We start from the raw sequence: 144179 nt of genomic DNA on the forward strand, positions 1-144179 counted from the left end.
CTAAGTACATCGCTTGTGCTGATTGTAGTATCCAAGATGATGGAGACAGAGACATTGGCCCAGCAAACATGTCACAAAGCAAAATGACTGCATTAGTACTCCACTATGATGTCACAATCCTAGATAGTCGATCTTAGCACAGGCTGCATGGTTATCTTATTTCCTGGGTTTTCTCGAGCCTTATTACATCATAGTCCAATATGGTGCACCTTATAACAACATAAATCGTTGTCAAATAAAAAATTATAAATGTTAATGGGATATGCTTTATAGCTGATTCATTTATACATTATTTCCAGCTGTGTAAAATTGTTGCAGCACAGTTTACAGTTTTCTTTCACAATGTCAAACAGTTGACAGATTTACACAGTTTTGGAATACAGTTTACAGGACGTTGTGCCAGACAAAATAGTACTCATTGGCACAGTGGAGGGTTCTTAGATTTACTTCTAGAGAAGGTCGATTTGATACTCTAACACATGCAAAATATTAGATCGCTTATGATAATAACTAGAACAAGATGAGTTACTTAACCTGGTATTAATCCACAGCCAAAACAATGTTATCTGCATTTATTACTGTGACTGAACACTAACTTATCACCTGAAACAGTTGCAAGGTGCAATATTTACGGGTTTACTTATTCTAGGATTGAAGGCAACTGTGTAAGTTGAAATGACATGTTTAATGTTGCTATTTTAGCGCTAAAAATACACGCTTTTACACAGTTTTCAATGGGACAACAAAAAACAGTTGTCAGGATAACGTATCTCGTCAACATCAAAAAATGAAATAATCCTAAACACAACAATATTAAATCTTACCCCTCAGAAAGTTAAATAATTCTAAACAGAACAATATTAAAGTTTAACTAGAAGTTTCTTTACAAAATTGTTCCTACGCTTACGTTATTATGTCGGTCAGTACTACAAAAATCGTCCGATTCCGGTTCAAAGTTCGGTTCTATTTTTAGGCTGACAATCAAGTCTACGGTGGATGGTTAGTGATGTGACAAATTGAGCAAAAGATTACCCAAGGTCGCTCGAGTTTACAGTGGTCGCAAGCTGGTGAACCAACAGTTTTACGACTCTGCACGCGGTATTTACCTTAAGCTGCGATGAGCTGTCGTCTGCTAGGCCGCCCTCTTCCGCTGAAATTCCTATAAAACTAATTAAACCTTTGCTGAATTTCCCAGCAGAAACTTTCCCTCTGTTTCTCGTTATTTGAGAAAACATGTATCATCCCTAGTCTTAGAAAGTGGTAATATACACGCGCATGGCTGGAGCAGTGTTCATATTACAATGCCCTCTCAGTTCTCACAAGAATAATTTACTAATTGGCTGGTACGTTTCTCCACAGTTGGAGCTAAACGATGCTACAACTAATTTCTAGCTGTATGTCAGATACTGTGAACGCAGTGTTCACCCAAATTTCTTCTCTGCATCGTACAGAGCATCATGAGATCCATTCTGCACTTGACGCCAGTTCAGAGAAGAGTCCCCAGAAATTTCCGTCTTGTCTTACTCATAGCCAAACTGTCTCTCCAACTGGGTTCATTTGTTCTTCACGTCACAGCTTTTTTCGACCAATAGGAGCGTTCCTCTTATTTTATGGAAACTCTATCTACCAATCGCAAGGTCCTTACCATTAAACTGCGTCGAAACTTTGGCTCTTTTCTGCTTCCTAGCACCTTTCCGTCAATCGGACGTTTTGTGCCCGTTACAGAGGCCTAAATACAAACATTGACTCTCTCATGTGTGCAGCACTCGCTGGATACGTGATCGAAAATGCATCACTGGTTTTGTTCATATTCCTTTGGAATTCCGAAACACAGTTTTTAAAAGCTTTCTTTCCTGTCCTCCCTAAGATGGGCCGTTATACTCGTTCTCCCGATCTGAGTCACCTGGCCGGTCGTTGACCTGGCTTGGGACGTCCCTTTAAGTGATTTCTGTGGTACCTCCTGGGACACGGCCTTGCCTCTGCCCTAGTCCCTCTGAATTCCAAACTAAAATGTCTCTCGCTGCTTGTTTCACCTTCCACTCAAACATGCATTATAGGAAAAGTGTGTTAATTACCGTCGATTGAATGTCATCCCTTTTTGCATTACATACTGCTAGGCAAATTTGTTCATTAATGCTCAATTAAGTTAGGTTTCATATTCACCCTCCTGTTGCGATGTCTAAAGTAAGGTGCGTATCTGACCTTCATTTATTCAGCCACCTTACACAGTACAACTAATAGTCTCTTCTCTCAAAGTACATTTGTCTATAATCCTCACTGCATAGTTTGCCTAATACAACTCTTGCACTGCTGGCTGTACTGAGGCAATGTGGTCGTCTTCGGTGATGACTGCAGACTGACGCTTGGGTGCACTCTACTTTGATGTAAGTAAGCATGCTGCAGTAGTGTCAATTATAATGCTTGAGGATATGTCTATGCTGATGTCTCTCATTTGTTGTTGCATCACGCTGTGACTATGCTTACTTCTGGTTCCACCACAGTGTACCAATCTTGCTTTGGGACCTTGTTCTTTGGATGACACCACATAGTATATGCAATTTAACTGCAGTTGACATGGAAAATTTACAGTTATCCTGTGAGCCATAACAAATTAAATATGACCTTTATTAGTATGGCAAGCAACTTTAACCTAGTGTACAGGCATTATATACAATACACACAGTGTGCACTCTAACCAGCATACACTGTATGCACACGCACACTTGGTGTGCAAAGTAGTATTACTCACACAAAGCGTGCACTCACATGTATAGTGTACAGTCTATCTGACACACACAGTATGCATTCTCTCTCACACATGCACTCATGCACTCTCAATACACTCGCAAATTTATACATATAGGTATTCGTATGAACACACTATGATAAGTAGGTCATACTATTCCACACACAGAAACACATTATCACTTTATGTACAAAACATACATATATGCATACACTCTACAAGTCAAGTGAACAGTATGCATACAGTACAGTCCTGATCTCATGGTTATCATTGTGTTGGGACAGACCAACTCTGAGTTGTTTTACAGTACACACGTCATGTCTTCGTGGTTGAACACTCAGTTGGGGCCCCATACTCAGGGGTAGATGGAGCACACCACCACTGCTGTGTAGGCAGTTTATGTGATTCTTAAGCATGAGAGCCATTGAGGCTGGACACTGCACAACATTAGCCTTTTGAAATGTGGCAGTTTTGTCTGCATGGTATGTCTACATTTTTGAGCAAACACATCAACTCTCATCAAGCTCGTGACCTTATTGTTAGCTGGCTTGATGTCATGATCATTAGCTGCTCCATATCCAGATATGTTGAATGCATTGTGGTGGCAGCTTATTGCTTCATTTGGATCACAACATTTCAGCCTATAGATGAACATGTTTGTAGCCATATAAAATGACTTTGGATCACCAAAATGAGTTTTTCTAAGCTCACAATGGGAATGGTACCTGCGGAATCTAGGTACCTACAAAACCAGGTTTTACGAACTCTACCGAAACCCTCGCCATCTCAAGACCCACAGGTTATTAACGAAAGATTGTAGCGCACTTGAAATTTTACCTGGTGATGTAGCCTCCCGCGCCATAACACTACTCCAACAGGCGACTACGTAAATTTCTTGGTGCTCACTATCTGTCTCCATAGTTTCGCCAGAAACTGTGTTATTCGTAAGATTATAAAAATCTTTCTCAGATGAACATGTCAAGGAATCCCTCTTTCTGGTGTGTACATCAATGTATTCCTTTAACCAAAGGAACTGCTAGAAGCAAATATTTTAAATGACTCTATCCTGTTTCAATCCAAATCTGAGACATTGTCATGGCATTGTCTGTCTGTACCATGTTTTTCACGCCAGGTTGTGAACAGCTTAGGGTGGGAAGAGCTCCACAGAAACTGTCACTCTCGACTGAACAGCAAGTGCCATTTCCAAATGGGTTGGCACACACTTACGAAAAGGACCAGATCTCGATATATTGCCGTATTATGGATGCAGGTAAATAATATTCTATCCCCAATTGCACCTCAAAACACTGGCCATCGTAATCCAGCACTGCATATCTGGGTATCTTCATTCTGACTATCAAAACAGGCAGAGGCCAATAAATAACTGTCGCTGCAAGTACAAAAGCCCCATAGAGATGGTCCAGTTCTTGGTGACACCACCGTTGCTCATGGCATTCTGGGTGTCAGCGATGGTGGTGATGGATATGTGTACTGCCCTGGTGCTGGCTCCAGCAATGAAGGTCACTGAAGTCTTAGTGCGTACTGTGTTGTAGCCACTGTCAGTGAGTGGCTCGCAGATGCTGCTGTTGTTGCAAGTGATAATGCTGGCCCTGTAGATCGTCAAGGCCCAGGTGGAGGTACAGGCAATAGGAGTGGCAGCTCCAATTCATTGAGCATTTCTGAAAAAAAAAAAAACACAACAGAGTGAAAATAACAAATATATGCATGTAGTTTGTGTATGTGTGGAAAATAACATTTTAATACTCGATGTAAACATTGCACTTTCCTGCGTTGCTAACGTATTTTTGCAGACATTTTATGCATTGTATTAACGTTGTGCCACTTGACAAGCATCATATATGTGGAAAATAATTAATCTATGTGGAAAATAATTCATCTGAGGCTGTGATGTATTTTACACTGTGGTACACTGATCGAATTGTTAGCCTTTACAAGTGTAGCCATCTGGTGATGACGACAAGCAACAGGAGTATAAAGCAACAGCTGATTTTATTTCGTGTTTTTGAAGTTTTGCGGTATAATATTGAAAGTAAAACACCTCTTCATAAATTACACATTACTAATTCATTAACTACATTGCATAAGCAAATATTGGTTTTAAGTATTTATGGACAGTGTGTTTTATATTCATAGTCACATTTCGAGTGGCATTTTCATTTTAATGGCCACTAAAATACTAAGGGGCTGTGATCGGCTGTTTCTCTTTATTGGTACACTGTGATTGGTCAGAGATGGCATAAAATAACGTTTGCTGTTCTACTGTGGCATCACATCTCAAAAGTTTCCATTGGCTACGTTAGATTGATTCATGTTCTTATTTAAGTCATCATATTCATCCGACGTAACTCACTAACACAGTCTATCACGTGGCAGGCTTTTCATCTCTGCAGAACTTACATTCACTTGAGTCTGCTTACTCTCGTCAAACATTTGTCTCCCTCTACAATTTTTGCCATCCACACTTCACTTCTCCACAAAATTATCTATTCACCAAATACTCAAGATGTTCGCTGTCAACTGATCCCTCTATTTAGGGAAGTAGTGTAACAGATTTCTTTTCTCCACCCCCCCCCCCCCCCTCACACACACACGCACTCGACTCAGTATCTGTTTATTAGTTTAGTAGATATCCGACCCACTCATCTAATCGCCAGCATTCCAGTGTAACACTACATTTCAAAAGTTTCCACTGCCCTTGCGACGGTACGTAACGATTACTGCATGGTGTAGTTGTTCTTGTAAACAACAGTCCTCACGAACAAATCAGCTGTGTCTCTACACTTGGTTATTCGTACCTGGGCTGAGCACAGCTTTGTTTAAAAGGAACGACTCAATGTAGTCACAGGATCAAGTCGTGGACATCTGCTTTCATGCAACACAGCGAATTCGCTGCAGATAATAACCTGTAGCTGTGATCTTGCAGTCAAGTAACCTATGCATTGGCTAGAATTGCGAATTAACAGATTACAAAGAAATATGAAGTAAAAGATAAATAAATAATTTAATAGCAAGAGTTCTATTCTAATGTTTGTAATTGATGTAGACGACAGGGAATCACGTTAAATAATGTTTATTCAAGAAAGGACACCTCAGGTAACCGGAAAGTGATGCCACGATATTCACTTTAGAAAAAGACCGAAAATACTCTTATCAAGTGCAATGAAGTTACGTTTAGAGTGTTACGAGAGACGCAGCAAAATCTGCGAACTAAATAGTAATGAAAGATACGTGAAAACTAAGTCCGTGTCGTAATCACAATACATGAACATTCCACTACTCAAACCAGTTTGGAGCTGAACATGATGATTCATAAGCTAACACACATGATGCACAGAACAGTGACTCATACTCTGTCTATTCTCAGTTCTTAACGCACCTTCAGACCTCTCGAAATATAAAGCCCCTTCAAAAGTTAAAATATGATAGCGGTCGCTCATTGCCCAGAATCAGTCACTTGACGATGGAATTGCGCCCGTTTCTCTAGACAGTTCTTATGTGCTACAGACATAATTTGACTCATCTTGATTACTTTCCCACACTAACCCAGTATATCATAGCAATATTTAAATAAAGAAATATGATAAGCTTTCGGTTACACTCAGATCATGTACAATAAATGTAAGTAATAATTGGTTTATAAAAAAATAAGCCAGCATTCTTGCGCAAGTGTGCTCACAATAAATGACAACAGATTGTCTTTTAGTATTGTTTAAACAGTTATTTATGCCTTCTTGACAAAACGTCGTTTGGATCTCTTTTAAATCATGGTGTCCGCTACGTCATGCGATCGGCCGTTTATAAATTAGCACATCTTTTAATAGCACTTGCAATCAAATTTTAAATAACGTTATTGGCAAAATAGCAAACTATTCATTAAATAACTACACAAGTATGAAAACATGAAGTACTGATGCTGTGTTCGTTTACTGTGTTACTGTGGTGGATACGATGTTCTGAGGAACATTTGCATAATGAAACAGATAAAAGATGTAAATAAATAAATAAAATAGATACCGATACATAGCTTTCAGGGATGACAGCTATAGTGCTATGGTGCTACAATGAGACATCGTTTGTTGAAATCATGTGAAGATTTATTCACTGTAATACATTAACTTAAAGATATTGAAATTACTAAGTACTGCTGTGTCACTGGATGCGCCTCATTTTTCTGGGATAGCCGATGTACTCAGATTGGCATTAATATTTAACCATAAATCATTACAGACTCTCAAAGAGCTTTATAAAGCCATGTTTCAGTTTCTCCTAAAGCCCGTCATTGCTGGTAGCATAGCTGGCCCTTCTAAGCCATCGACGCTTTGACCGAAAACCCCATACTGGGATTTTCCCCATTTCCGGCGAAGCCTTTGTGCCCACACCTGGCCTCGCCAGCAATGGTCGCTGCCTCTCGATTGGCTGCGGCGCTTCGACAGCCCTGGTGCTGTCCACCAGAGCTCAGATGCACAAGCAAGTTCACCTCTTACCAATACTGGACCGCCGATTAGCTCACCTAAATACGAGTAACGTTAGCCCTTCTTATGTATTATGACCGTCATCCACGTTTCATTTAATTATAAAGCTACACTGCGGACACAATTTTACAGAAAATACTTCCTAGCACTTAAATTTATATCAAATACTAAATGTTAATGTAATTTCCTTTTTCAGAAAAGCGTCCTTGCTATAGCATGTCTACATTTTATATCCTCTTTACGTCTGTCATCGTCAGTTCTTTTGGTGCCCAAATGAAAAAACTCGTTTATTACTTTCAGTGTCTTATTTCTTAATCTAATTTTCCCAGCATCAAGTGACTTAATTCACCCTTCTGTTAATTTTGTTGCTGTTCGTATTATAACCAACATTTGAGACACTATTCATTCGTTTCAAGTACTTTGCCGTCTCTCACGGTATTACAATAACAACGGCCATCAATAAGGATTTTACTTCTTCTCCCTGAACTTTAGTTTCTTTTCCAAATTTTTTCTTTGTTTCCTTTTCTGTTTGCTCATTGTAGAAACTGATAAACATGGCGAATATACCACAAACCAGTCTCACTCCCTTCTTAACCACTATCCCCTTTTGTAACTCCAGTGTCGTTTCTGCACAAGTTGTAGACAACGTTTCGTTCCCTCTTTCATTATAACTGATTACTTTAATACTTCAGACGGGTCACTTCAGTCAACAGCGCAACTTCTGACCCTTTCTTTGTTTTTGTTTTTTTTTACTAAAAAGATTTTTTGTTACAGTCCTAATGTAATACATTTATTTTATAGCTGGACTGTTTCTCTTACTTAATTCCGTTTGACAAACGCCTAAGGGTGGAAGTGTAAATCACCAAAACTGGTAGCATAATCAGTAGTGGGCACTGCGCCAGCGGTAGAACTGTACTGTACGACTGAGGACGTCCTCATTACGAAGTACCAAGCCAGGTCGCCCAGTAGTTTACACATTCGACTCGCATTTCGTATGACGACTCTTAAAAATCATATTACTGTCATTCAGACTTAGATTTTCCGTGATTTACCTAAATCGCTCCAGGCAAATTCTTTGATGGTTCCTATCAGAGAGGACGGCCGAATTCTTTTTCCATTCTTCAAACAGTCCGTCCGAACTTGTACTCCGCCTCTAATGACCTCAATGTCAACGAGACTTTTTCTCTTCATTTCCCGTCACGTAGTGAACCCGGAGTTTGAATGGAGATTTTGCTAAGACCAGCATTTCACCCCAATTAATATGTGCCAGCCTGAATGGTGGAAGTGTTACTCTGGTCACGTACAGTTACAAAGGCATATTCTAGTGAGTCTTAACAAACCCACTTTCTTGCTGAGACTGAGGACATAGTATTTACGTAGCAGACTCATAGTATGTTTACATGAGTATCCGGAAACCTGATTTCGTAAACTGATTTCACACTAAACCGGCCGGGGTGGCCGAGTGGTTCTAGGCGCTACAGTCTGGAAACGGAGGACCGCTACGGTCGCAGGTTCGAATCGTGCCTCGGGCATGGATGTGTGTGATGTCCTTAGGTTAGGTAGGTTTAAGTAGTACTAAGATCTAGGGGACTGATGATCTCAGAAGTTAAGTTCCATAGTGCTCAGAGCCATTTGAACCATTTTCCCAGTAACGCTTCTGGTTCGTCATGTAAACACTCCAAAATCTGTAGAATGAAGGCTTTCACGACCGGGTGACATGGCTGTTGATATACTTTCCGGGATGTGAGGTCGTGGTCCAAGAACTTTTCTGCTCCTTACGTTTCGTACAGGACTGCGCTGGACTTCCTCAGAGGCGCTGCTCCGCTGAGTCTGGCCGACTGACTGGTCGGGTGTCTGAGAGCGACTTATATATTGTGAGAAAGGGGGGTGTGGTTCGGGTGACACGTGATGAGCAGTGATATGTACACCTGAACATTTGGATGCTGAAGTGAAACATCTGAAGCAGGCTTTTGAAAAAAACGGCTACTCAAGAAAACAGATAAATAGAACTTTGCGTCCAAGGAATAGAAGACCAAAAGATAAGAATGAACCACAACGACAGAAAAATACAGTAGTTCTCCCTTTTATTAAAAAAGTAACAGATTGGATCGGTAAGATTTTACGAAAACATGACATAAAACCTGTCTTTAAACCAACAAAGAAAATAAGTCAAGTACTACGATCTGTGAAGGATAAACGCCCTCCCCTGTCGACATGTGGTGTGTATAAAATTCCATCTGTGGTAAAGTTTATATTGGTACTACCAAAAGAAGCGTAAACACGCGACTGAAAGAGCATAAAAGTCTTTGTCGACTTGGAAAAATAGAAAAATCAGCTGTAGCGGAACATGCTCTTCAACCAGGCAACCACCAAGTGAAGTTTTCGGATACCGAAGTTTTATCTACAACGTTAAATTACTATCCACGGCTATATAGAGAAGCTATTGAAATTTATAAACATCACGATAATTTTAATAGGAAAGAGGAGGCTATGAATCTTAGTGATATATGGACAGTGGATCTACAAAATTGCTAACAATTTTTATCTTTGACAGGGTGGTAATCGATAGTCAACCTTATCTTTGCTATGGATTATCACTGCTCATCACGTGTCACCCGAACCACGCCCCCCTTTCTCACAATACAGGGTGATTCAAAAGAATACTACAACTTTAAAAATGTGTATTTAATGAAAGAAACATAATATAACCTTCTGTTATACATCAATACAATGAGTATTTAAAAAGGTTTTTTTTACTCAAAAACCAGTTCAGAGATGTTCAATATGGCCCCCTCCAGACACACGAGCAATATCAACCCGATACTCCAACTCGTTCCACACTCTCTGTAGCATATCAGGCGTAACAGTTTGGATAACTCCTGTTATTTCTCGTTTCAAATCTTTAATGGTGGCTGGGAGAGGTGGCCGAAACATCATATCCTTAACATACCCCCATAAGAAAAAATCGCAGGGGGTAAGATCAGGGCTTCTTGGAGGCCAGTGATGACGTGCTCTGTCACGGGCTGCCTGGCGGCCTATCCATCGCCTCGGGTAGTTGACGTTCGGGTAGTTACGGACATTTTAGTGCCAATGTGGTGGCGCTCCATCCTGCTGAAATATGAATTGTTGTGCTTCTTGTTCGAGCTGAAGGAACAGCCAATTCTCTAACATCTGCAGATACTGTAGTCCAGTTACAGTAGCACCTTCGAAGATAAAGGGACCAAAAACTTTATTGCCTGAAATGGCGAACAAATGTACAACTAAATGAAACTTTATAGCTCCCTTAATTCGCCGACAGATAGTGCTTAGCTCTGCCTTTTGTCGTTGCAGAGTTTTAAATTCCTAAAGTTGTGGTATTCTTTTAAATCACCCTGTATATAAGTCGCTCTCAGACACCCGACCAGTCAGTCGGCAAGACTCAGCGGAGCAGCGCCACTGAGGAAGTCCGGCGCAGTCCTGGACGAAACGTAAGGAGCAGAAAAGTTCTTGGACCACGACCTCACATCCCGGAAAGTATATCAACAGCCACTCCAAAATCTGTTCTGGAAATCCGGTTCTAGTTGCCGGTTTTCCATTTCCGCAGTCGATTTTCGCTACCACGTAAACGCACAACCGGTTTCGAACATTAATATACGTGTACAAAATAACTGCCCACTCTTTGGAAGCGGTAGCATCCGTCAAGTATCTGGGTGTGACTATTCGAAATGATCTCAAATGGAATGATCAGATTACACAAGTAACGGGTAAGGCAAACTCTAGATTGCGGTTTATTGGAATAATACTGAAACGATGCAGTCCTTCAGCAAAGGAAATAGCTTACAATACTTTAGTCTTAGAGTACTGTTCGTCTGTATGGAACCCTTGCCAGATGGGTTTGATTCAAGAGGTTGAGAAGGTTCGAAGAAGAGCGGCAAGATTAGTCACTGGTACATTTAGCCATCTCGAGAGAGTCACAAATCTCATAGAAAGTTTGAAGTGGGACACTCTTGCAGATAGGCGGCGCGCTAAACGGAAGGGGCTGCTCACTAAATTCCTAAATCCGATCTTCACCGAGGATGTAGGGCATATATTATTATCACCTGCTTTCAAATCGCGCGATGATCATCATTCAAAGATAAGGACATTAGAGCTCGTACTGAGGCGTTCATGCAGTCGTTTTTCCCTCACGCGATCCGCGAGTGGAACAGTGGGTGATGGGGGGGGGGGGGGGGGGGGGGGATAGGGGTATATGACTTTGGCGCGAATTGTGCCCTCCACCACACACCGCTTGGTGGCTAGCGGAGTATATATGTAGATGTAGATGCAGCTTTACTTTGGCTGTCAAGTTACGTCTTGTTTTTAAAAATTTTCGGCTAATATTGAGAGGCACCCACATGCCTTGCTCATACTGTGGCATCAAGCAGTCAGGCCTGCAAGATGAGTGGTCTGCCAAGCGAGTGGATTCATTCTTATTTATCGAGTAACATGAACTCTCGTACTCACAATTAAGTTACAAATTATCCTCCTGTATGAATAATACGCAACGGAAACGCAGACCTGACTATCAGTAATTTACAGAACTCTGACTGTTCACTACGCACTGGCAATACCACATTTTCTTTTTTTATTTAACGGCTTTTATCAACACGTGGCCATCGCACTGAATATGAGTGGCGCACACATTATAAAGTCTGGATATCATGACAACATACAATTCGAAGGAATAGGCCACCAATCATTTTCTTTTCACTATCTTATTTATTCCGATAAATTCTATAACCTAAACACACAAATTCTATAACCTACAACAATAACACATGAGAAATTCCGCCCAGTGGGCGTGGCTTTACATTGGTGATTCTCTACCTTATGGTCTCGTAATTATTTAACGCTACAGTGCACTTTCTGGATAGGATGGTGGATCTTTTTTTTATATCTCACACTTCGACTCTCACAACCATCATCACGAAACTTTCCTCCAGACCGAGCGGTACAAAAGGAACACGCATAACCCACTACCTCTGAAACTACCTTGCTACTCTCCCATGCAAACCACACATACTGAAATTACATGACATACACCACACTACAACATGAAATACGACACAGGGAATAGTCACAAGATTATCACTTTCAGCTTTCCCACTTCAATTAATAATTATCCCAGTTTCACACGACACTGCCCCACTTCGTAATTCTACTTTCCTACTATGAACTATGGAGATATATGCACGTCTTCCTGTGCAATGCAAGCCAAGTGGCGTTGCTGGATAGACGGCTGACTCACCTTGCTTCTCTCTCAGAGTGTTATAGTTTGAATCCAGCGTCACACGGAAACATATCACGCAAAGTAATATTAAGAACATATTCATCACACACACGAGTCCTCAACTGATACCATGGACGAGTACTTCTCTTTATCCTTTGTCTCATACACAGATTGAGACTCATGCAGTACTCACCACGTGGAAGTACTCGCCTCTAATTTCAAGTCCTGCACACGCTATTTCTTAAATATTTCAACTTATAGTACACACGCTAGTAATTCAGCTTAACTTAAGCACACGAAAGTATTTCAACTTATTGCTGCACGTGGTTTCATTGTGATCGTTGGTCACTTCCGAAGTTTACTACAATCCCATTAATATTACCTGCCTGACATTTAATTCTCCCCACAAAAGTTCCTGAAATAGAGAAATTATTATTTCAAACTACTCTTAAGTATTCCACATGCATACCATGTCTCCACTCTTTTGTCTTTACGGAGCACACCTAGGACAGGTCTTAACAGCACAAGGTCCAGCGGCAGAGTGCTGAAACATGGCCGTTCTTCAGGTCCTTTCGCACCTCTGCCGAAGTGGGGGAGCACCTTGCTACCGTATTGGTCTGCCACATTTCAGGGCGCTCAAAGCTCAGGTAAATTTCATCTCTTTGGTCCCACCAAAGGTGGCCAAAGGATCGTCTCAAAGATGATCATATATTCACATTCACTATCTGCGGTTAGCAGACGACCATACATTCATTCATTTCACAGATCTCACCATACTGGATGTAGGGATTTATTTTGTGAGAGTGCACATGTGATCAATTAAATTAATAAACTGTCATTCTTTCCCACACTGGTATCCGGCTTCGCTGTATTAACTGAAATTGAGTTATTTTTACTAAAAATGTGTTGTTCTGACAAGAATAATGAAGTATGTTGTACCTATTTTCAATGTCGGGCGGTACTGTACCCTTTCAATATGGACGGAGTGACATTCTGCACCTTGCAGTAGAAGTGGAAATATTGGACTGAGCATGTCAACAAAATGTTCAAATGTGTGTGAAATCTTATGGGACTTAACTGCTAAGATCGCCAGTCCCTAAGCTTACACACTACGTAACCTAAATTATCCTAAGGACAGACACACACACCCATGCCCGAGGGAGGACTTGAACCTCCGCCGGGACCAGCTGCACAGTCCATGACTGCAGGGCCTCAGACCGCTCGGCTAATCCCGCGCGGCTACTGAGCATGTATGCCTTCGATATTGACTGAAGAGAAATAGCTATTTTTCTGACTAAATGAGAAACTGGGACAACAGCTTTTCGTAATGCCATATTTGACTGGGCTAACAAATCTGCTTCAGGCCTTAACATGTAATCACAACAGCAAAAACGGTTTCCGGAGTTCGGTTTTCGTTGTTTGCAAGATGTGTCGTGTGTAAACGTGGCACCAGAGGTTACATTCAGATAGTGCTCAGATCACGTATTTCTCCATAGTAACAGTATGGCGCTCTGTGTGATGGAAATACAGTGATTGTCACACGCAGTATCATAGCTAAGATTCCACTAAGTTTCAGTAAGCTAATTTTTTTGCTTCAACTGGGGGCACCCTTGTTACATGGTACATCAGGAGATTAAATGTAGATTTTGCTAAGACGAAGCATTTCACATTACATACCAGTGTGACAAATTGTTCAAATCGCTCTGAGCACTATGTGACTTAACATCTGTTGTCATCAGTCTCCTAAAACTTAGAACTACTTAAACCTAAATTAACCTAAGGACATCACACACATCCATTCCCGAGGCAGGATTCGAACTTATGACCATAGCGGTCGCGCGGTTCCAGGCTGAAGAGCCTAGAACCGCTCGGCCCCACCGGCCGGTAACAGTGTGACAACCTGAATGATGGAAGTTTCATGTTTAGTCATATATAGTCACTCAATTTGTTTGCCACAGAGTCTTAACAAGTCCACTTTGCTGTTACGACTGAAAATGATTCAAATGGCTCTGAGCACTAAGGGACTTATCATCTGAGGTCATCAGTCCCCTAGAACTTAGAATTACTTAAGCCCAACTAACCTAAGGACATCACACACCTCCATGCCCGAGGCACGATTCGAAACTGCGACCGTAGAGGGACACATGTTCACAAGACTTTTTTTCCTCCATTTCCGGTCAGGAATGAGTTCCTGCAGTTTGTCGGTTTTATTAATGCTCACCCCGTATAGTCACACGGTTTGGATTTTACACAGTCTCCGCCAAGTCAGTTTTGTTGCAACGACTGATGACGTCCTCGTTGCTTTGGGATCACGGTGGTTAATGTGGGCCTTGTTGAGATCAAGTATTTCACTCCGGTAACAATGCGTGGCTTGTATCTTGGCAGTATCAGGCTATAGTCCCATATAGCCACACTGTTTGGATTCCGCCGAGCCTCAGCAAGTCCACACTGTTGCACGTGTCGTCTGCATTTGGCAACTACTTCGTCGTCGCGTAAGCTCCGAGACGGAGGCGCGAGCTGATGGCCGCGGCGCGCCGTGTGACAGCTGCGAGCTGCCAGCGAGGTGTTCGCCGAACAATGCGCGTTATCAGCGTGCCGCCATCTTGGGACCGGTCCGGCGCGGCCATGCTAATTCCGTGGCGCTCAGATTTATGGCTTTGAGCGGCAGCACTCCTTCCTCTCATTGTGCCCGCGTCAAGGCCCGTTCACTCCGTTATTGGTCACATTTATCGAGTCTGGAAGTTCCGATACCGCCACAGCCGTCGCCAAGTTGCACTTTCTTCCGCCGGGAATTCATTTGAAGAGTGTGGTCGGTACTGTACTGTAACAGCCCACGACACAGTAAGTTCCTCTCAAAGATCAGCACGGATTCAACTCGCTCTATTCATACACGACATTTTGCAAAGAATAGACCCAAGTGAACAGGAAGCCTAGATTCCATCCTCATAGATTTCCGTAATGTTTTGGACACAGTACCTTAGCGTGCATTGCTAACAAAATATTGCAATACGGAGTTTGTTAGCAAATCTTCTCTGGAGGAATATTTGATTAATAAAACCTAATATGTCACACCGCACAGCGAATGTCCCACAGAAACTAAAGTAATGTCGAATGTGTTTCGAGGCAGTGTAAAAGAACCTACAGGTTACCGAAATAATCAGCAACCCCGATGCATGAAGGAAATTTTATTTCCTTAACTAGTTTTAGAAATTCAGCGCCCTTTTCAGAAGGCTGTACAGGAAAATATACCGCAAATGAGTAGAAGTTAAATAAGAATATTAAAGTTTAACAAAAAAGTTTAAAAACTTTTATAAATTTAGCGATAAAAATCGTACATGCTATCGCTTTATTTGCGCGTGTAAACAATTAGAGACTTGCAGCTATTGCTGTGGTCCTAAAAAAAAAAGAGCAATATATAGTACAATGATTAATAGGCCTACATTAATACAAAAAGTGCTCGTAAATGCTTATAAATTATTCAAGTTCCTATACAAAAATGGCACAAAGAAGCCAAACGAAAAGTGTAGACAGCTTGCCATAAGTGGAAATAATCAGCTAATGAAATGCATATCTTGAGGCCGGTCTCAGGGTGAGGGTGAAAGTACGATAAACCAATAAAACAAAACATTACACAACTATAGTTGTCTTATTTTCCATGTATATAAACAATATATCAGTGAGGTTCGGCAGTGTTATAAAATTGTTCGATTATGACGCAGACGGTCTTTGGCGATTCTAAGGAATTGTAGAAAAATTTGGACATAATTTCCACTTGGTGTCATGAATGGCAGCTCTGCTTAAATGTGTATGAACGTAAGATAATGTTTATAACACAAAAGCCTGTCATATTAGATTGGAAAGCTAATAACGAATGTCAAACCATATAAATATTTGGGGCTAATACTAAAAAGGGGCACACGCCACAGGCCGCTCTCCGGTACACTCGAAGCTTCGCAGGGTGAGAGAAGGAAGCTGCAGCTACTTTCACTTACGTGCCACAACATAATTGTTTCTGAGAAAATGTCAGTTAACGTTTGGACGACAATCCATCAATACGAGCGCGAGGCTTTGAAGTATGCGAGCTACTGACTTAGAGGCTATTTTCGAATTGTGTGCCGAATGTTCAAATCCAGTTTCATGTTTTTTTGTATTTTCTTTCTTTTGTTTTCGTGGAGGTATGTGTCATTAATACTGACAAAACAAATAAGCATTTGAGATCTGATTATAGTAGATTTTATAATTATTCAATCGTATATAATTTGCAGTGGCTGAAAATGAAAAACATATAAATTCTAGTGTTTAAATTTTTATTTGATTTTCGCTTTTATACTTCATGAGAAGCAATGCGCTTCCCAGGGTGATACCTATCATAAAAAACTCAAAGCATAGAAATTGGGAGCACCACGAGCAACGTGCAAAGGCACATACGCCACAGTCATATTTTTTTTTTACTGTGTATATCATTAGCTAAAGTAGCCTAGTTAACGTTGCTAAATACCTGGTGATAATTTCGCGGCAAACAACACATACCGAAGGATTTTGTCGAAAGCTGTAGCCACCGATTGATTATGGAACAAAGCGTATATTTTAATTGCATCGCTTCTCTTTGTGAGTTCTCCATTGATGTGCAATGAGAATAGGGCACATCCACATTCAGCGAATATAATTATTCACTTTTCTGTAAAAGTTAAGGCGCAGGGTTGACAGAATGGTACATCCTGCGGCGGAATTACTTATCATGGATACGCCGGTATTCCTGTTTCGTCGATAAACAGCCCATTGTATACGGAGGGATGGCTTTGCCCGCCACATGATTTTGTAATTTACGGATATTGCTGCAGTTTTACGCAAGGTCTCAAAACGTTGTCCAAAAACTGACGAGAGAGATCTCTTTTGAGAGCTTTCCGTATTGTTTCGCTGTTGCGGACGCATTCTGTTGCCGTCCAGTTAACTGGTTTATGTCTTGTTGGACGCATTTTCTTGGAAACTATTGAGTGTTAACACCTAAGCCAAAACAGATGTCCCTTTAGTTTCACCCTTCTATCACTCTGAAAAGTTCCTACTATGTCAGACAGCGACCTATTGCGAGTTGCCCTTGTAGAACACAATATGAAATGGACAGCCACGTGGAACCAATATTTGGGAAAGTGTAGCGACTCTGTACAGGAAATAGCATGCAAGACCCTAATAGGACCAATTGTTCCAGTGTTTGGATCATTATCCAAATAAGCGTTGCAATAAATATCTAATGAATTCTGAGACGCGTTGCTAGGGTTGCAAAAGGTCGTTAAAGCCCATATGAAAGAGTAACACTAGATCTTGTTGTACTTAAATGGGAATCCTTGAAGGAATAATGACGTAGTCCTGGAGGAAACCTATAGAGTAAATTCAGTGGCTCTGTGTTCGAAGATTCTGGTGAGAGCATAATTCTGTCATTAAAGCTTATCTTGCATAATGATCATGAGAGAAAGATAACGGAGATTAGGGCACGTACAGGGATATATAGACGGTCACTTCCCCCTTATTCATAACGTGAAAGAAACAGAAAAGAGACCCTATAAAACTAGTACGATGTTTCTTCCACCATGCACTGCCAGGTGACTTGCCAACTACTTATACAGACAGATGCGTAATTTAGCTAACTACAGTATTATTTGAGATAAAAAAGTTTTCCCAAATGTGATTCAATTAATTTATCCAGAACTCAAATTTATCCACAAGAGGTGCTATGTAATATGGAGAATACACAGAAGACGAACTGACGCTATGGAAACAATCGTAAGGGCAATAAAATTAATTATTAGTCTGTCTACCACAGTAAATATAGAAAATTAAAACGTTACTGAATGCACAGCGGAAACTTGTGTGTATGTTTGTGAGTTACGAGCTCTCAACTATTACCTAATCAGCGCCCTTACGAAATTAGTAGAAACGAATCCGAGAAAAAAGATAAAAATCAATCCGAAACAAAACGGCACTCACTCTCACCAAATCTCAACACAACAGAAACAACTCATGTATCTTCTACATTTGCATCCGTACTTTGCAAGCCAAGTTACTGTGGAAGGCAGAGTGTGCTTGGTGTACCACTGTAATTAAGCACTGTGGGTAAGCTCCAGAGTGAGGTCTCCTCTCTCTACTTTTACCTTCATCGCCATTTGATGAGAAATATTCAAGAGGAAGCAATTTGTTGGAAGACCCTTTGAGGAACGTGCGGTCTCGGGATTGCGAAGCCGTGATGCAAGGCGCTTCGTTTGTAGCCCCAACCACTGTGGTTCAATGAGAATTTCTGCGAAGCTTTCACGAGTACAAGAAGTACCCATTAACGAAGCACGCTGCTATCCATCAGATCCTCTCTGTTTCCTCTATTTTGAGATTAGAAACCAATGGTCGAAAATAGTTATTACAGTTGGTACAAGGGCGTGATTGTAATGCTTGCTTGGCATGTGTATTCCGAAATGGTTAGTTTTCTACAGCGACGTTTGTGGCGCTGCCTTCAAAAACAATACACAAACCTCTGTGACGTGTCCACGGCGGTATTTTCCCAAAGGGGCTACATGAAGTCACTGTTATGAGAAACGTGTGTAGAAACTGAAGAGTAGTTGATTGGTAGCGTTCTAGTTGACTGTACCACTGTACAACAGACAACAGGGATATTTTCGATAGTGTGGCAACATTTTATGCACCATTATAATGCTTGCACTGAGCATGGTGGCCGTTATGTTAAATGGTTGTTAGACGTTTATGGTGTTTTTAAAAGCGAAAGCTGTCTATGTAAATTAAATACTGACCTATGATTTCCGATCATTGCTCACTTACCTTAAAGTACTCTACGATATGTAAATGCTAATCTGTAAAGTTTTGGGACATCGCATATACTGCGAAGGACACCTTACTGAACTACTTCCTCAACATCCACATCATGCTTCATGTAGGAATTGAAGGATAAAAACGAGTCGCGTTAGAGCAAGTTGCAACAATTTCGTTCAAAACAAAAAACACAGAAAACGAGTTCTGCAGCTTCACGGAGCTGTTTCTTTCTGAAAGGACGACTAAATCTCACAAATTGAGCCAATTACGGCACATAACACACCTCTGAAGTCAACAGCAGCTATTATTTTAGCAACACTTGTTTCAGAGTGTGTAATAAAACGTAATATCATTTTATTTAGTCGCTCCGTGGCACGCTTGTGTTTTACGATATTTCTGAGTAGTGTGATGGTACAATTCTTGTTACGGTTTACAATGGTGCACTTCGTATAAAGATGAACGAATGCTCTAAAGGCTGAGACTGTCAGCGGAAGATACGTTAGTGAAGCTTCATATGGAAAAACAAGTAAACCTGCACTTTGATAGCAGTCTTCGCCTTCATAAATGGCACATCACCCGCTTCATTTTAATTCCTGCGTACTGTGGTCGAGAGTCGCGAAAAATCGGTTGCAGAGAACGATAGTATCGCTCAGGCTGTTGTCCGATAAGCATTTTGAACAGACAGTAGTATCAGCAGATTCATAGCTTCTTTCAGCTGCTGTTTTTTTAATGGTAATTTCAATGAAAATCATGTCCGCCCCCGGTAGCTGAGTGGTCAGCGCGACAGACTGTCAATCCAAAGGGCCCGGGTTCGATTCCCGGCTGGGTCAGAGATTTTCTCCACTCAGGGACTGGGTGCTGTGTTGTCCTAATCATCATAATTTCATCCCCATCGACACGCAAGTCGCCGAAGTGGCGTCAGATCGAAAGACTTGCACCAGGCGAGTGGTCTACCCGACGGGAGGCCCTCGTCACACGACATTTCATTTCAATGACAATCATAAGATATACATGTGCTGACTCCAGGATTTGGGAGGCTCAAGCTTGTGCAGATACGGGTACGTTAAGCTCTACGAGTCATTTAGTTAGCTAATTAAGTGGAATAGAGGGTACCGACGTTACCTTGGTGGACGAGGGAAGAGAGGAACCAGTTACAAGAGATGAGAGATTGTCCATAATGACTCAGTAGTAGGTTTTCCAGCTTGAATAAAGAAGTTTCTACAAAGGTAAGTTAAATGTTCTAGCTCCGAAGACGAAAATCTCAAACAGTAACCGGAATAGAGGATCTAATATTTCTCTTTAGTTCAATAAATGCCAAGTTAAATACAACTGAGAGAAACATTGCAGACAATGTGAAAAAAATTATAATAAACGATTAAGTGTTGGAACTAAAATAGCAGTCTGGCCACTGAAAATGAATAGGATGGACTCAGGGTTAATGTGAAACCTCCAGCCGATAACGAAATCATTAGCGGAGGCGCACTAGCTCGGATAGGACAAAAACATGGAAATAAATAGGTCACGTCCTCATTCAAGGGAATCAAGCCGGTTTTCGCCTTGATAAGTTGATGTAAACCATGGAAAACATAATTCATGGTGGCTTTGACGGCTCTGGATTCCGCTCTTCCCGAATGAGTGTTCAGTATGTTAGACAGTGCGCTCCCTAACTTGAATATTCAATACGATATCCCCAGGGAGGCATTCGCTGGGCTTTAGGGAAAACAATACAACAGCATTTATTCGGAGGAACACTAGTTTGTAATACGTTGCCATAAAAAAATTACTACACCCATTTACAGGATTCCAGTAAACTCAATATTTACTGTTGCCACAGTGCATATGGAGTTCATGAAATTGTTACGTTTACAAATCAATAGCACAAGCGGTTCTGAGATACCAGGTATTGACCCATGCTGAAACACCCATATTGGTACACGGTGTAGCCCCCACGGGTAGCATTGCAGGTGCTGTCGCTGGCATCCAGTCGATACTATAGATAGCGAATATTGCCCTGGGACATTTTATGCCACTCCTGCTCGACTTGTACATGCAGTTCTCTAATAGTTGTTGGTTGACAAATGGCACAAGTCACTTCTAATTCCATCATATCCCACAACTGCTCGGAGACAAGTCCTAAGATTGCGTTGGCCTGGAAAGCTTCTGCACGTCTTGCAGAGTACATTAATTTTCACGGGCAGTGTGTGGGCGAGCATTATCAAACGACCATCACCACCGTACGGGCAGAATCGTTAAAGACCACAGCGCGCCATTGCATCTGCGAAATGCCGGGGTAGGGAGTGTATTTAACACTAAATTCTTCTAGAATCTACATATGTAAATGATGCTCTAAGCCCCCCCTATTCTAACTCCGATTTTTGCTGTTGCGCATGGATTAAAAAATATACGCGAACTGACTGTAATCAACCCTGCAAGTGGAGTAGAAAAGAGTTTGGCACCTGCAATAATTTAATTTGATAAATAAGTTAAATAAAGGAAGGTTTCATTAACGTTGTGAGAAATGATGGGTTGCTCTACTGATTAACAGAATGAAAGTTCTGTCCAAAATAACAATATGATTTATTAAGACTAAACACATAATAATAAACAAAAACACATAAAACATTTATAATACATCAAATTGACTCAAATTGGATACTCAAACAAATGCTGTGAAGGTGAAGTTGTCCCTAAACTAGATTGTGAGGTTTATGACGAAGTGGTATGTGGAGCCAATTCCTTGCCACTCAGCTAACCCAACGTTAATTGCTGCTACTCAAGACAGAACAAAGTTAGAAAAAGACGAACAGGCGCATTCTGCTGAACTCTGATTATCACCTAGGAAAATCCCTATCTGCCGGTGCTGCGGACATACATTACCAAACTGTCTTCTTAACTGCCAGAACATGATCTGGCGTACCGGAGGCGATGGCTGGTTGCTTCGACGTCACGACCGAAAGGCGAGAGCCGACTACCTAGAGCACCCGTACAGGCCGAACACACAACATTCCCGCCCCCACGACAGTGGCCGTGGTTAAACGTTCCAATCAGCAACTCCAAAACCGGCGGAAAATTCCACTCCATTGCCGGAGCACTACCATTCCACCAATGGAGATTCTTGGCGCCAATTTCTGCGCTGATTTTGCTACGTCACGGAGCTATGCCCTGAGCAAGCCAATCGCAGTTACTATTTTGCAGAAAGCGCGGGAATTTTCCCGCCACAACTGCCTGGGTACACAAGTAATTCCCACGCCTCGCTGGTAGCCCGCCAGAAAGTGTTTTCGCTATGTTTCTGCGAAGTAACGGAACCTCTAGCCCAGCCGCTACTTCAGACCCCTCCGGGCGTGTCTTTTGACAATGTCGGCGTCTGCAAAGCATTCACTCGACTTCCTCACACCCGTCGGCTTAACCTTTTCCAGATCAGCAGAGGCCGCCTGTCACCGGACCACCCGGGTGACGAGACGCACTGCGTGGGAAGTCCGCGTGTGAAGGAATAGCGACTTTTCACTGCATGCAATTAGAGACGAAAATCGTAAGATAGAAATTTGAGAGGGGGCTCATGCCACCTCTCACATCTTCCAGGTGATCCTCTGACGGAACCAGTCGACCCGTGCACGTCGATGCTGTGGTGTCTGTGCCCGAAGTCCCACTGCTAATAATCGGTTTGGAACAGATCGTGTTGACACATCTGTGCTCACAACCCCTCTTATCTGTGCTGTGGTAGGTTTACCATCCATCACTGCTGCCCTAACGATACATCGGTCCTGGCGGGCGTCTGTGCTGCGTGGACATCCAGAACCTCGTTTACCGTGTGAGAATGTTACCGTGACCACTGATACCAGCATCGTTGCACAACTGACTCAGCACGTCCCACCTGTGTGGAAATTCTCCGAAAGCACCATCCCGCCACTCGGAAGGCCATAATTTGATCACTTTCAAACTCGCTCTGGTGGCTGCAGGAAGCACGAGTGTGTCACTGTGGCATGGTTGCCTCCCTGCTTCACACCTCAGTGAGCATTCTGGCTGTAAACATTCCCTGTTAAAGGGCAGACATAAATGGTGCTCTGGCACCTATTCCACTGATGATTTCGAAACCATTACCAGTACAAATAATATCCCCGGGTGAAAAACAAAATGTCTTGTGGCATGTGCCTCCCTGTGGGTAGACCTGATCGCATGGTGCAATTCTTTTGAGGTGACGCTACTTCGGCGACCTGCTCGTCGATGAGGATGAAATGATGATGAAGAAGATGACACAAACACCCAGTCCCTGAGCGGAGAAAATCTCCAACCCAGCCGGGACTCCAACACAGCCGGGACTCGAAACGCCCCCCCCCCCCCTCCTGCCACGGAACGATAAGCCAGTCCGCTGTCCACTCAGCTACGGTGGTGGATTATCCCCTAGGCACCATATGCCGTCATCGGATCAAAATCGACGTCCCCTTTCCAGGTATACTGTTTTTATTTTCCGGCAGTATATTTACACAACGGAAGATAGGAAATAAGCTTTCAGTAATTCTGCTGAAGAGGCAGGGACCATAATTTCTCTGATGGACTTTGAAAGGTCTCTGTTGGATTCCTTTCATGTTTAATTTCTTAAATCTGTTGCCATTTATGGAATAAATTCCTCTTCTAAATGTACTGTGGCGTTTCTGACTATCTGGGAGGAGACTGAGTAGTGGAACGTGTTACTTTTACACATAAACAAGAACGATCTGTCACACTACTACACTTTAAAACACAGTTTATATGTAATTCATGTCACACAGTCATATGGAACCTACATCCGCTTTCTTTTATATACTGTATATAATAAGATACTGTCATCCCCCTTCCCTTCTGTGTGAGAGTATGAATGATCAAATGTATTTGTAGTTGCATGCTTGAGGGTAGCAGACAAGCCTGTCTGCTAGAGAACAGTAGGACCAACGTCGGAACAGGTAGCTACGCTTCCTAAAAGCAAAGAGGTTTCTATCCTTAGTATGGTTCTGTCCGTCCGTTGTCATGTTGGTATAGGAAGCTGCCCCTCTGGCCACTTCCGTTGGTCTTTGTGAGCCACCCTCAGGAAGCACGCTCGGCTGTAGAGCAGTTGCAGGGTGGCCGTGGCGAGCGTCTGAAGTGGTAAGATCTCCGGCTAAGCGCGTGTCTGTTAAGTCCGTAGGACAATGGATTTCTTAAGTTCAGCCTAACTGAAAATTTAATCACTTTTATTTCGGGTTTAGGTCTAAAATATCCGATGTTATCTTAAATTGCAGCGCAATATAGTTCTCGTGTGAAGTTCAGATTATTTTCCGGTAGTTGCTTTGTTACTACTTTGTGAGTAAAGTGGAACTACGTGTTGATCAGTAACTCTAACTAAGATCAATCTTAAATGCGAATGCTTGTGTGATTATAACGTCTCGTCTTGACTATATTTTCAATATAGCAACTTTTCTTTATGTTCAGCCCACGTGGGGTGTACTTTGCGAGACCACTACCACGTGCTTATATAACTGTTTGACCCATCAGGTTAATAGTAAGACGTTAGTAACCAGTTCAAGGTTTTTCTTTTGTCAATTGCTTTTCGATCTTTCAACTTTCCACATTCTAAGCAACCGCTCTGCCGATATAATGGAACCACATTCTTACTAGAAAGAATCGTCGATCTTTCCGCTGATCAGGTGACGAATTTCACTATTAGATACACGTAAATCAGTCTGCCATATTCCAAAGCTGTGTGTCAGACTCGGAGAAACAAAGTTTATAGAAGCCAAGGGATACTAAGAAGTTCTGGTAACATGGGAAAACTCAAACAATAACTTTTATTTGAAAATATTCCTGGAGGAGGTCAGCCATCAAAGTATAATATTTGAAATTAACTATAAAACTATTAAAAAACTCACAAAGACACATTAATTACAAGGTGGCCGGTTTCGATCATCACATGATCATCTTCAGACCTTGAAAACCACGTTGATGGACAATGGCTGTACACACATCAGGAATCGCTGAATGACGACAGTTAACTATCGTCATTCAGCGGTTCCTAGATACACCTGAATCAGTCTGCCATATTCCAAAGCTGTGTGTCAGACTCGGAGAAACAAAGTTTATAGAGGTCAAGGGATACTAAGAAGTTCTAGTAACATGGGAAAACTCAAATAATACCTTTTATTTGAAAATATTCCTGGAGGAGGTCAGCCATCAAAGTATAATATTTGAAATTAACTATAAAACTGTTAAAAAATTCACAAAGATACATTTATTACCAGGTGGCCGGTTTTGATCATCACATGATAATCCTCAGACCTTGAAAACCACGTTGATGGACAGTGGCTGTACACACATCAGGAATCGCTGAATGACGACAGTTGGCTATCGTCATTCAGCGGTTCCCACTCCGTGTACAGACATTGTCCATGGATATGGTTTTCAAGGTCTGAAGATGATCGTGTGATGATCGAAACCGATCACCTTGTAAAGGAAGGATCTTTGGGATCTAGACTATCCTATAACTAATTTAAAACTATAAAATTTAATTATTTTTCAATTAAGTTACACAGTTCTTGGAACGTCCTTGAAAATCCCTCTTACTTTTTTTTTTTTTTTGTTATTGTGACAATCTCAACAAAACTACAGCATACTTTGGAGAACCTCGGCAAACGTCAACAGGAGCGTCATTGGGGAGTCTCCAGGTGGCAACTGTGTGATTATGTGTTTCATATAGCTGGAATAAAGGTTTCCTTCTTGGCCATATCCCGAGCACATCTTCTGCTAGCCATTATAAATTATAATGGCATGGCATCTGCCAACATCTAAGTAGATTAGTATATGTTTGGTTAGCTCAGTACAAATGTATCGTACGCCACTGAGAACTGGGTAAGTGGAAAACTGAGCCCATTTTCCAGCTGTGTGGTTAATCATCTTCTTATATGGGCAGAATGCAAATATCACTACCACTGCAGGGACCTCAAAAGCGATTTCAAGTACACAGATCGTCGGAAGCACAGTTCCCACATGTTCCAACAGTTGCGTCGCCAATGCGTACATCACAGTGATGGAATTTAAGACCACTGCTAGTTGTGCATAGAATTCTGTCATATTCTTCTTCATTAATCAGTTTCACATACACCACACAGCTTACTATAGACATGTGAATGCCAACAAGCTCCTTATAATCAACTTCATCTGCGATAATCTGTTCGATTTCAAGTGCCTTCGGTGGTGCATATTCAGTGAAAAGCTGATCTCCAGCGTCGATTTTCCGTAGGCATATGCCATTCTCTTTCTAAAAAATGTAGAGCGTTAAGACGGCTGAATTACGGCTCCGATCGTGAGCTGTGCGACAAGGGCGTAAACAAGACGTCCGTGCCGCTCCCCTGCCGAAGGCTGACTGCTGGTAATCCGAGTACGCTTCCACGACAGATCCCAATCTTCCGTATGTGTCTACGTCCTGTACTCCCATAACATCTGTGATTCCCGTACTGGGAGACACTTGTGATTACTGTAGTGGCCTTGTCTTGTCATGAAGCATTATACTGCAGTACCTGTGTTTTTACGATGTATTTTGCAGTGCCCTTCAAAATGGCATGCATACTCCTGGCTCACGCGACCGCGCTGACTGCTGTTCACCAGCGACGAAGTTTGTAATTTGTACGCCAGTACCACAACTAGATGTGCACTGAGTGGCGGAAGGTGGCCCTTTCAGATGAATCACATTTTATGCTCCATCGGACAGATGGCCGTTAGCTTGTACTGGGTGAAACGTATGAAAGCAAAACTCTGAAACAACCATAAGAAGGGTGCAGGCTGGAGGAGGGAGCACTATGATCTGCTGAATGTTTTTGTTTCATGGATTATTTTGTCATTCTGGAAGCCACATTGGTTCATCACAAATATGGATCTATTGTTGGAGATCATGTCCACCTCTATATGAAGTATATCTTTCCTCAGCACAATGGCATCTACCATCAGGACAATGCGACGTGCAATACAGCTCGCAGTGTATGTGCGTGGTTCGAAGAGCACAAGGATGAGTTCACCGTACTCACCCGGCCACCAGTCTTCTCGGGTTTAAACCCAATCGAGAATCTGTGGGACCATTTCGATCGGTCTTGCCCCGCCATGGATCCTGAACCGAGAAGCCTAGAGCACAGCTCGCCGCGCTGGAATCACCAGGGCTCCAAATCCCTGCCGATACCTTCCTGAAACTCACTGAGCCTCTTGCAGCCCAAGTCGCGGTGCATAATGTGTTTAAATGTATCGATTTTTGACGTTGTTGGGTTAAGTATCAGAAGTATTTTACTCACTGGTTTTAAGCTAGGTTGAAACTCTTTGGACCAAAGGTGGTTCCGTCCTAACAACCAAAAGGTGGGTAGCAGACGACAAAACGTTCACTTCTGGTGAAAATTGATGAATTTCATTCGAACGAATTTAGGTGGCAGACTTTTCTGAGTACTGCCACCATAACAATATGATTTGTAAAACGTGTTATTGTAATAAATAAACAAACAATAAATTGTTGTTAGATTACGCCACTCAAAAGTTGACTATCAGTGTTCTTTCTAGAGATGTCAGATACGAGTGTTTCAAGTGTTCAGAACCTAAGAAGGTTATACTCATTCTTTCTCGTTAGCATTCCGAGTCGAGGCGCTACAGTCTGGAATCGCGCGGCCGCTACGGTCGCCGGTTCGAATCCTGCCTCGGACATGGATGTGTGTGATGTCCTTAGGTTAGTTAGGTTTAAGTAGTTCTAGGGGACTGATGACCTTAGAAGTTAAGTCCCATAGTGCTCGGAGCCATTTGAGCCACTCCAAGTCGCTCACACATTCACAAGCAGTTTACCGTAATTGAAAACTGAGAATGTGGTCCCCGTTCTACAGTCCGCAGTAGGTACAGAAAGGGTAACAAAATGACTAGTTGGTCATTTACATTCCTATCACATTCTTCGCTTCTTTAGCTGAGAGGGCAGATCAACGGTAAGACAATTCCCGCCTTCTTGCCATGAAATAAAACGCATGTAGTTGAAATACTATAAACAGAAATCTGTATGTTAGAAGCACTGCACTTTGTTGGATATTCTCACTGGAGAATGGATAATCGTGTCAGAGGATCGCACCGTATTTCAACGCCTCATCTCGTTGAAGTGCCTTGTAGGAAATATGCTACGGCCAGCTAGTAGGTTTTAATGAACGTAACTTTTGACTCCCATTTTCAGGGAATCTTCCTCCCAAAAGTCAGTGAGGACACCACAATTAAGGGGACTTTTCACTGTGCTTGCAATAGATGGAGTGCAAATCACCTTGTATGTTACATTTGCTGGACCACTGCTCCGAATTTCCGCATGCACTGGCAGTATAATGTAAATGTGCTGCCGACATGCACACAGCTAACACATATTTTTATTTGTTTCATCGGATGTCTTTTTAGATTTCTAATTCTGGTTATAGTACTTACAAATTTTACGTGATTATTGTAATATTGTTATCTTTCTTTTGTACTGCAAATAGGCCATCTGACAACCACGTTCCATTTTCAATTCTTCGTTCTAGTTTCTTCTCTTTTCTTCCACTATGCTTTCATCTGTTCACGATGTTTCTTCTTTCTGTCTTCAGACCATTTTGAACCAGTCTTTTTAGGTATTATGCCCCGGAATCCCTCCAATTTCAGTACTTTTTCCCGGAAGGCTACACTGCTGATTATATCTTGTTTTTATATTGTTTCTTTCTAAATCCTTTTTAACTTCGTTGACCGAGATTTTTGTGGACTTCTTACCTCACAAATATTTGAAAATCTTATTAGTTAAACCACTGTCTTCCAATCGAAATAAATTTCCGAAAAACATGAGTCTTCTTTTTCGCATTACGTTTCAAGTGTTTCCTACATTTTGGCATATTTCAGCATTACTTCGAAATTTCCAACCTTGTGGTCCTAATATTTTCCTAGTAATTCGTTTTTCCGATACTTCTAATTTACCTAAATTATAGTTTAATGCCAGACATTCGCTTGCATATAGGCATTCTGGCCTAACTACTGTGCTTTAATACCTTATTTTGGAATTTTTGGATAGACATTTTTTATTTTAGAGGTCTTTGGTTATATCATACGCTCTCCCCATTTTATTCAAAGATTTTGCAAAGCATTTTCTTGGATTATCTCCCACAAATATTTGAATTTTTTACAGCAAAGGACTTGGAAGAGCAGCTGAACGGAATGGACAGTGTCTTGAAAGGAAGGTATAAGATGAACATCAACAAAAGCAAAACGAGGATAATGGAATGTAGTCGAATTAACTCGTGTGATGCTGAGGGAATTAGATTAGGAAATGAGACACTTAAAGTAGTAAAGGAGTTTTGATATTTGGGGAGCAAAATAACTAATGATGGTCGAAGTAGAGAAGATATAAAATGTAGACTGGCAATGGCAAGGAAAGCGTTCCTGAAGAAGAAAAATTTGTTAACATCGAGTACAGATTTAAATGTCAGGAAGTCGTTTCTGAAAGTATTTGTATGGAATGTAGCCATATATGGAAATGAAACGTGGACCATAAATAGTTTGGACAAGAAGAGAATAGAAGCTTTCGAAATGTGGTGCAACAGAAGAATGCTGAAGATTAGATGGGTAGATCACATAACTAATGAGGAGCTATTGAATAGGACTGGGGAGAAGAGGAGTTTGTGGCTCAACTTGACTAGAAGAAGGGATCGGTTGGTAGAACATGTTCTGAGACATCGAGGGATCACCAATTTAGTATTGGAGGGCAGGGCAGCGTGGAGGGTAAAAATCGTAGAGGGAGACCAAGAGAAGAATACACTAAGCAGATTCAGAAGGATGTAGGCAGCAGTAGGTACTGGGAGATGAAGAAGCTTGCACAGGATAGAGTAGCATGGAGAGTTGCATCAAACCAGTCTCAGGACTGAAGACCATAACAACAACAACAACTCTCTCTATCTGGCTAATACCTGTATTCAGGGACTTTGGAATATCCTTAACGTTTTTAACAAACTTTGTTGTTTCTGCCGAAATTCCTAAACCGGTTCTGCTGGCTATTTGTTCGAGGTGTTTTATTTGTGTTATAGCGGATGTCACTTTATTAAATTGTGTTAGTGAAACTGCGTACCAATAACTCCAGAGAATATTTAATCGTCTAAAAGAGTGCGTACTCTCACCCTGGCACGGCAAACAACTATAGATCTTTTGTTTGGGGAAGCACCGTGACGTGGAGGTGCGCTGCAGACTCGCACCTGCGCAGACAGTACACATCGCGATTGTTCTTAGTGGTGTGTGCTCCTGTAAAGTCGTAGCCGCTGTGCTTTACACGTGAGGCAAGAAGAAACCTCAGGGCACATAAAATGTGGATATTTTCTACTCGAGGTTATGATTGTTAGTGCCACATGGGTATTCTGTAATAAGCGCAGCTGTTGGAAAATAAACTGCACGTGGAAAGGCAGGCAAGAAAGAAGAACTTGCAAATAGTTCGTCAGCTGTACAGTACGGCGCAACATGTCTGAGCACCTTCTAAATGAGCGTAATAATCTCATTTATCGACTGAAACAGGCAACAAGTGATATTTGTATCAATTTGCTTTTCTAACAGAATGATGATTAGTGTTTCTTCCAAAATTGAATAATATATAAAGCCAAAATTTCAATGTTTTTAATTGACTAGAAGCTGCCCTGTGTCAGAAGTCCTGTTATGAATCCTTTTGGGTGTGAACAAAGTCAGCTGAGCATTGATTTTATAAATGACACTGATTAATGCTAAACTGCAATCGATGCTTAACAATTACAGGATTTAACATCCACTACTAAAGCTGCTAACTTTTATTGTTCTGTTTGGACTAATTAATATATAGAGGGCCTTCAGCCACGCAATGTGCTAACCCCTTACTTAAATTCAGTGAAGCATCAGGACTGAGGGTATCCATTACATTTGCAATCTATAATGGTAGCGAACGAAGTATTTTTTTCTTCTGAAAGTTCCTCTAGAAAGACATTAGTTTGATGCAAACAGATATAGATATGCTACTTGATGGAGTGTTTTTTTTCTGAACGTTTATGTAAAAAGAAGTTATTGAGGTTAAGACAGGTTTAAATTTTTAAGTAACTACTTTCTCAGGTTGGATGCAAAAAAGAAGCTGTCAGATTCAAACAGATTTAACTTTTCATTCCTGTGTGTCTATAGGATTTTCAAAAACGCGAAACTTTCAGTCTCTTTGTGTTAAAAGACATAAAGCAGATAGGAAGTGAGACAGTAAATCAACAACCATAGTACAGTGTGACATTGTGTATTCGTATATCGGTCGACTTACAGTTACTCTATGAACTGAGAATACGTTACGGCTAAGACACGCTGTAGCGGTTTTATTAGGTAACTTCTTAGATATTGTGTTAAGGCGGGAGTAGATTGTAATTATGTCATTTCATAGTTAAAGTGAATTCATTCTAAAAATCTAATTAGGTGACCATATAAATTATAGGTGAAACTGCTTAATTAAAAATAATTGTACGGTTCTAACGGGAAAGTTAATTAACATAGTTCTCCGGCACACATTTGACTTTAAAAATGGTGGCCATTGTATTACCCAGCGGAATATCATCTCCTGATCTAGATTATGTAGATGAAAGAGGGTTTTTTCGGATCGATTTTACCGATTTCCAAGCCGAAAAAATGTACTGGTTGACTAGTAGCGCAGTAGCACACTTATGGGATTTGTGCAGATGATGAATTTTGTAGCTCGAAACCTGCCATCTGCTCTGGTGTCCTCAAGATCTTATGTACCTCCATATCATAAACACTGAACTCATTCGACATATCGATCTCAAGGAAAAGATCAGTGGAAACCAAATAGCAGCAAATAGTGTAACATGTTTAAACTCACCAGTTCGCATTGTTGTAGAACTGTCGTTTACATGTAATATGTGAGATCTAAGTTGCTAAACATAGTGTAGTGTAATTTAGAGTAATTCCAAAATTGTTCTGGCTCTCCCTGTAGGAGCGGTCTTCTCCATCACAAGGTAAGATCTGAACTGATGTGAGTGATCGCTAAAGGTACTGTCGTTATTAGGTGTACAATAAATGGAACGCCAGTGGCTTAGATTCATCTTTCACCGTAAAGAGTTAGCGCCGGAAGGTTTATTGTGGTTATTTTGCTGATGCCGTAACCGCCTGTGGCCTAATTAATGTCCTCTTGGGTGATAGCCTTGAAGATATTTCGACGAGTCGGTCTTGCTAATCCATAATACTATTCTGAATGAACGAATGTTTCATAGATCTGGAACTGGCATGTTTAGTAATTTAGAAAAGCTGAGTGCCTTAGCACACTTGATGTCTGGTTACCTCAGATGCAGTACCTATGTTAGACTGTTGTGAAATATGATACCGAGAAACTTCACCGAATCAGTTACAGTCGGAACTGAATATTTAATTTACAGCAAAAGCAGAGCTCAACCTGGTCAGATTCTCTTCATTCACAGTGAAGTTGATGAACAGCACTTACGATAATGGAATAGGTATAAATGCTGCAAAATACTACAAACGAGAAGTAACAAATTCGACTCATTCTTATAGACGTGAAGCAGTTAATTGCAATACAATTGTTTTAAAACTCAGAGCGCTCCCTGGAGGGACTCTGCGCTGCTGTTCAAGGCAGTCTAACGGAAATGTCCCCACAAAATAACTAAAAAACATGAGAACCCATGTCATTTAAAACTTTTAACTGAGATCAATATTCATCCTCAAGCTATTTATTTTATACTAGGTTGCGTGTTATTGTGAGGCCATTTTCATGCTGTTTTGAGACATGGTATATTGCGTACTGTTTTGTAATAAAATTGCAACTTCGAGGACTTTCAGATCGTCTAAAGGAAAGGTGAATTTTTATATTTCTAGTTTCCTGCTTTCTCTTGCTGCCCCTACGACCGAAAGCGGTAAATAATAAAGAATAATTCGTACAGCTGTTGGCTAAAATGCAGTTCTTCTACGGTTTTGGATAGGGTTGTGTAGGCGCAGCAGCAGATTTTAGGATCAGCAGTGTTGCAAAAAGGTGTGATGTTGTAAAATGCTGATGCACACTGTTTTTCAAGTCCAGGAGAGCCGTATTTAGAATCTATAGCCTCCCAGAGCAAACTGTGCAGTGAAAACTTGGTGATAACTAACGTGCATTTAAATTTTGTTTTTTTAATTCTTTTAAATTTTAATATTCAATGTACGAGTTAATTCATCAATGAGATTAAATGAGGCTGGAAGAAATGAAGTGGTTAAGGTTTTCAGTAATATTTATGAACATAAAAATCAACAGACCGAGTTTTAAAAAATAATTATAAAGACCTGAGCAAAAATTCATGCAAAAATCAATGTTTCCCTTTTAAAGATAACATAATGTAATTATGAGCAAATATGTTTGTTAGGAAAATACACGACAATAAGGCGAACGTAACAACCAACAAAATTTTACCTGTATTTCCCACATAATCAACTGTAAAATTGAAGTTTAAATGTAATCTTATTGACTAATTTATTTTATGCCGAGTGGACTTGAGGCTATTTTGGAGGAAAAGGAATGAGTAAATATCCCTGCCCTTATCTGTGATTGAATGCGGGACCTGCAAGCCCAGAGTCTAGTGCTATAACCGTTAGACCACCACGGCCACCCTTGATAACACAAGAAACTTTCAATAAACTGCTACACAGAATGACGGATGCTGTGCCGTAGCCACAACCCTAAGATAAGTAAAAAAATCCTCACTTCAACCTTCCTCTTGGAATTGTAATCTCACAGCATTTGCAGAGTTTCAACGGAAAAGAAGGGGAATCTACCATGTTGAAACTTTGAATTAGTCGAGGATAGCATCACTGTTAGCGTTATGCTCAAAAAATGCAGTGAAGTGGTTCTGAATCCCGACTCAGCACTCAGTTTTAACTGGTTACCAATCTTCGCACCAGACGCTCAGCTTAGAGAAAAATAATTAATTTTTATGTTAAATTTCTGTGTCGAAACGAGGATAGAAGTGAGATATCAAACTTTGCAGTATACGCTTGGTTACGGAAAGAGATATTCGGAACTACACTATGTGATAAAAAGTACCCGGCCACCCCCAAAAACATACGTTTTTCATATTAGGTGTATTATGCTGCCACTTACTGCCAGGTACTGCATAACAGTGACCTCAGTAGTCATTAGACATCGTGAGAGAGCAGAATGGAGTGCTCCGCGGAACTCACGGACTTCGAACGTGGTCAGGTGATAGGGTGTCACTTGTGTCATACGTCTGTACGCGAGATTTCCACACTTCTAAACATCGTTAGGTCCATTGTTTCCGATGTGATAGTGAGGTGGAAACACGAAGGGACACGTACAGCACAAAAGCGTACAGGCTAACCTCGTCTGTTAACTGTCAGACACCGCCGACAGTTGAAGAGGGTCGTAATGTGTAAGAGGCATATATCTATCCAGACCATCACACAATAATTCCAAACTGCACCAGCATGCACTGCAAGTACTATGACAGTTAGGCGGGAGGTGAGAAAACTTGGATTTCATGGTCGAGCGGCTGCTCACAGGCCACACATCACGCCGGTAAATGCCAAACGACGACTCGCTTAGTGTAAGGAACGTAAACATTGGACTATCGAACAGTGGAAAAGCGTTGTGTCGAATGACGAATCACGGTACACAATGTGGCGATCCGATAGCAGGGTGTGGGTATGGCGAATGCCCGCTGAACGTCATCGGCCAGTATGTGTAATACCAGCAGTAACATTCTGAGGCTGTGGAGTTATGGTATGGTCGTGTTTTTCATGGAGGGGGCTTGCATCCCTTGTTGTTTTGCGCAACACTATCACAGCACTGGCCTACATTGATGTTTTAAGCAGCATCTTGCTTCCCAGTGTTGAAGAGCAATTCGGGGATGGCGATTACATCTTCCAACACGATCGAGCACCTGTTCATAATGCACGATCTGTGGCGGAGTGCTTACACGCCAATATCATCTTTGTAATGGACTGACCTGCACAGGGTCCTGACTTGAATTTTATAGAACACCATTGGGATTTTTTGGAACGCCATCGTCGTGCGAGGCCTCAACGACCGACATCGATACCTCTCCTCAGTGCAGCACTTCGTGAAGAATGGGCTGTCATTCCAAAGAAACTTTCCAGCACCTGTTTGAACGTATGCCTGAGAGAGTGGAAGCTATCATCAAGGCTGAGGATGTGTCAATATCATATTGAATTCCATCATTTCCGATGGAGGGCGCCACGAACTTGTAAGTCATTTTCAGCGAAGTGTCCGGATACAATTGATCACATAGTGTAGATGAGAAACCCAGAATTGTCCTGGTATTTAATTGTAGCTACGCTCCGAGACTTCGTACTCGTGGAATTTGTTTTCGACTTGTAAACTTTCTTTGTATACAATATTTGAAGTAGTAAGATTGGAGATATGAATGAAGAGCTTGTTTCCTTCACTGACACCGGAGAGATCCATGTACAGCAGGCGATGCTAAACGCATCGAACGTCAGCACTTGCAACACGCAGCCTCTGGCCTTGCGCTTTGATTGTGATGGTAAGACATAAGGTCACCAGAAATTGCCCTTGTTTAAAGTGAAATGGTAAACTGTCAGGGGTGAGTGGGACTTGGGGTATAAAAAATTGTTCAACTGCTCCACTTTCCGTCAGAATTTCCGCTTCTGTGACGTTACAGTAGAGAGAATTAACTTAAGCCTCTGCGAGTGAAGGTTTCTGAGGAGCAAGAAAATGTGTGGCGCTCTCGATAACAGTTACGTCGTGGCTCGCTTTCAGAAAGAGTTTCCAAAAGAGTGAGTTAAGGCCTGATGTTCTCGAGCCACAGAAAGTCTCGCCTCACGATTTCACTAGACTCATAAGAACGCATAGTCCGCACTCTGTTAACCGTTCTGGTGTATCCAGGTAGAGTCTACAGTTTTCTAGACGTTTTAAAAAAATGGTTCATATGGCTCTGAGCACTATGGGACTTAACTTCTAAGGTCATCAGTCCCCTAGAACTTAGAACTACTTAAACCTAACCAACCTAAGGACATCACACACTTCCAAGCCCGAGGCAGGATTCGAACCTGCGACCGTAGCGGTCGTGCGGCTCCAGACTGTAGCGCCTAGAACAGCTCGGCCACTCAGCTGGCTCTAGACGTTTTAATTGTTAATAAAACGAAATGTAAACGTAATGATTAGGGAACCAAATCACAAAGCAAACTATTTCCTAGCAAAGAGTATAAATAAAGTATGTCGAAAGAAGTAAAACAACGTCGTTAAGTTTTTAAGGCACAAAGTGATATCAGTAAATTCGTATATCCTAGCCAAGTACATTCACTGTTAATTTGTATTTCTGTCACCTAGTTAAAAAAAAAAGGCTGACAGCTCTTCTATTGGATCTTTGGTGCACTACAAAACTAACAGCGGCATTTGTACGTTGTCTGGTGTACAGCGCCGTGACGATTAAACATCTGAACCACTGAGCTGACCAGACGATTTTAGATAAGAAATATAATTACGGTATCTTATTTTTTCTTGTTCCTGTGTTGAAGAAATAAAGCCCCTACGTTGCCCCGAGCTACGCTCAAGTAACGCATGAAAATCCCATGAAAATTTGTCTAATAGTTTTGGACATTAGCGTGTTCAAACAAACAGACACGGCGGATTCAGATGAAACTTGAAATTACGCTATTTCTATTTCCGTGATTTGATTTCAATGAAATAAAGCCTGTAGGTTGCCCCAAGCTACACTCAAGTCACCTGCGAAAACCCCATGACAATTCATCTCGTAGTCTTGCAGATTAGCACGTTCAAACAGACAAACAGACACAACGGTTTTACGGATTTGTTATTAGTATAGATTATTTATTTGCGCCTAAGCCGATTAGCTCCAGCAACGCAGAAGTTTTACGACTGAACGCATGAGGAATGTCTCCCTGAAATTTTGCGGTCAGAAAATGTGTCGACCCTTTAATGAAAGGAGATTTCATAAACCACTGACATAATCTTGTCACGGCTTAGCAGGAGTTTTCGCGATAATCTGAGTGACATACTACAAGAGAACAACGACGTAATCTCTCACGGCATGTAATGGCCGTACCCAAAGGTTATCTCCTAGTGGACATGGATAATAAAAGTTCCGACTCTACAAACTGTGAGTGGGGCGCTACCTCTCGGCCATTACCTGCATCTGGCGGCCGGCGTTGGGCTCGACCTAAATCAACAAAATTTCTACAAGATTTATGAGCAGTCCGTTGCGTCGCTAGCGAAACGGGCTCTCGGCCAGCGCCCACTACTAACACATCCATCCATTCGTTCTGTAACCAGATGGAAATCTGAAATATGAATGCCTACGTGTCCATAAGACTGATTTATTTTATATAAAGCAACTTCTCAGTGCACCAGTGGTTATTCTCTTCATCTAGCAACTAGACAATAATGCAACTTCGCTATTAATTGGTCTCGGCTTGGAACTGTGTTACGTTCTGCCAACATATTTGTTTCCTTGTGGACTACAATCTGGTGAAAGACTGATGGTTACTTTATCAGCAAACTCTTCCGGGCTAAGTTGCCGTGGTCGATCTGTAGAACTTCTTCTCCCTGACGTTTCGTTCTCAACTACGGAGAACATCTTCCGAGGTGAGTCGACGACTGGCTGCTAGGAGCTGGGGCCGCCGCTTATATAGAGATCGTAGGGGGCGCCACCACACGTCACATGGCGTCGATGTGCTGCTATCTCTGGCTATCGTCTGTTCACTCGATTGCAGGCAATCGATTGTCACGTGATTGATGCAACGTCGACCGCCATATCTTATCCTATTTTAATCCTTCTTCTTTACGATTAAAATTGTATTGATGTTTGTGGATTTCAATTGCCTCTCTATACATACGTGTATAACAGTGCGACGTCCTCGCTAGCACGCTTGTTTCACCAAATTTTATGTCGTGATCTCCATCCTTAAAAACATGTTCCGCTACTGTCGATTTGTCGATATGTCCCAAGCGACAGTTTCTTTTGTGCTCCGTCAACCGTGTATTGATGCTTCTTTTTGTAGTTCCTATGTAAACCCTGCCGCAACTACACGGAATTTTATATACCCCTGGGGTGGCTAGAGGGTGACGAGCATCTTTTGTTGATCTTAGGCATTCAGTAATTTTCTTAGTAGGTCTAAAAATGGTCTCTACCTGAAACTTGGCTAGTACTTTTCCAATGCGATCCGTGATATTATGGATGAACGGAAGAAATACTTTTCCAGCTGATGGTTGTTGCTGTCTCCTATTTTTAGGCATTTTTCTATTTGGGTGAAGTGCTCGATTAATCTCGTTTTTTGTATAACCATTTTTCGCAAAGGCCATTCGTAAATGATTTAGTTCTTCTTGTAAGTAGCCTGGTTCACAAATATTATTGGCCCTATCCACTAGTGATTTTATGACCCCCCTCTTTTGCCTAGGGTGGTGGTTTGAGTTCTTATGGAGGTAGCGATCGGTATGTGTACCTTTCCTGTAGACCTTATGGCCTAAGGTCCCATCCGCCCGTTTGATAACTGATACATCCAAGAAGTTAAGTTGTCCATTCTTCTCCTTCTCCATAGTAAATTTAATCTTTGGGTTGATGCTATTTAAGTGTACCAGAAAATCATTCAAGTCTTCTTCCTCATGATTCCATATTACAAAGGTATCATCCACATACCGATACCACTTCGAGGGGCTTTTTTTTTGGCCGACTGCAATGCTTGATGTTCAAAATATTCCATGAATAAATTCGCAATTGCGGGACTTACGGGGCTTCCCATGGCTACCCCATCGATCTGTTCATAAAATTCACCATTGTACTGAAAATAGGTTGAGGATAGACAGTGTTGGAACAAGGCTACTATATCAGTAGGGAACATATTGGCTATATGGGAGAGAGCTTCATCAACTGGAACCATCGTGAACAAAGACATTATATCAAAACTGACAAGTATGTCATTAGGACCGACAGTAATTTCCCTCAATTTCTCAATAAAGTGTAGAGAGTTTTTAATATGACTCTCAGTTTTGCCTTTGTGAGGTTGTAACAAAGAGGCAAGGTGTCTGGCTAGTTCTTGGGTAGGAGCTCCCATTGCGCTGACTATTGGTCTCAAAGGAACATCAGGTTTATGTATCTTTGGTAATCCATATAATCTCGGAGGATAAGCCTCCGTTTCACAAACATACTTTTTAACTTCTGTAGGAATTGAAGACTGTTTTATCAGACGCTTGGTGGCATTCAGCACATTCGTTGTGGGATCCTTTTTCAACTTGATGGTTACTATTTAAAATATCGCTCCAGTACGCAGGAACTGTATATGTCATCCTAAATATTTAAGTGATTAATTGTTTACTGCTGATAGCGGGAAAACAAATTATCAGCAACAGTCAGAACAGTGGTGACGTCATGCCAGCCTCATATGTTATACTGGGAGGTGCCTTAATTTCAGTGACATAGTGCTGTCACTCTTTTTACACTCTGCTTTGTTGAGAGATTACCCTTTCTCTTTCACTGACTATAATATTACCGACCAGGCAACCCATGTAACTTCGACTTCTCTGCCCCTTCACAAACGGTTCAGGCTATCAAAAGGAGAATTATGGCTTAGCACTGAGGCCAATATATTTGCAGTGTGGTCAATACTCACAAATTCCGCAATCTAGCGAAAAATGATCATTTTAAATTAAATCGTGAATTCGTTATAAGTTAAGTCTGACTTTTGAAAATAGGATAAAACAATAAAAAAGTCTTGATAATTGTGACAATAGAACATCTCGTTTATTATGATTTTCAGCGGAAATTTTTGTCAGGTTTTCCTTCACAGCGAATTTTCACGTGATTAACGTCTTGAAAATCGTGTAACTATAATCAAAATAGAATTTTATCTTCAGTAATGTTCGTATTCAGGAAACTGTCCGAAATTTCACTGTACATTCTAGCCAAGATCAACTTAATATATTCATCCTCTTACAGGCTCTCGAAGGAAAAAAAGATAGAAAAAGAAGTTATCAGAACGAACTTAAATAGTGGTGTGACTAAAACTGATCGTCAATTTAAAATTCTAGCTCTTATTATCATCTCTTTGAATTTTGCTGAAAAAAGAAAAAATACTTCCCATTTTCCTTCCTTTAGCTCCAGATTATATTCAGATCTCTAGCAATTAAATACTATCTTATGACTGTGTATAATTTGTTCCAGGTTAGATTACTGAAGATGATCAATTGTAATATTTACAGTTCATCTGAAATTTGCATTTGCCCTTTGTAGAGCTATTGGGTACAGAATTGCAGAGTTTCCGTTAATAGGTCAGGCCTGCACTACAGGCAAAAACCGGCTACTACGGTAGCGGAATACATGTGGTGTGCACATAGGGCTTTTTTAGGCTAGAGAAACCCTCCCTTGGGATCACAGACGATTTTCCTGATAAATTAGCCACAATGTCCTCGGAGTACATTCGTCGTTCAGATCAGAGATAGAAAAGGTTAATACGATGTTAGGGCACTGCAGGAGCATCCAAGGAAAGATCCCAGATTTAGTATCGCTTACTGAATGTTGTAAAGCACAGATAGTATTAGGAACAGAAAGATTGTTGTAACCGGACGTTAATGACAACGAAATCCTAAGTTCAGATTGGAATATTTGTCGTAAAGATAGAGGTTAGTCGCCAGTAATGGCTGCGGGTTTATCGAAATAAGGAATTCGAAAAAATCCAGTGAGGTTAGAACGGATTCCGATTTTGAATTAATCTGGGTGAAGCTGAGTATCAAAGATCGTCCAAAAAATGATATTCGAATGCTTTTATAGACCGCCTGGCTCAGGAGCTCAAGTGGTAGAGCGCTTCAGACAAAACTTGCAGAGAATCATTTGTAATTTTCCTGATCATGCCATTGTGGTAGGGAGTGTGTTCAACTTGCCAGGTATATATTGGGAGTGTCATGCTATCAGAACTGGTGACAACGAGAGGGATTCTCATGACATTGTTCTGGATGTCTTGTCCGAAAATTACTTTGACCAGATAGTCAGAGAATCAGCTCGTGACGGTAACGTCTTGATCTCCTGGCAACAAACATACCTAAACTTATTGAGTCAGTTAACGTAGAGAAAAGTATCGGTGATCACAAGGCTATTAAATCATCTATGACAACGGGTCTGACAAATAATGTTAACAAGGGTAAGAAGATATTTTTGCTTAGCAAGAGTGACAGGATACAAATTTCAGAGTATCTGAACAGTCAGCATCAAATATCCGGTGATGAGAACGAAGACGTGGAAAAAAATGAAAAAAATTCAAAGAAATCGTGCAATACGCCATAGACAAATATGTTCCGAGTAAGGTATTAAGGGATGGGAAGGACCCACTATGGTATAATAGTCGTGTTAGAAAACTGCTGCGCAAACAAAGAGAGCATGTGTATGTGTGTGATTGTTCTTAGGATAATTTAGGTTAAGTAGAGTGTAAGGTTAGGGACTGATGACCTTAGCAGTTAAGTCCTATCAGATTGCACACACATTTGAACGTTTTTTGAAACAAAGAGAACTTCACCTCAGATTCGAGGGAAGTAAAAACGTAGCTGAAAAACAAAAGCCGAACAAAGCGTAAGCAAAAGCAATGAGAGAAGCGTTCAATAACTTCGTAAGTAAAACTTTGTCAACCGTTCTGAGTAAAAAGCCTAAGAGGTTTTGGTCGTATATAAAATCAGTAATTGGGTCAAAGTCATCTATTCATTCACTCAGTGACCATACTGGAACCGAAACGGAAGACGACAGAGATAAGGCTGAAATACTACATTCGGCCTTCCAAAATTGTTCCACCACGGAAGATCGTAACACGGGCCGTCCTTTCAATCGTCGTACCAACGTCAAAATGGCACGTATTGAGATAACCAATGGCGGAACAGAAAAAGAATTACAATCTCGTAGTAGTGGAAAGGCGTCAGGACCAGATGAGACAGCTATAAGATTATACAAAGATTATGCGAAAGAAGTTGCTCCCCTTCTAGCAGCAATTTATCGTAGATCATTTGAGCAACGAAGGGTACCTAGCGACTGGAAGAAAACGCAGCTCATTCCTCTTTTTAAAAACGGACGTAGGACATATGTTCACAATTATAGACCTATATCGTTGACATCAATCTGTTGTATAATTATGGAACATGTTTTACGCTCAAAAATTATGACGTTCTTGTAGTAGGAAAATCTCCTCTAAGAAAATCAACATGGATTCCGCAAACAGAGATCCTGCGAAACTCAGCTCGCTCTGTTCCTCCGTGAGATCCGCAGTGTCGTAGACAACGGCGCTAAGGTTGATGCCGTGTTCCTTGACTTCCGGAAGGCATTTGACACGGTCCCGCACTGCCGTTGAGTGAAAAATTTCGAGCTTATCGAGTATCGGAGCAGATTTACAACAGGATTCAAGACTTCCTTGCAGACAGAACTCAACACGTCGCTCTTAACGGAACAAAATCGACAGATGGAAAGGTAATTTCCGGTGTACCACAAGGAAGTGTGATAAGACCGTTATTGTTTACAATATATATAAATGAACTAGTAGAAAGCATCGGATGCTCTCTAAGGCTGTTCGCAGATAATGCATTTGTCAATGTAGCAACGCCAGAAGACAGTAACGATTTGCAGAATAACCTCCAGAAAATTGATGAATGGTGCAGGCTCTGCTAGTTAACACTGAACGTAAGTAAGTGTAACATATTGCGCATACATAGGAAAAGAAATCCATTACTGTATAGCTACAGTATTGATGAAAAACTGAAACAGTATCTGGCACAAAATATTTAACTATCCGAAGCGACCTTAAGTAGAATGACCATATATAGCAAATAGTGAGAAAAACGGATGACAGACTCAGATTCATAGAAAGAATCTTAAGGAAATGTAACTCATCCACGAAGGAAGTTGTTTATAAGGCGCTTGCTCGAGTCATTCTTGAAAATTGTTCATCTGTTGTTCATATACCAGACAGGACTGATAGAAGAGATAGAGAAGATCCAACGAAGAACGAGCCACTTCCTCACGGAATCGTTTAGTCTGCATGAGACCGTTACGGAGGTGCTCAATAAACTCCATTGGCAGACCTTACAAGAGAGGCGTTGTACATCACTGAGAGATTTACTACTGAAATTTCGAGAAAGCACTTTCCGGGAAGAGTCGGACAACATACTACTTCCCCCGACATACGTCTCGCGTAATGACCATGAGAAGAAAATTCGAGAAATTACAGCCAATGCAGAGGCTTACAATCATTCTTCCTACTCGCTACTCGCTAGTGGAACGGATCTGGAGGGCTCAGTTAGTGGTACAGAAGTATCCTCCGCCACACGCCATTACGTGGTTTTCGGAGTATGATGTAGATGTATCACAAACGTACTGTTCGCATCGAAGCAAGAGAGAGACCAGAAAGTGTCCACGGAATTATTAACTCATTATTAAATATGAAAAATGGCCGTATTTTGTTCTGGTATTCGGTATCATATCACCAGTTACTTAATGAAAAAGGTAATTCGAATGTTGACCCTACTATTTCATTACTAACTGTAGTTACACACACGCAAAAAGTAATTAAAATCGTACCTTGTCTTTGTAGTCTTACGCCGTATACAGACTAAAATTGGATATTTAGCGATATATTCAAAGGAAATTAAGATCTTAAAATTAAACATACGTGTCTTAAATTCAGCGCTAAACTGCCTTGAACGGAACGACGATATTGTATATGCAGTGAGTAACATTTTGTACATATGTAGTAATCGCTGTTAAAACACTTAGGGCATGGAAATCAAAAACTTGGCAACGAAAGATGGTGTTTTTCTTCCATAATGCGGGAAAAGGATGTCCTCCGTTTTGTGTCTGAAGCAGTAATGTACATAGTCTTCTGATCAGGAACCGGTAAATCTATTAGACATGCCACTCAGGTCACATTATTTGATTGTAGCGCTAAGAAAACACCATATGTCGAAGCCGTGGTATCAGGAGGTATCCATCAATTAAAGCTCATAATCGGCTATTTCATGGGACCGTGTCAAAAAATATGTCTCCTTAATTGTGAGTATTCAGCATCTGTTATGGAAACTCAGAAACACTTTCGAAGTGCTGAGTCGTGGGCGAGAATATTATTCAGCCAGGCACAATAATGATCCCCGAAGTAATCTTCCACAATTCGTACTTCCTTATTATTATGGGCAACAATAAATACTAGATATTGTTGAAAAGAGGCACCTGTGTTACAAACAACTGATCTTACCCAAAGCTTAGATACTCGAACTCATTTGTACACACCAAGTACATTCTAGAGCGCTTCCATCCTTTTTGGGTAGTATTTTCAGACTAAACACACTTCCCTAAGAATAAAATATTTTGTTTTTGTCTTCGTTCGCCATTGCGGAAACGGCAGTTCACAGCTGCAACAAGGATTTTATTTCGTTTGTACTGCAATACTCACAAAATTTTGATGTACGTGGACAGTAATCAAACGGAAAGTATTCCAAATAGTAAGCCATGTGGCACACTCCTGTATCTAAGCTTGCTGGCTCTAGGTCCTGATTACGAATCTGTGGGAGGATTAATCTAGCAATATTTAATGATGACGTTTCTTCCAGTCGCTTGATACGACGATAATTTTAAAACTATGACATTATATCGCGGCACTAAGATCGCGAATAAACTGATCAGTTAAGGCGTTGTGAGCACGGTAACTCGAAGATAAGGCACATGACGTGGTAAGGTAAGTATACATGGTGGTCAGAAACAGTGCGATGGTGTTGCATGTTGTGCTGAGAAATAATTGTCAAAAAAAAAAAAAAAAAAACATTCGATACGTTCTCCCGCTTCCGAGTTAATTAGCACTGAAGTTAGCCAATCAGGCCGTTGCGAGCACAAATTTAAGCTGTCCGTCATATACAATTAGAATCAGTCGTTCGCATAGCTTACGAGGTGTGGCTAGAAAAAAACCGGACTAGTACTGGTGAAACAATAAAACGAATGCAATAAAGCTGAAAGTCGCGTGGCCTGTCACGTGACTCTCGCTCCGCCTACTGCTCGAGTTTCATCTGCCTCCTGCACTCAGTCTGCCCGTGGCGTCTGTTTTAAGTAGTTGACGTTTTGTTTGTGTGTCGGAAAATGTTGAGTGTACAGAAAGAACAGCGTGTTAACATCAAATTTTGTTTCAAACTAGGAAAATCTGCAAATGAAACGTTTGTAATGTTACAACAAGTGTACGGCGATGATTGTTTATCGCGAACACAAGTGTTTGAGTGGTTTAAACGATTTAAAGATGGCCGCGAAGACACCAGTGATGACACTCGCACTGGCAGACCATTGTCAGCAAAAACTGATGCAAACATTGAAAAAATCGGTAAACTTGTTCGACAAGATCGCCGTTTAACAATCAGAGCAGTGTCTGAGTTCACAGGAGTTGACAAGGAAAGTGTTAGGCAGATTCTTCATGAAAGTTTCAACATGAGCAAAGTGTGTTCAAAAATGGTTCCAAAGTGTCTCACAATTGAACAGAAGGAACGCCGAAGAATGATTTGTTCTGACATCGTGGAAAACATTGAAAGTGATCCCACCTTCTTACAAAATGTTATTACTTGCGATGAATCGTGGTTTTTTACTTACGATCCCGAAACTAAACGCCAATCGATGCATTGGAAAACTCCTGGTTCTCCACGACAAAAAAAAGCACGAATGTCAAAATCGAAATTCAAGGCAATGACGATTGTTTTTTATGACATCAAAGGGATTGTGCACATTGATTGGGTACCAGAGGGACAAACAGTGAATCAGCATTACTACATTAGCGTCCTGGCTACCCTACGTGAGCGAGTACGGAGATAACGGAACGATTTGTGGAGAAAAAAGTCACGGATCCTTCACCAAGACAATGCCCCAGCTCACAGTGCGTTGTCAGTGAAGACGTTTTTGGCAAAACACAACATTCCCATCTTAGATCATCCACCCTACTCACCTGATTTGGCCCCCTGTGACTTTTTTCTTTTCCCTAAAGTCAAGTCAGCTTTGAAAGGAACTAGATTTGAGACTGTTGAGGCAGTAAAAGAAAAAGCGACGCAAGTAATGTATGGACTTATCGAAAATGATCTGCAGCATTGCTATGAACAGTGGAAAATTCGTATGGAGCGGTGTAGAGACCGAGGAGGAGAGTACGTTGAAGGAGATAACATGAAATTGTAAATAATTGTAAATAAATGTTTTTTCCAGCATCAGTCCGGTTTTTTTCTAGCCGCACCTCGTAGATGACAGCGCATGACACACATCAGCCTTGACTCGGGTTCCATAATTTTTGTTCGCTTTCTTGTTCAGTCTGAGAAAACCAAACGAAGAACATGTTTTGATGACAGATGACACCGTCTCTGATGGTCCGCTTGAATTATTTGCGCGGGCAACGGCCTGACTGACTACCTTAAGTGTTAATTAAGTCAGAAGCGGAGCAACGTATCGAATTTTTTTTTCTTAACAATTATTCATCGGCACAACCTACCCTGCAGCAGTCTCACAGGCTTCGCAAACTATTTCTGTCAACTCTGTATAAGCGCAGCAGACACTAGTAGAGCGTTATTATAGCGACGATACAGGCTGAAAACGAGAAAATATGCTGACATCCCATCGCAAGGCAAATTGGTACGGCCCAGGACCTGGGAATGAGCATGTGGGAAATCGCGAAGGTGGTCGACCGTTTGCGTTCTGCTGTTGTGAGCATCTATGGATATTGGTTGAAGGAGGATGAAACCATGAGTAGGTGACATGGTGTTGGGCGTCTACACCTCGTCGTCAAACATGTAATCCAAGCCAAACAGAACTGTTGCGGTATGACATTCCAAAAGTTGACTGAAACGCTATTAGGGAAGTAGTTTCAATTTCTTGTCTCATTCATGTACGTCAGTCACTTTTTAAAAATATGAATTTTTAGGTAATTCCGCTAAATGTATACGTGAATTACATTTTACTTACTGAATGATGGGAGACAATGGCCGTTATGCAGTATTCTACACGTCGGTAGCAGTCTGCAGCATTAGTTGATCGTGTACATATACTTTCAATGTTAATAAACTTTCGTAAATCCATCACAAAAATTTCGAGTGAGGAACAATGACAGGAGAAATTCTTGTAGAAATATATACCATCAGCAATTATTTTTCAAAATTTCGTGTAGGCTACTGGTTTCAACGCCGCAGTAGCGCCTCTTAGGCCCCAATACATTGAACGTCCGGGGTATTCCAGTCGTACATGTACGTAATACTAAAACCATTGTAGCAACTGGACCCCGTAGAAGTTTTTCAGACAGTGTGTGCTCTCCGCACATGTACGAGTACTTGGACAATTGCTGTTACATGTGGGGAGAGCACACACCATTCGAATCACTTTAACGGAAGCCAGTTATTACAGTGGTTCCTGTATTATGTACACATATGATTAGAATACTCCGCACGTTCGATGTATTGGGGCCTCAATAAGATTCTGCTCTGTCGTTGACACTAATAGACTAAATAAATTGTTCAAAAATAACGGCTGATAGTATACATTTCTTCTTCCACTTAAAGAACTGTGGGTAATATCCCTTCAGACATTTCCGTCTTCCTACCGTGACAACATGAACACTCAGAAAGCCACAACAATATCCTAAGTTAATGGCACGTTGACATTTTGTGAGGAGACAGTGCCAACGCATCAGCTTACGACCCTATGCACTTAGCTTTCTTTAGTAAGTGTAGGTCTTATCACTGTATATCATCCCAACGCTACAGCTAAGCAATTATGCGTTTCTCTTCCACTCAGATATCTTGGTAGGAGCGAGACGTTCGTAGTTGGAAGGAAAAAAGACAATGAAAGATGAAGTTTATCTGATTATTTGACGGTAAATGCCAGAAACACAGCGATGTGTTTGCCAAAATTTGCAGCTATTACCGAATTTATGAGCACTGGTTGCCAAGTAACTGAGCCGATAGCATAAAGCGTAGAAGTTTACGGGCCATAAAACCCACAAGTAGTCGTTCCTAACAGTTTTAGGATTTGGTAACAGATCAAATGCTATAAAGACGAAACAGCCCAGGCTTGTAACTTAATGGTCATTTAGATGAACAAAGCGTAAATCAGTCTCTCTGCTCCATCTTCGTAGGTGTCGAGGAAGAGGGTCTTCAGGTATTCAGACTAACAAGAAAAAGATAAAACAAAATAATACTGTCATATGTATTACGTTTATATACAGCTTCAAACTATGGAAAGTTAGTCGAAAAAAGGTTTATTTAAATTTGTTCCAGAATAATTCAGAGCGTTTATTATTCTTAACTCTAATTTTCTTTATTATTACATTTTTGTGAAAATTTGTGGCTTGCTGTACCTCCATGCATACAGGCGTTATTTGCTCTGTCTCTTTCCTTTGCAAACCAAGTGGGTGGCGGGGTTCAAGGAGTTTCTATGCTTAAAGCTCTGGAACAGTATTTGTGAAGTATACAGTTGGCTATATGCCTTCACTAAAATTGTAAAGCGGCTCCTTCAGCAACGAGTAGGCCGACTAGACTTTTTTATTGTTGTGCTTTCATTCTTTGTATAAGTGAAAAATACTATTGAACTAATATGGCCGTTATATATTTAATATGGTAGTCTTTTATAAACGGTATCGATTAGAAATTTGAAACAAGTTATTGTTGAGCTCCATTTCGCTCCATTTTCATTTTGTTAATTTCATTAACATTTCCGAAATAGGTCCTGCGATATTTTGTAAACGGAGTCCGATTGCCTTTCATATTAAATTCATTTCCATAGATTATCATTCTGTAATCGCGCGTGTACGCAATTACAAAACGAATCGGTACCAAACAGATGATGAGTCTAATTATTAATATGAATATTCCCCAAAAAGACTTTCAAGTGAATAAAGGCTTTATTAAAATAACTAAAAGCATGGGCAAGCCATTGCACACAGGCTTGTAGCAGAAGTAGAAAGGAACTTTATTTTTTTATCTATTGTTGGTTAACCATCTCAACCTGAATTTCAATTAGAAAAAAGTTGGAAACTACAGCTCTCGTAGCATACGAGCCAAACAATAGAATGGTGACCATAACGGGGGTTATTACGCTTTACATAAACGGGAATTTCATGTCTTTTATTACTGTGTATTAACAGTTTGTGTTGTTTTCATATGCAACAATCGCATGAGAGAGTGTAAGAACAGAAAAAAACAAAATAATAAGATAAAACGCAGAAACTAACTAAAAAGTAAAGAAGAACATTTTCAAAAATTTCTAAAAGTATAATCACGTGCTGCTGGGCTGCCGTTAGCAACGCAAGTTAACAATATCACCCTTTTCCCTTATATTTTCGTGTGTCAATCGGATAGGGGGTGTAAAGTGAAAAATCGCGTCCCACACTAGAGCAGATTAATTTTTCAAAATTTTTAACCCATAAAAGACTGGATTTTTTTGCCAAACACACAGTCGGCAATATGGTGCACTGTAGCACAAATAACGTTGTGCTGCTAGATTGTTTTAGAGTACATCGCAGAGTAATAAATATTAAATAAAAATATATAATAAATATCACTTTAGCGGGACAGTTGAGGCATCAGCAAAAATTCAACTGCAATAAAAGTAATTTTTTGACTAAAATTGGGAAAATAGGAAAACCTAAAGAAACAACTACCAAGGACAATACCGATATAGAATCGGAGACTGATAAGCAAGAAATAATTGGCACATCAGTCGAAAATTTGGATTCTGTTGTAACTGAGAAGGAGATGTCGACAGACTCGCAGCAAACCGCTCGAACGATACTCCGTTCGTTTACTGATTTTCGTAATTTTTTTTTAAGAAAGCTCTCTAAACTAAAGTAAGCAACTGAATACAAACTTTAAACGTGAGGCATCTGCAATACATTCGAAAGTAACTGCGCAGTTAAGTTCAGATATGAACACGAACTTTGAACCTGTAACATCTGGATTACATACGAAAGTGATTGCACCGTTAAATTGATTTATGAACATGCAGGTAGTTGGCAAGTGGGCGTGGTAATTACGACGATAAATAATCACTCGCACTTCTGTCACTTACTATGAATACTTTTACTCTCGCAGCGTATACACATTGTGCGTAGCATAGTGCGCGTGCTATAGAGAACTTATCTGGTTCCCTATGCAATTGTTCTTGCTGCGGCAGGGCAGCGATATTATTGGGGCGTAGAGCCAATGGTTCTCTGTCCCCACAAACACGTACTTTGAATGTGTAGCATCTGAACTAGAAATAAGATTTAATTCTCAGTTGAAACAACACTTTCGGAGGATTAGGACGGAATTTACCGAAATAAAGGAAGTATGCAAAGATTTGCCAGAAACCATGCATAATTTGCCTTGGCAGGTCGGGAAAATGAAAACTGCACACGAAACAATAAAAGACACTGTTCAGTAGCTTTCTGGACAAGTGCAAAACTTCGTCATAGAGCAAAATTAACAGATACAAGAAAAATTTGGAAACAAATGTAAAATGATTATCCTTGACTTTGTCCACTGGTTGAACCAGAAGGACGATCAGCTGAAGGAGAGTTTGCCGGCTGCAGTGGCCGAGCGGTTCTAGGCGCTTCAGACCGGAACCGCGTGACTGATACAGTCTCAGGTTCGAATCCTGCCTCGGGCATGGATGTGTGTGATGTCCTTAGGTTGGTTAGGTTTAATTAGTTCTAAAATCTAGGGGACTGATGACCTCTGATGTCAAGTCCCATAGTGCTCAGAGCCATTTGAACCGTTTCTATTTGGAGAGTTTGGAAAAGTAGCTTCCAGTGGTAGTACAACACGCTACAAACGAAGCTTCGTTAGCACGTAATGGAACTAACGAAGTAGATAACAAAACGTTGCAATGGCATGATAGGGTAAGTGAAGTGAAGAAAATCAGAAAGGGACTTACAATAATAAAGGATGTGGTTAATGTTATTGGACTAGTGGAAGAGTTACAACGTAAAATTATTGGCATTAGGCATGGTACGTAGTGCTGTTGAAACACAAACTGTTCTGCAGTGCTCTGCAGAGATAAATAGCTGTGAAGTAGCGAGCGCTACTCGTAAATCAGACACTTATATGAGACATGCACTCCAGATGAGAAAGGTCCATACTCAGTGATTTTTATAGTGAGTTTTCGGGGTGTAATGCCTAAAACGTAGAATGATTTGCTAAAAATTCGGTTAGTGTCCGCACATATCTCAGGGAATGATGCGTTGTGGGCAAATGTCAAACATATGCACAGTTCGAAAGAACATTTTAGAGTAAACATTGGTCAAATAAAGCTCAAAAACGACTTTAATGAGAGGTGTATAGCCCTGAACCATACAATAACAAATAGGAAAGCTTCTGGAAGAACTTTAAAAATATGTTAATAAAACTGCCGGCCGGTGTGGCCGTGCGGTTCTAGGCGCTTCAGTCTGGAACCGCGTGACCGCTACGGTAGCAGGTTCGAATCCTGCCTCAGGCATGGGTGTGTGTGGTGTCCTCAGGTTCGTTAGGTTTAAGTAGTTTTAAGTTCTAGGGGACTGATGACCACAGATGTTAAGTCCCATAGTGCTCAGAGCTATTTGAACCATTTTTTTTTTTTTTGTTAATAAAACTCTGTAACTAATGTAAGAAGTAAAACTTTTTATATCAATTCTTGGCTCAATTGATCCACTATACGAAAAAACGAAATCGAATAATAGTAACAGCAGTGGTGGGCTCATTGCGAACGGTAACAAGCACTATAATAATAAGTTTTTGTATGTCCATCCTTTTGGCAGGAGGTCTCTGGGACGACGGCCGTATACTATTGTGACAAAATAAAACAGCTACAGCCGTCCTTACGATTTTATTTTATTCTGTTGCAACCAGTTTCAACGCTTCATTGCATCATCTTCAGGTTGTTATCGATGCTGTATGGGTTGATATGATCCCTACAATAATAATCATCTTGGGTTTGAAGCTCTTTTGTCCGTGTGTCCTTTAACAATACATATGTCTTTGGATGGCGGCAACCTTCAGCAAAACACAATTTTGTTTTTTATCCTAAACATGTTTCGCTGCCCTTGCAACATCATCAGTGGGCTTTTATTTTACGGCTGTTTAACGTAAGGAATGTTCTTTACCGTTTTTATGCATGTAAATAATGCTTTTTAAATTGTAATTACGGATTTTCGAAGAAACAGACAAATTATGAATTCATACATTCTTATCGCATGGTGTGGTTTTCCTGATGTGTTATGTTTTTACAGAGACTGATTTCTTTTAGTTTGGCATCTGCAACCATATAGAACTTAGCGTAGACAAATTATTTAAACAAAAAATTACGATTTGGAATCTATTATGGTTATGTCTGAAATTAATTAATTCTATGTGGAAGGTTGTGTGTCTGCGTGTGTGTCTATTTTCATTATGTTTCACTTACGTTTTCTGTTTTCCTCATCTTGTAAACAAAAATAAAAAACGCAGGCTGTGGGTTACATCCATAGTAACAAAAAATTTTGCCTTATTCACAGTGACTCAATAGAACAGAGCAAAAGGAATATGTGTTATCTAGAACTCTTGGCGACTACTAACGCAAAATATCGTGATGCGAAGTGTCGGAAAACATGAAGCTAGTAAATCTAAATGGACGGAAAATTTAGTGTGAAATGTGGAAATGACAATTCTGTTCACTTACCTTATCTTCAATGATGGTACGACGCATCCGGCTACGAAGGTGTAAGAAGAACGTACCGTGTCTCCTGCATGTAACTGTATTGCCTACCGCGTGCAGTGGCTTTTCAAGCCGACAGTGTCAATGGGATGTGGTAGTTCTCAACGCTTGTTTCTGATAGTTGTCGCGGAATGCTAACTGCGCGGTGATTTAAAAACTTAAAACTTCATGAAAATTTATTTCGTTTCGCTCATGAAAGACAATCAAAGACTTTACGTGTGGGCAATAATCGATACACAGGAAACATTATGTGAGCAATAACGGCAAATGGAGGCGCAGTGGGCTAATACGCAAATCACGATCAAGATAGCTGCTTGAAAGAACAACGCAAACATAAAAACCAATAACCCACAGCCACAGTTAACAATAAACAGGCCGGTGTGGCCGAGCGGCTCTAGGCGCTTCAGTCTGGAACCGTGCGACCGCTAAGGTCGCAGGTTCGAATCCTGCCTCGGGCATGGCTGTGTGTGATGTCCTTAGGTTCGTTAGGTTTAAGTAGTTCTAAGTTCTAGCGGACTCATGACCTCATATATTAAGTCCCATAGTGCTCAGAGCCATTGGAGCCATTGGAACCATTGAACAATAAACAGCTGTACTGTATAGTATTATATATATCTGTGTACTTATGTCTGTGAACTGATGAAATTCTCTCTATGTCCAACACGACAAAAAACCATACACTCTGTAGTACTGACATAAATGTACAAATGTTTCATGTCAATCCCTGTATGGAGAGCTACTTGGCCTGCTGTGACGGAACTTTACGTATCCTGAGACCTGCTGTCACCTGACGACGCCCTGGGCTGCACACAAAGATCCTTGTCCACATTCAACCCGCAACACCACTTCTGACAAAGAGCCTGCTTATCTCACCAGAACCAAATAATGGCACATCAGCACGCAACACACAAAAGTACAAACCGTTATATCAATGTCATTGTATATGTATTCACAACTGTGAATGAAATAAGCGAAAATTAAATTAAAATAACGTATGAGAAGTTTCCCTGTGACTACAGAATGCGGCGCTTAAATCCGGACAAATGAAACTTTTTAAAAAAAGCAAATTTATTAGAGCAAAATACAAATGAAAATTAAAATCCTTTTACATATAAATAGTAGTATCCTTCAAGAGTAACTTTATTGAATGTAACCTCCTTCAGCCGCAGGGTGTTGACCGCCTCTAATCTTGTCCCGAAGTGATCGCACGCACCGTTTAAAACAGCGCTGTCCATACTCGCAAATGCTGCTTCGATAGCGGAGCGCAGACATGCGACATTAGGGCACCTCGTCTTATTGGTAACTCTTTCGACTATGCTCCAAACGTAGTAGTCGAGGGGGTTCAGATTTGGGCTATTCGGGGCCCAGAATTTATTTGATCAGAACATGTCAGCGTTATCTGAGAGCCAGTTTTAGACTAAATGGGTCGTATGAGCCGGTGCACCGCTCTGTTGAAAGACATATTGTCTCCCCGATAGCACAATTACCATCCAATGTTTCACGATATTCGTCAAAACTTGCAGATAAACTTCTTATGTGACATCTGTCCCTTTTCAAAGAAATGTGGCGGCATGACATCACCCACACCCAGGACGTGAACCCTAGACTTCTCCAAAGCATTACACGTGGCCACAATATCGTAAACAGCTAATCTCGGATACCCGAAGGATCGAGCTATTTCAATGGGCGATTGACCAATCCGAAGACTTTCGATAATGGCGCCTCTTCGGTTGTACTCCGCTCTTGTCCGTAACATCTCGGCTATATTCACGTTGTGACTTTACCAGGTGCCTATGGCTTTCAAGAACGCCAATCGCGACCTCCAGCAGAACTACGATATGGCGGGAAATTCAAATTGAAATTGTCCGGATTTAAGCACCGCACCCTGCAGACCCTAACTTCAGCGTCTTCAGCTTATAGATGAAAAAATCTCTTGTGTGTAGTAAGAAATGGAAATATATATAGAAATATAAAAAGAAGCACCAATACTGTTAGCAATACCTGCACTTGTATATACTAGCGAATAACTGTCCAGCAAAACAATAATATTTTTTTCGAAACTTAAATATTCCGATGTATTAGAAGTATTGTAAATGTCATTAGTAAAGAATTAAGCCTTTTCTGCAGTTTTTCCTCAATTTCCTGTGGGACCGCGCCTGGATGGGAAGGCAACAAAATGATCTCAGCATAAGTGAAATTTTAGACTTTAGCCAAACAAAGGACACTCCGTAATTATTATGTATAAAGGTACAATGAAATATCCAGGTAACTGTAACAACAGGACAGCAAGAAGTGTCAAACATTTGAGAGTTAAATGAACTGATAATCCATGAGGCCCTGAAGAACTATAAAATTTCACCTGTGTAAAGGAACTGTAGAATAATGTCGCTATGGTTGAATATTGTGAAACAGACAAGGAAGCGCGTACATCCACAAAATTCAAGGGGGCATTCTAGCGTCCATATTTTTGTATATAACATTTATATTTTGCAATATAAATATCTTACGACTGTAATCTATGTAATAAACTCAAAGAGCAAATAGAAAAGCAAAGTACATGTAACTAAACCACGACAAATGATCTTTGTGTTGGTCTATAAAACCGATAACATTATCAGCGTTGAGCTCTCTGAGTCTGACTGAGAAACTGACTTGAATCATGTACTGTGTTGGGTGCCAGCCCTTTCGTAACTGATTAATATTGTTGAAATAACAATCTATTTTTTAAAATATGTGTTGTGTTACTGATTTAAAGATATACGCCTAGTCAGTACAATGATTTTCTGAATAAATGTAAATGTGGCCATCTTTTATAAACGGTATTTTAACAAAGTTACTGTTGGGCGAAATTTTTATGCATTTTCATTTTCTTAGTACTTCCAAAATAGAACCTGGTATATTTTGTAAAAGAAGTTCGAGTGCTTTATCATTTTGTAATCGCGTGTATACGCAATGTGAAAACGAATCGATACCAAACAAACGATGAGCCTAGCTATGAATATGAATATTCACTAAAAAGAATTTGAGGTAAACAAAGGCTTTATCAAAGTAATTAAAAGCATGTACAAGCCATTGTTCATCGGATTGTAGCAAAAGCAGAGTTGAACATTTTTTTTCTATTTTTGGCTAACCTCAACCTGAATTTCAGTTAAAAAAGGTTGGGAACTACCATAGCTGGACGCACGACCGTTAATCGTTAATGAAAAAACTTAACTTTTCGAGTAACGGATTAACTTTTATGTTAATTTGAAGAAACCTTAACGGGCTCTTTAACTTCCATTAACTTTCTATGAGTCCGTTAATGATTAATAAGATATTTATTATTTATGATAAAAATGACGCCGCACCGCCAGAAGATATCATAATCTGCCAAGTTTGGTCATGTAGGCGTGTGGCTTCTTCGTGGTCAGCGCAATTGATTTCAGCAATCGAGTGCGAGCGAGAATAGCTACATAGGGGTTGGCTGTTTATTGTCCTCTGTTCACTGAGTTCACGCTAACTACCTCTTTTGTTCGTGGATTGACAGTGGAAACTAAATCATGGAATCGGATTCTAGCTCTACAATTGACGGAAATCAGTGACCGTAACAACTTTGTATCCAGATCCGGAGAACAAATACTTTTCCATTTGCATTGAACTTACCTAAAAAATCAACAATTTGGGTCACACTGAGAGCCTTAATAATTTGAAACAACACATGAGGAGAGCACAAGAATCGCTGAATTTACAGTTTGAAGAAACAGAGAAAGCAGGGTCAAGTCGAGGATAGCCAAGGAGAAAAGTCAGTCTAGGTCAGATATCGGCAGAGGAGCCAGCAGCAGTAACTCAGTTAAAAGAACACAACAGAGAAGCATTAGAGAGTCGTTTGCCACTGCTGCAATTGACATCGTTGTGTCTCATGCTAGTGTGGACCAATACATAGCACACTCTTTCGTTACGAACACGATTCCTTTACATGTTGTATTCACTTTGTAATGTTAAGTAATACAAAGAAATTTGGAAATTAACATAATAATGCATATAAAAACTTAGTTATTCATATTTTTTATTTAAAAAGAAAAATATATATATATATATATATATATATATATATATATATATATATATATATATATATATATATATATATACAAGTCAATTTGTTTCGACTTTCTCATTGTTGTAAACAAACATGACTGACGCTCGTAAAATATATCTTTTTCTATCAGTTTACTAAAACGTATTAAAGAAGACGAGTACCTTCTTATTTTATAATGCAACTCAAGTGAATTTATGTTAATATTGCAGTGGTATATGTTCTGCTTCATTTTGGGGAATTATGTTTACGCCGTTGGAAAAGTCTAAAAAAGAGGATTTTATTGATACCTATACCCTCGAGTGTTGCAATCAAACGACTTTTTTTCTGTCGGCAAAGACATTTTGTCTCCTAAACTAGCCTTGTTCTCGGATGGAAACGTTAACGTGTCTATTTTTGTGAAGGGAAGTGCTACAATACATAATACTTATGTCAGATACTATCTGATTCTCCTGCATTTTGATTCTCCCGTGATTTAACATTGATTACTAAATAATTATAAATTTAATAATTAAATTTTTTATTTGTCTTCAGCGTCCTACCAAAACTTACCCAACTAAAGCATTTCCATTTAAGCAACGGTAATACGTTTTATTCGGTTGCTCATTTCATTACACCTACAACATGAAATTTACTATTACGAGTTAAAGACGAAGTTTAACTTACTTTAAATCTATTGTAAAGTGATGCTTCACGTATAACGAAGTTAACTTTTTTGAAAAGGATTAACGTTTAGTGAAGCTAACTTTTTGATTAACGTTGCCCATCTGTGGGAACTACAGATCTTGTACCCAAACAATTGACATTATAGACAGTGATGATGCAGTTATGAGACATTGACTCGCATTCAGGAGGACAGTGGTTCTAACGACCGTCCGGCCATTCACATTTAAGTCACCTTGCAGTTCTTAAATACAGGGTGGCGTACGAAATGTGTTATCATTTTGTTTTTGAATATAAACTTCATTGGCAATACAATCTGAAAGGAACATATACTGCAATGAAGAGCCGTCCATGGAGATTTGTTCTAACTCAGCACATGCTCAATATATCCACCATTTCGTTTCCTAACTTCCTTCAAACAAACACTGAAGTTAGTGATTACCCTACGGCACATGTCTTCCGTAATTTCACTGCAAGCTTGAAGAATAAATCTTCTGAGCTCCATTAAATCACGTGGACGTTTCGGGAAAATTTTTACCTTTAGGTACCCCCAAAGGAAAAAGTCGCATGGATTGAGGTCTGGACTACTGGGGGGCCAATTTTGCCCGTCGTTGAAGCGACCTGGAAACCTGAGTGAAATGATCCGCCTGTCGAAATGCTCGTGTAAAATCTCCAAAACAGTGTTTGCGGTATGTGGCCTTGCTCCATCTTGCATGAACCACTGTGTGTTGAAGGGCAAGGCAGTAGCAGGAAGCTGTGGAATGAAGCTATTGCGAAGCATGCTCAAATAACGCCCGCTGTTCACAGTTTCTTCTACGAAAAAGGGTCCAATAAGTCCGCGACTGGAAATTGCTGCCCACGCTGTAATCCTCGGGGCACAATGTTATCGTTCATGAAGCACTTGCGGGTTTTTAGTGGCCCAAAAGCGCACATTTTGTTTGTTAACGACACCGTCTAAATGAAAATGCGCCTCGTCTGAAAACCAAACGTTGTTGAGAGTTTCTTCCCTATCCTCCGCCCACTGAACAAACAGTAGTCTCTGCTGCTTGTGTTCTTCAGTGAGCTTCTGAGCACAGGTCATCTTGTATGGGTACATATGGAGGTCACTTTTAAGAATGCGTCTGGATATTCCCAGTTGCACTGCTGCCTTTCCACATGATTTCCCGGGACTTCTCTGTACAGCAGCTCGTACCGCTTCAGTATTCTCCGGCGAACAAACAGGCTTAGGCCGAGGTCGCTTCGCTTCCAATACTGTTCTTTCCTGTACATATTAATCGTACAACCTGCAGATGGTCTTCTTGCAAGAGACCCATCGTGTGTTAAACTGTTGTCGAAAACGCCTCTGAGTCACAACAAGGCTTTTCATTTCATGAAAAAGTAACAAAATTGCCGATCGTTGTTGTGTCGTCAGACCTCCATTGTCAGCCATTGCTGCTTAGTGCTTACTAGTCTCCTAGCGGCAGTATCGTGAATTACACGTCATTTCGTAACTCATTTGTTTTTCCACGCTCTGCTGGTACTGCTGTAGAGATCCCAGCGGGATATCTAATGTGCGTCGTAAATTGTGAAAGAAACAATTGGCAACACATTTCGTGCGCCACCCTGTATGTATTCTAAAGCAAACGCAGCTGAGATTTATTTGAGAAGAACACAGTCAATAATATTCCCCAGTCACTGATTATCTCGTCGTCGACGAGACGTTAAAGGTAATCCCTCCTCCTTCCTTCATTCATAAGAGTGTGGAACATCCTCTGGAGAGAGCAACGCTCCTCCAATAAAACAATTTATTTCGTGAGAGCACGCTGGATAGCGTCAGTTCCAAATAAATCGCTATTTGTGAATAAGAAATTTCGTCAAACTCACCCTTGACGAATAACACACAGAAAATTATATAAAAGAGATTCGTCAAGGAAGATTTTTGTGTAATATGCAGTAGTCTACAATAGCATTGAAATAAAACACAATTTTTTTTTTTTTGTGGGACTTGATTCAATAGACAATGAGTCTACACGAATTACACAGCGACATTCAAGCAAATGAAAAACTTTTCTCCGTGCGTATATTTCATTGCGCAAAAATTTAATGTGTTCATAAAATGAGCAAAAACCACATATCTCTTCGTTATAGTATCACGTAGTTTCTTTCTCCTAGGCTAGAGTTTTATATGCTGTACGAAACCATTAACTACGGGGCGAGGGTCATGAAGTGTGATGATCTCATGTGACGGATAAATAGATGTTAAAACCGTGAAATACGAATCCTACCGTACTGCATTTTAGTGCGGCCTTTCATTACGCTCTGTTGACTGAGGCTATGTCGCTTTGATTCAGGGGTCGGTAGATTATTACGGCGATGTTTCCACGAACTTTATGAGTGCGGCTACGAACTGAGAAAACCTTGCGTGCAAAGATGCGATGCCTTGAAAGATATACAGAGCCACAACTTTCACGCATTCGAGATGCTCGGTAATCAACCTCCTCACAACGAGCGCATTCGGTTCGTAGGCGGCTACTTAATGCGAAATCTAATTACTCCAGCTCCTCTTATTGTGGCCATTGTTTTCTAGAGAACATTTTTATGACGGAAGGTCTAACGATCGTTAAAGTGGAACTTTACTGGCAGCCTTCTTAGGGTGAAGGACAAACCCGATTGGCCTCAAGGCCCGGACTAACAGTGAGCCCCCTACACGGGCCTCTGTTCTGGCCCGTTCGTTTAATGATTTCGTCAGTGAATAAAGGAGGATGTATGAGACTAGTATGTTTAGATCATAATACATAAAATAAGTAATGAAATGTTGAGTAAATCAAGGAAAAAGTGATAAAAATCATTCAAATCGTTACTACCCATTTCATCAAGAATTTATCATCTCATATAACTGATTATATTCAATATCGAAATACAACTTCTTCTGACGACATCGATCCCTACTGGAAGGCACTCTGCCTCCTCTTCCAGATGCTAAAACCTAACGGAAATATTGATCAACGAAATTCACATCAGAGAATTTGTGAACACAATATTTGGTACGTAACATCCACAACGGAGAGGCCTAATAATTAATTGAGAGAGACTCGCCTCAGTTGCACTAATATTTATTCAAACCACGATCGGCTTCACACACCTGAAGATGAGATTTTAAAATCTGGAATATAAGTACAATTGGAGCGGATCTCTCTAAATTAATTTGTAAACAGTAATGGTATTTACTAACAGAGAGTATTCTATTTGGATAGCGTAGATGTGTACATTTCGGAAAACCCTATAAGATGGTCATCATCGAACCTCATATGAACTGCATTTACGCCACACATATTTACCTCAGAGAACATCATATAAAGAACGAAAAATCGAAAAGGGAAATCTACTTCGTCGGAAATAATAATGTGAAATGAGTCTTCTTGTTCGGAAAAACTAAAGTTACACTCAATTTTGTAGAACAGATACAAAAATACAATTATAAATTGTTACATGGCATGGTCTACTGAGAACAATGAGAATATTCGTAATGTGTCGTATTTTAAAGTTGAGAGACTGTTTGTCTCCCTAAGAGTTCAGACCCATTCAAGCAGAATTAAAAATGGAAAACATATCCTGAATACACAACAGTAAGCTCATCTTAAATTTCTTAATTTTCTTAGTTTTCTGTAACTAACCCGGCCCAGAATTCACAGAATTTAGCTGTACTGTCCGAAGTACGTTAAAAATTAATTTCCTTAAAACAGTGGTCTAGCTCGTATCATGTAATACACAACTGGAAGTAATTTATGAAATACAAGGAAAGTGATATCCTCCCTTTCAAGATACTTAACAGTTATTCGGTACAAACTTTTTAATACACATGCTTGTTCTGGAGGTGAAAGACTTGATTCCTGTCATTAAAACGTTTAGACTAGAAGTAAAGCTGGAAACCACAGTCAACATAACTTTTCAAAAGCTTCTCATTCTATTACATAGTCTCAAGTAAGCTTCGAAGTGCTGAGCTTCATTGGTACTCAGTGAATTATCAGGTTGGCAGACGTCAAACGACGGTTTAGGCGTGAAATCTTACACAATAGCTCTGTGGAAACGAACACTACTTTTTTCTTAGTGAGACGCTAAGATACTGAAGCCACTCTTGCACGAGTTCGAAGTTATGAATTGAAAAATTTATGTGTGGCTTCAGTTTTAATGTATTTCCCTTCGAGAAGCTTTTGTGGTAAATGATTTAAAGGCGACAGATGCTGCAAAATGAAAAATAGGGCATACCCACCTAGCGAGAGAAGGGGGTGTGGAAATATTTTTTATTGGGAGGCGATGTAATTTCATGCTGTTCTTGTCGAGAATTTGAATGAGAGGCGGTGTAATCTTCTACTCTTCTTGTTGAGAATTTGCTCTTAGCTAGTCATTTTATCTCCTTTTGTTTCTACGGTGTGCTATGCGCTTCATCTTCATAAATTTCAATGTTTTCCCACTGGAATAGAGAATAATACGAATAGTATACCCACATACTATTATCTTAAGCGAAAAACGGTTTGACCATGTGATATCTCTCTTCAATCGTGTGGCTCTATTATTTGGCCAGGCGGAAGTTTCGCACTATGGTAGATCCCATTGTACATAATCTGTTGTATTGAGATTTTCGTTAAAACTATTTCTATCCTTTTGATGAATTCTAGTTCTTTTAAAAGCTGGTAAACTGACGAGAAGACACTTAACCTGTCATTCACGACTACTATAATAGCACATCTTCGTGGGTGCATTTTCAGGAAATCACATTGCAAGACAGTGAAGTTTATCTTTGTACTGGCTGATCGTATACACATTTATGACGCTTTTTTTGAGCCCTTACTAATTAGTGATGATTACCTTTAATAAGCTCTCTTAGAGTGGGCATCTGCAACGTAGCTGTATTGAGATGGTTCTGAATGGCCCGTTTTTGTGTATTTTTACGGCAGCCGCACTATAAAGTTAAACACAGACGAGCTTCTCGAGTCAGCTATAGCGCGGTTTCATATTCAGTTTCATTACTCGGCAAGGGACAACCGGTTTTGGATCTCCCGCCATGTATGTAGTTTTCATTTCGACCCGCTCACTCAAGAAGACACGAGTTCCTCTTCATCTTCCAAACATTACGCAATATTTTTTGGTCTCCCGTACTAATGTATTTCCACCACTACTTCTTCGTTTGACCATATAACGCAAGCTCTAACTCGCTATATTCAACACCTGAAACATGCGTCAGAATACGGCCAATGAATTTTTAGGCACTGCCTTGGCTGTAATTAAAGTTATGATTTTAATCACCCTCTGAATAGCAACATAATGATTGCCAGTTACTAAGAATGCTCTGTAAAGTTTGAATCCTATAATTCAATCCTTTGCAGATTTCCAAATAACTAAAGTACATAGCTTTACTGTAAGCTTCTTGCTATAAACATAGTGAATGTTTCAGAACACCACAAAACTTATACATCTACCTCTGCATCTACATGGATACTCTGGCAATCACATTTCAGTGCCTGGCAGACGGCTCATCAACCACCTTCACAATTCTGTATTGTTCCAACATTGTATAGCGCCCGGAAAGAACGAGCACCTATATCTTTCCGTACGAGCCCTGATTTACTTTATTTTATCATGGTGATCGTTCCGCCCTATGTAGGTCGGTGTCAACAAAATATTTTCGCATTCGGAGGAGAAAGTTGATGATTGGAATTTCGTGAGAAGATTCCGCCGCAACGAAAAACGCCTTTGTTTTAATGATGTCCACCCCAAATCCTGTATCATTTCTGAGACACTCTCTCTCCTATTTCGCGATAATACAAAGCGTGCTGCACTTCTCTGAACTTTTTCGAATTACTCCGTCAATCCTACCTGGTAAGGATCCCACACCGCGCAGCAGTATTCTAAAACAGGACGGTCAAGCGTATTGTAGGCACTGTCCTTAGTAGATCTGTTACATTTTCTAAGTGTCCTCCCAATAAAACGCAGTCTTTGGTTAGCCTTCCCCACAACATTTTGTATGTGTTCCTTCCAATTTACGTTGTTCGTAATTGTAATTCCTAGGTATTTAGTTGAATTTACGGCCTTTAGATTTTTATTGATATATAGATAAGGAACAGTAAATGGCCGATAACACTACCTTGGGGAAGGTCAGAAATCACTTCTGTTTTACTCTATGACTTTCCGTATACAAGCAAACAATTCGGAGCAGGGGGGGGGGGGGGGGGGGGGTGAATGTAAAACCGGGAAGCAGGCTCTAGTCGTGCTATCTTGTAGACTCTTTCGGTAGAGATCACTTTTATTTTTGTATGTAATGGACGTCAGGTAAAGTTCGCTTCATTGTTTCAAAAAAAATGGTTCAAATGGCTCTGAGCACTATAGGACTCAACATCTTAGGTCATAAGTCCCCTAGAACTTAGAACTACTTAAACCTAACTAACCTAAGGACATCACACACACCCATGCCCGAGGCAGGATTCGAACCTGCGACCGTAGCAGTCCCGCGGTTCCGGACTGCAGCGCCAGAACCGCTAGACCACCGCGGCCGGCCTTCATTGTTTCATCACAGCATCTCATTTCCTGAGAAGAATTTTGTCAGGCAACACATTTTCTCAGTTAACTGACAGAATATTCCCTTCAAAATGTACGTGGGTATGTACATGAAAACAGTGATGAAGATTGTGAATAAATTGGTAATTACAGTGCATAAAAGGAAGAGCATACACTTACATATACCTACTATGGATATGACTGAGTGGCCTGTCTCAGCTACCTATATAGCGTGTTCGGAAATTCTCGTTGCAGAGGTGAGTGAGTACAAAACATTTTGAATAGGAACCCATGTCCGGAAATGTATTGTTTACGTGCTACAGCCGTTTGACAAAATGTTTGCTAGGTAGGTATGCAATAGGGTACTCGTGGTGGAGGGTGGTTAGGTCGGATCGGCTGATGTCACTTGACGTCTGTTCTACCTCTCTGACCTGGTTCGAGTCTCATTCACTTGTCTATAAGTGTTAGAGCAAAATCGTTGAGTACACGTTTGCAGAATACACCGAAATGATCCTTCTGAATGGTGAAGCTCGCGATAATCGAAGAACTGCTCGTCGCATTTATCAAAATCGTTCTCCACAACGTCCGACTCCATCGCATTCCCTCTTCGCCACAATTACACAACGGCTTCGAGAAGGGGTACTTTCACCCTTAACAGGCGTCACTGTGATGCTCCAACGAGAGGCCGTACACTCGAATTGGAAGAGGCCGTAGTGCGTCACGTTGAAGGGAACCCGCCAATGCGTACTCGAGTAAATTCTGTGGCTATTAATATGTGGAATTTTAAAACAAGTGTTGAACTGTGTGACGCCTAATAAGGCTCTGTAAAAGTGGTCATGTTACCAATATGTTTTCAGATGGTTACAGCACGGAAACGACACGTTTCCGCACATGGGTTCTAGTTTAAAATATAATCTACTCATTTCGCTCTACAAGTTTCGTAAGTTAGTAACGGGAATATTCGAACGCCCTGTATACATATGGATGATCCACAGCATTATTACCACCTCATTTCTTTCGGAATGCATTACAGCAGTGATGCTGCGTGGCATGGATTCGACAAGTTTTAACCTCCCTCTTACTAATAAGTCTATCCTGCTTGCGATATAAAATATGACCGTGGATCGCGTGTATGCCTAATGGATTTTTTCTAATTGTATCACCCTATCTTTCCCGAAGAAGTCATGCCGATAAGTAGGAGGAAAGTGTACAACCGACCCTTCTGATGGAAAGTCTACTAAAAATAAAAGATAAAAGTAATGGGTTCAAATGGCTCTGAGCACTATGGGACTTAACTTCTATGGTCATCAGTCCCCTAGAACTTAGAACTACTTAAACCTAACTAACCTAAAGACATCATACACATCCATGCCCGAGGCAGGATTCAAACCTGCGACTGTAGCGGTCGCGCGGTGCCAGACTGTAGCGCCTAGAACCGGCCGGCCGAAAAGGAAGTAACTGACGGCTGCCAGTCCACTGGGGAAATTTACATCCAAAATCCTGTACAAGGTGATGGGAAAGAAAAACATGTATTATTAATCACTGACGTGGCAGCTAAAGGATGCTACGTATTTTTTGACACTAATTTTAAGTGAGTATGTAGTGATAAAGAATACTGGCAATTCACTCTTACATTATGTTTGGTATTAAATTTTGAAAAAGGCAATCGAGTAATAATTTGAAAATATGCAATTAAACGGTATGTTAGTACTGAACTTCGTACGTCAACAATGACTTTCAGTGACCTCAGCATAACGTCATCAAAGAAATTTTTACTTTGCCGTTACCTATTTTACAAATTGGATTTCATATTGTTGTCTAGACAACTGAGCCCTTTTTACTGACTTGAACAGAATTAAATACTAGAATACGTACCAAACCGAACAACCATGTGCTCCAAGCTATATGTAAAATAAACGAAACTTCGGCACTCTTAATTTGTGCATATCTTTAGATTTGGATTTTTTCCAGTGATTGATTCTCAAACCTGAAAAATGAAATTGCTCTGCTTTAGTCATATACTGAAGCCTCTGTTGTACAACAGTTAATTGAAAGTAGACTGAGGCAAAAACTCTTAAAAGAGAAATTATTCATTAATAAACTGGCTGTAGCTATTCAATTTGTTTCTTATGACACTCAGTTAGCATATTAGAAAAAAAAAAAAAGAAATTGGATCCTGCTTGGTAACAATTTCTGGGGACAATGAGGACACAATCGCCTGAGTTTAACTGATCATTATTTAAATAAATCTTATCAATCGAATCACATTCAGTTGTGCTGTTGGGTTAGCCGTTAATACTTTCTATCAATGAACAGTCTTACTTCAGTGCTGTGCATACGACGAAACTCGGAGTCGACGACGAAACTGTGTTGCTGGAACTGCTGCTGTTGTTGAAGACGGTAGCATATTGCGGAGCGACGGCTAATTATCGGAACTTGCAATCGTGATTAATACAGCTTCTTCCGCCCGTCCACTGTCCGTACTCCCGCTCTGGACATCTGGCCGGCGCGCCTACATGATGCCGCCGAAAATGGTACTCTCTACTGCGAGAGCGTTAACACCACACTTCCGCACACTACAAGCGCTGGAACCCGTCTCCCGCTCTCCCCGCGCGCTCTGCGCAACAACTCCTTACCCAAAAATTTTACAACGCACAAGCACTGCTATTATCGTTGCTAGTCGATGCAAATAACAATTCCTTTGGCTTTTTCCCAGAGCTTATAAGTTTCACAGTAAAACACAGATTAATACAATGAAACATCAACAGACTTCTACCTGAAACTAAACCCCAAGAAATTCCAGGTCATTCTTATATCTCATCCAAACTTAATCAGCCGGTACTTTCGCGAAACAGTTCCTCAAATACTCCTCAATGGTACCCAACTACCATAACAAGAAACAGTAAAATACCTTGGGATAATCTTGGATGAACACCTAAACTGGGAAGAACAAACAGTCACAGCTTGCCGGAAATCGCTCTCCTCCCTACATGTAATCCAAAGATTTAGAAAAATATTTCCAACCCATGTTAAACAAAAATTAGTCCAAAAATTTGTCTTGCCTAATCTTTACTACTGTGATGTAGTTCAACACGGCACAAATAGTGAAAATTCGAGATGTCTCGAGCTAGTGATGAATGCTTGCGTTAGATACGTGTGCAATATACGGTTGTATAATTATATCAGTCGTTCATACTCCAAGCTAGGTTGGATACGCCCACATAAGGTACGCGATCTCCACACGATGTGCTTCCTTCATCGATTTCTTAGTCACGGGTGCCCCTAATACTTATCTTCTCAAATTAAACACCTATCATCATTCCACAACCGCAGTACCAGATCGGATACGTCTAGCATCTTGGCTGTATCTTTACATAACACAAAATCTTTCACCGTGTCATTCTCCATCTCAGCTATACGACTACGGAACGCGCTCCCCTGTGATCTGCGTCTTATCCAGAACCAGTCAACATTCAAGAGGGAATTCAAAACTTAAATATTAGGGACGGTATAGCCACCATTGTTGTACCCCTCTCATCTCTTTCTCACTCCTCTCCATCATAGCTTCGAATTTTACCATTCTGTTTCTCTTCCTCTAACCTAGCTATCTCTTCTATGTCTCTTTCACCCCATTCTATAACTCACAAGCTGCAAGAACATAACGAGAAAATTCCCAACTAGCAATAGAACTGACGTTCATAAAAGAAAAATATGTTTACTATTTACTATTATTTACTATTATTGCTATTACTATTATTGACATCGTGGGTTGTCGGGTGTTCTGCCGGATATCAGCGTCGTACTTGCACGATATCTCGGTCACGTAGCTCGTGACCTTCATCAGGTGCGACCTGAGACTGGGAAAGCCTGAAGAGTTACATTATTATTATTATTATTCTTGATTGTTATAATTACTTTTTGATTGTAGTAATTATTCTTGTATTACTGTTATAATCTCTATTTTTTTCTATGTTCTGTATAAACTGAAATTCGTTCAATCTGAGTATGCCTGGTTAGGTGTAAGAGAGGGCCTGAAGGCCCTAATCTTGCCAGGTAAAATAAATGCATAAATAAATAAATAATAAAATAATTGTACACATACAGTGAAGCAATGTCCTCACTTATTAAAAGAAAGCATTTAAATTACAAATATTATTCACATACAATTCAAAGAAAAGTTATCTATCGGTAGCAGGTGCTATGCATCCTGCATTTTCGGTGTTACAAAGTTCTTGCTACTTCTGCGGAGGTGCGTGAGACCAGAAATCTAAACATCGCGCAGGTCACGTAGGTCCCATAAATTATGGGATATAATCCATCGGGTTCACATAAGGTGGATTTGGCGGTCAAAACATCAACGTCAGTTGACTATTATGCTCCTCAGTCCTCTGTAACAGTATTCTTTCGTTGTGGTATGGACAGTTACATCGCTGAGAAATGCCAAGATATCAAGTTCGAAGGTATGCAGGTGGTCGGCAATAATGTTTAAGTCGTCTTCAGCTGTCATAGAGCATGTTTCAAGCAGCCATTCGCCTGGGTGACGCACCATCGACCTGATGTAACGAGGAACGTTACCAGGCGCCACGTTTCCATTGATCGAGGCTTTAAGGGGCTCCGGAAAGGCTCAAAATCATGAAATGTTCAATTTTTACTTTTTTGCGTTTTCTGAATCTGCAGACTATTACCTTTTAATAGATATATAATTTATTCAATTCCGAAGACTACAACTATTTTTCAATTTTTTTTGAAATGTGTTCTACATGGGCGTGACCCACTGTGGCGCTGTTAAACTGCTGTCAAATGGTGTTATTATTAACGTCCGTGTTCATCAGGTACATTTTAGTGATGTGAGATAAAGTATGTGTTGTGGCTAACCTGTGATGGTTCAATATATATCGCTGGTGTGATTGTCGATTGTTTCATGTTTATTTACTCTGTCGTTATCTCGAAAATATTCGTAATTAATTCTGTTTCTTGAGTCTCTGTTTTGTTGAAGTATAATAATGAGTAAAAGTAAATTTATTAGAAATCCTCTGAAGGCTTTTAAGAAAAGGAGAAATGTTGGAAAGCCAAAGGTATGTGCTATTACTGTAAACAATAAAGACGATAACCAAGTGAGTGAACCTCACCTCTCAAGTACACCTGCCCATAGCAGTCAAAGTGGGAAAGAAAATACTTCACAGAAGAAGCTTGGTTCAATGAGTGAAAACTATGAATGTTTTATGGGCGAATCGGATGTGAATGAAATATTTGATATGTCGGTTCTCAAAGGAATTGTTTCAAACTGTGTAAGATGTATTCATTGTAGTGAAGTTGGTCTGGAACTCTCCATAATAAAGCACGTAGGACTTGCTAGTGAAATACAACTGAAATGTGATAAGTGTTCATACATGACCACCTATTGGAACAGTGTTGCAGTAACTGCAACTGAAGAAAATGGTAGCAAAATCTACGAACACAACAACGAGCGATGCTTGCTTTAGACAAGAAACGCCTTCGGGCTGCAGACAGGGCTGTAAAGAGTCTAGAAACACCAGCAAGAGTAAACAGGAGGAGGAACAAGAGGAAGCTGGAGGAGGAGTTTGCAGAGGATGAAGATAATCTATCCTATGGACCTGGAATGCACTAAAAAGTTAATCCAATCTTTGTCGCTCGATTCCCAAATCTTTTATTTTCTCATACTAATTACATGTTTTCTAAGGATCTTCCAAACATATTTGTTTCAAACTTTCAGTAAATGTTACACAGTACCTTCTGCATAATTTAACACAGCCTTTTTCCAAAAAACTGTATATTTTTGAATATATAAATAAAAAATTGCAAAAAAATGTTGTGAATTTTAATTACAATTGAAAAAAAACATCTTTAATAACTGAACTAAAATTTTGTAAAATCCCTGTGTTAAGTTGTAGCCCATATTCCAATAAATAATCTGTAAAAAGTTCAACTTCCTACCTCAAATACTTTGTGAGGAAAGATGTAATTTATAAGCGTTATTTTAACATTGCAAGTATAGGGCGTTCCGGAGCCGCTTAATCTCAGTGATTCGGTGCCCATTGCAGCTGTTATCGTCGTTGTCATCAGGTCAACACGGACAGGTCAACATGGAAACACGTAGGGGCTGTTTGCAGCGAAGCCACATCGACAACAGTGTGCACTGAACTGTGTGCTCTGAAACGTTTGTGCCTTGATGACCACTCCACTCTATCACCAGATCTGCCATAGATCGTCACCTCTCCTACTTTACAGACCGCGCAAACCCCTGATCTCCAGGTTCGGTTACGAGGCGTGGACATCCACCACCTTGTCGCCTACTCGTGGTTTCACCGTTCTTCAGCCCCCATACAAAGATATTCAGGACAGTAGAACGTGAACAGCCGACCAGCTCCGCCGTTTCCTAGATGCTCGTTCACAGGTGTCGTGCCATAACAATGTGATCTTTGTCAAACACGTTTATGTCAGTGGATTTCCCCATTACCGGCGCATGTCGTCCCTAAAATGATTCCCCATTCTTCTCTGCTTCGCTTTTACAGTTTCCCTATTACCTTGACGCGTCATATGCCCGCAGCACGAGCAGGTGATATTAAATGTCACATTCCGCAGTGGTCATGCATAGAGATGACATCTACTAACATACTCCGCAAGCCACCGTACGGTGCGTGGCGGAGGGTACCCGTTACCACATTCAGTAGTTTTCTTTCCTGTTCCAGTCGCTGATACAGTGAGGGAAAAACTAAACTCTGTCAATAGTCTTCTTCGAAATGAATGTCTTCTTGCCTCCAGGTATTCCCACTTGAGCTCCCGAAGCATATCCACAACACTTGCACGCTGATCGAACCTACCGGTAACAGTCTAGCAGTTTGCCTCTGAATTGCTTCGATGTCTTCTTTCAGTCCTAGCTGATGCGGATCCCAAACACTCGAGTAGTACTTAAGAAAAGGTCGCAGTAGCGTCCAATATGTTGTCTCCTCTACCTCCTAATGCCGTGTCTGATCTCCTTCTGTCCTACGTAATGCAGCAACTCGACGTGGCATGGACTCAGCAAGTTGTTGGAAGTCCCCTACAGAAATATTGTACCATGATGCTTCTATAGCAGTCCATAATTGCGAAAGTGTTGCCGGCACACAATTTTATACAGGAACTGACCTCTCGAGCATGCCCCATAAATATTCGATAGGACTAATGTCGGGCAATGTGGGTGGCCAAATCATTCGCTAGGATTCTTCATGATGTTCTTCAGCCCAATAGCGAACACTTGTGGTCGGTGACATGTTTGGGAACATGAAGTCTATGAGTGCCTGTAAATGATCTCCAAGTAGCCGAACACATCCATTTCCACTCAATGATCGATTCAGTTGGACCAGAGCACTGAGTCCATTCCATGTCAAAAAAAGCCCACACGATTATGGCACCATCATCTGCTTGCAGAGTGCTTTGTTGACCACCTAGGGCTCTGCACCACGCTTGAACCCTAACATCAGTTCCTACCAACTGAAGCCGGGACTCATCTGAGCAGGTCACAGTTTTCCAGTCGTCTAGGGTCCAACCGACATGGTCACGAGCCCAGGAGAGGCGCTGCAGGCGATCAACTATTAGCAAAGGCACTCGCGTCGGTTGTCTGCTACCATAGGCCATCAGTGCTAAATTTCGTCGCATTGTCAAAGCGGACATGCTCATCATACGTCGCACATTGATTTCTGAAGTCACTTCATTCAGTATTGCTTGTCTGTTAGCACCGACAACTCTACTAAAACGCCGCTACTCTCTGTCGTTAACTGAGTGTCATCGATCACTGCAGTTTCCCTGGTGAGAGGTAATGTCTGATATTTGGTATTGCCCGCTCACTCTTGTCACTGTGGATGTCGGAATATTGAATTACCTAATGATTTTCAAAATATAATGTCCCATGCGTCTAGCTCCAACTACCATTCCTCGTTCTAAGTCTGTTAATTCCCGTCGTGAGGCCATAGTCACGTCAGAAACCCTTTCACATGAATCACCTGAGTACAAATGACCGCTTCGCCAATGCACTGCGATTTTATACCTTGTTTACGTGTTACTACCGTCATTTGTATATGGTTCAAATGGCTCTCAGCACTATGGGACTTAACTGCTGAGGTCATCAGTCCCCTAGAACTTAGAACTACTTAAACCTGACTAACCTAGGGTCATCACACACATCCATGCCGGAGGCAGGATTCGAACCTGCGACCGTAGCGGTCGCGCGGTTCCAGATTGTAGCGCCTAGAACCGCTCGGCCACTCCGGCCAGCGCTTATAGCTATTCCACGACATTTATCACGTCAGTGTATTGTTTTAGCTTATTAGTTAATACAGCATGATCCCGAACTCAACCGCCAAAATTTTGTGTGGTGTTGAAAGATATTTTCTGTGTAATTTGGTACAAGGGACCCGTGATCTCCGATGGCTTGCCACTGAGTAATAGCATTTCATTGGATTCCTTTCCCCATTTACCTCTATATGTGTATTTCACTGAAAATATCTGCACAACATTGCAAATGTCGACGGTATTCACTATGTTTCATCTTTGGCAACAGATTTTCTCCCTTCACTCACAATGAAAAAGGATCTCCCACATCACAGACAACATAATCAAGATGCCGTGGCTATTCAAGTTCACTCGATGTAGCACATCTTGAGCTTGGATCATTCATGTTTCTATTTTACTTCTTTTTTCACAGTGCATTACACCTTTTTCCAGTTTGACCATCTAACCACTAAATGTGAGGGTGGTGCGATGGGGAGTTTCACTTGTAAGTATGAAGGCTTAACTATAAAGAGAGAGTGGGTGAAAGGATCTAGAATGCTTTGTGTTAAAAGAGCACGAATATGTTAGCGTGCCTTATTTCTTGGTGTAGAAGGCGGAACGAGTTTTGAGGCAGCTGGTTCCCAACTTTTCAGTCAGTCTTTTAAAGAGGAAGATGTTCGCCTTTTTTGTGCGTCAACAGGGATATTCTTCCGCTGGTACCGTCATACTAAAATAACAATATAAGATATTTTAATTTCCATAAATGGGAAGGGCTGACATGCATCAATACTTAGTTATGGAGCCCAAATAATGACACTAATTATTTACAAAAGAATGGAAAACCTGGCAGAAGCCGACCTCGGGGAAAATCGCTTGTAGAAACTGTTGATATAGAGAAAGCTTTTGACAATGTTCACTGGAATACGCTCTTTCAAATTCTAAAGGTAGCAGGGATAAAGTACAGAGAGCGAAAGGTTATGTACAACTTTCTCCGAAATCAGACTGTAGTTACAGAGTCGAAGCTCAAGAAAAGGAACCGGTAGTTTTTAAGGATGTAAGACAGGATTCTAACCTGTTCCACATTCTATTCAAATGGTTCAAATGGCTCTGAGCAGTATGGGACTTAACATCTGAGGTCATCATTCCCTTTGAACTTAGAACTACTTAAACCTAACTACATTGTATGATTTTCTTGAACATTGCCGAAAGCGTGCTCTTCAGTGACGGCGCACGACACTGCATATGCAATACATGAAGTACGTAACTACGGACAAAGTGCAAGAACGTAGACTACAGCTAAGCAGGATAGTATAACACTACTAATTTGTAGCCTGTTGATTTTGTAACCTTCGTAGCCTGTTGATTTTGTAACCTTCAGTTTGGACACTAGTTTGATGCAACTCTCCACGCTAGTTACCCTATGCAAGCATCTGCAGCTTCGAACAACTCTTGCTATCTAAATTTATTTGAATCTTCTTACTGTGTGCGGTCCTTCGTCTCGTTCTACAACCTTAACCTGCAACACTTCCCTACGTTACCAAAGTGACAGTTCCTCGATGTCACAGAAATATTCTATCAACAGATCACCTCATTTAGCCAAGCTAGGCCATAAATTTATTTTTCTCCAATCATACTCAGTACGTCCTCATTTTTGTTATTCTATATTCCCACCTAATTTTCAATATGATTCTGTAGCATCACAGTCTAAACGCTTCTCTTCTCTTCTTGTCTTAACTATTTATCGTCCACATTTCACTTATGTAAAAGCGTACAATATAGACATTTAAATTCATAAAAAACCTTCTTATCGATTAAATTTATATTCGGTGTTAAGAAATTCCTCTTTCTAAGAAATGTTTCTCTGCCTATTGGCAGACTGTATTTTACGTTCTTTCTACTTCAGCCATCATCAGTCACTTAGTTGCCCAACTAGCAGACCTCCTCTGCTACTTCTAGTGTCTCTTCTATGCCACTTTAATTCCCTCAGCATCACCTGTTATATCCAGTTACCTTGTTTTCCTTTTGCTGGTGTTCATCGCAAAGCCTGCTTTCACGACACTATCCACTCGTTTCAACTGCTATTCCAAATCCTTTGCCGTCTTTGACAGAATTACAATGTCGTCGGAAAACCCCAAAGCTTTTATTTCTTCTCCCTGATCTTTCATTCCCTACGCAAATTTCTACTTGGCTTCCTTCTACTGCTTCTTCAATGAACAGTATGAACAGGTTGAATAAAATGTAGCCGGCCGCTGTGGCCGAGCGGTTCTAGGCGCTTCAGTCTGGAACCACACGACCACTACGGTCGCAGGTTCGAATCCTGCCTCGGGCATGGATGTGTGTGATGTCCTTAGGTTAGTTAGGTTTAAGTAGTTTCTAAGTCAAGGGGACTGATGACCTCAGATGTTAAGTCCCATAGCGCTTAGAACCATTTGAACCATACAATGTAAACAAACATTGTAAATGATTTGCTGCGTGTATGTGAATTCATATGTGATGAAGGAGGCACAGTACCTTGACAGCATAAAAATATAATTACTCTGATAAAGGGGCAGAATGATACACAAGAAGACAATGTATTAAAATAATGTGTAAACTCACGTAACACATGAAGTTGCGAATAAATTCTCGAAATCTGTTTTGCTACGCATAGCAATAGATAACTAGTATAGTAACCCTACTAATTAAATCAATACATATATTAATTAAGAGTGAACAAATGCATTAAAAAGAGTGACTGGGCAGAGAATAGATATCTGGGAGTGACGTACTGGTATTCCCTCACACATATTTAAAGATGTCCCCCTTATTATTCTCTCTGTCTTTCTTACTTCCCCTGTTTCTTTTTCATCATACACATGGGGACGCTTTGGTGTGTTTGTGTGTGTGTGTGTGTGTGTGTGTGTGTGTGTGTGTGTGTGTGTGTGTGTGTCTGTGGACACACCACGTGTATGTGTGCGTGTGTGTCAACGTTCTTGAAGTAAATATATGTGCCTTCCTTTACTTTTACACAAGAAAAATCGGGTGTGGAATGATGTCTTGATATTGCTATAGCCTTTGCCAAAACAGTATGCGAAGAAGCACACTGTCAATCTAAAAGATGCATATTTCATGAGCATGACTTATTACGTACGCTGTAGTGGCCGAAACACTGCACTTCCATTACATGGCATTCGGCGAAGAGTTTGCACTGAGGCCGAAAAAGACTGCGCGCCAATAAATGAGTTCTTTGGAATTCTATCAAGCTGTGAATGATGACATCCGAAGAGAGCCAACTCGTGCCTGTAATCGGTGTATGAGTGAGAGGATTCGCCTAACCATAAGCAGAATGCTATGACAACAGGGAGTAGCTGGCGCTCAGTAATGTTTCCATTGGGTGGCGGCGGCGACAGGCGCTTAACCTGTGAGAATAGAGCACCAACAATAGGACGATAACTCAACACACGTTGAATGGGCGTGGCAAGGGGCCGGCGCGCGCACGCTTCCTTCCTATTATGAATTATTAAGCCCGACCTGAGGCACGAAATTGTTATTAAGGGTTGCGTTAAATATTAATAATCTCAGCCATTGTGAAGTGACGTTCTTAAATATAAATCAGAGAACAGGTGTACATATTGCGATGAAAATTACTTCATCCTTTTATCGACGACATATTAAATGACGGTCATGATTTACTCTTGAGTTCACTCCTTCATGGTGACAATACATTGTAATTGTTATTATAGCCGTTCGGAAAGCGTTGCTCAACACCGTTCTTTCTGTTTTGCCTTAATAACTGGCGACATCCCACGCAGGAAAAATCTGTTTTGATAATGCGGAGGCAATGGTTGTCAACAATGCTCGATGAAGAAATCTGAATCGAATACAACATCCACGCTTATTTCCCAGAACATTTGTAGCATTATATTCGTTTAATGAATGGAGGTCGTTAAGATGTAACAAATGATAACTTATCATGTGGAAAATTTTTCAGGACCTGTCACTGTTAAACGTCTTATGTTAATTTACATTTCTGTGCTAGCTATACGTACTTCGACGTACTGCTGGACAAATCAAAGGCACCTGCACATAATGCTTTGTTTACTCCGAAGTATACATACGTCTACAACGACTGCCTGTGAATCACTTTAACGTGCGTAGCAGAGTGTATCCTAGATTGTACCATTACCTGAGTACCCGGTGTTGCCCGAGTATGTATTTAGTCCTATTATATTAGTCCGTCTCCTCCTTCGCGCTGTCTCTGCCCGTCTCCTACCCCCTCTCTCTGTCCATCTCCTCATCCTCACTCAAAATCCATCTCCCCATATCTCTTTTTCACCCCTCTCTATCTCCTCCTCCGCCTTTCGCGGCGCTTTTCCGCTAACCTCACCATTCTGTCCATCTCCTCCTATCCCTTTCCCTGTCCATCGCCTCCTCTTTCCTTCCTCTGTCCATTTCTTCCTCCTATTCCTCCATATATGCGTCCTTCTCCTGCTTTCGGTCTGTCCATCTCTCCCTTCATCCGTTCTGTGTCCGTGATATCACTCCCATCCCAACAGGAGGTTTCTGGGTCCGACCCCCGAAGTATTTCATTCCAGATAGTAAGTGATATTTCTACCAAGTCTGGTTAAAATCGATACGTGGGTTTACGAAGAGTTTTTACTCCCACATACACACATGTCACATACACTGAAGAGCCAAAGAAACTGGTACACCTGCCTAATATCGTGTAGTGCAGCAACACGACGTGGCATGGACTGGACTAGTGTCTGAAGTACTGCTAGAGGGAATTGACACCATGATTCCTGCTGGGCTGTCCATAAATCCATAAGAATGCGAAGGCGTTGCGAGGTATCCCAGATATGCTCAATAATGTTCATGACTGGTAGTTTGGTGGCCAGAGGAAGTGTTTAAACTCATAAGACGGTTTCTGATGCCACTCTGTAGCAGTTCGGGATGTGTGGGTTGTCGCATCGTCCTGCTACAATTGCTCAAGTCCGTCGGAATGCACAACGGACGTGAATGGATGCAGGTGATCATACAGGATTCTTAAGTACATGTCACCTGCCAGAGTCGTATCTAGATGTATCATGGGCCCATATCACTCCAACTGCACAAACCCCTCACTATTACAGAGCCTCCACCAGCTTGAACAGTTGTCTGCTGACATGCAGGCTCCATGGATTCATGAGGTTGTCTCCACACCCGTACATGTCATCCTCTCGATGTAATTTTAAACGAGATTCGTCCGACGAGGAAACATGTTTTCAATCATCAACAGTCCAATGTCGATACTGACGGCCCCAGGCGAGGAGTAAACCTTTGTGTCGTGCAGTCATCAAGGGTACACGAGTGGGCCTTCGCCACCGAAATCCCATGTCAATGATGTTTCGTTGAATGATTCGCACGCGGACGCTTGTTGATGGCCTAGCATTGAAATCTGCAGCAATTTGCGGAAGGGTTGCACTTCTTTCACGCTGAACGATTCTCTTCGTTTGCCGTTGGTCCCGTTCTTGTAAGATCTTTCTCCGGCCTCAGAGATGTCGGAGATTTGATGTTTTACCGGATTCCTGGTATTCACGCTGCTCTCGTGAAATGGTCGTACGGGAAATCTCCACTTCATCGCTGCCTCTAAAATGCTGTGTCGCATCGCTCGTGCGCCGAACGTAACACCACGTTCAAACTTACTTAAATCTTGATAACCTGTCATTGTAGCAGCAGTAACCGATCTAACAACTGCGCCAGACACTTGTTGTCTTATACAAGCGTTGTCGATCGGAGCGCCGACTTCTGTCTGTTTACATATCTTTGTTTTTGAATACTCACGCCTGTACCAGTTTCTTTAGTGTTTCAGTGTATATTGAACATGTTCCTTTCGTACATTTTTGTAGATATGTTTCGCTAGCGAATTTCGCCCTGCAGTTTCGTTTTCACGCAGCTCAATCTTTATGACGTCATCTCTTCCGAGCAATATGACGTATAGTGATATAATCTTGTAGATACATCCAGCGGTATATGGGGATACTGTCTGCGATATTTTTTCACATATAGTTGGCAGCAATGAAGTAATAAATTTAAACGGTATACATGATGTGGCTGTTCTTCACGCATCCTAATATTTACGACGTCACACCTCCTGAATATCACGTCCTACAATGAAATAATTTTGGAATTGCGTTCAGTGATAAATGTGGACACTATCTGCAGAATGTATCGTTAATACATTTAGTTGTAACAAAGTAAAAAATTAAAATATCATGCTTCGTGCGGCAGTTTTACTGCTTTGACATCTAAAATGTAATAAGCGATAAAGGTTCTTTTCTTTCATCATTTTGTGGGTGTTGTCAGCGAGAAAATGTTTCATAGGGGTTTGAAATTATGTGCGATGTTTGTTACAAGTCACTGAGTGCTCGCATTCTCTAATACTGGATGAAGATAGTCTGGCTATTTGCGCGTCCTGAGCTACGCTACTTTTTCACTCGCACCACGTGGTTCCTACATCTACAGAGTTTGTTTCTGATAATAAGTGATACGTGTAGCAAGTTTACTTGAGGTCGTCCAGTTGGTTGGGTGGAGAAGTAGAATATACATACATACTTCCATTTTTATAAGATGTATGGATTTAAGCATACGGAACAAATAACTAGCCTTCTCCGGGAGACATAACTTTAATATTGTGTAACACTGCATATAGCGTTGATAATGGCCGCAATTCAGAACGGAAGAAAGTCTGTAAGTTTCATCAGATATTCCACATCCAGCAGAAGCCACTAAATTGAGGCCGCGTTGGTAGCTACGTTCCACTTTGTATTTCAAAAGGTATCAAAATTCTCTGGGTGAGTAAGATCAGGTGAATTAGTGGATCATAAGTGCGACTAGGTGCACGACCATTCGCCAAACCAGAAAGATGTGCCTGCATCCTTGTGAATACGGCTGCTGTCGTCATTGACGGGAGACAACTTGGAATTTCTCAGTATCCTACAATTGAATCTTAGTCTGTCATTGGCTTACTCTGCAAATGAGGCTATATAGTTGTACATAACATCTCTATTCGTAGTTGTCCCCAAATCTTTGTATGCCACGACAGACTGTAGTGGCCACTCATTAATTATGTATTCAAATGACAACACTTTTATGTTTCGTTTGGTGTACAACTTCTCAGTTCCCTATGTTGAGGACTAATTGACGGTCGTTGCACAAGGCCGATATTGCGTTGAAGTGTGCAACTGCAAGTTTCACCGAATAGAACTGCCTCAGAAGTAACTGCATCACGTGATTAGATATTAATGTATAGAATGACTAGCAACGGTCCTATTGCATTCTCCTGGGTACTCAAGATGTTATATTTGTTTTTAGATGACCCTCCATTCAGGATATCGTACTGCATGCTGCATTCCAGGAAACTTTTGAAGCACTTGTAATCCTACAGATATCCCTGAAACGAATGCACGTTGCGTAGACAGCGTAAGTGTGGCACCACACAATCACACAGTCTACATTTCGCTGCTGAAAGAGTCATTATTTCTGGACACCAGTAATGTACTTCACAACAGTAGATGAGAAAAAATACAGAAGTTGGTACAAAGTGTGTGCACACGTAAACGTAATAATACTGAATCAGTACAATCAGACGATGGCGAGAAATAGACGCCTGCGTCTTTGACAATTACTGCATCTGGCTGAAGGATTATAAATGGTGTCTCAACACTTCTGGTTGTGGCCCACTGCTGCTCTATTGTTCTTTGTCCTTGTGTCGACAACAACGTTTCTACAAACCATTTCAAACACATTTATTCATTTTGGTCTTAACGTGCGTATGCGTCCAGAGCTGTGGAGTGTGGAGAAAGTGGAGTGCCTCACATGTACATTTTCATTCTGCCCACTGCCCTGAAAAAATTTCATCGATGTGAGCTCATACATCTCAGTAGTAGTTCGGTAAGTGCCAGCCTCCTGCAAATAAAATCTCGTTGCAACTGAATGATTGTACGACTAGTAACTCAGAAGTGTGTTATGTGGCATGTACTGTCATTGTCGGTGACAAAATCTGCGACACCCTTCGCCTCATCGTTATACTGAACTGCACAGCTTTACTGTCTGTTAACACACCATGACAGACAACAAGAATAGTGCTAGCAACACATTGTCTATAGACGTGAAGTCGAAAACTATCCTAACACTGTCAGACTGTTTTAGATAATGTGGGATACTATAGCGCTGATCTCTTATGTTTCTCTGCTGTTTTCAACAAACTAACGAGTAAATGCTATGTAGTATGCACTGTACTGATAGAAATGAATTACAGTTTATCAGAATAACGCTACAAAGAAAGTATTTTTTATTGAAACAAAGTATCCCAAATCGTCAAGAATTAGAAATGATCTGTCTTTACGTTCGGTTCACAGTCATAGCGAAGTAGTGTTACAGGATTACCACGAAACGAAGCAAACGTACAGTGGGGGTAGATGCACTACAAAATCCGTTATGTCAGTACGATTGACATAAACAGAAAAGGAGTCTCTAACATGTGTGCAATTGAGCAAGTTTTTCACCTTCACACGTACACGGTAGGGAACCAAGGTAGCGGCAAACCTTAACGAGGAGATGTTGTCTTAGAACTTTTTTACTGATTGTCAGTCTGCCTACTAGTGACTCTTTCACACAAGAGGTAAAAATTTTGTCTCCAGCGATATTAGAACCAAAAACTAACGCACTTTTCCGTTTGAAGGGCGAACATTCAGCGCGAAGAGGTCATACTCCTGCTGCCTTAGGAGATGACCGCAGAGCCGTAGCCACGGATTGTAGAAGCACCCCCATCCAATACTAGCCGCCACTGATGGGTAGGCTAGGATCTACCAACACTGTTCCTGCCTGGGGCACAAATTACTCTAAACTGCAACAACATTTGGCACAGACCGCCTACTAAACTCATCGGCCATGATAAGCATTCAACACGATCTCACGGTATCCAGCATTGTGGTCCACCTGATGGAACAACACGCCAGTGACCTGGGAGGGGTAGAGTACTCTATGAAATGCGATTGGGGAGCAACACACATTTGCCGTGGTCATCGTCATCTCCGAGCACGGCTTCCGACGGGGCGAGCCTTCCACACCACGGGCGGGAACCAGCTTACTGGAAGTCACGGACTTGAGCACAGAGCTGACGCAGCGAGTTAGGGCAGCCTGAACCAGCCATCAGGTTCAGCAGATTCCTCGCCGGCTTGCTAAGATACGACGACTAGATGTATTCAGACAAATAAATGAAATTATACTTAATGCTATTTTACTGCGTTTCGCGACGCTACTCAGTTTTCTCGGCCTTCATCCTGACAAAGAGTTAAAGAGTTCCGAGCCCAGGAGTGTGTGACCTCAACAACTGTAAAACTGTATCATGTGTTCAGCCATTTGGAAATAATTGTGACATTTGCATTTGAATATTAGTTGTAAGCAGATGCGTTGTATGTAAATAATTTTAATATTTAATGAGTAATTTGCAAAAAAAATTATGAACATGCTGCATTATACAGTGTGTATAGACGCACAGCAAACTGAAGCTGAGAAATGACATTCTTATATCTGACGCTGTGTAAGGTAACAACAGAATAAATAATATTAAATAGGACAAGGTGAGTTTCTTGAGTGTAATATGAACAGATAGTTAATGTGATATTGACATTTTTAGAAAAGTGAATGTATTTTTTTTTTTTTTTGACCTGGTTCATGAATTGTAGCTGAACAAAATGTTACACAATAAGAATAGCTGTCTCACTTTTGAACATATTATTGGGGGCGTGCTGAAATTTAACACCTGCAAAATTTTTATGTTAAAACCCAAATGTTGTTCAAATGAAACAAACGTTATGAAACTTCCCCTTTGAATATAAAGAACGACTGTGCTGGTAAACTTCTACGTTATTTGATACAGATACAGCTGAGCAAAACTGAAATTACTCGGACAGTTCTCTCTTTACTTATTCATGAGTCACTTACCTCACAAAAATCTTCGTTACTCGAACTACTGCAATACAGCGAGCGCCAATACTGCCAGCTAAATAAAAGATTCTAACTACTGAAAGCACTAACTACTGATAGGCATAGTTAGCAAATGAATGATTTTGATACAGAACAAACAATGTATTTACCTTAATAGTGTTCAAAAGTCATTATCTATATCACTTCATGACATCCAGTCTTACAAATTTCTTTTTTCTGACAGACACACGTCCAGATCGTCCGCTCATAGTAACCTGTCAAAACTCTGGCATTTCTCTCCCCACATCCACCACTGCTGGCGGCTTACCTCCAATTGCCCATCGTTACGCGCTGTTCACATCCAACTGCCCAACACTACACAAGCGAATGTTTCAACAATGAGTCCAACCAACCACAGACTGCACACAGCGCAGTCAGTGATTTTCATACAGAGCACTACGTGGCGTTACCAACATAAAACCCTGAACAGCCTACTTACAGTTATTAACATTCTACATTTTTATTCTTCATGTCAATAAATTTGCAGCCCACTGCTGTCAGAGGACTCTGAATTATAGAGCGTAACATGGCGGTGTGTGATGTAACAATGTCGTGCGTGAGAAATAGCGTGGTGTAATCGAGTTTCGAATTTGAAGAGTTTGTCCACACATGGAGCACCCACTCCTTCAGCATGACACTGCCAAGCTACACCTGCAACATTCTGACACCTTAATTCACTGTCATCGATCACCCTCTGTACCGTCCCGACTTGATTCCATCTGATATTCAACCAAGTTTCCAAAACCTGTAGTGCTACTGTCCACAGCGAAGCATAGCTGTTAATGTCCCTTCTTTGGGATTTTCAGTCACTCCTGAGGCTGGAAATTTACAGAGCCGATTCCAGAGGACACCCCCTACTACTACTATGCCCTTAGTGCATTCATGTTGTACAGCATGATGCTAAGTGTGCTTTTATATTACTGAAGTAAGGAACTATCTGTTTCAGTACTCTTCTAATATATTCACATGGATAGGGCACTGAATTAATTTCCGTGCAAAACTGTTTAAAAGATGCTGTTTTCAAATCCACACAGTTTTCATGTTTGTAGTTGATATGAGAGTTTAGCCTTTTTATGAAGCTCATGGGAGTTTTAAGAGGCTTTCATTCTTAGACTGAGTAGTGAAAGAAATTTTCTGTGTACTGCCTCCAAGATGAGTTACATATGACCATACTGCAGTGCATACTTTCTTCCTGTTGAAGCATATGAAGCCATTTAATACTCATAACAGATTTAACTTCACATAGATTCATGGAAGTGTATACAAATTTATTTCATTAGTAACTGTAGTAGTTTGGATTGCACTACAAATACCCGTACGGTGTAGTGAAAACAAGTGTACTGTGTACGTGGGGTACACTTTACAGATGCATTCAGTGTTTAGGTTTCAAAGAGTAAGAAATATTGTCTGGGAATGGATTAGCTTTGCTATTGTACAGTTAAAGTACACAAACCAGACTCAGATCCTTAAGGATTAACAATTGTCAAAGCAAAACTTTCACAATATTCGAAACACACTAATCTTCAAGATGGATTGACTAAAGGTAAGTACCAGTTCTGTCCTAGCCGTGTGTGCTGCACTACCACCAATCCACAAACTTTGCTGATGTGAGTGAAGAATAAGCAGGTAGTAATTAATGTGGTTTAGTAACGGCCATAGTTCTGTGTGTCATTGTATATTCGGGTACTGAGTCCCTTTAATATTAACTCAGGTCACGGTCTACGCACACTGCAACTGTTTCCGTAGTGAGCAGGGTAGTTACTGTGTTAACCTGGGAACGGTTCCTACTGCTTACTTTTCGTAGTTAAAGTGGCAGCATAAAAAATAAATCTATAAGGGGACCGTTAATCTGTTTTAAATTAATCAGTTTTATTAGTTACACATTTATAATTGCTTAGATAACCTTCATTATTGTCATTGTCAGTGGAAATTGTCGTTAAGGAACTGTCAGGCAGAGAGAAGGAGAGAGAGGTCATTGCAAACACATTGTGCCCGTCTATGGACAATATATGTGGATTTAGCAGTGGGCCTTCTGTGCTTAGGTCCAATACTAGTCCACAGTGTGGTCTGACGAACAGCTTACACAACTCCTCTTACCGTATATTATGTTTCTTGTATGCAAAGCTTTAAGCAGTAAATTTAAGGGCCAGCAGAATTTAAGGGCCAGTGGGTAGGTTCTGCAGCCACAACTGAACACAGTCTACAGCTTCGGCCAGAGGAAACATTATACATTATCTCTTGGGGTGTTTGGTTCTTGCTATATAGCCTCTGGGCAAAAATATAGAAGAGAATGCTTGAATATAACTGCGATGCTAACCGAGTCTGCAGGTTGTGCTGTTGTACTCGACCACAAACAGCAACTCTACAATCTTCTCAATACATTGCAAGTAACGGTCGTGGTCAGAATAGTGTTTTGTGCAGTAGGTGAGTTCGAACATAGGCAAATTTTTGGTGCTCGTAACCCTGGTAGCTGAAGTGTTTGGTGTTTCAAAAATATGATTCAATTGGCTCTAAGCACTATGGGACTTAACATCTGAAGCCATCAGTCCCCTAGACTTAGAACTACTTAAACCTAACTAACCTAAGGACATCACACACATCCATGCCCGAGGCAGGATTCGAACCTGCGGCCGTAGCAGCCGCGTGGTTCCGGACTGAAGCACCTAGAACCGCTCGACCACAGCGGCCAGCTGTTTGGTGTTTCGAGAGACACCATATGAAAGGTTTGTACAGCATACAGAGAAAGCAGAGAAACGTCATCTGCTAAGTCACAACACGAACGAAAGTGTGTGTTGAATAATCGTCTCCAACTTATGGCCCAGTATACATGCCAAAGGTGAATCGTGGCTGGGTTTCGGTGATGATTTGGGCATCAAAGTCGTGATATTCCATGGGCATCACGGGTACTCTTGAAAGGTCGCATTACTGCCACGGGTTAAGTCACCATTTTGGCTGATCAGGTCCATACCACGATACAATGTTTGTTCCCCAACGATGATGCTGTGTTACTAGACGACAGGATCCCTCGCATCGTCCAGGAATGGTTATGTGAGAACGAAGACAACCTGGCGCGTCACCCCTGGCCACCACAGTCACCATATCTAAATATTACTGACCGTTTGTGGTCTATTTTGGAGAGAAGGGTGCGCGAACGCTATACAGCTCCACCGTTGCTACCTGAACTTGCCTCTCCTCTTTGGGAAGAATAGCATCAGATGCCCTTGAAAACCCATACAGCAACCGTATTTAAACATTCGGAGACGACGGGAAGCTGTTTTGAATGCCAACAGTTTTACTGAACCATGTTAGGTATGGCAGGTGTTGTGCTTTTGATATCCATGTTTGTGCCCACGCCACGCGTGTCTCAGTGCTATTAGCAGGTTTGAAGTGTCTTCCTTCCAGGCAAGGCGGTGTGCATCTTCACACCCTTCATAGAATTTTTATGGTCTTATGCTCGTTTCACTCTCAGTTATAGTTGTACAGCACTCACTGTCCTATTTCAATGTTTGCGTTACGAACTCTTGACAATGCTACCTCACAACCTTAAGGTCCATCGGCATCTAATCTGTTGAGCTTGATATTATTTCCTGTGGATGGTTCTGTTTCTTTACAAGATTTGGCTGCATTGGGATTGTGATTTGCTGTGTTCTTGGTCTTTACTAGCTGTGGTCAACGGCACATTGTACTGAATTTTGGTACTTTCTGTTCTTGGAACATCGTTGTTCCCGAAACTTCCTGGTAAATTAAAACCGTGTGTCGGACCGAGCCTCAAACTCGGGGCCTTTGCCTTTCGCTCGCCCGCGAAAGTCAAAGATCCCGAGTTCAAGCCTCGAACTGGCATACAGTTTTAATTTGCCAGGAAGTTTCATATCAGCGCACACTCCGCTGTAAAGTAGAAATTCCATTCTGGGTCATTGTTACCTTTTTAAATGTTTATTTATTTATTTATTTATTTATTGTTCCGTGGGACCAAATTAAGGAGAAGTCTCCATGGTCATGGAACGAGTCAATACGTGAAATTATAACATGATAGTAGAAACAGATAAAATGAAATATAAAAAAAACATATTCAGGTGACAAGTCGTAAGTTTAAATGAAGAAAATCAACAATGTAACACTGGAATTTGCTTAATTTTTTAGCTCTTCCAGGAGCTCCTCGACAGAATAGAAGGAGTGAGCCATGAGGAAACTCTTCAGTTTAGACTTAAAAGAGTTTGGGCTACTGCTAAGATTTTTGAGTTCTTGTGGTAGCTTATTGAAAATGGATGCAGCAGAATACTGCACTCCTTTCTGCACAAGAGTCAAGGAAGTGCATTCCACATGCAAATTTGATTTCTGCCTAGTATTAACTAAGTGAAAGCTGCAAACTCTTGGGAATAGGCTAAAATTGCTAACAAAAAACGACATTAAAGAAAATATATACTGTGAGGGCAATGTCAGAATTCCGAGACTACTGAATAGAGGACGACAAGAGGTTCTCGAACTTACACCACATATAGCTCGAACAGCCCATTTTTGAGCCAAAAATACCCTTTTTGAATCAGAAGAATTACCCAAAAAAATAATACCATACGACATAAGCGAATGAAAATATGCGAAGTAGACTACTTTTCGTGTTGAACTGTCACTTATTTCAGATACTGTTCTAATGGTAAATAAAGCGGCATTTAGTTTCTGAACAAGATCCTGGACATGGGCTTTCCACAACAGCTTACTATCTATCCGAACGCCTAGGAACTTGAACTGTTCCGTCTCGCTTATAATATGCCCATTCTGTCTGATCAAAATATCGGTTGTTGTTGAATTGTGAGTTAGAAACTGTAAAAACTGAGTCTTACCGTGATTTAGCCCCAAATTATTTTCCACAAGCCATGAACTTATTTCATGAACTACATTATTTGATACTGTTTCAATATTACACACAAGATCCTTCACTACCAAGCTGGTGTCATCAGCAAACAGAAATATTTTTGAATCACCTGTAATACTAGAAGGCATGTCATTTATATAAATAAGAAACAGCAGTGGCCCCTGCACCGACCCTTGGGGAACGCCCCACTTAACAGTGCCCCATTGGGACTGAACATCACTACCACTCTCAATATTGTGGAGAATTACCTTCTGGTTTCTGTTCTTAAAGTAAGAGGCGAACCAGTTGTGAGCTACTCCCCTTACTCCATAATGGTCCAACTTCTGCAGTAATATTTTGTGGTCAACACAGTCAAAAGCCTTCGTTAAATCAAAGAAAACACCTAGCGTTCGCAACCTTTTATTTAATCCGGTCAAAACCTCACAGAGAAAAGAGAATGTAGCATTTTCAGTTGTTAAACCTTTGCTAAAACCAAACTGTACATTTGACAGCAAATTATGTGAATTTAAATGCTCCAGTAACCTTGCACATACAACCTTCTCGGTAACTTTAGCAAACAGCGATGGCATAGAAATAGGTCTAAAATTGTCAACATTATCCCTGTCTCCATTTTTATAAAGTGGCTTCACTACCGAGTACTTTAATCGGTCAGGAAACCGACCACTCGTAAAGGAAAAGTTACAGATATGGCTAAGTATTGGGCTAACATACATAGAACAATACTTCAGTATTCTGCTCGATACCCCGTCATATCCATGAGAGTTCTTGGTCTTTAATGATTTAATTATTAACTCAATCTCCCTCTTGTCAGTATCATGGAAGAGCATTTCAGGTAACAGTCTCGGAACACCTATTTCTAAGAACGCTACATGATTCCCTGTTGGGACTAGGTTTCTATTTAGTTCACCTGCTATATTCAAAAAGTGATTATTAAATACTGTACATATATGCGACTTATCAGTAACACGGACATTCCCACTATGCACTGATACTATATCCTCGACCTGTCTCTGCAGACCAGCCACTTCCTTTACGACTGACCATATGGTTTTAATTTTATCCTGAGACTTAGTTATTCTATCTGCATACCACATACTTTTTGCCTTCCTAATAACATTTTAAGCACCTTACAATACTGTTTGTGATGGGCTGCTGGATTTAGATTTTGACTGTTTCTAGCGTTTTGATATAATTGCCACTTTGTTCTACAAGATATTCTTATCCCTTTAGTCAACCACCCAGGCTGCCTGTTTGTGCTAGTACCCTGTTTTAAACGTTCTAACGGAAAGCAACTTTCAAAGAGCGTGGGAAAAGTCTTGAGAAAAGCGTTATATTTATCGTCTACTGTATCAGCGCTATAAACATCTTGCCACTCTTGTTCCTTTATAAGGTTTACAAAGGTCTCTACAGCAACTGGATCAGATTTCCTGAACAGCTGATGACTATATTTAACACGTGTTGCAGCACAAAAATCTTTTGAAGTTAAAATTTGTGCATCATGATCTGAAAGGCCATTCACCTTTTTGCTAACAGAATGCCCTTCTAGTAATGAGGAATGAACAAAAATGTTGTCTATGGTTGTTCTACTGTTCCCTTGCACTCTCGTTGGAAAGAATACGGTTTGCATAAGATTATATGAATTAAAGAAGTCTACCAGCATCCTCTTCCTTGCACAATCACTTATACAATTAATACTGAAGTCACCACATATAACTAACTTTTTGTATTTCCTATAAAGTGAACCAAGAACCTCCTCTAGCTTTAGCAAAAATGTTGTGAAATCGGAGTCTGGGGATCTATAAATAACAACAGTTAGAAGTTTAGCCCCGTTAAATTTAACCACACCTGCACAACATTCAAACACCTTTTCAGTGCAGTACTTTGAAACATCAGTTGACTCAAATGGGATGCCGTTTTTCACATACATGGCTACTCCCCCACACCGCAAAGAGCTCCTAGAAAAGCTGCCAGTCAACCTGTATCCTGGTAAAGGAAGCCTCTGAATTATCTCCTTATTTAAGAAGTGTTCAGATATACCAATAATTTCAGAGTCAACATCTATAAGCAGTTCACTAACTTTATCTCTAATACCTTGTATATTTTGATGAAATATACTAATTTACTCATTACTCGGATACCTAAGCTTTGTCAAAAGAGGTTCCTTTGTTAGAGAGACTTCCCTTAAGCAGGAATACCTATCAGCTGACTTCAATCTAAAAAAGATACAGCTCTAACACCCACAACTACCGGAATTTTCCCATGAGTGATCCCACCACCCCCACCTATGCTGTCACCTATAAGTTTTACCAACCTCCCCTTCCCACACCTGTTGAGGTGCAGGCCATGTCTAGTGAAACCCGTCCTGCTGATAGACTCCACCGACACCACTGAAATGTGACTCATGCCTTCTGTCATCAGCGCACCCCCAAGTCTCATGTTATTACGCCTGACGGCTGTATCAAGATGAGGCCGATCGTGACGCTGAAACAGTTCCACGAAATGCACATTCGTGTTGCCAGTCTGAGTGGCTATCTTTTCCAGGTCACCATCTATGTCATACTCCCCATCCCTATCAATACTATTACCAGCCCCACCCACAATCACTACCTGATCCTCTTTAGTAAAATCCCTACATAACCCCCCTACGTTAACAGTCACCTGACCCAATCCCGCATTAGGCTTCACAATGCTGGTGACCTGGTACTCACTCCCCAGCACTTCTTGCAACTGCTGGCCTACACCTCTGCCATGAGAACTAAACAAGCGTCTGGCGCAGTTGTTAGATCTGTTCCTGCTGCTTCAATGGCAGGTTATGAAGATTCATGTGCGTTTGAACGCGGTGTTATAGTTGGTGCAGGAGCGATGCGACACAGCATCTCCGAAGTAGCTATGACGTGAAGATTTTCCCGTACGGCCATTTCACAAGAGTCCCGTGACTATCAGGAATCCGGTAAAACATCAAATCTCCGACATCACTGCGGCCGGAGGAAGATCCTGCAAGAATGGGACCAACGACGAATGAAGAGAATCGTTCAACGTGACAGAAGAGCAACCTTTCCGCAAATTGCTGTAGATTTCAATGCTTGGCCATCAACAAGTGTCAGCTTGCGACCCATTCAACGAAACATTATCTATATGGGCTTTCGGAGCCGAAGGACAACTCGTGTAGCCTTAATGACTGCACGGCACAAAGCTTTGCGCCAGGCCTGGGTCCGTCAATACCGACACTGGAGTGTTAATGTCTGGAAACATGTTGCCTCGTCGGACAAGTCTTGTTTCAAATTGTATCGTGCGCATGGTCGTGTACGGGTATGGAGACATGCTTATGAGTCCATGGACCCTGCAAGTCAGCAGGGGACTGTTCAAGCTGGTGGAGGGTCTGCAGTGGACTGGGGCTTGTGCAGTTGGAATGATATGGGACCCCATGATACTTCTAGATACGACTAGTAGGTGACACGTAGGTGACAGGTGACACGTAGGTAAGCATCCTGTCTGACCACCTGCATCTATTCATGTCAATAATGCGTTCCGACGGACTTGGGCAATTCCAGCAGGGTAGTGCAACATCCCGCACGTCCCGAATTGGTACAGAGTGGCTCCATGAACAGTCTACTGAATTTAAACTCTTCCGCTGGCCACCAAACTCCCCAGGCATGAACATTACTGAGCATATCTGGGATGCCTTGCAACGTTCTGTTCAGAAGAGATCTCCATCCCCTCGTACTCTTACGGATTTATCGACAACCTTTCAGGATTCATGGTGTCAGTTCCCTCCAGCACTACTTCAGATATTAGTCGAGTCCATGTCATGTCATGTTGCGGCACTTTTGCCTGCGCGCAGGGCCGTACGCGATATTAGGCAGGTGTACCAGTTTCTTTGGCTCTTCAGTGTATTTTGGTACGGCATTAAGAAAATGTCTGATATCTTTTCTAGTTGCATCTTGAAATTTATATGGACAGTTTCAATGTTTACCTGAAAGAGAATAGTTTTTATGTTTTGGTTGCTAACAGCCACTTTTCGAGAACATATTATTTGGCGGAAATGGGTAACTTTTAGCACGGTGTATTACACAAGTCTCTTCCATCTTATTCTGTAACTGTGAAACAAATCTTTGTTTGCTGGTGCAATTTCCTCACTCTTATCACATGTTTTTTGTAATCCATGTGCACTTAGGAAAGTTTCCATACAAAATATGATTTCCGTTCCACTTACTTTTCTGTTGTGTGATAATGTAACAGCCCTAGATGTTGGTTCCTTATCAGTCTTTCTTCAACAGCTATGAAAGAAAGTAAGACAAAATAGAAGAAAATAAAATAAATTTATAAAAACTGAAATAACCTCCAATTTTTTGCAACCATTCTTATGCAGCTAGACAGATAATTATTTTTGGCATTAAAGTCTCCTACGCCCCAAGCATAATGGAGAACTTGTTTTACTTACCCGAATAGTTATGCGAAGCACTTATTCGAGCGAGAACAGGAATTTTCTAAAGAGAGCGCTTGAGTCTTGTATGTTTTGGAAGTCACATTCTGCTGACTCGTTTTACGTCAGCGTTTAATGTTCATTTTTTCCCCTAATTAGTATTTCCCTTTTTTTTCATTTTGCTCGATTATTTTGGTTTTTGTGGTGATTTTTCATTTCCTCTCTTTATTTGAGGCTGTAATATGATGAGGAAAATAGCCTCAGCACTCATGTGAGATATCGTTATAAGCCACACAAAATATCACATACTGCCAAAATGGCATTCATAATTTTTTTCTTTACGAGTCTGCTCTCATTAAAACTACATTATTACAGCCTTAAACAGTCACTGAAGGACGCTCATAAAATTTTGTCTTTAACACCAAAGACAGCGATAAGGAGTCCGAACAATGTTAAAAGAAACAAAGTCACAAGCCACTGAACAGTGGTTACCAGTAACAGACCTTTTCTATATCAATCTAAATATCATTTGAGCGAAACTGTATGTCGATCCATGTGAAATGTCATCACTGTCAATATCAAAACGATCAGTCTCTCTATTTCCAGCACTTTCACTACAAAATATTCATAGAATAAGTGAAACAGTGAAAGGTCTCTCTTGGATTCCTTTCATGTTAATTTCTTAAATATGTTGTCATTTAAGGCATAAATTCCTCCTCTAAATTTACTGTGGTGTTTCTGACTATCTGGGAGGAGACTGAGTAGTGGAACGTGTTACTTTTACACATAAACAAGATCGAGCTGTCACACTACTACACTTTAAAACACAGTTTATAGGTAATTCATGTCACACAGTCTCATACGGAACCTGCATCCGCTTTCTTTTATATAATGTATATGATAAGATACTGTCATCCCCCTTCCCTTCTGTGTGAGAGGATGAATGAGCAAATGTATATCTTGTTGCATGCTAGAGGGTAGCAGACAAGCCTGTCTGCCAGAGAACAGTAGGACCAACGTCGGAACAGGTAGCTACGCTTTCTAAAAGCAGAGAGGTTTCTATTCTTAGTATGGTGCTGTCCGTCCCTTGTCATGTTGGTATAGGAAGCTGCCCCTCTGGTCACTTCCGTTTGTATTTGTGAGCCACCCTCAGGAAGGGACCACGACAGTCGGTCCGCAGCGAGCGTCTGATCTCCGGCTAAGCGCATGTCTGCTAAGTCCGTAGGACAATGGATTTCTTAAGTTCAGCCTAACTGAAAATTTAATCACCTTTATTTCAGGTTTAGCTCTAAAATATCTAATGTTATCTTAAATTGCTACGCAGTGTAATTCGAGTGTGAAGTTCAGGATATATTCCGGTAGTTGCTTTGTCACTACTTTGTGAGAAAAGTGGAACCACGTGTTGATCAGTAACTCTAACTAGCATCATCAATCTTCAATGCGAATGTGCGTGAGATTATAAAGTCTCGTCTTGACAATATTTTTCAATATAGCAACTTTACTTTATGCTCAACCCACGTGGGGTGTGCTTTGTGAGACCAGTACCACGTGCTTATACAATTGTTTGACCCATCAGGTTAATAGTAAGACGATAGTAACCAGTTCGAGGTTTTTCTTTTGTAAATTGCTTTTCAATCTAATTTATTTTAATTATCAAAATTATTGTGGAGTTACACGCTTTGTGTAAACCAAGTTGACCGCGTGTAGCATGTGGTGTAATCATCAAAGTAGCCCTCAGCTATTCTTTTCGGGAAGATTTCACAGAGAGTTAGTATGAATTTAGTATACCAGTTTGTGGTAATTACATGACAGACAGGATTGTGCTACGAACGTAACTTCTTTGGGTGAAAATTGAATCGGTTGGTTGTGGTTAATTTCCTCTTGCATATGTTTCAACGTTCTTCGTGTGTTATTTTATGAATGCAGTGTTGTATGCAGTCACCTAATCCTGGCTCCCTATTTGATGTGTTCCGTAAGAATAGAAACTCACATTTTCACAATCCTAAACAAGGCACCAGTTACGAATCAAGTTTAATATGCTGAAATTTTAAATGTTAAAATAAATGTCCAAATATAAACTGATTTATTTCTTTTTATTTAAATTTTCTTTTATATATATATATATATATATATATATATATATATATATAATTGGTACGGCCCAGGACCTGGGAATGAGCATGTGGGAAATCGCGAAGGTGGTCGACCGTTTGCGTTCTGCTGTTGTGAGCATCTATGGATATTGGTTGAAGGAGGATGAAACCATGAGTAGGTGACATGGTGTTGGGCGTCTACACCTCGTCGTCAAACATGTAATCCAAGCCAAACAGAACTGTTGCGGTATGACATTCCAAAAGTTGACTGAAACGCTATTAGGGAAGTAGTTTCAATTTCTTGTCTCATTCATGTACGTCAGTCACTTTTTAAAAATATGAATTTTTAGGTAATTCCGCTAAATGTATACGTGAATTACATTTTACTTACTGAATGATGGGAGACAATGGCCGTTATGCAGTATTCTACACGTCGGTAGCAGTCTGCAGCATTAGTTGATCGTGTACATATACTTTCAATGTTAATAAACTTTCGTAAATCCATCACAAAAATTTCGAGTGAGGAACAATGACAGGAGAAATTCTTGTAGAAATATATACCATCAGCAATTATTTTTCAAAATTTCGTGTAGGCTACTGGTTTCAACGCCGCAGTAGCGCCTCTTAGGCCCCAATACATTGAACGTCCGGGGTATTCCAGTCGTACATGTACGTAATACTAAAACCATTGTAGCAACTGGACCCCGTAGAAGTTTTTCAGACAGTGTGTGCTCTCCGCACATGTACGAGTACTTGGACAATTGCTGTTACATGTGGGGAGAGCACACACCATTCGAATCACTTTAACGGAAGCCAGTTATTACAGTGGTTCCTGTATTATGTACACATATGATTAGAATACTCCGCACGTTCGATGTATTGGGGCCTCAATAAGATTCTGCTCTGTCGTTGACACTAATAGACTAAATAAATTGTTCAAAAATAACGGCTGATAGTATACATTTCTTCTTCCACTTAAAGAACTGTGGGTAATATCCCTTCAGACATTTCCGTCTTCCTACCGTGACAACATGAACACTCAGAAAGCCACAACAATATCCTAAGTTAATGGCACGTTGACATTTTGTGAGGAGACAGTGCCAACGCATCAGCTTACGACCCTATGCACTTAGCTTTCTTTAGTAAGTGTAGGTCTTATCACTGTATATCATCCCAACGCTACAGCTAAGCAATTATGCGTTTCTCTTCCACTCAGATATCTTGGTAGGAGCGAGACGTTCGTAGTTGGAAGGAAAAAAGACAATGAAAGATGAAGTTTATCTGATTATTTGACGGTAAATGCCAGAAACACAGCGATGTGTTTGCCAAAATTTGCAGCTATTACCGAATTTATGAGCACTGGTTGCCAAGTAACTGAGCCGATAGCATAAAGCGTAGAAGTTTACGGGCCATAAAACCCACAAGTAGTCGTTCCTAACAGTTTTAGGATTTGGTAACAGATCAAATGCTATAAAGACGAAACAGCCCAGGCTTGTAACTTAATGGTCATTTAGATGAACAAAGCGTAAATCAGTCTCTCTGCTCCATCTTCGTAGGTGTCGAGGAAGAGGGTCTTCAGGTATTCAGACTAACAAGAAAAAGATAAAACAAAATAATACTGTCATATGTATTACGTTTATATACAGCTTCAAACTATGGAAAGTTAGTCGAAAAAAGGTTTATTTAAATTTGTTCCAGAATAATTCAGAGCGTTTATTATTCTTAACTCTAATTTTCTTTATTATTACATTTTTGTGAAAATTTGTGGCTTGCTGTACCTCCATGCATACAGGCGTTATTTGCTCTGTCTCTTTCCTTTGCAAACCAAGTGGGTGGCGGGGTTCAAGGAGTTTCTATGCTTAAAGCTCTGGAACAGTATTTGTGAAGTATACAGTTGGCTATATGCCTTCACTAAAATTGTAAAGCGGCTCCTTCAGCAACGAGTAGGCCGACTAGACTTTTTTATTGTTGTGCTTTCATTCTTTGTATAAGTGAAAAATACTATTGAACTAATATGGCCGTTATATATTTAATATGGTAGTCTTTTATAAACGGTATCGATTAGAAATTTGAAACAAGTTATTGTTGAGCTCCATTTCGCTCCATTTTCATTTTGTTAATTTCATTAACATTTCCGAAATAGGTCCTGCGATATTTTGTAAACGGAGTCCGATTGCCTTTCATATTAAATTCATTTCCATAGATTATCATTCTGTAATCGCGCGTGTACGCAATTACAAAACGAATCGGTACCAAACAGATGATGAGTCTAATTATTAATATGAATATTCCCCAAAAAGACTTTCAAGTGAATAAAGGCTTTATTAAAATAACTAAAAGCATGGGCAAGCCATTGCACACAGGCTTGTAGCAGAAGTAGAAAGGAACTTTATTTTTTTATCTATTGTTGGTTAACCATCTCAACCTGAATTTCAATTAGAAAAAAGTTGGAAACTACAGCTCTCGTAGCATACGAGCCAAACAATAGAATGGTGACCATAACGGGGGTTATTACGCTTTACATAAACGGGAATTTCATGTCTTTTATTACTGTGTATTAACAGTTTGTGTTGTTTTCATATGCAACAATCGCATGAGAGAGTGTAAGAACAGAAAAAAACAAAATAATAAGATAAAACGCAGAAACTAACTAAAAAGTAAAGAAGAACAGTTTCAAAAATTTCTAAAAGTATAATCACGTGCTGCTGGGCTGCCGTTAGCAACGCAAGTTAACAATATCACCCTTTTCCCTTATATTTTCGTGTGTCAATCGGATAGGGGGTGTAAAGTGAAAAATCGCGTCCCACACTAGAGCAGATTAATTTTTCAAAATTTTTAACCCATAAAAGACTGGATTTTTTTGCCAAACACACAGTCGGCAATATGGTGCACTGTAGCACAAATAACGTTGTGCTGCTAGATTGTTTTAGAGTACATCGCAGAGTAATAAATATTAAATAAAAATATATAATAAATATCACTTTAGCGGGACAGTTGAGGCATCAGCAAAAATTCAACTGCAATAAAAGTAATTTTTTGACTAAAATTGGGAAAATAGGAAAACCTAAAGAAACAACTACCAAGGACAATACCGATATAGAATCGGAGACTGATAAGCAAGAAATAATTGGCACATCAGTCGAAAATTTGGATTCTGTTGTAACTGAGAAGGAGATGTCGACAGACTCGCAGCAAACCGCTCGAACGATACTCCGTTCGTTTACTGATTTTCGTAATTTTTTTTTAAGAAAGCTCTCTAAACTAAAGTAAGCAACTGAATACAAACTTTAAACGTGAGGCATCTGCAATACATTCGAAAGTAACTGCGCAGTTAAGTTCAGATATGAACACGAACTTTGAACCTGTAACATCTGGATTACATACGAAAGTGATTGCACCGTTAAATTGATTTATGAACATGCAGGTAGTTGGCAAGTGGGCGTGGTAATTACGACGATAAATAATCACTCGCACTTCTGTCACTTACTATGAATACTTTTACTCTCGCAGCGTATACACATTGTGCGTAGCATAGTGCGCGTGCTATAGAGAACTTATCTGGTTCCCTATGCAATTGTTCTTGCTGCGGCAGGGCAGCGATATTATTGGGGCGTAGAGCCAATGGTTCTCTGTCCCCACAAACACGTACTTTGAATGTGTAGCATCTGAACTAGAAATAAGATTTAATTCTCAGTTGAAACAACACTTTCGGAGGATTAGGACGGAATTTACCGAAATAAAGGAAGTATGCAAAGATTTGCCAGAAACCATGCATAATTTGCCTTGGCAGGTCGGGAAAATGAAAACTGCACACGAAACAATAAAAGACACTGTTCAGTAGCTTTCTGGACAAGTGCAAAACTTCGTCATAGAGCAAAATTAACAGATACAAGAAAAATTTGGAAACAAATGTAAAATGATTATCCTTGACTTTGTCCACTGGTTGAACCAGAAGGACGATCAGCTGAAGGAGAGTTTGCCGGCTGCAGTGGCCGAGCGGTTCTAGGCGCTTCAGACCGGAACCGCGTGACTGATACAGTCTCAGGTTCGAATCCTGCCTCGGGCATGGATGTGTGTGATGTCCTTAGGTTGGTTAGGTTTAATTAGTTCTAAAATCTAGGGGACTGATGACCTCTGATGTCAAGTCCCATAGTGCTCAGAGCCATTTGAACCGTTTCTATTTGGAGAGTTTGGAAAAGTAGCTTCCAGTGGTAGTACAACACGCTACAAACGAAGCTTCGTTAGCACGTAATGGAACTAACGAAGTAGATAACAAAACGTTGCAATGGCATGATAGGGTAAGTGAAGTGAAGAAAATCAGAAAGGGACTTACAATAATAAAGGATGTGGTTAATGTTATTGGACTAGTGGAAGAGTTACAACGTAAAATTATTGGCATTAGGCATGGTACGTAGTGCTGTTGAAACACAAACTGTTCTGCAGTGCTCTGCAGAGATAAATAGCTGTGAAGTAGCGAGCGCTACTCGTAAATCAGACACTTATATGAGACATGCACTCCAGATGAGAAAGGTCCATACTCAGTGATTTTTATAGTGAGTTTTCGGGGTGTAATGCCTAAAACGTAGAATGATTTGCTAAAAATTCGGTTAGTGTCCGCACATATCTCAGGGAATGATGCGTTGTGGGCAAATGTCAAACATATGCACAGTTCGAAAGAACATTTTAGAGTAAACATTGGTCAAATAAAGCTCAAAAACGACTTTAATGAGAGGTGTATAGCCCTGAACCATACAATAACAAATAGGAAAGCTTCTGGAAGAACTTTAAAAATATGTTAATAAAACTGCCGGCCGGTGTGGCCGTGCGGTTCTAGGCGCTTCAGTCTGGAACCGCGTGACCGCTACGGTAGCAGGTTCGAATCCTGCCTCAGGCATGGGTGTGTGTGGTGTCCTCAGGTTCGTTAGGTTTAAGTAGTTTTAAGTTCTAGGGGACTGATGACCACAGATGTTAAGTCCCATAGTGCTCAGAGCTATTTGAACCATTTTTTTTTTTTTGTTAATAAAACTCTGTAACTAATGTAAGAAGTAAAACTTTTTATATCAATTCTTGGCTCAATTGATCCACTATACGAAAAAACGAAATCGAATAATAGTAACAGCAGTGGTGGGCTCATTGCGAACGGTAACAAGCACTATAATAATAAGTTTTTGTATGTCCATCCTTTTGGCAGGAGGTCTCTGGGACGACGGCCGTATACTATTGTGACAAAATAAAACAGCTACAGCCGTCCTTACGATTTTATTTTATTCTGTTGCAACCAGTTTCAACGCTTCATTGCATCATCTTCAGGTTGTTATCGATGCTGTATGGGTTGATATGATCCCTACAATAATAATCATCTTGGGTTTGAAGCTCTTTTGTCCGTGTGTCCTTTAACAATACATATGTCTTTGGATGGCGGCAACCTTCAGCAAAACACAATTTTGTTTTTTATCCTAAACATGTTTCGCTGCCCTTGCAACATCATCAGTGGGCTTTTATTTTACGGCTGTTTAACGTAAGGAATGTTCTTTACCGTTTTTATGCATGTAAATAATGCTTTTTAAATTGTAATTACGGATTTTCGAAGAAACAGACAAATTATGAATTCATACATTCTTATCGCATGGTGTGGTTTTCCTGATGTGTTATGTTTTTACAGAGACTGATTTCTTTTAGTTTGGCATCTGCAACCATATAGAACTTAGCGTAGACAAATTATTTAAACAAAAAATTACGATTTGGAATCTATTATGGTTATGTCTGAAATTAATTAATTCTATGTGGAAGGTTGTGTGTCTGCGTGTGTGTCTATTTTCATTATGTTTCACTTACGTTTTCTGTTTTCCTCATCTTGTAAACAAAAATAAAAAACGCAGGCTGTGGGTTACATCCATAGTAACAAAAAATTTTGCCTTATTCACAGTGACTCAATAGAACAGAGCAAAAGGAATATGTGTTATCTAGAACTCTTGGCGACTACTAACGCAAAATATCGTGATGCGAAGTGTCGGAAAACATGAAGCTAGTAAATCTAAATGGACGGAAAATTTAGTGTGAAATGTGGAAATGACAATTCTGTTCACTTACCTTATCTTCAATGATGGTACGACGCATCCGGCTACGAAGGTGTAAGAAGAACGTACCGTGTCTCCTGCATGTAACTGTATTGCCTACCGCGTGCAGTGGCTTTTCAAGCCGACAGTGTCAATGGGATGTGGTAGTTCTCAACGCTTGTTTCTGATAGTTGTCGCGGAATGCTAACTGCGCGGTGATTTAAAAACTTAAAACTTCATGAAAATTTATTTCGTTTCGCTCATGAAAGACAATCAAAGACTTTACGTGTGGGCAATAATCGATACACAGGAAACATTATGTGAGCAATAACGGCAAATGGAGGCGCAGTGGGCTAATACGCAAATCACGATCAAGATAGCTGCTTGAAAGAACAACGCAAACATAAAAACCAATAACCCACAGCCACAGTTAACAATAAACAGGCCGGTGTGGCCGAGCGGCTCTAGGCGCTTCAGTCTGGAACCGTGCGACCGCTAAGGTCGCAGGTTCGAATCCTGCCTCGGGCATGGCTGTGTGTGATGTCCTTAGGTTCGTTAGGTTTAAGTAGTTCTAAGTTCTAGCGGACTCATGACCTCATATATTAAGTCCCATAGTGCTCAGAGCCATTGGAGCCATTGGAACCATTGAACAATAAACAGCTGTACTGTATAGTATTATATATATCTGTGTACTTATGTCTGTGAACTGATGAAATTCTCTCTATGTCCAACACGACAAAAAACCATACACTCTGTAGTACTGACATAAATGTACAAATGTTTCATGTCAATCCCTGTATGGAGAGCTACTTGGCCTGCTGTGACGGAACTTTACGTATCCTGAGACCTGCTGTCACCTGACGACGCCCTGGGCTGCACACAAAGATCCTTGTCCACATTCAACCCGCAACACCACTTCTGACAAAGAGCCTGCTTATCTCACCAGAACCAAATAATGGCACATCAGCACGCAACACACAAAAGTACAAACCGTTATATCAATGTCATTGTATATGTATTCACAACTGTGAATGAAATAAGCGAAAATTAAATTAAAATAACGTATGAGAAGTTTCCCTGTGACTACAGAATGCGGCGCTTAAATCCGGACAAATGAAACTTTTTAAAAAAAGCAAATTTATTAGAGCAAAATACAAATGAAAATTAAAATCCTTTTACATATAAATAGTAGTATCCTTCAAGAGTAACTTTATTGAATGTAACCTCCTTCAGCCGCAGGGTGTTGACCGCCTCTAATCTTGTCCCGAAGTGATCGCACGCACCGTTTAAAACAGCGCTGTCCATACTCGCAAATGCTGCTTCGATAGCGGAGCGCAGACATGCGACATTAGGGCACCTCGTCTTATTGGTAACTCTTTCGACTATGCTCCAAACGTAGTAGTCGAGGGGGTTCAGATTTGGGCTATTCGGGGCCCAGAATTTATTTGATCAGAACATGTCAGCGTTATCTGAGAGCCAGTTTTAGACTAAATGGGTCGTATGAGCCGGTGCACCGCTCTGTTGAAAGACATATTGTCTCCCCGATAGCACAATTACCATCCAATGTTTCACGATATTCGTCAAAACTTGCAGATAAACTTCTTATGTGACATCTGTCCCTTTTCAAAGAAATGTGGCGGCATGACATCACCCACACCCAGGACGTGAACCCTAGACTTCTCCAAAGCATTACACGTGGCCACAATATCGTAAACAGCTAATCTCGGATACCCGAAGGATCGAGCTATTTCAATGGGCGATTGACCAATCCGAAGACTTTCGATAATGGCGCCTCTTCGGTTGTACTCCGCTCTTGTCCGTAACATCTCGGCTATATTCACGTTGTGACTTTACCAGGTGCCTATGGCTTTCAAGAACGCCAATCGCGACCTCCAGCAGAACTACGATATGGCGGGAAATTCAAATTGAAATTGTCCGGATTTAAGCACCGCACCCTGCAGACCCTAACTTCAGCGTCTTCAGCTTATAGATGAAAAAATCTCTTGTGTGTAGTAAGAAATGGAAATATATATAGAAATATAAAAAGAAGCACCAATACTGTTAGCAATACCTGCACTTGTATATACTAGCGAATAACTGTCCAGCAAAACAATAATATTTTTTTCGAAACTTAAATATTCCGATGTATTAGAAGTATTGTAAATGTCATTAGTAAAGAATTAAGCCTTTTCTGCAGTTTTTCCTCAATTTCCTGTGGGACCGCGCCTGGATGGGAAGGCAACAAAATGATCTCAGCATAAGTGAAATTTTAGACTTTAGCCAAACAAAGGACACTCCGTAATTATTATGTATAAAGGTACAATGAAATATCCAGGTAACTGTAACAACAGGACAGCAAGAAGTGTCAAACATTTGAGAGTTAAATGAACTGATAATCCATGAGGCCCTGAAGAACTATAAAATTTCACCTGTGTAAAGGAACTGTAGAATAATGTCGCTATGGTTGAATATTGTGAAACAGACAAGGAAGCGCGTACATCCACAAAATTCAAGGGGGCATTCTAGCGTCCATATTTTTGTATATAACATTTATATTTTGCAATATAAATATCTTACGACTGTAATCTATGTAATAAACTCAAAGAGCAAATAGAAAAGCAAAGTACATGTAACTAAACCACGACAAATGATCTTTGTGTTGGTCTATAAAACCGATAACATTATCAGCGTTGAGCTCTCTGAGTCTGACTGAGAAACTGACTTGAATCATGTACTGTGTTGGGTGCCAGCCCTTTCGTAACTGATTAATATTGTTGAAATAACAATCTATTTTTTAAAATATGTGTTGTGTTACTGATTTAAAGATATACGCCTAGTCAGTACAATGATTTTCTGAATAAATGTAAATGTGGCCATCTTTTATAAACGGTATTTTAACAAAGTTACTGTTGGGCGAAATTTTTATGCATTTTCATTTTCTTAGTACTTCCAAAATAGAACCTGGTATATTTTGTAAAAGAAGTTCGAGTGCTTTATCATTTTGTAATCGCGTGTATACGCAATGTGAAAACGAATCGATACCAAACAAACGATGAGCCTAGCTATGAATATGAATATTCACTAAAAAGAATTTGAGGTAAACAAAGGCTTTATCAAAGTAATTAAAAGCATGTACAAGCCATTGTTCATCGGATTGTAGCAAAAGCAGAGTTGAACATTTTTTTTCTATTTTTGGCTAACCTCAACCTGAATTTCAGTTAAAAAAGGTTGGGAACTACCATAGCTGGACGCACGACCGTTAATCGTTAATGAAAAAACTTAACTTTTCGAGTAACGGATTAACTTTTATGTTAATTTGAAGAAACCTTAACGGGCTCTTTAACTTCCATTAACTTTCTATGAGTCCGTTAATGATTAATAAGATATTTATTATTTATGATAAAAATGACGCCGCACCGCCAGAAGATATCATAATCTGCCAAGTTTGGTCATGTAGGCGTGTGGCTTCTTCGTGGTCAGCGCAATTGATTTCAGCAATCGAGTGCGAGCGAGAATAGCTACATAGGGGTTGGCTGTTTATTGTCCTCTGTTCACTGAGTTCACGCTAACTACCTCTTTTGTTCGTGGATTGACAGTGGAAACTAAATCATGGAATCGGATTCTAGCTCTACAATTGACGGAAATCAGTGACCGTAACAACTTTGTATCCAGATCCGGAGAACAAATACTTTTCCATTTGCATTGAACTTACCTAAAAAATCAACAATTTGGGTCACACTGAGAGCCTTAATAATTTGAAACAACACATGAGGAGAGCACAAGAATCGCTGAATTTACAGTTTGAAGAAACAGAGAAAGCAGGGTCAAGTCGAGGATAGCCAAGGAGAAAAGTCAGTCTAGGTCAGATATCGGCAGAGGAGCCAGCAGCAGTAACTCAGTTAAAAGAACACAACAGAGAAGCATTAGAGAGTCGTTTGCCACTGCTGCAATTGACATCGTTGTGTCTCATGCTAGTGTGGACCAATACATAGCACACTCTTTCGTTACGAACACGATTCCTTTACATGTTGTATTCACTTTGTAATGTTAAGTAATACAAAGAAATTTGGAAATTAACATAATAATGCATATAAAAACTTAGTTATTCATATTTTTTATTTAAAAAGAAAAATTATATATATATATATATATATATATATATATATATATATATATATATATATATATATACAAGTCAATTTGTTTCGACTTTCTCATTGTTGTAAACAAACATGACTGACGCTCGTAAAATATATCTTTTTCTATCAGTTTACTAAAACGTATTAAAGAAGACGAGTACCTTCTTATTTTATAATGCAACTCAAGTGAATTTATGTTAATATTGCAGTGGTATATGTTCTGCTTCATTTTGGGGAATTATGTTTACGCCGTTGGAAAAGTCTAAAAAAGAGGATTTTATTGATACCTATACCCTCGAGTGTTGCAATCAAACGACTTTTTTTCTGTCGGCAAAGACATTTTGTCTCCTAAACTAGCCTTGTTCTCGGATGGAAACGTTAACGTGTCTATTTTTGTGAAGGGAAGTGCTACAATACATAATACTTATGTCAGATACTATCTGATTCTCCTGCATTTTGATTCTCCCGTGATTTAACATTGATTACTAAATAATTATAAATTTAATAATTAAATTTTTTATTTGTCTTCAGCGTCCTACCAAAACTTACCCAACTAAAGCATTTCCATTTAAGCAACGGTAATACGTTTTATTCGGTTGCTCATTTCATTACACCTACAACATGAAATTTACTATTACGAGTTAAAGACGAAGTTTAACTTACTTTAAATCTATTGTAAAGTGATGCTTCACGTATAACGAAGTTAACTTTTTTGAAAAGGATTAACGTTTAGTGAAGCTAACTTTTTGATTAACGTTGCCCATCTGTGGGAACTACAGATCTTGTACCCAAACAATTGACATTATAGACAGTGATGATGCAGTTATGAGACATTGACTCGCATTCAGGAGGACAGTGGTTCTAACGACCGTCCGGCCATTCACATTTAAGTCACCTTGCAGTTCTTAAATACAGGGTGGCGTACGAAATGTGTTATCATTTTGTTTTTGAATATAAACTTCATTGGCAATACAATCTGAAAGGAACATATACTGCAATGAAGAGCCGTCCATGGAGATTTGTTCTAACTCAGCACATGCTCAATATATCCACCATTTCGTTTCCTAACTTCCTTCAAACAAACACTGAAGTTAGTGATTACCCTACGGCACATGTCTTCCGTAATTTCACTGCAAGCTTGAAGAATAAATCTTCTGAGCTCCATTAAATCACGTGGACGTTTCGGGAAAATTTTTACCTTTAGGTACCCCCAAAGGAAAAAGTCGCATGGATTGAGGTCTGGACTACTGGGGGGCCAATTTTGCCCGTCGTTGAAGCGACCTGGAAACCTGAGTGAAATGATCCGCCTGTCGAAATGCTCGTGTAAAATCTCCAAAACAGTGTTTGCGGTATGTGGCCTTGCTCCATCTTGCATGAACCACTGTGTGTTGAAGGGCAAGGCAGTAGCAGGAAGCTGTGGAATGAAGCTATTGCGAAGCATGCTCAAATAACGCCCGCTGTTCACAGTTTCTTCTACGAAAAAGGGTCCAATAAGTCCGCGACTGGAAATTGCTGCCCACGCTGTAATCCTCGGGGCACAATGTTATCGTTCATGAAGCACTTGCGGGTTTTTAGTGGCCCAAAAGCGCACATTTTGTTTGTTAACGACACCGTCTAAATGAAAATGCGCCTCGTCTGAAAACCAAACGTTGTTGAGAGTTTCTTCCCTATCCTCCGCCCACTGAACAAACAGTAGTCTCTGCTGCTTGTGTTCTTCAGTGAGCTTCTGAGCACAGGTCATCTTGTATGGGTACATATGGAGGTCACTTTTAAGAATGCGTCTGGATATTCCCAGTTGCACTGCTGCCTTTCCACATGATTTCCCGGGACTTCTCTGTACAGCAGCTCGTACCGCTTCAGTATTCTCCGGCGAACAAACAGGCTTAGGCCGAGGTCGCTTCGCTTCCAATACTGTTCTTTCCTGTACATATTAATCGTACAACCTGCAGATGGTCTTCTTGCAAGAGACCCATCGTGTGTTAAACTGTTGTCGAAAACGCCTCTGAGTCACAACAAGGCTTTTCATTTCATGAAAAAGTAACAAAATTGCCGATCGTTGTTGTGTCGTCAGACCTCCATTGTCAGCCATTGCTGCTTAGTGCTTACTAGTCTCCTAGCGGCAGTATCGTGAATTACACGTCATTTCGTAACTCATTTGTTTTTCCACGCTCTGCTGGTACTGCTGTAGAGATCCCAGCGGGATATCTAATGTGCGTCGTAAATTGTGAAAGAAACAATTGGCAACACATTTCGTGCGCCACCCTGTATGTATTCTAAAGCAAACGCAGCTGAGATTTATTTGAGAAGAACACAGTCAATAATATTCCCCAGTCACTGATTATCTCGTCGTCGACGAGACGTTAAAGGTAATCCCTCCTCCTTCCTTCATTCATAAGAGTGTGGAACATCCTCTGGAGAGAGCAACGCTCCTCCAATAAAACAATTTATTTCGTGAGAGCACGCTGGATAGCGTCAGTTCCAAATAAATCGCTATTTGTGAATAAGAAATTTCGTCAAACTCACCCTTGACGAATAACACACAGAAAATTATATAAAAGAGATTCGTCAAGGAAGATTTTTGTGTAATATGCAGTAGTCTACAATAGCATTGAAATAAAACACAATTTTTTTTTTTTTTGTGGGACTTGATTCAATAGACAATGAGTCTACACGAATTACACAGCGACATTCAAGCAAATGAAAAACTTTTCTCCGTGCGTATATTTCATTGCGCAAAAATTTAATGTGTTCATAAAATGAGCAAAAACCACATATCTCTTCGTTATAGTATCACGTAGTTTCTTTCTCCTAGGCTAGAGTTTTATATGCTGTACGAAACCATTAACTACGGGGCGAGGGTCATGAAGTGTGATGATCTCATGTGACGGATAAATAGATGTTAAAACCGTGAAATACGAATCCTACCGTACTGCATTTTAGTGCGGCCTTTCATTACGCTCTGTTGACTGAGGCTATGTCGCTTTGATTCAGGGGTCGGTAGATTATTACGGCGATGTTTCCACGAACTTTATGAGTGCGGCTACGAACTGAGAAAACCTTGCGTGCAAAGATGCGATGCCTTGAAAGATATACAGAGCCACAACTTTCACGCATTCGAGATGCTCGGTAATCAACCTCCTCACAACGAGCGCATTCGGTTCGTAGGCGGCTACTTAATGCGAAATCTAATTACTCCAGCTCCTCTTATTGTGGCCATTGTTTTCTAGAGAACATTTTTATGACGGAAGGTCTAACGATCGTTAAAGTGGAACTTTACTGGCAGCCTTCTTAGGGTGAAGGACAAACCCGATTGGCCTCAAGGCCCGGACTAACAGTGAGCCCCCTACACGGGCCTCTGTTCTGGCCCGTTCGTTTAATGATTTCGTCAGTGAATAAAGGAGGATGTATGAGACTAGTATGTTTAGATCATAATACATAAAATAAGTAATGAAATGTTGAGTAAATCAAGGAAAAAGTGATAAAAATCATTCAAATCGTTACTACCCATTTCATCAAGAATTTATCATCTCATATAACTGATTATATTCAATATCGAAATACAACTTCTTCTGACGACATCGATCCCTACTGGAAGGCACTCTGCCTCCTCTTCCAGATGCTAAAACCTAACGGAAATATTGATCAACGAAATTCACATCAGAGAATTTGTGAACACAATATTTGGTACGTAACATCCACAACGGAGAGGCCTAATAATTAATTGAGAGAGACTCGCCTCAGTTGCACTAATATTTATTCAAACCACGATCGGCTTCACACACCTGAAGATGAGATTTTAAAATCTGGAATATAAGTACAATTGGAGCGGATCTCTCTAAATTAATTTGTAAACAGTAATGGTATTTACTAACAGAGAGTATTCTATTTGGATAGCGTAGATGTGTACATTTCGGAAAACCCTATAAGATGGTCATCATCGAACCTCATATGAACTGCATTTACGCCACACATATTTACCTCAGAGAACATCATATAAAGAACGAAAAATCGAAAAGGGAAATCTACTTCGTCGGAAATAATAATGTGAAATGAGTCTTCTTGTTCGGAAAAACTAAAGTTACACTCAATTTTGTAGAACAGATACAAAAATACAATTATAAATTGTTACATGGCATGGTCTACTGAGAACAATGAGAATATTCGTAATGTGTCGTATTTTAAAGTTGAGAGACTGTTTGTCTCCCTAAGAGTTCAGACCCATTCAAGCAGAATTAAAAATGGAAAACATATCCTGAATACACAACAGTAAGCTCATCTTAAATTTCTTAATTTTCTTAGTTTTCTGTAACTAACCCGGCCCAGAATTCACAGAATTTAGCTGTACTGTCCGAAGTACGTTAAAAATTAATTTCCTTAAAACAGTGGTCTAGCTCGTATCATGTAATACACAACTGGAAGTAATTTATGAAATACGAGGAAAGTGATATCCTCCCTTTCAAGATACTTAACAGTTATTCGGTACAAACTTTTTAATACACATGCTTGTTCTGGAGGTGAAAGACTTGATTCCTGTCATTAAAACGTTTAGACTAGAAGTAAAGCTGGAAACCACAGTCAACATAACTTTTCAAAAGCTTCTCATTCTATTACATAGTCTCAAGTAAGCTTCGAAGTGCTGAGCTTCATTGGTACTCAGTGAATTATCAGGTTGGCAGACGTCAAACGACGGTTTAGGCGTGAAATCTTACACAATAGCTCTGTGGAAACGAACACTACTTTTTTCTTAGTGAGACGCTAAGATACTGAAGCCACTCTTGCACGAGTTCGAAGTTATGAATTGAAAAATTTATGTGTGGCTTCAGTTTTAATGTATTTCCCTTCGAGAAGCTTTTGTGGTAAATGATTTAAAGGCGACAGATGCTGCAAAATGAAAAATAGGGCATACCCACCTAGCGAGAGAAGGGGGTGTGGAAATATTTTTTATTGGGAGGCGATGTAATTTCATGCTGTTCTTGTCGAGAATTTGAATGAGAGGCGGTGTAATCTTCTACTCTTCTTGTTGAGAATTTGCTCTTAGCTAGTCATTTTATCTCCTTTTGTTTCTACGGTGTGCTATGCGCTTCATCTTCATAAATTTCAATGTTTTCCCACTGGAATAGAGAATAATACGAATAGTATACCCACATACTATTATCTTAAGCGAAAAACGGTTTGACCATGTGATATCTCTCTTCAATCGTGTGGCTCTATTATTTGGCCAGGCGGAAGTTTCGCACTATGGTAGATCCCATTGTACATAATCTGTTGTATTGAGATTTTCGTTAAAACTATTTCTATCCTTTTGATGAATTCTAGTTCTTTTAAAAGCTGGTAAACTGACGAGAAGACACTTAACCTGTCATTCACGACTACTATAATAGCACATCTTCGTGGGTGCATTTTCAGGAAATCACATTGCAAGACAGTGAAGTTTATCTTTGTACTGGCTGATCGTATACACATTTATGACGCTTTTTTTGAGCCCTTACTAATTAGTGATGATTACCTTTAATAAGCTCTCTTAGAGTGGGCATCTGCAACGTAGCTGTATTGAGATGGTTCTGAATGGCCCGTTTTTGTGTATTTTTACGGCAGCCGCACTATAAAGTTAAACACAGACGAGCTTCTCGAGTCAGCTATAGCGCGGTTTCATATTCAGTTTCATTACTCGGCAAGGGACAACCGGTTTTGGATCTCCCGCCATGTATGTAGTTTTCATTTCGACCCGCTCACTCAAGAAGACACGAGTTCCTCTTCATCTTCCAAACATTACGCAATATTTTTTGGTCTCCCGTACTAATGTATTTCCACCACTACTTCTTCGTTTGACCATATAACGCAAGCTCTAACTCGCTATATTCAACACCTGAAACATGCGTCAGAATACGGCCAATGAATTTTTAGGCACTGCCTTGGCTGTAATTAAAGTTATGATTTTAATCACCCTCTGAATAGCAACATAATGATTGCCAGTTACTAAGAATGCTCTGTAAAGTTTGAATCCTATAATTCAATCCTTTGCAGATTTCCAAATAACTAAAGTACATAGCTTTACTGTAAGCTTCTTGCTATAAACATAGTGAATGTTTCAGAACACCACAAAACTTATACATCTACCTCTGCATCTACATGGATACTCTGGCAATCACATTTCAGTGCCTGGCAGACGGCTCATCAACCACCTTCACAATTCTGTATTGTTCCAACATTGTATAGCGCCCGGAAAGAACGAGCACCTATATCTTTCCGTACGAGCCCTGATTTACTTTATTTTATCATGGTGATCGTTCCGCCCTATGTAGGTCGGTGTCAACAAAATATTTTCGCATTCGGAGGAGAAAGTTGATGATTGGAATTTCGTGAGAAGATTCCGCCGCAACGAAAAACGCCTTTGTTTTAATGATGTCCACCCCAAATCCTGTATCATTTCTGAGACACTCTCTCTCCTATTTCGCGATAATACAAAGCGTGCTGCACTTCTCTGAACTTTTTCGAATTACTCCGTCAATCCTACCTGGTAAGGATCCCACACCGCGCAGCAGTATTCTAAAACAGGACGGTCAAGCGTATTGTAGGCACTGTCCTTAGTAGATCTGTTACATTTTCTAAGTGTCCTCCCAATAAAACGCAGTCTTTGGTTAGCCTTCCCCACAACATTTTGTATGTGTTCCTTCCAATTTACGTTGTTCGTAATTGTAATTCCTAGGTATTTAGTTGAATTTACGGCCTTTAGATTTTTATTGATATATAGATAAGGAACAGTAAATGGCCGATAACACTACCTTGGGGAAGGTCAGAAATCACTTCTGTTTTACTCTATGACTTTCCGTATACAAGCAAACAATTCGGAGCAGGGGGGGGGGGGGGTGAATGTAAAACCGGGAAGCAGGCTCTAGTCGTGCTATCTTGTAGACTCTTTCGGTAGAGATCACTTTTATTTTTGTATGTAATGGACGTCAGGTAAAGTTCGCTTCATTGTTTCAAAAAAAATGGTTCAAATGGCTCTGAGCACTATAGGACTCAACATCTTAGGTCATAAGTCCCCTAGAACTTAGAACTACTTAAACCTAACTAACCTAAGGACATCACACACACCCATGCCCGAGGCAGGATTCGAACCTGCGACCGTAGCAGTCCCGCGGTTCCGGACTGCAGCGCCAGAACCGCTAGACCACCGCGGCCGGCCTTCATTGTTTCATCACAGCATCTCATTTCCTGAGAAGAATTTTGTCAGGCAACACATTTTCTCAGTTAACTGACAGAATATTCCCTTCAAAATGTACGTGGGTATGTACATGAAAACAGTGATGAAGATTGTGAATAAATTGGTAATTACAGTGCATAAAAGGAAGAGCATACACTTACATATACCTACTATGGATATGACTGAGTGGCCTGTCTCAGCTACCTATATAGCGTGTTCGGAAATTCTCGTTGCAGAGGTGAGTGAGTACAAAACATTTTGAATAGGAACCCATGTCCGGAAATGTATTGTTTACGTGCTACAGCCGTTTGACAAAATGTTTGCTAGGTAGGTATGCAATAGGGTACTCGTGGTGGAGGGTGGTTAGGTCGGATCGGCTGATGTCACTTGACGTCTGTTCTACCTCTCTGACCTGGTTCGAGTCTCATTCACTTGTCTATAAGTGTTAGAGCAAAATCGTTGAGTACACGTTTGCAGAATACACCGAAATGATCCTTCTGAATGGTGAAGCTCGCGATAATCGAAGAACTGCTCGTCGCATTTATCAAAATCGTTCTCCACAACGTCCGACTCCATCGCATTCCCTCTTCGCCACAATTACACAACGGCTTCGAGAAGGGGTACTTTCACCCTTAACAGGCGTCACTGTGATGCTCCAACGAGAGGCCGTACACTCGAATTGGAAGAGGCCGTAGTGCGTCACGTTGAAGGGAACCCGCCAATGCGTACTCGAGTAAATTCTGTGGCTATTAATATGTGGAATTTTAAAACAAGTGTTGAACTGTGTGACGCCTAATAAGGCTCTGTAAAAGTGGTCATGTTACCAATATGTTTTCAGATGGTTACAGCACGGAAACGACACGTTTCCGCACATGGGTTCTAGTTTAAAATATAATCTACTCATTTCGCTCTACAAGTTTCGTAAGTTAGTAACGGGAATATTCGAACGCCCTGTATACATATGGATGATCCACAGCATTATTACCACCTCATTTCTTTCGGAATGCATTACAGCAGTGATGCTGCGTGGCATGGATTCGACAAGTTTTAACCTCCCTCTTACTAATAAGTCTATCCTGCTTGCGATATAAAATATGACCGTGGATCGCGTGTATGCCTAATGGATTTTTTCTAATTGTATCACCCTATCTTTCCCGAAGAAGTCATGCCGATAAGTAGGAGGAAAGTGTACAACCGACCCTTCTGATGGAAAGTCTACTAAAAATAAAAGATAAAAGTAATGGGTTCAAATGGCTCTGAGCACTATGGGACTTAACTTCTATGGTCATCAGTCCCCTAGAACTTAGAACTACTTAAACCTAACTAACCTAAAGACATCATACACATCCATGCCCGAGGCAGGATTCAAACCTGCGACTGTAGCGGTCGCGCGGTGCCAGACTGTAGCGCCTAGAACCGGCCGGCCGAAAAGGAAGTAACTGACGGCTGCCAGTCCACTGGGGAAATTTACATCCAAAATCCTGTACAAGGTGATGGGAAAGAAAAACATGTATTATTAATCACTGACGTGGCAGCTAAAGGATGCTACGTATTTTTTGACACTAATTTTAAGTGAGTATGTAGTGATAAAGAATACTGGCAATTCACTCTTACATTATGTTTGGTATTAAATTTTGAAAAAGGCAATCGAGTAATAATTTGAAAATATGCAATTAAACGGTATGTTAGTACTGAACTTCGTACGTCAACAATGACTTTCAGTGACCTCAGCATAACGTCATCAAAGAAATTTTTACTTTGCCGTTACCTATTTTACAAATTGGATTTCATATTGTTGTCTAGACAACTGAGCCCTTTTTACTGACTTGAACAGAATTAAATACTAGAATACGTACCAAACCGAACAACCATGTGCTCCAAGCTATATGTAAAATAAACGAAACTTCGGCACTCTTAATTTGTGCATATCTTTAGATTTGGATTTTTTCCAGTGATTGATTCTCAAACCTGAAAAATGAAATTGCTCTGCTTTAGTCATATACTGAAGCCTCTGTTGTACAACAGTTAATTGAAAGTAGACTGAGGCAAAAACTCTTAAAAGAGAAATTATTCATTAATAAACTGGCTGTAGCTATTCAATTTGTTTCTTATGACACTCAGTTAGCATATTAGAAAAAAAAAAAAAGAAATTGGATCCTGCTTGGTAACAATTTCTGGGGACAATGAGGACACAATCGCCTGAGTTTAACTGATCATTATTTAAATAAATCTTATCAATCGAATCACATTCAGTTGTGCTGTTGGGTTAGCCGTTAATACTTTCTATCAATGAACAGTCTTACTTCAGTGCTGTGCATACGACGAAACTCGGAGTCGACGACGAAACTGTGTTGCTGGAACTGCTGCTGTTGTTGAAGACGGTAGCATATTGCGGAGCGACGGCTAATTATCGGAACTTGCAATCGTGATTAATACAGCTTCTTCCGCCCGTCCACTGTCCGTACTCCCGCTCTGGACATCTGGCCGGCGCGCCTACATGATGCCGCCGAAAATGGTACTCTCTACTGCGAGAGCGTTAACACCACACTTCCGCACACTACAAGCGCTGGAACCCGTCTCCCGCTCTCCCCGCGCGCTCTGCGCAACAACTCCTTACCCAAAAATTTTACAACGCACAAGCACTGCTATTATCGTTGCTAGTCGATGCAAATAACAATTCCTTTGGCTTTTTCCCAGAGCTTATAAGTTTCACAGTAAAACACAGATTAATACAATGAAACATCAACAGACTTCTACCTGAAACTAAACCCCAAGAAATTCCAGGTCATTCTTATATCTCATCCAAACTTAATCAGCCGGTACTTTCGCGAAACAGTTCCTCAAATACTCCTCAATGGTACCCAACTACCATAACAAGAAACAGTAAAATACCTTGGGATAATCTTGGATGAACACCTAAACTGGGAAGAACAAACAGTCACAGCTTGCCGGAAATCGCTCTCCTCCCTACATGTAATCCAAAGATTTAGAAAAATATTTCCAACCCATGTTAAACAAAAATTAGTCCAAAAATTTGTCTTGCCTAATCTTTACTACTGTGATGTAGTTCAACACGGCACAAATAGTGAAAATTCGAGATGTCTCGAGCTAGTGATGAATGCTTGCGTTAGATACGTGTGCAATATACGGTTGTATAATTATATCAGTCGTTCATACTCCAAGCTAGGTTGGATACGCCCACATAAGGTACGCGATCTCCACACGATGTGCTTCCTTCATCGATTTCTTAGTCACGGGTGCCCCTAATACTTATCTTCTCAAATTAAACACCTATCATCATTCCACAACCGCAGTACCAGATCGGATACGTCTAGCATCTTGGCTGTATCTTTACATAACACAAAATCTTTCACCGTGTCATTCTCCATCTCAGCTATACGACTACGGAACGCGCTCCCCTGTGATCTGCGTCTTATCCAGAACCAGTCAACATTCAAGAGGGAATTCAAAACTTAAATATTAGGGACGGTATAGCCACCATTGTTGTACCCCTCTCATCTCTTTCTCACTCCTCTCCATCATAGCTTCGAATTTTACCATTCTGTTTCTCTTCCTCTAACCTAGCTATCTCTTCTATGTCTCTTTCACCCCATTCTATAACTCACAAGCTGCAAGAACATAACGAGAAAATTCCCAACTAGCAATAGAACTGACGTTCATAAAAGAAAAATATGTTTACTATTTACTATTATTTACTATTATTGCTATTACTATTATTGACATCGTGGGTTGTCGGGTGTTCTGCCGGATATCAGCGTCGTACTTGCACGATATCTCGGTCACGTAGCTCGTGACCTTCATCAGGTGCGACCTGAGACTGGGAAAGCCTGAAGAGTTACATTATTATTATTATTATTCTTGATTGTTATAATTACTTTTTGATTGTAGTAATTATTCTTGTATTACTGTTATAATCTCTATTTTTTTCTATGTTCTGTATAAACTGAAATTCGTTCAATCTGAGTATGCCTGGTTAGGTGTAAGAGAGGGCCTGAAGGCCCTAATCTTGCCAGGTAAAATAAATGCATAAATAAATAAATAATAAAATAATTGTACACATACAGTGAAGCAATGTCCTCACTTATTAAAAGAAAGCATTTAAATTACAAATATTATTCACATACAATTCAAAGAAAAGTTATCTATCGGTAGCAGGTGCTATGCATCCTGCATTTTCGGTGTTACAAAGTTCTTGCTACTTCTGCGGAGGTGCGTGAGACCAGAAATCTAAACATCGCGCAGGTCACGTAGGTCCCATAAATTATGGGATATAATCCATCGGGTTCACATAAGGTGGATTTGGCGGTCAAAACATCAACGTCAGTTGACTATTATGCTCCTCAGTCCTCTGTAACAGTATTCTTTCGTTGTGGTATGGACAGTTACATCGCTGAGAAATGCCAAGATATCAAGTTCGAAGGTATGCAGGTGGTCGGCAATAATGTTTAAGTCGTCTTCAGCTGTCATAGAGCATGTTTCAAGCAGCCATTCGCCTGGGTGACGCACCATCGACCTGATGTAACGAGGAACGTTACCAGGCGCCACGTTTCCATTGATCGAGGCTTTAAGGGGCTCCGGAAAGGCTCAAAATCATGAAATGTTCAATTTTTACTTTTTTGCGTTTTCTGAATCTGCAGACTATTACCTTTTAATAGATATATAATTTATTCAATTCCGAAGACTACAACTATTTTTCAATTTTTTTTGAAATGTGTTCTACATGGGCGTGACCCACTGTGGCGCTGTTAAACTGCTGTCAAATGGTGTTATTATTAACGTCCGTGTTCATCAGGTACATTTTAGTGATGTGAGATAAAGTATGTGTTGTGGCTAACCTGTGATGGTTCAATATATATCGCTGGTGTGATTGTCGATTGTTTCATGTTTATTTACTCTGTCGTTATCTCGAAAATATTCGTAATTAATTCTGTTTCTTGAGTCTCTGTTTTGTTGAAGTATAATAATGAGTAAAAGTAAATTTATTAGAAATCCTCTGAAGGCTTTTAAGAAAAGGAGAAATGTTGGAAAGCCAAAGGTATGTGCTATTACTGTAAACAATAAAGACGATAACCAAGTGAGTGAACCTCACCTCTCAAGTACACCTGCCCATAGCAGTCAAAGTGGGAAAGAAAATACTTCACAGAAGAAGCTTGGTTCAATGAGTGAAAACTATGAATGTTTTATGGGCGAATCGGATGTGAATGAAATATTTGATATGTCGGTTCTCAAAGGAATTGTTTCAAACTGTGTAAGATGTATTCATTGTAGTGAAGTTGGTCTGGAACTCTCCATAATAAAGCACGTAGGACTTGCTAGTGAAATACAACTGAAATGTGATAAGTGTTCATACATGACCACCTATTGGAACAGTGTTGCAGTAACTGCAACTGAAGAAAATGGTAGCAAAATCTACGAACACAACAACGAGCGATGCTTGCTTTAGACAAGAAACGCCTTCGGGCTGCAGACAGGGCTGTAAAGAGTCTAGAAACACCAGCAAGAGTAAACAGGAGGAGGAACAAGAGGAAGCTGGAGGAGGAGTTTGCAGAGGATGAAGATAATCTATCCTATGGACCTGGAATGCACTAAAAAGTTAATCCAATCTTTGTCGCTCGATTCCCAAATCTTTTATTTTCTCATACTAATTACATGTTTTCTAAGGATCTTCCAAACATATTTGTTTCAAACTTTCAGTAAATGTTACACAGTACCTTCTGCATAATTTAACACAGCCTTTTTCCAAAAAACTGTATATTTTTGAATATATAAATAAAAAATTGCAAAAAAATGTTGTGAATTTTAATTACAATTGAAAAAAAACATCTTTAATAACTGAACTAAAATTTTGTAAAATCCCTGTGTTAAGTTGTAGCCCATATTCCAATAAATAATCTGTAAAAAGTTCAACTTCCTACCTCAAATACTTTGTGAGGAAAGATGTAATTTATAAGCGTTATTTTAACATTGCAAGTATAGGGCGTTCCGGAGCCGCTTAATCTCAGTGATTCGGTGCCCATTGCAGCTGTTATCGTCGTTGTCATCAGGTCAACACGGACAGGTCAACATGGAAACACGTAGGGGCTGTTTGCAGCGAAGCCACATCGACAACAGTGTGCACTGAACTGTGTGCTCTGAAACGTTTGTGCCTTGATGACCACTCCACTCTATCACCAGATCTGCCATAGATCGTCACCTCTCCTACTTTACAGACCGCGCAAACCCCTGATCTCCAGGTTCGGTTACGAGGCGTGGACATCCACCACCTTGTCGCCTACTCGTGGTTTCACCGTTCTTCAGCCCCCATACAAAGATATTCAGGACAGTAGAACGTGAACAGCCGACCAGCTCCGCCGTTTCCTAGATGCTCGTTCACAGGTGTCGTGCCATAACAATGTGATCTTTGTCAAACACGTTTATGTCAGTGGATTTCCCCATTACCGGCGCATGTCGTCCCTAAAATGATTCCCCATTCTTCTCTGCTTCGCTTTTACAGTTTCCCTATTACCTTGACGCGTCATATGCCCGCAGCACGAGCAGGTGATATTAAATGTCACATTCCGCAGTGGTCATGCATAGAGATGACATCTACTAACATACTCCGCAAGCCACCGTACGGTGCGTGGCGGAGGGTACCCGTTACCACATTCAGTAGTTTTCTTTCCTGTTCCAGTCGCTGATACAGTGAGGGAAAAACTAAACTCTGTCAATAGTCTTCTTCGAAATGAATGTCTTCTTGCCTCCAGGTATTCCCACTTGAGCTCCCGAAGCATATCCACAACACTTGCACGCTGATCGAACCTACCGGTAACAGTCTAGCAGTTTGCCTCTGAATTGCTTCGATGTCTTCTTTCAGTCCTAGCTGATGCGGATCCCAAACACTCGAGTAGTACTTAAGAAAAGGTCGCAGTAGCGTCCAATATGTTGTCTCCTTTACCTCCTAATGCCGTGTCTGATCTCCTTCTGTCCTACGTAATGCAGCAACTCGACGTGGCATGGACTCAGCAAGTTGTTGGAAGTCCCCTACAGAAATATTGTACCATGATGCTTCTATAGCAGTCCATAATTGCGAAAGTGTTGCCGGCACACAATTTTATACAGGAACTGACCTCTCGAGCATGCCCCATAAATATTCGATAGGACTAATGTCGGGCAATGTGGGTGGCCAAATCATTCGCTAGGATTCTTCATGATGTTCTTCAGCCCAATAGCGAACACTTGTGGTCGGTGACATGTTTGGGAACATGAAGTCTATGAGTGCCTGTAAATGATCTCCAAGTAGCCGAACACATCCATTTCCACTCAATGATCGATTCAGTTGGACCAGAGCACTGAGTCCATTCCATGTCAAAAAAAGCCCACACGATTATGGCACCATCATCTGCTTGCAGAGTGCTTTGTTGACCACCTAGGGCTCTGCACCACGCTTGAACCCTAACATCAGTTCCTACCAACTGAAGCCGGGACTCATCTGAGCAGGTCACAGTTTTCCAGTCGTCTAGGGTCCAACCGACATGGTCACGAGCCCAGGAGAGGCGCTGCAGGCGATCAACTATTAGCAAAGGCACTCGCGTCGGTTGTCTGCTACCATAGGCCATCAGTGCTAAATTTCGTCGCATTGTCAAAGCGGACATGCTCATCATACGTCGCACATTGATTTCTGAAGTCACTTCATTCAGTATTGCTTGTCTGTTAGCACCGACAACTCTACTAAAACGCCGCTACTCTCTGTCGTTAACTGAGTGTCATCGATCACTGCAGTTTCCCTGGTGAGAGGTAATGTCTGATATTTGGTATTGCCCGCTCACTCTTGTCACTGTGGATGTCGGAATATTGAATTACCTAATGATTTTCAAAATATAATGTCCCATGCGTCTAGCTCCAACTACCATTCCTCGTTCTAAGTCTGTTAATTCCCGTCGTGAGGCCATAGTCACGTCAGAAACCCTTTCACATGAATCACCTGAGTACAAATGACCGCTTCGCCAATGCACTGCGATTTTATACCTTGTTTACGTGTTACTACCGTCATTTGTATATGGTTCAAATGGCTCTCAGCACTATGGGACTTAACTGCTGAGGTCATCAGTCCCCTAGAACTTAGAACTACTTAAACCTGACTAACCTAGGGTCATCACACACATCCATGCCGGAGGCAGGATTCGAACCTGCGACCGTAGCGGTCGCGCGGTTCCAGATTGTAGCGCCTAGAACCGCTCGGCCACTCCGGCCAGCGCTTATAGCTATTCCACGACATTTATCACGTCAGTGTATTGTTTTAGCTTATTAGTTAATACAGCATGATCCCGAACTCAACCGCCAAAATTTTGTGTGGTGTTGAAAGATATTTTCTGTGTAATTTGGTACAAGGGACCCGTGATCTCCGATGGCTTGCCACTGAGTAATAGCATTTCATTGGATTCCTTTCCCCATTTACCTCTATATGTGTATTTCACTGAAAATATCTGCACAACATTGCAAATGTCGACGGTATTCACTATGTTTCATCTTTGGCAACAGATTTTCTCCCTTCACTCACAATGAAAAAGGATCTCCCACATCACAGACAACATAATCAAGATGCCGTGGCTATTCAAGTTCACTCGATGTAGCACATCTTGAGCTTGGATCATTCATGTTTCTATTTTACTTCTTTTTTCACAGTGCATTACACCTTTTTCCAGTTTGACCATCTAACCACTAAATGTGAGGGTGGTGCGATGGGGAGTTTCACTTGTAAGTATGAAGGCTTAACTATAAAGAGAGAGTGGGTGAAAGGATCTAGAATGCTTTGTGTTAAAAGAGCACGAATATGTTAGCGTGCCTTATTTCTTGGTGTAGAAGGCGGAACGAGTTTTGAGGCAGCTGGTTCCCAACTTTTCAGTCAGTCTTTTAAAGAGGAAGATGTTCGCCTTTTTTGTGCGTCAACAGGGATATTCTTCCGCTGGTACCGTCATACTAAAATAACAATATAAGATATTTTAATTTCCATAAATGGGAAGGGCTGACATGCATCAATACTTAGTTATGGAGCCCAAATAATGACACTAATTATTTACAAAAGAATGGAAAACCTGGCAGAAGCCGACCTCGGGGAAAATCGCTTGTAGAAACTGTTGATATAGAGAAAGCTTTTGACAATGTTCACTGGAATACGCTCTTTCAAATTCTAAAGGTAGCAGGGATAAAGTACAGAGAGCGAAAGGTTATGTACAACTTTCTCCGAAATCAGACTGTAGTTACAGAGTCGAAGCTCAAGAAAAGGAACCGGTAGTTTTTAAGGATGTAAGACAGGATTCTAACCTGTTCCACATTCTATTCAAATGGTTCAAATGGCTCTGAGCAGTATGGGACTTAACATCTGAGGTCATCATTCCCTTTGAACTTAGAACTACTTAAACCTAACTACATTGTATGATTTTCTTGAACATTGCCGAAAGCGTGCTCTTCAGTGACGGCGCACGACACTGCATATGCAATACATGAAGTACGTAACTACGGACAAAGTGCAAGAACGTAGACTACAGCTAAGCAGGATAGTATAACACTACTAATTTGTAGCCTGTTGATTTTGTAACCTTCGTAGCCTGTTGATTTTGTAACCTTCAGTTTGGACACTAGTTTGATGCAACTCTCCACGCTAGTTACCCTATGCAAGCATCTGCAGCTTCGAACAACTCTTGCTATCTAAATTTATTTGAATCTTCTTACTGTGTGCGGTCCTTCGTCTCGTTCTACAACCTTAACCTGCAACACTTCCCTACGTTACCAAAGTGACAGTTCCTCGATGTCACAGAAATATTCTATCAACAGATCACCTCATTTAGCCAAGCTAGGCCATAAATTTATTTTTCTCCAATCATACTCAGTACGTCCTCATTTTTGTTATTCTATATTCCCACCTAATTTTCAATATGATTCTGTAGCATCACAGTCTAAACGCTTCTCTTCTCTTCTTGTCTTAACTATTTATCGTCCACATTTCACTTATGTAAAAGCGTACAATATAGACATTTAAATTCATAAAAAACCTTCTTATCGATTAAATTTATATTCGGTGTTAAGAAATTCCTCTTTCTAAGAAATGTTTCTCTGCCTATTGGCAGACTGTATTTTACGTTCTTTCTACTTCAGCCATCATCAGTCACTTAGTTGCCCAACTAGCAGACCTCCTCTGCTACTTCTAGTGTCTCTTCTATGCCACTTTAATTCCCTCAGCATCACCTGTTATATCCAGTTACCTTGTTTTCCTTTTGCTGGTGTTCATCGCAAAGCCTGCTTTCACGACACTATCCACTCGTTTCAACTGCTATTCCAAATCCTTTGCCGTCTTTGACAGAATTACAATGTCGTCGGAAAACCCCAAAGCTTTTATTTCTTCTCCCTGATCTTTCATTCCCTACGCAAATTTCTACTTGGCTTCCTTCTACTGCTTCTTCAATGAACAGTATGAACAGGTTGAATAAAATGTAGCCGGCCGCTGTGGCCGAGCGGTTCTAGGCGCTTCAGTCTGGAACCACACGACCACTACGGTCGCAGGTTCGAATCCTGCCTCGGGCATGGATGTGTGTGATGTCCTTAGGTTAGTTAGGTTTAAGTAGTTTCTAAGTCAAGGGGACTGATGACCTCAGATGTTAAGTCCCATAGCGCTTAGAACCATTTGAACCATACAATGTAAACAAACATTGTAAATGATTTGCTGCGTGTATGTGAATTCATATGTGATGAAGGAGGCACAGTACCTTGACAGCATAAAAATATAATTACTCTGATAAAGGGGCAGAATGATACACAAGAAGACAATGTATTAAAATAATGTGTAAACTCACGTAACACATGAAGTTGCGAATAAATTCTCGAAATCTGTTTTGCTACGCATAGCAATAGATAACTAGTATAGTAACCCTACTAATTAAATCAATACATATATTAATTAAGAGTGAACAAATGCATTAAAAAGAGTGACTGGGCAGAGAATAGATATCTGGGAGTGACGTACTGGTATTCCCTCACACATATTTAAAGATGTCCCCCTTATTATTCTCTCTGTCTTTCTTACTTCCCCTGTTTCTTTTTCATCATACACATGGGGACGCTTTGGTGTGTTTGTGTGTGTGTGTGTGTGTGTGTGTGTGTGTGTGTGTGTGTGTGTGTGTGTGTCTGTGGACACACCACGTGTATGTGTGCGTGTGTGTCAACGTTCTTGAAGTAAATATATGTGCCTTCCTTTACTTTTACACAAGAAAAATCGGGTGTGGAATGATGTCTTGATATTGCTATAGCCTTTGCCAAAACAGTATGCGAAGAAGCACACTGTCAATCTAAAAGATGCATATTTCATGAGCATGACTTATTACGTACGCTGTAGTGGCCGAAACACTGCACTTCCATTACATGGCATTCGGCGAAGAGTTTGCACTGAGGCCGAAAAAGACTGCGCGCCAATAAATGAGTTCTTTGGAATTCTATCAAGCTGTGAATGATGACATCCGAAGAGAGCCAACTCGTGCCTGTAATCGGTGTATGAGTGAGAGGATTCGCCTAACCATAAGCAGAATGCTATGACAACAGGGAGTAGCTGGCGCTCAGTAATGTTTCCATTGGGTGGCGGCGGCGACAGGCGCTTAACCTGTGAGAATAGAGCACCAACAATAGGACGATAACTCAACACACGTTGAATGGGCGTGGCAAGGGGCCGGCGCGCGCACGCTTCCTTCCTATTATGAATTATTAAGCCCGACCTGAGGCACGAAATTGTTATTAAGGGTTGCGTTAAATATTAATAATCTCAGCCATTGTGAAGTGACGTTCTTAAATATAAATCAGAGAACAGGTGTACATATTGCGATGAAAATTACTTCATCCTTTTATCGACGACATATTAAATGACGGTCATGATTTACTCTTGAGTTCACTCCTTCATGGTGACAATACATTGTAATTGTTATTATAGCCGTTCGGAAAGCGTTGCTCAACACCGTTCTTTCTGTTTTGCCTTAATAACTGGCGACATCCCACGCAGGAAAAATCTGTTTTGATAATGCGGAGGCAATGGTTGTCAACAATGCTCGATGAAGAAATCTGAATCGAATACAACATCCACGCTTATTTCCCAGAACATTTGTAGCATTATATTCGTTTAATGAATGGAGGTCGTTAAGATGTAACAAATGATAACTTATCATGTGGAAAATTTTTCAGGACCTGTCACTGTTAAACGTCTTATGTTAATTTACATTTCTGTGCTAGCTATACGTACTTCGACGTACTGCTGGACAAATCAAAGGCACCTGCACATAATGCTTTGTTTACTCCGAAGTATACATACGTCTACAACGACTGCCTGTGAATCACTTTAACGTGCGTAGCAGAGTGTATCCTAGATTGTACCATTACCTGAGTACCCGGTGTTGCCCGAGTATGTATTTAGTCCTATTATATTAGTCCGTCTCCTCCTTCGCGCTGTCTCTGCCCGTCTCCTACCCCCTCTCTCTGTCCATCTCCTCATCCTCACTCAAAATCCATCTCCCCATATCTCTTTTTCACCCCTCTCTATCTCCTCCTCCGCCTTTCGCGGCGCTTTTCCGCTAACCTCACCATTCTGTCCATCTCCTCCTATCCCTTTCCCTGTCCATCGCCTCCTCTTTCCTTCCTCTGTCCATTTCTTCCTCCTATTCCTCCATATATGCGTCCTTCTCCTGCTTTCGGTCTGTCCATCTCTCCCTTCATCCGTTCTGTGTCCGTGATATCACTCCCATCCCAACAGGAGGTTTCTGGGTCCGACCCCCGAAGTATTTCATTCCAGATAGTAAGTGATATTTCTACCAAGTCTGGTTAAAATCGATACGTGGGTTTACGAAGAGTTTTTACTCCCACATACACACATGTCACATACACTGAAGAGCCAAAGAAACTGGTACACCTGCCTAATATCGTGTAGTGCAGCAACACGACGTGGCATGGACTGGACTAGTGTCTGAAGTACTGCTAGAGGGAATTGACACCATGATTCCTGCTGGGCTGTCCATAAATCCATAAGAATGCGAAGGCGTTGCGAGGTATCCCAGATATGCTCAATAATGTTCATGACTGGTAGTTTGGTGGCCAGAGGAAGTGTTTAAACTCATAAGACGGTTTCTGATGCCACTCTGTAGCAGTTCGGGATGTGTGGGTTGTCGCATCGTCCTGCTACAATTGCTCAAGTCCGTCGGAATGCACAACGGACGTGAATGGATGCAGGTGATCATACAGGATTCTTAAGTACATGTCACCTGCCAGAGTCGTATCTAGATGTATCATGGGCCCATATCACTCCAACTGCACAAACCCCTCACTATTACAGAGCCTCCACCAGCTTGAACAGTTGTCTGCTGACATGCAGGCTCCATGGATTCATGAGGTTGTCTCCACACCCGTACATGTCATCCTCTCGATGTAATTTTAAACGAGATTCGTCCGACGAGGAAACATGTTTTCAATCATCAACAGTCCAATGTCGATACTGACGGCCCCAGGCGAGGAGTAAACCTTTGTGTCGTGCAGTCATCAAGGGTACACGAGTGGGCCTTCGCCACCGAAATCCCATGTCAATGATGTTTCGTTGAATGATTCGCACGCGGACGCTTGTTGATGGCCTAGCATTGAAATCTGCAGCAATTTGCGGAAGGGTTGCACTTCTTTCACGCTGAACGATTCTCTTCGTTTGCCGTTGGTCCCGTTCTTGTAAGATCTTTCTCCGGCCTCAGAGATGTCGGAGATTTGATGTTTTACCGGATTCCTGGTATTCACGCTGCTCTCGTGAAATGGTCGTACGGGAAATCTCCACTTCATCGCTGCCTCTAAAATGCTGTGTCGCATCGCTCGTGCGCCGAACGTAACACCACGTTCAAACTTACTTAAATCTTGATAACCTGTCATTGTAGCAGCAGTAACCGATCTAACAACTGCGCCAGACACTTGTTGTCTTATACAAGCGTTGTCGATCGGAGCGCCGACTTCTGTCTGTTTACATATCTTTGTTTTTGAATACTCACGCCTGTACCAGTTTCTTTAGTGTTTCAGTGTATATTGAACATGTTCCTTTCGTACATTTTTGTAGATATGTTTCGCTAGCGAATTTCGCCCTGCAGTTTCGTTTTCACGCAGCTCAATCTTTATGACGTCATCTCTTCCGAGCAATATGACGTATAGTGATATAATCTTGTAGATACATCCAGCGGTATATGGGGATACTGTCTGCGATATTTTTTCACATATAGTTGGCAGCAATGAAGTAATAAATTTAAACGGTATACATGATGTGGCTGTTCTTCACGCATCCTAATATTTACGACGTCACACCTCCTGAATATCACGTCCTACAATGAAATAATTTTGGAATTGCGTTCAGTGATAAATGTGGACACTATCTGCAGAATGTATCGTTAATACATTTAGTTGTAACAAAGTAAAAAATTAAAATATCATGCTTCGTGCGGCAGTTTTACTGCTTTGACATCTAAAATGTAATAAGCGATAAAGGTTCTTTTCTTTCATCATTTTGTGGGTGTTGTCAGCGAGAAAATGTTTCATAGGGGTTTGAAATTATGTGCGATGTTTGTTACAAGTCACTGAGTGCTCGCATTCTCTAATACTGGATGAAGATAGTCTGGCTATTTGCGCGTCCTGAGCTACGCTACTTTTTCACTCGCACCACGTGGTTCCTACATCTACAGAGTTTGTTTCTGATAATAAGTGATACGTGTAGCAAGTTTACTTGAGGTCGTCCAGTTGGTTGGGTGGAGAAGTAGAATATACATACATACTTCCATTTTTATAAGATGTATGGATTTAAGCATACGGAACAAATAACTAGCCTTCTCCGGGAGACATAACTTTAATATTGTGTAACACTGCATATAGCGTTGATAATGGCCGCAATTCAGAACGGAAGAAAGTCTGTAAGTTTCATCAGATATTCCACATCCAGCAGAAGCCACTAAATTGAGGCCGCGTTGGTAGCTACGTTCCACTTTGTATTTCAAAAGGTATCAAAATTCTCTGGGTGAGTAAGATCAGGTGAATTAGTGGATCATAAGTGCGACTAGGTGCACGACCATTCGCCAAACCAGAAAGATGTGCCTGCATCCTTGTGAATACGGCTGCTGTCGTCATTGACGGGAGACAACTTGGAATTTCTCAGTATCCTACAATTGAATCTTAGTCTGTCATTGGCTTACTCTGCAAATGAGGCTATATAGTTGTACATAACATCTCTATTCGTAGTTGTCCCCAAATCTTTGTATGCCACGACAGACTGTAGTGGCCACTCATTAATTATGTATTCAAATGACAACACTTTTATGTTTCGTTTGGTGTACAACTTCTCAGTTCCCTATGTTGAGGACTAATTGACGGTCGTTGCACAAGGCCGATATTGCGTTGAAGTGTGCAACTGCAAGTTTCACCGAATAGAACTGCCTCAGAAGTAACTGCATCACGTGATTAGATATTAATGTATAGAATGACTAGCAACGGTCCTATTGCATTCTCCTGGGTACTCAAGATGTTATATTTGTTTTTAGATGACCCTCCATTCAGGATATCGTACTGCATGCTGCATTCCAGGAAACTTTTGAAGCACTTGTAATCCTACAGATATCCCTGAAACGAATGCACGTTGCGTAGACAGCGTAAGTGTGGCACCACACAATCACACAGTCTACATTTCGCTGCTGAAAGAGTCATTATTTCTGGACACCAGTAATGTACTTCACAACAGTAGATGAGAAAAAATACAGAAGTTGGTACAAAGTGTGTGCACACGTAAACGTAATAATACTGAATCAGTACAATCAGACGATGGCGAGAAATAGACGCCTGCGTCTTTGACAATTACTGCATCTGGCTGAAGGATTATAAATGGTGTCTCAACACTTCTGGTTGTGGCCCACTGCTGCTCTATTGTTCTTTGTCCTTGTGTCGACAACAACGTTTCTACAAACCATTTCAAACACATTTATTCATTTTGGTCTTAACGTGCGTATGCGTCCAGAGCTGTGGAGTGTGGAGAAAGTGGAGTGCCTCACATGTACATTTTCATTCTGCCCACTGCCCTGAAAAAATTTCATCGATGTGAGCTCATACATCTCAGTAGTAGTTCGGTAAGTGCCAGCCTCCTGCAAATAAAATCTCGTTGCAACTGAATGATTGTACGACTAGTAACTCAGAAGTGTGTTATGTGGCATGTACTGTCATTGTCGGTGACAAAATCTGCGACACCCTTCGCCTCATCGTTATACTGAACTGCACAGCTTTACTGTCTGTTAACACACCATGACAGACAACAAGAATAGTGCTAGCAACACATTGTCTATAGACGTGAAGTCGAAAACTATCCTAACACTGTCAGACTGTTTTAGATAATGTGGGATACTATAGCGCTGATCTCTTATGTTTCTCTGCTGTTTTCAACAAACTAACGAGTAAATGCTATGTAGTATGCACTGTACTGATAGAAATGAATTACAGTTTATCAGAATAACGCTACAAAGAAAGTATTTTTTATTGAAACAAAGTATCCCAAATCGTCAAGAATTAGAAATGATCTGTCTTTACGTTCGGTTCACAGTCATAGCGAAGTAGTGTTACAGGATTACCACGAAACGAAGCAAACGTACAGTGGGGGTAGATGCACTACAAAATCCGTTATGTCAGTACGATTGACATAAACAGAAAAGGAGTCTCTAACATGTGTGCAATTGAGCAAGTTTTTCACCTTCACACGTACACGGTAGGGAACCAAGGTAGCGGCAAACCTTAACGAGGAGATGTTGTCTTAGAACTTTTTTACTGATTGTCAGTCTGCCTACTAGTGACTCTTTCACACAAGAGGTAAAAATTTTGTCTCCAGCGATATTAGAACCAAAAACTAACGCACTTTTCCGTTTGAAGGGCGAACATTCAGCGCGAAGAGGTCATACTCCTGCTGCCTTAGGAGATGACCGCAGAGCCGTAGCCACGGATTGTAGAAGCACCCCCATCCAATACTAGCCGCCACTGATGGGTAGGCTAGGATCTACCAACACTGTTCCTGCCTGGGGCACAAATTACTCTAAACTGCAACAACATTTGGCACAGACCGCCTACTAAACTCATCGGCCATGATAAGCATTCAACACGATCTCACGGTATCCAGCATTGTGGTCCACCTGATGGAACAACACGCCAGTGACCTGGGAGGGGTAGAGTACTCTATGAAATGCGATTGGGGAGCAACACACATTTGCCGTGGTCATCGTCATCTCCGAGCACGGCTTCCGACGGGGCGAGCCTTCCACACCACGGGCGGGAACCAGCTTACTGGAAGTCACGGACTTGAGCACAGAGCTGACGCAGCGAGTTAGGGCAGCCTGAACCAGCCATCAGGTTCAGCAGATTCCTCGCCGGCTTGCTAAGATACGACGACTAGATGTATTCAGACAAATAAATGAAATTATACTTAATGCTATTTTACTGCGTTTCGCGACGCTACTCAGTTTTCTCGGCCTTCATCCTGACAAAGAGTTAAAGAGTTCCGAGCCCAGGAGTGTGTGACCTCAACAACTGTAAAACTGTATCATGTGTTCAGCCATTTGGAAATAATTGTGACATTTGCATTTGAATATTAGTTGTAAGCAGATGCGTTGTATGTAAATAATTTTAATATTTAATGAGTAATTTGCAAAAAAAATTATGAACATGCTGCATTATACAGTGTGTATAGACGCACAGCAAACTGAAGCTGAGAAATGACATTCTTATATCTGACGCTGTGTAAGGTAACAACAGAATAAATAATATTAAATAGGACAAGGTGAGTTTCTTGAGTGTAATATGAACAGATAGTTAATGTGATATTGACATTTTTAGAAAAGTGAATGTATTTTTTTTTTTTTTTGACCTGGTTCATGAATTGTAGCTGAACAAAATGTTACACAATAAGAATAGCTGTCTCACTTTTGAACATATTATTGGGGGCGTGCTGAAATTTAACACCTGCAAAATTTTTATGTTAAAACCCAAATGTTGTTCAAATGAAACAAACGTTATGAAACTTCCCCTTTGAATATAAAGAACGACTGTGCTGGTAAACTTCTACGTTATTTGATACAGATACAGCTGAGCAAAACTGAAATTACTCGGACAGTTCTCTCTTTACTTATTCATGAGTCACTTACCTCACAAAAATCTTCGTTACTCGAACTACTGCAATACAGCGAGCGCCAATACTGCCAGCTAAATAAAAGATTCTAACTACTGAAAGCACTAACTACTGATAGGCATAGTTAGCAAATGAATGATTTTGATACAGAACAAACAATGTATTTACCTTAATAGTGTTCAAAAGTCATTATCTATATCACTTCATGACATCCAGTCTTACAAATTTCTTTTTTCTGACAGACACACGTCCAGATCGTCCGCTCATAGTAACCTGTCAAAACTCTGGCATTTCTCTCCCCACATCCACCACTGCTGGCGGCTTACCTCCAATTGCCCATCGTTACGCGCTGTTCACATCCAACTGCCCAACACTACACAAGCGAATGTTTCAACAATGAGTCCAACCAACCACAGACTGCACACAGCGCAGTCAGTGATTTTCATACAGAGCACTACGTGGCGTTACCAACATAAAACCCTGAACAGCCTACTTACAGTTATTAACATTCTACATTTTTATTCTTCATGTCAATAAATTTGCAGCCCACTGCTGTCAGAGGACTCTGAATTATAGAGCGTAACATGGCGGTGTGTGATGTAACAATGTCGTGCGTGAGAAATAGCGTGGTGTAATCGAGTTTCGAATTTGAAGAGTTTGTCCACACATGGAGCACCCACTCCTTCAGCATGACACTGCCAAGCTACACCTGCAACATTCTGACACCTTAATTCACTGTCATCGATCACCCTCTGTACCGTCCCGACTTGATTCCATCTGATATTCAACCAAGTTTCCAAAACCTGTAGTGCTACTGTCCACAGCGAAGCATAGCTGTTAATGTCCCTTCTTTGGGATTTTCAGTCACTCCTGAGGCTGGAAATTTACAGAGCCGATTCCAGAGGACACCCCCTACTACTACTATGCCCTTAGTGCATTCATGTTGTACAGCATGATGCTAAGTGTGCTTTTATATTACTGAAGTAAGGAACTATCTGTTTCAGTACTCTTCTAATATATTCACATGGATAGGGCACTGAATTAATTTCCGTGCAAAACTGTTTAAAAGATGCTGTTTTCAAATCCACACAGTTTTCATGTTTGTAGTTGATATGAGAGTTTAGCCTTTTTATGAAGCTCATGGGAGTTTTAAGAGGCTTTCATTCTTAGACTGAGTAGTGAAAGAAATTTTCTGTGTACTGCCTCCAAGATGAGTTACATATGACCATACTGCAGTGCATACTTTCTTCCTGTTGAAGCATATGAAGCCATTTAATACTCATAACAGATTTAACTTCACATAGATTCATGGAAGTGTATACAAATTTATTTCATTAGTAACTGTAGTAGTTTGGATTGCACTACAAATACCCGTACGGTGTAGTGAAAACAAGTGTACTGTGTACGTGGGGTACACTTTACAGATGCATTCAGTGTTTAGGTTTCAAAGAGTAAGAAATATTGTCTGGGAATGGATTAGCTTTGCTATTGTACAGTTAAAGTACACAAACCAGACTCAGATCCTTAAGGATTAACAATTGTCAAAGCAAAACTTTCACAATATTCGAAACACACTAATCTTCAAGATGGATTGACTAAAGGTAAGTACCAGTTCTGTCCTAGCCGTGTGTGCTGCACTACCACCAATCCACAAACTTTGCTGATGTGAGTGAAGAATAAGCAGGTAGTAATTAATGTGGTTTAGTAACGGCCATAGTTCTGTGTGTCATTGTATATTCGGGTACTGAGTCCCTTTAATATTAACTCAGGTCACGGTCTACGCACACTGCAACTGTTTCCGTAGTGAGCAGGGTAGTTACTGTGTTAACCTGGGAACGGTTCCTACTGCTTACTTTTCGTAGTTAAAGTGGCAGCATAAAAAATAAATCTATAAGGGGACCGTTAATCTGTTTTAAATTAATCAGTTTTATTAGTTACACATTTATAATTGCTTAGATAACCTTCATTATTGTCATTGTCAGTGGAAATTGTCGTTAAGGAACTGTCAGGCAGAGAGAAGGAGAGAGAGGTCATTGCAAACACATTGTGCCCGTCTATGGACAATATATGTGGATTTAGCAGTGGGCCTTCTGTGCTTAGGTCCAATACTAGTCCACAGTGTGGTCTGACGAACAGCTTACACAACTCCTCTTACCGTATATTATGTTTCTTGTATGCAAAGCTTTAAGCAGTAAATTTAAGGGCCAGCAGAATTTAAGGGCCAGTGGGTAGGTTCTGCAGCCACAACTGAACACAGTCTACAGCTTCGGCCAGAGGAAACATTATACATTATCTCTTGGGGTGTTTGGTTCTTGCTATATAGCCTCTGGGCAAAAATATAGAAGAGAATGCTTGAATATAACTGCGATGCTAACCGAGTCTGCAGGTTGTGCTGTTGTACTCGACCACAAACAGCAACTCTACAATCTTCTCAATACATTGCAAGTAACGGTCGTGGTCAGAATAGTGTTTTGTGCAGTAGGTGAGTTCGAACATAGGCAAATTTTTGGTGCTCGTAACCCTGGTAGCTGAAGTGTTTGGTGTTTCAAAAATATGATTCAATTGGCTCTAAGCACTATGGGACTTAACATCTGAAGCCATCAGTCCCCTAGACTTAGAACTACTTAAACCTAACTAACCTAAGGACATCACACACATCCATGCCCGAGGCAGGATTCGAACCTGCGGCCGTAGCAGCCGCGTGGTTCCGGACTGAAGCACCTAGAACCGCTCGACCACAGCGGCCAGCTGTTTGGTGTTTCGAGAGACACCATATGAAAGGTTTGTACAGCATACAGAGAAAGCAGAGAAACGTCATCTGCTAAGTCACAACACGAACGAAAGTGTGTGTTGAATAATCGTCTCCAACTTATGGCCCAGTATACATGCCAAAGGTGAATCGTGGCTGGGTTTCGGTGATGATTTGGGCATCAAAGTCGTGATATTCCATGGGCATCACGGGTACTCTTGAAAGGTCGCATTACTGCCACGGGTTAAGTCACCATTTTGGCTGATCAGGTCCATACCACGATACAATGTTTGTTCCCCAACGATGATGCTGTGTTACTAGACGACAGGATCCCTCGCATCGTCCAGGAATGGTTATGTGAGAACGAAGACAACCTGGCGCGTCACCCCTGGCCACCACAGTCACCATATCTAAATATTACTGACCGTTTGTGGTCTATTTTGGAGAGAAGGGTGCGCGAACGCTATACAGCTCCACCGTTGCTACCTGAACTTGCCTCTCCTCTTTGGGAAGAATAGCATCAGATGCCCTTGAAAACCCATACAGCAACCGTATTTAAACATTCGGAGACGACGGGAAGCTGTTTTGAATGCCAACAGTTTTACTGAACCATGTTAGGTATGGCAGGTGTTGTGCTTTTGATATCCATGTTTGTGCCCACGCCACGCGTGTCTCAGTGCTATTAGCAGGTTTGAAGTGTCTTCCTTCCAGGCAAGGCGGTGTGCATCTTCACACCCTTCATAGAATTTTTATGGTCTTATGCTCGTTTCACTCTCAGTTATAGTTGTACAGCACTCACTGTCCTATTTCAATGTTTGCGTTACGAACTCTTGACAATGCTACCTCACAACCTTAAGGTCCATCGGCATCTAATCTGTTGAGCTTGATATTATTTCCTGTGGATGGTTCTGTTTCTTTACAAGATTTGGCTGCATTGGGATTGTGATTTGCTGTGTTCTTGGTCTTTACTAGCTGTGGTCAACGGCACATTGTACTGAATTTTGGTACTTTCTGTTCTTGGAACATCGTTGTTCCCGAAACTTCCTGGTAAATTAAAACCGTGTGTCGGACCGAGCCTCAAACTCGGGGCCTTTGCCTTTCGCTCGCCCGCGAAAGTCAAAGATCCCGAGTTCAAGCCTCGAACTGGCATACAGTTTTAATTTGCCAGGAAGTTTCATATCAGCGCACACTCCGCTGTAAAGTAGAAATTCCATTCTGGGTCATTGTTACCTTTTTAAATGTTTATTTATTTATTTATTTATTTATTGTTCCGTGGGACCAAATTAAGGAGAAGTCTCCATGGTCATGGAACGAGTCAATACGTGAAATTATAACATGATAGTAGAAACAGATAAAATGAAATATAAAAAAAACATATTCAGGTGACAAGTCGTAAGTTTAAATGAAGAAAATCAACAATGTAACACTGGAATTTGCTTAATTTTTTAGCTCTTCCAGGAGCTCCTCGACAGAATAGAAGGAGTGAGCCATGAGGAAACTCTTCAGTTTAGACTTAAAAGAGTTTGGGCTACTGCTAAGATTTTTGAGTTCTTGTGGTAGCTTATTGAAAATGGATGCAGCAGAATACTGCACTCCTTTCTGCACAAGAGTCAAGGAAGTGCATTCCACATGCAAATTTGATTTCTGCCTAGTATTAACTAAGTGAAAGCTGCAAACTCTTGGGAATAGGCTAAAATTGCTAACAAAAAACGACATTAAAGAAAATATATACTGTGAGGGCAATGTCAGAATTCCGAGACTACTGAATAGAGGACGACAAGAGGTTCTCGAACTTACACCACATATAGCTCGAACAGCCCATTTTTGAGCCAAAAATACCCTTTTTGAATCAGAAGAATTACCCAAAAAAATAATACCATACGACATAAGCGAATGAAAATATGCGAAGTAGACTACTTTTCGTGTTGAACTGTCACTTATTTCAGATACTGTTCTAATGGTAAATAAAGCGGCATTTAGTTTCTGAACAAGATCCTGGACATGGGCTTTCCACAACAGCTTACTATCTATCCGAACGCCTAGGAACTTGAACTGTTCCGTCTCGCTTATAATATGCCCATTCTGTCTGATCAAAATATCGGTTGTTGTTGAATTGTGAGTTAGAAACTGTAAAAACTGAGTCTTACCGTGATTTAGCCCCAAATTATTTTCCACAAGCCATGAACTTATTTCATGAACTACATTATTTGATACTGTTTCAATATTACACACAAGATCCTTCACTACCAAGCTGGTGTCATCAGCAAACAGAAATATTTTTGAATCACCTGTAATACTAGAAGGCATGTCATTTATATAAATAAGAAACAGCAGTGGCCCCTGCACCGACCCTTGGGGAACGCCCCACTTAACAGTGCCCCATTGGGACTGAACATCACTACCACTCTCAATATTGTGGAGAATTACCTTCTGGTTTCTGTTCTTAAAGTAAGAGGCGAACCAGTTGTGAGCTACTCCCCTTACTCCATAATGGTCCAACTTCTGCAGTAATATTTTGTGGTCAACACAGTCAAAAGCCTTCGTTAAATCAAAGAAAACACCTAGCGTTCGCAACCTTTTATTTAATCCGGTCAAAACCTCACAGAGAAAAGAGAATGTAGCATTTTCAGTTGTTAAACCTTTGCTAAAACCAAACTGTACATTTGACAGCAAATTATGTGAATTTAAATGCTCCAGTAACCTTGCACATACAACCTTCTCGGTAACTTTAGCAAACAGCGATGGCATAGAAATAGGTCTAAAATTGTCAACATTATCCCTGTCTCCATTTTTATAAAGTGGCTTCACTACCGAGTACTTTAATCGGTCAGGAAACCGACCACTCGTAAAGGAAAAGTTACAGATATGGCTAAGTATTGGGCTAACATACATAGAACAATACTTCAGTATTCTGCTCGATACCCCGTCATATCCATGAGAGTTCTTGGTCTTTAATGATTTAATTATTAACTCAATCTCCCTCTTGTCAGTATCATGGAAGAGCATTTCAGGTAACAGTCTCGGAACACCTATTTCTAAGAACGCTACATGATTCCCTGTTGGGACTAGGTTTCTATTTAGTTCACCTGCTATATTCAAAAAGTGATTATTAAATACTGTACATATATGCGACTTATCAGTAACACGGACATTCCCACTATGCACTGATACTATATCCTCGACCTGTCTCTGCAGACCAGCCACTTCCTTTACGACTGACCATATGGTTTTAATTTTATCCTGAGACTTAGTTATTCTATCTGCATACCACATACTTTTTGCCTTCCTAATAACATTTTAAGCACCTTACAATACTGTTTGTGATGGGCTGCTGGATTTAGATTTTGACTGTTTCTAGCGTTTTGATATAATTGCCACTTTGTTCTACAAGATATTCTTATCCCTTTAGTCAACCACCCAGGCTGCCTGTTTGTGCTAGTACCCTGTTTTAAACGTTCTAACGGAAAGCAACTTTCAAAGAGCGTGGGAAAAGTCTTGAGAAAAGCGTTATATTTATCGTCTACTGTATCAGCGCTATAAACATCTTGCCACTCTTGTTCCTTTATAAGGTTTACAAAGGTCTCTACAGCAACTGGATCAGATTTCCTGAACAGCTGATGACTATATTTAACACGTGTTGCAGCACAAAAATCTTTTGAAGTTAAAATTTGTGCATCATGATCTGAAAGGCCATTCACCTTTTTGCTAACAGAATGCCCTTCTAGTAATGAGGAATGAACAAAAATGTTGTCTATGGTTGTTCTACTGTTCCCTTGCACTCTCGTTGGAAAGAATACGGTTTGCATAAGATTATATGAATTAAAGAAGTCTACCAGCATCCTCTTCCTTGCACAATCACTTATACAATTAATACTGAAGTCACCACATATAACTAACTTTTTGTATTTCCTATAAAGTGAACCAAGAACCTCCTCTAGCTTTAGCAAAAATGTTGTGAAATCGGAGTCTGGGGATCTATAAATAACAACAGTTAGAAGTTTAGCCCCGTTAAATTTAACCACACCTGCACAACATTCAAACACCTTTTCAGTGCAGTACTTTGAAACATCAGTTGACTCAAATGGGATGCCGTTTTTCACATACATGGCTACTCCCCCACACCGCAAAGAGCTCCTAGAAAAGCTGCCAGTCAACCTGTATCCTGGTAAAGGAAGCCTCTGAATTATCTCCTTATTTAAGAAGTGTTCAGATATACCAATAATTTCAGAGTCAACATCTATAAGCAGTTCACTAACTTTATCTCTAATACCTTGTATATTTTGATGAAATATACTAATTTACTCATTACTCGGATACCTAAGCTTTGTCAAAAGAGGTTCCTTTGTTAGAGAGACTTCCCTTAAGCAGGAATACCTATCAGCTGACTTCAATCTAAAAAAGATACAGCTCTAACACCCACAACTACCGGAATTTTCCCATGAGTGATCCCACCACCCCCACCTATGCTGTCACCTATAAGTTTTACCAACCTCCCCTTCCCACACCTGTTGAGGTGCAGGCCATGTCTAGTGAAACCCGTCCTGCTGATAGACTCCACCGACACCACTGAAATGTGACTCATGCCTTCTGTCATCAGCGCACCCCCAAGTCTCATGTTATTACGCCTGACGGCTGTATCAAGATGAGGCCGATCGTGACGCTGAAACAGTTCCACGAAATGCACATTCGTGTTGCCAGTCTGAGTGGCTATCTTTTCCAGGTCACCATCTATGTCATACTCCCCATCCCTATCAATACTATTACCAGCCCCACCCACAATCACTACCTGATCCTCTTTAGTAAAATCCCTACATAACCCCCCTACGTTAACAGTCACCTGACCCAATCCCGCATTAGGCTTCACAATGCTGGTGACCTGGTACTCACTCCCCAGCACTTCTTGCAACTGCTGGCCTACACCTCTGCCATGAGAACTAAACAAGCGTCTGGCGCAGTTGTTAGATCTGTTCCTGCTGCTTCAATGGCAGGTTATGAAGATTCATGTGCGTTTGAACGCGGTGTTATAGTTGGTGCAGGAGCGATGCGACACAGCATCTCCGAAGTAGCTATGACGTGAAGATTTTCCCGTACGGCCATTTCACAAGAGTCCCGTGACTATCAGGAATCCGGTAAAACATCAAATCTCCGACATCACTGCGGCCGGAGGAAGATCCTGCAAGAATGGGACCAACGACGAATGAAGAGAATCGTTCAACGTGACAGAAGAGCAACCTTTCCGCAAATTGCTGTAGATTTCAATGCTTGGCCATCAACAAGTGTCAGCTTGCGACCCATTCAACGAAACATTATCTATATGGGCTTTCGGAGCCGAAGGACAACTCGTGTAGCCTTAATGACTGCACGGCACAAAGCTTTGCGCCAGGCCTGGGTCCGTCAATACCGACACTGGAGTGTTAATGTCTGGAAACATGTTGCCTCGTCGGACAAGTCTTGTTTCAAATTGTATCGTGCGCATGGTCGTGTACGGGTATGGAGACATGCTTATGAGTCCATGGACCCTGCAAGTCAGCAGGGGACTGTTCAAGCTGGTGGAGGGTCTGCAGTGGACTGGGGCTTGTGCAGTTGGAATGATATGGGACCCCATGATACTTCTAGATACGACTAGTAGGTGACACGTAGGTGACAGGTGACACGTAGGTAAGCATCCTGTCTGACCACCTGCATCTATTCATGTCAATAATGCGTTCCGACGGACTTGGGCAATTCCAGCAGGGTAGTGCAACATCCCGCACGTCCCGAATTGGTACAGAGTGGCTCCATGAACAGTCTACTGAATTTAAACTCTTCCGCTGGCCACCAAACTCCCCAGGCATGAACATTACTGAGCATATCTGGGATGCCTTGCAACGTTCTGTTCAGAAGAGATCTCCATCCCCTCGTACTCTTACGGATTTATCGACAACCTTTCAGGATTCATGGTGTCAGTTCCCTCCAGCACTACTTCAGATATTAGTCGAGTCCATGTCATGTCATGTTGCGGCACTTTTGCCTGCGCGCAGGGCCGTACGCGATATTAGGCAGGTGTACCAGTTTCTTTGGCTCTTCAGTGTATTTTGGTACGGCATTAAGAAAATGTCTGATATCTTTTCTAGTTGCATCTTGAAATTTATATGGACAGTTTCAATGTTTACCTGAAAGAGAATAGTTTTTATGTTTTGGTTGCTAACAGCCACTTTTCGAGAACATATTATTTGGCGGAAATGGGTAACTTTTAGCACGGTGTATTACACAAGTCTCTTCCATCTTATTCTGTAACTGTGAAACAAATCTTTGTTTGCTGGTGCAATTTCCTCACTCTTATCACATGTTTTTTGTAATCCATGTGCACTTAGGAAAGTTTCCATACAAAATATGATTTCCGTTCCACTTACTTTTCTGTTGTGTGATAATGTAACAGCCCTAGATGTTGGTTCCTTATCAGTCTTTCTTCAACAGCTATGAAAGAAAGTAAGACAAAATAGAAGAAAATAAAATAAATTTATAAAAACTGAAATAACCTCCAATTTTTTGCAACCATTCTTATGCAGCTAGACAGATAATTATTTTTGGCATTAAAGTCTCCTACGCCCCAAGCATAATGGAGAACTTGTTTTACTTACCCGAATAGTTATGCGAAGCACTTATTCGAGCGAGAACAGGAATTTTCTAAAGAGAGCGCTTGAGTCTTGTATGTTTTGGAAGTCACATTCTGCTGACTCGTTTTACGTCAGCGTTTAATGTTCATTTTTCCCCTAATTAGTATTTCCCTTTTTTTTCATTTTGCTCGATTATTTTGGTTTTTGTGGTGATTTTTCATTTCCTCTCTTTATTTGAGGCTGTAATATGATGAGGAAAATAGCCTCAGCACTCATGTGAGATATCGTTATAAGCCACACAAAATATCACATACTGCCAAAATGGCATTCATAATTTTTTTCTTTACGAGTCTGCTCTCATTAAAACTACATTATTACAGCCTTAAACAGTCACTGAAGGACGCTCATAAAATTTTGTCTTTAACACCAAAGACAGCGATAAGGAGTCCGAACAATGTTAAAAGAAACAAAGTCACAAGCCACTGAACAGTGGTTACCAGTAACAGACCTTTTCTATATCAATCTAAATATCATTTGAGCGAAACTGTATGTCGATCCATGTGAAATGTCATCACTGTCAATATCAAAACGATCAGTCTCTCTATTTCCAGCACTTTCACTACAAAATATTCATAGAATAAGTGAAACAGTGAAAGGTCTCTCTTGGATTCCTTTCATGTTAATTTCTTAAATATGTTGTCATTTAAGGCATAAATTCCTCCTCTAAATTTACTGTGGTGTTTCTGACTATCTGGGAGGAGACTGAGTAGTGGAACGTGTTACTTTTACACATAAACAAGATCGAGCTGTCACACTACTACACTTTAAAACACAGTTTATAGGTAATTCATGTCACACAGTCTCATACGGAACCTGCATCCGCTTTCTTTTATATAATGTATATGATAAGATACTGTCATCCCCCTTCCCTTCTGTGTGAGAGGATGAATGAGCAAATGTATATCTTGTTGCATGCTAGAGGGTAGCAGACAAGCCTGTCTGCCAGAGAACAGTAGGACCAACGTCGGAACAGGTAGCTACGCTTTCTAAAAGCAGAGAGGTTTCTATTCTTAGTATGGTGCTGTCCGTCCCTTGTCATGTTGGTATAGGAAGCTGCCCCTCTGGTCACTTCCGTTTGTATTTGTGAGCCACCCTCAGGAAGGGACCACGACAGTCGGTCCGCAGCGAGCGTCTGATCTCCGGCTAAGCGCATGTCTGCTAAGTCCGTAGGACAATGGATTTCTTAAGTTCAGCCTAACTGAAAATTTAATCACCTTTATTTCAGGTTTAGCTCTAAAATATCTAATGTTATCTTAAATTGCTACGCAGTGTAATTCGAGTGTGAAGTTCAGGATATATTCCGGTAGTTGCTTTGTCACTACTTTGTGAGAAAAGTGGAACCACGTGTTGATCAGTAACTCTAACTAGCATCATCAATCTTCAATGCGAATGTGCGTGAGATTATAAAGTCTCGTCTTGACAATATTTTTCAATATAGCAACTTTACTTTATGCTCAACCCACGTGGGGTGTGCTTTGTGAGACCAGTACCACGTGCTTATACAATTGTTTGACCCATCAGGTTAATAGTAAGACGATAGTAACCAGTTCGAGGTTTTTCTTTTGTAAATTGCTTTTCAATCTAATTTATTTTAATTATCAAAATTATTGTGGAGTTACACGCTTTGTGTAAACCAAGTTGACCGCGTGTAGCATGTGGTGTAATCATCAAAGTAGCCCTCAGCTATTCTTTTCGGGAAGATTTCACAGAGAGTTAGTATGAATTTAGTATACCAGTTTGTGGTAATTACATGACAGACAGGATTGTGCTACGAACGTAACTTCTTTGGGTGAAAATTGAATCGGTTGGTTGTGGTTAATTTCCTCTTGCATATGTTTCAACGTTCTTCGTGTGTTATTTTATGAATGCAGTGTTGTATGCAGTCACCTAATCCTGGCTCCCTATTTGATGTGTTCCGTAAGAATAGAAACTCACATTTTCACAATCCTAAACAAGGCACCAGTTACGAATCAAGTTTAATATGCTGAAATTTTAAATGTTAAAATAAATGTCCAAATATAAACTGATTTATTTCTTTTTATTTAAATTTTCTTTTATATATATATATATATATATATATATATATGTATATATATATATATATATATATATCACAGGTTGTCGTACGACTATTAAAATATTATAATTAATGTTAGTCTGGTAGGAATTTGGTAAGCTAGACTGGATACCTGGTGAAACAGTTGCTCAGTAATGCAAGGTTAACTTCCCCAGACAGCTCACAGCTTTTAACCCGCTTTTACTATCTTGAATATCAGCACCGCTTACACCTCAAATAAAGCAACAACGTTACAACAGCTCTAGACTCTCCTGAACTGTCTTGCTTTTTGCTGTGGCTAGTGACTATGTATCTTCGCAAACTGTCACCGAATGGCACAGTATAACACAGCACAGATGAGGGCGCTGTTCTATCCACTCAGCCAGATCCAAAACTTTGGTCTGTATTCCGGGAATACGTACGAACTTTTCATATTGCTTCTGATACATACACGGCATGTATCTAAAATGAATTTAGAAAGTGAGAGGGCTGGTAGAGCGAGTCATAAAAAGCATATTTCGCATAGCAACCTATGTCGGCGCCCCTTAGCGTGGGGCACTAGGCGTTGTTGAACAGCGTCGCGTTCCGTCAGGAGGATAGACACACAACATGCCATTAGAGCCGTCATGGCAGCAGGTATCCAGGGCAACCTTTTCAATGCATTTGTGGCATCGAGGTAAGTGAGAGGCCGAGATGAAGTTTGATAACGTTAATTAGAAAACAGTTACAAAATATTCTCGAAATTACGCTCTCCTACTTGCATACACGCCATGCAATGACGCTGGAATGCCTGCCGCTCTCTTTCAAACACTCGTGGCAAAGTGGAAATAGCATCGGAGGCTGCCATAATGCGCGCTGTCAGCTCTTCATCAGTCTCCATGGGTGTTTCATAGACAACAGATTTCAGGTAGCTCCAGACGAAAAAATCAGTGGGCGTCAAGTTGGGGGAACGTGCAGGTCATGCACTGGCCCACCGTGCCCTACCCAGTTCTCACCGAAGGGTTCGTTCAAATGTATTCGCACTGCATGTGCGAAGTGTGCTGATCCACCATTGTGTTGGTACCACTTTCACTGTCGCACGTTGAGTGGAACATGTTCCAACAACTCTGTTAGAATTCCACGTGAAAAGATTAAGTATCGGTTTGCGTTCAGTCGACGCGGGAACATTTATGGCCCGATCAGATTATCGCCTACCAAGCCGGCCCAAATGCTGAAAGCGAAGCATTCTTGGTGAGAATGAACAAAGGCGACGTGGCGGCGTGTGAATTTTCCCCTTGCCCACATGTGTTGATTGTGGCTGTTGACAATACCCTCTCATGTAAAAGATATCTCATCCGTATAGAGTCCAGTTGAATCACACACCTTTGCAAAAACCGCTGACAGAATTTAATTTGACTTCGAAAATCGTCTGTGTTAAGGGGGTGGACTTCCTGAAGGCAATAGGAGTGCAAATTATCTTCATGCCACGCATGCCTAATTGTGGGATTGAATAGCTTACACCCATATACCGTGCAATATGCCACAAGCTTGTTGAATGCGTGTTTCCCAGCAGTGCTAACGCTTCCTCTTCAAGCCCTGGCTTAAGCACTGCGTTGATGACTGCGTCCATCAGTCCTTCGCGCCTGTAAAACCAAATGAATACACCGGGTTTCGTAGTGGGTCTGTGCCATTACGAGAACACATCAGTGGAAAATACACCTCAAGTGAACTTGTCTCTCATTGGGACCTGTGGGTGGCAGTAAATGTCGGTGGATCTGGCACTCTACAATCCGGAAACCGCCTTATGCACAAACATTGGGCATCGTGAGCATTTCCATCCGCCACCCGTAAGCACAGTGCATGTCTGCCATTTACTCCCAAGAACAGCGCTCCATTTCCTGTCCGATCCGAACAGTAACAAACAAAATAGAACTCCTGTTTGATGACAAACTGATGCAAACTCCGCAGTGTTCACAGGTACTGCCCCATATGCAACACCTTTCAGTCATCTGCACAGTGAAAAGCAATATCTTCACATCCCAGTAAGAGACGCAAACCCGTACTATTGTCCCGTCTGGAATACCAGTAACCAAGCCGACTAAAGAATTTGCAAATAAAGGACAGGAAACTTCAACCTCGACGTCTCTTTTACCTAGATGTCGTAAGTATATTGAAATCATTGCCCTCTAGACACGCTACCATGACGGCTCGGATGGCATGTTGGTGCCCTGTCCTCTTGGCGGCGCTGTTCAACGACGCTTAGTGTGGTACAATAACGGATGCGGACATGGACTGCGCCGGTCGGTGTGACCGAGCGGTTCTAGGCTCTTCATTCTGGAACCGCAACGGTCGCAGGTTCGAATCCTGCCTCGGGCATGGATGTGTGTGATGTCCTTAGGTTAGTTTGGTTTAAGTAGTTCTAGGGGACTGATGACCTCAGATGTTAAGTCCCATAGTGCTCAGAGCCATTTGAACCATTTTTGAACATGGAATGCTATGCGAAATATGCTTGTTATGACCCACTCTACCAGCCTTCTCATTTTCTACATTCATTTCATGTACACCCTATATACAGGGTGAACGTTAATAACATCGAAAACCTGCAGGGACGGATTACTGACTGGAAATGGAGGAAGAAAGGTCCGGATATGGACAGTGTGTGTGCAACTAAAAATCGTCCCGAAAAACAGTACAGAGTAGCGTCACATCCACGTTACAACAGATGTTCGAAGTGGCCCCCATGAGATAGTAGCAGTTGTCAGGCTGGATACACAGAATCGTGCTTTGGCTTATTCCACGTTGGCGTGCCACTTGCCTGGAGCTTGCACTAGGGTTCGTCTCAGTATTCCACAAACAGTGTCCTCCAAATCTGGTGTACGCACAGTCCGCAGCCTCCCTGCACTTCTGTCTGTCTGAAAGGAGTCAGGATCACAAAAACGCCGAAAAAGGGCTTGAAATGTTGTGTGATGCGGTTGGTGTCTGTGAGGGTACATGTTTTGGTATAGCCATGCTATCTCTCGACTGTTTCCATCTGCTTCACCGTACATAAAAACCATCTCGGTTCGTTCCCGACATGAAAACTGGACCATTCCGCTGGTTATAGTACACTGCGTCAATCACACAGCCTGCAACACACGCGAAACACACGCACGTGGTCAGAGGAACTTCCGTTTGTCTGCGCCATCTACCACCGCAGCTGTACT

Source organism: Schistocerca americana, chromosome X (genome assembly GCF_021461395.2).
Source record: "Schistocerca americana isolate TAMUIC-IGC-003095 chromosome X, iqSchAmer2.1, whole genome shotgun sequence".
NCBI lineage: Eukaryota > Metazoa > Arthropoda > Insecta > Orthoptera > Acrididae > Schistocerca > Schistocerca americana.